The sequence below is a fragment of the Xenopus tropicalis genome, chromosome 9 (assembly GCF_000004195.4).
Source record: "Xenopus tropicalis strain Nigerian chromosome 9, UCB_Xtro_10.0, whole genome shotgun sequence".
In the NCBI taxonomy this organism is placed as follows: domain Eukaryota; kingdom Metazoa; phylum Chordata; class Amphibia; order Anura; family Pipidae; genus Xenopus; species Xenopus tropicalis.
In genome coordinates, this window is record NC_030685.2 from 82602433 (window position 1) to 82746611 (window position 144179).

General features: G+C 45.8%; 2 protein-coding genes across 3 annotated transcripts; both read left to right on the plus strand.

Moving 5' to 3' along the window:
- Nucleotides 1–4701: 4701 nt before the first annotated feature.
- On the plus strand, nt 4702–57875 carry wnt6 (Wnt family member 6). 2 transcript variants are annotated; one of them, XM_031893608.1, is made up of 4 exons: nt 4702–4773; nt 40073–40288; nt 52005–52309; nt 56521–57875. In XM_031893608.1, exons 2-4 carry the CDS (start codon nt 40090–40092, stop codon nt 56980–56982), a joined length of 966 nt encoding a protein of 321 aa, XP_031749468.1. In that variant the 5' UTR covers nt 4702–4773; nt 40073–40089; the 3' UTR covers nt 56983–57875. The 2 variants fall into 2 exon arrangements, with proteins under 2 accessions (XP_031749468.1, XP_031749469.1); XM_031893609.1 differs by having other exon boundaries at nt 4703–4773; nt 40068–40288.
- Nucleotides 57876–81109: 23234 nt separating this feature from the next.
- wnt10a (Wnt family member 10A) lies at nt 81110–118972 on the plus strand. Its single transcript, XM_002933958.5, has 4 exons — nt 81110–82104; nt 96267–96529; nt 103846–104219; nt 118062–118972. Exons 1-4 carry the CDS (start codon nt 82040–82042, stop codon nt 118527–118529), a joined length of 1170 nt encoding a protein of 389 aa, XP_002934004.2. The 5' UTR covers nt 81110–82039; the 3' UTR covers nt 118530–118972.
- Nucleotides 118973–144179: the final 25207 nt, after the last annotated feature.

The following is a 144179-nucleotide window of genomic DNA, read 5'->3' on the forward strand; positions in this document are numbered from 1 at the left end:
TGTTATTTTGCGGATCTTGGGGGGCTGTTTGTGCTCTGGGTACTGGGAATGCCCAGGGGGGGCTGTTAATGGTGCCACAGACAGTCACTATTTATTGGGGCTGGGGCTGGGGGGGCTGTATATGCTGCACTCTGGGTAAATAGGGCATTGAGCTTAATAATAGGCGCGGGCTGTAAGGTGACAAACAGTCCACTATTTTATTGGGCTGGGGGGGCCTGTCTCTGCTGCCCTGGGTATGGGCATGCAGGTGGCTGTAAGTGGCAACGACAGTACTACTAATTTATTATTGCGCCGGCGCGGGGGGCTGTCTCTCGTAGCCTTTGGGTAACTGGAATGCAGGGGGGCTGTCCAAGCGTAGACCAGGACAGATGCAGACTATATATTTATATGGGCCTGGGGGAGCGGCTCGTTTGTGCTCTGGGCTAAACATTCGGGAGGAAAACGCAGACAGAGGGGCTGTCACGGTGCCAAACGGAGAGTTCCACCTTATTTTAGGTTAGGCACCCTGGGGGGACCTGAGTTTGTTGGCCTCTAGTTTCTATGGAAATCGGGGGCCTGGCGTGGGCTGTAAGGTGCCACAGACATGTTCACTTAGTAATTGGCTGCGGGGGGGCGGAGACTTTGTTTGTTGGTTGCGTGTGCTGGGTATTGTGTGAAATAGCATAGGTGGGGCTGTAGGCGCTCGCCGGTCCAGACGTCAGGTACTATTTGATTGGCTGGGGGGGGCATGATTTTGTGACACTCTGAGCGTAACTGGGAATTGCAAAGGGGGGCTGTAGGCCCGACGTGCAACAGCTTCCTTAATTTCCATCCTTTGGAGCACTAGAGTCGAGGTGATGTGTCAGCCTCCGATTCCCCTCGGGGTAACGGGAAATGAAGGGGCGGCTGTAAAGGCTGCAGAGACCTAGTTCATTATGTCTATCGGAGCCTGGGGCGTTTGTGCCGTACTGGGTAATGGGAATCAGGGGCTGTAAGGTGCCAGCAACAGTCAGCACTTTATTGGGCTGGGGGGGGGTGTTTTGTGCCTCTGGGTATGGGAATAGCCAGTGCGGGTGCTATTACGCAGTTGCCAATCACAGTAGTCACGTATTTATTGGGCTGGGGGGGGATGTGTGGTCGTGCTCTCTGGGTACCTGAGCGGAATGGACCAGGCGCGCGGCTGTAAGGTGCACAGACAGTACACTATTTATTACTGGGGGGGCTGTTTTGGTGCCTCGGGTGCTGTGTGATGCTAAGGGTGGGCTTGATAAAGGTGCGCTTACAGCCGAACAGTCATATTTGTTGATTGGGCTGGGGGAGCGCTGTTTTGCCTTCCTCGGTATTGGGCATGCCTGGCAGGGGGGCGTGTAAAGGTGCACAAGTATCCTGGCGATACACCGGGGGGCCCCCCCGGGATTTCGCTTTTGGGGGTTACAACTTGCAAGTTGAAACCGGTACCAGACTTACATTATTCAGAATTGCGGGTTAGAGGCTGTGATGTGTGGGGGGGCCAGCGTACCCTCCCCGTAACATGTAGCCTTGATGGCAAAACGCGCCACCTGACTCTTTGACCATAAGAACATAATAATATACAGTTTTATCACACAAAAACTGGGCCCTCAACGGCGCACGCCCAATCTCTTCACAGCCCTCAGCGTGGGGCCGCAAATCTCTGCTTGAATTATCATTTTTTTCAGCCCAGCTTTACTCGGGGGTCGTTTGTTTCCTATTGCAGTTTTTCCTTCCGGCTCCATTGTTCTTGCTTGACACGGAGCGGCGGGCGGATCCCGGAGCGTGATTGGCCCCGCTGTATAGTCAACACACTGAAGGCGCTTTTGGAGGTCACAGATTTCCGCCTAAATCTTTAAATACTGCTTTCTTGATTCTCTTAGAGATATTGCCTGGCCACATAAAGCGCAGGAGGATGTTACGTGGCGGCCTTTGTATCTGAATCTGCAGCAGTACCGATATAGGGACAAAAACGATTCCTCGGTTCCGAGATTCGGTAAATACATAAATCTAAAGCTGCCTGAACCCATCCCTCGTGCTCTGCGATTGTAGGTCTCTGGGCGTGGGCAGCCGATTTAACACCGCCCATGCATAAACCTCTGTCCCAGAATCCGACACGCTGCATCATAGCATTCATTCGCGAAGAAATTTCTCTCCACACAAACCAGGCGGCTGCTCTTTCCTGTCCTGCTGGTTTAATGTGGTGGGTGGGGGGATCGCCGCCAGAGCACCAAGTATCACTCCATGTTGGCAGCATCGCATAGTATACATCTCTAGGCACACCAGGCGGAGCTGCGCATCACGCCGTTCGCTAACATGCTTTAATAGGCCCACTGCTCTTTTGTAGTGCGTAGAAAATAAAGTAGCTACCAGCTTTTGATCTTTATTTTTCCCTTTTTAAGGGAAACATAGCAACGTGTCTTGGCATAGACTGGGAGGTGCCCTGCATCTGTGAAACTGTGGTAATGTGATAGGGTACCCTTAGATTGGTAATGCTCACTGGGCAGGGAAGGTGGGGAGTGTACTCCTGCGGGAATCCCTGACTATAGGCAGATGAGCATTAGAATTGGTATGGTTTAAAAACTTGGGGCAGGACTGATGGGAACTCGATACGTGGGCCGATGAGATGGCGTTTAACAGCTCCATGGCCGCGCAGGGAACAGATGGGGGAATGTGGATAGGGTGACCCTGCTCAGATTGTAAGCCTCAGGCAGCGGACCTCGCATGGGATATCCGATAGGGACGTTAGAAGTCTCGGTATTGGTGTCTACATGGGGCAGAAGGTGACATCTAGGATGGCGGGAATGTAGATACGGGACGTTACATTGTACCAAGTTCACTTGGGCCGCGCCGAATAGGACGAGGTCCACGATGGGCTCCGGTTGGAATAGGGGCCACACTTAGGTATTTGACACAGGCTTCACATTTCATGGGCAGGCGGATGGGGGACTGAGGAATCGTGATAGGGATTCTAGGTTGTAAGAGCTCCACTGAGAGAGTCAGTGGGTACTTTGATAGGTTGCCCATGTGATACCCGGTGACGGCTGGCATATTTGATATTACTCTTGCTTAAGCCATACACCTGGCGCATTGGGCGACCTTGATGGGGGGCCGATATTCGGACGGTGACTAGGGGGTTCTTGATTTGTCACACGCCTCACTGGGCAAGAGACTGATGGGGAAATCCGGGAATAGCGTGACTAAGATTAGGATGAAATGCGCCATCTCGAGGTAGGGAGACTGATGGGAATGTGAATTGGGACCGCTTATGATTGCTAAGCTCTCTCGGGCGCAGGCCCCTGATGGCAATGGGAATCAGGCTGATAGGGCACCTTAAGAGTTCGTAAGAAGTTCATTCGGGGCCCAGGGACCGATGGGGAATTGGTGATAGTGGGACCTTAGAGTGGTCCAGCCTCACTGAGGAGCACGCGGACTGAGGGAATAGGGATAGGGAACCTTTAGATTGTAAGCTATGGGGCAAGGGGCTGATGGGATGGGAATAAGAGACCGTTCGATTGTAAGCTCACTGGGGCAGGGGTGATAATAACAGGTAGGTTTACATTCTCGTCGGGCACACGCCAATTAATGAGAGTGTACGTCCTATATTCAGAACAGACACAAACGGAAGTTGGTTACGCATAGACTTCATAGTACTCTCCATTATTATTTGATAATAAACTTGGGGTTTGTGCCGGCAATTAGCGCTTTCCAATCCACAATAAGCGCGAGAGGCCAGGCGGGGCTTTCCGCTATAATGTGCAACCGAGTCCTGTGAACATTCTTGTGGCCTGGTGTGTGGTGACTAGGCCAGAGGAATATTGGCCCACGGGGAGAGTGGTGATAGCAGGGGGAGACATGTGAGTTATTTACGACAAAAGTGAGGAACCCCAACCCTCGGCCCATGCCTTGCCCGCTCTTTCTTTAGAGAATCCTTTTGCCCCAGACTAGACAGCATTCTACATTGTATTTCTTAGGGACCCTAATCTAAGTCGGGACCCCATAAGCCATTATCCAATGAATCCTAACGCGACCGTGGGCCTGGGGGAGGGGCGACCAATAAAGCGCGTCCCACGAGTCCAACTAGCCGGCTGCCTCATCCCGATAACCTCCCACCAGTAGCAGAAGTAGAGTATAATGAGATAAGTACATAGTGATGCAGGTTTAAGACAGCGAGCGACAGAGCGGGAAAGCCCGGCATTCTCCGGTAGTCTGACATGGTCTGACAAAACCAGGGTTTGCTTTCGCCTTAGGGGGTTTTAAAAGCACCTAATTGCAATCCAATTTGCCTATTTTATATCATGTTGCTTACTCTCTAGAGCCTCTTATCCCGCCGACTCGCTCTTGTGGAAACACCCTCTTCCCTCAGGCTGTCTCGCTCACCTCCTCCTCTCGATACGCCGGATCTCGGTGTCCCTGCTCGATCCGGTCTCCCTGTCGCTCAGGCTAGCTTGTCACAGACAACAGCAGGAGCATTGATGCGCGACTGAGCGACACTGGAGAGGAGGCTGAGGTCCCCTATTCCCGTGAGTGTGGAGAAGATACGTGACCACACCTTGTTAACCGCAGCTGAAAGGAGTCCGGGATTAACTTGGAGTCTTCTGATAACCTTGCAGATAGCTTGTGATTTTTGGCTTTTTCCTCCTTGATGTGCGCTGAAAGTAACCATTTGGCAAAGCCCTTTACTTTACCTTCCTAAGGCCGCATCTATGTCTTGCCCTGTCCAGATACTAGACTGGGGCTGTTTTTCATCCTGCTGTGCCCTGCCAACATCATAGGGCTGTGGTGGTGAGTATCCCCTCACTTTCATCCCCACTCATAACCTTCCGCTGACTTGTCCCACAAGCTGACACTTGCCCCTCGGCACATGCCCAAGATATTTTGCTGGACCCTTGTTTCACCCCCTCCCGAGCAGTTATCCCCTTAGGGGAAACCTTATTTCCAAGGGTGGGACCCTATCAGTCCGGGCACATCCCTGTCCCCACTACTCCTCACACGGGTTTTATTGCATTTGTTGTTTTTGTGAAAAAGTTCCATGAAATTGCATGGGGGGGGGGGGGGGGGCAATGCTCTGCTGGGATGTGACAGGGGATTGCTAGAATAACAAACTGACACTTAGGGGATTGCTAGAATAACAAACTACTGTACAGCCACATGGGGAAGGGACCCCGCTACCTGCTGCCCCCCCGATACTGGGACCCTGGGAGGGAGGGAGGGGGCAGCAAGCGCAGGGCTCACGGTATGAGTCTGTCTCATATCATATCTATTATATCTATACAGATACACAGGAATAGCTGTCACATACACCTTATACATATAAATGCCATTGGTTTAATCCGCAGCTGCTGGGTCCATTGATATCAAACCGAACCGAGAGAGTGAGAGATACAGAGAAGGGAGAGAGTGAGAGATACAGAGAAGGGAGAGAGTGAGAGATACAGAGAAGGGAGAGAGAGAGTGAGAGATACAGAGAAGGGAGAGAGAGAGAGATACAGAGAAGGGAGAGAGAGAGAGATACAGAGAAGGGAGAGAGAGAGTGAGAGATACAGAGAAGGGAGAGAGAGAGAGATACAGAGAAGGGAGAGAGTGAGAGATACAGAGAAGGGAGAGAGTGAGAGATACAGAGAAGGGAGAGAGAGAGTGAGAGATACAGAGAAGGGAGAGAGAGAGAGATACAGAGAAGGGAGAGAGAGGTGAGAGATACAGAGAAGGGAGAGAGAGAGAGATACAGAGAAGGGAGAGAGTGAGAGATACAGAGAAGGGAGAGAGTGAGAGATACAGAGAAGGGAGAGAGTGAGAGATACAGAGAAGGGAGAGAGAGAGTGAGAGATACAGAGAAGGGAGAGAGAGAGTGAGAGATACAGAGAAGGGAGAGAGAGAGTGAGAGATACAGAGAAGGGAGAGAGAGAGTGAGAGATACAGAGAAGGGAGAGAGAGAGTGAGAGATACAGAGAAGGGAGAGAGAGAGTGAGAGATACAGAGAAAGGGAGAGAGAGAGAGATACAGAGAAGGGAGAGAGAGAGAGAGAGATACAGAGAAGGGAGAGAGTGAGAGATACAGAGAAGGGAGAGAGGAGAGATACAGAGAAGGGAGAGAGAGAGTGAGAGATACAGAGAAGGGAGAGAGAGAGTGAGAGATACAGAGAAGGGAGAGAGAGAGTGAGAGATACAGAGAAGGGAGAGAGAGTGAACGATACAGAGAAGGGAGAGAGTGAGAGATACAGAGAAGGGAGAGAGTGAGAGATACAGAGAAGGGAGAGAGTGAGTAGATACAGAGAAGGGAGAGAGAGAGATACAGAGAAGGGAGAGAGAGGTGAGAGATACAGAGAAGGGAGAGAGAGAGTGAGAGATACAGAGAAGGGAGAGAGAGAGTGAGAGATACAGAGAAGGGAGAGAGAGAGTGAGAGATACAGAGAAGTGGAGAGAGAGAGTGAGAAGATATAGATAGGGAGGTAGAGAGAGAGTGGAAGATATATAGGGCGATGAGGTGGAGAGAGAGTAGTAAAGGAGATATCATGAGTAGGAGGGGAGTAGTATCGAGACGATAATGCAATAGGAGAAGGGAATGTGAGAGACGAGAGAGATAACGGGGATAGCGAGGACGAGAGTAGTTGATGAGCGATAGCAGAGAAGGAGATAGAGGAGAGTGAAGATAGACCTGAGTAGGGTAGGAGAGAGTAGTGAGAGATATATATCAATGAGGGGTGGGGGCGGAGAGAGTAGGAGAGTGTTGGAGATACACGAGAAGGAAGGGAGAGAGTGAGAGCTACAGAGGAGGGAGAGAGAGAGTGTAGGCAGATAAAAGGCGAGGAGAAGGGAGTAGGAGTGAGTGAGCGACTCAGAGAAGGGAGACGACGGAGAGTGAGAGATCAGAGATAGGGAGAGAGCAGACAGATGTAGAGTACAGAGAAGGGAGAGAAGAGGTAGTGAGTAGATCAAGTCTAGGAAGAGGAAGGGAGTAGAGTGGGAGAAGATACAGAGAAGGAGAGGAGAGAGTGAGAGATACAGAGGAAGGGAGAGACGGTGAGAAGATACCGAGAAGGGACGAGAGTGAGAGAACAGAGCAAGGGAGAGCGAGAGTGAAGATTACAGGAGGGAGAGAGTGAGAGATACAGAGAGGAAGGGAGACGCAAAGGTGGAGATCAAGGGAGAAGGCGAGAAGAGTTGAGTAGTATACACGCAAGCAGGAAGGGAGAGAGTGAGAGATAGCTAGAGAAGGTGAGATTCGTAGAGAGATGAAGAGATAGCAGAGAAGGGAGAGAGAGAGAGCTGAGAAGAAGATTAGGACAGAGATAGTTGTACGAGGAGCAGAGTGTAGAGGAAGAAGGGAGAGGAGAGAGAGATTGGACGTGCGGGAAGAAACTCTCTCGGAGTACTGGGTGTGGATGACGGTCGGGCTCCGGCTGTGGGCAGCGCTTTGCGCTGATCAGCATAGGGTAGGGGTGGCTCGACCGAGCCCGTTTCATCATAGCAAACAATACTTGAGGATACAGCCAGAATTTACATGTGCTAGGAATTCATAAGATGTTTGGGAATGTTTGGGTTAGAACTGGACTGGTTTGGCGCAAAGGAGAACAAGAATAAAAATTTTACGGTTGGGACGCGGCGCGCGCTGCTGCGATATGCCGTGCTAAAGACGGAGTCGCGCGTAAAAAGCGCACTTTAAATCCGTTCATTTTCCAGCCCAGTGACAGCTGCCTCCGAGGTACCGGTACAGTGACTGTCTCTTTTTCCCCTCTGAATGCTGCACTCTCTGGCTCTCCTGCTAGAGTTGTTTCTTCTCTCTCCCCCCTGCTGGTTGCTGTACTCTCTTTCTCCAATCTGAAGGCTGTCTCCTCTTTCCTTGCTGTCTTTGGCTCTCTCGGCTGGAGGCCTCAGTCTCTTTCCCTTTTGGTGAAGATTCCTAATGGAACTTGAACTTTCTGTCTCCAGCACTGAGACTTGGCTGGTAGCTTTCTCCCTATTTCGGCTGTTGTAACCGTGGTTCTCACACGTGGAGGCTGTAGCCTTCTCTCCCTATTGGCTGGATGTACCTCTTAGGTCTCCTGCTTGGAGGCTGATAGCTCTCCTCTCCCTAGTTGCTGTTGTACCTCTTGTCTCACAGCTGGGGCTGGGTGGCTTTCTTCTCTCCTGGGTTGGTCATGGTTAGATAATTCCTTCTTCTGTGTCTCAGCGAGTTCACGGCGGGAGGCTGTAGTCAATCTCTCTGGCCCCAGTCCCTATGTGGTGAGATCAGTTTTACGCCCTCTATCCTCCTGCTGGAAGGCTGTAAGCCTCTCTTCCCTATTGGCTGGTTTGTAGTCTCTCTTTGGTTTCGCTTACAGACTGGAAGGTTGGAAGTTCGATCTCGTGCTTAAAATAGTTGGCTTGTGTGTCAGCTTTCGACACGATCGTTGTCTCCGACTTGAGGCTGTAGCCTCTCTCTCCTATTGCTTGTGAATGTTTACCCTTTATTCCTGCTAGAGGTGTATGTTCTCTCTCCTATAATGGCTGATGTACCCTCTATTCTGCTGGAGGCTGTGCTCTTGTCTCTCCCTATTGGCTGATGTACTCGCCTTAGGTCTGCTCCGGAGGCTGTAGCCTTCTTCTCCTTATTGGTGATTGGCTTCTATTTCTCCTGCTGGAAAGGCTGTTAGCTTCTTCTCTCCTAGTTGCTTGGTATCTGTACCTTGTTCTCAGGATCACTCGTGCAAGTGGTAGGGCTCTTTATCTCTTCCCTACTTCGGCTGTTGTAGCCCAGTTCTGTTCTTCTCATACTGTGGGCTTGTCGCTCTCTATCCCGTATTGGCTGTTGTACCTCTGTCTCACATCCACCTTGTTGGCAATTGTCCAGCGGAGGCTGTAGCTTCTCTCTCCCTATTGGCTGTTGTACCCTCTGTCTCCACACTGGAGGCTGTAGCCTCTCTCTCCCTATTGGCTGATGTACCCTCTATCTCCCTGCTGGAGGCTGTAGCTTCTCTCTCCCTATTGGCTGATGTACCCTCTATCTTCCTGCTGGAGGCTGTAGCCTCTCTCTCCCTATTGGCTGATGTACCCTCTATCTCCCTGCTGGAGGCTGTAGCTTCTCTCTCCCTATTGGCTGAGTACCCTCTATCTCCCTGCTGGAGGCTGTAGCTTCTCTCTCCCTATTGGCTGATGTACCCTCTATCTCCCTGCTGGAGGATGTAGCTTCTCTCTCCCTATTGGCTGATGTACCCTCTATCTCCCTGCTGGAGGCTGTAGCCTCTCTCTCCCTATTGGCTGTTGTACCCTCTATCTCCCTGCTGGAGGCTGATCGTTCTCTCTTCTAACTGGAGGCTGTGCTCTCTTTCCTAATGGAGGCTGTACTCTCTGTCCCATTGATGGAGACTTTAGACAGCTGTAGCTGTCTCTTTCCTTGGTGAAGGTTGTACTCCTCCTCCTCGGAGTTGGGCAAAACTACTCATCTGTGCCAATCAATGCAGCCCCACAGGTTGCAGGAATTCTGGGGGCATTTCAAGGAATTCTGGGGACAGCTCCAACCAGAGGCTGATTCTTTAGTCAGTGCCATAATGTGTCACTATTGTGATGGGGGGGGGGTCAGTTATTAGGGCTCAGAAAGGCAAGGAAATGACCATAAAGCGAGTAAAAACTGATGAGAATGATGCCCATTCTCTGCACTGCGGAACGCGTTGGCGCCATATCAGTAATGGATAATAATAGTCGGACAGGACAGAGAATTTTTTTTAATATTGATTTACTGTAACCCCGCCCCCTGTGGGGGCTTCAACATAAATAGCAGCAGGTGCAGTTTAGCTCCCAGAGGGGATTATGGGAGCTGTAGTTCAGCTGAAGAGAGATTGGCTGGATGCTGCTTCCCTAAAAAATTAGTTTATAGTTATTAGATTGCAAGCTCTTTTGTCCAGGGCCTCTTTTTTACCTCTTGTATCAGCTGTTGCTTTTTGTATGTAATCTGTGTACAGCCATTTATTGTACAGCGCTGCAGAATATGTAGGCGCTTTATACATACGTGTTTATCATAATAGTACAAACAACCAGCCGCTTCTATCTGTACCTCGCCAGCTTTGCTATAGCAATCAGATTGTAAGCTCTACAGCCCAGGACTCAGTAGCTCTAAGCACTAAGCAACTCTATCCATATTAGTGATTATCTGTGGCTTATTTGTATTATATATGTATTTATTAAACAAAGTTGGAGCTGCCATAGTGCTTCCATTAGACTGTGGGGATTATATAATAGAAACAAACTGTCAGTAGTTGAGCAATATGGCCGAATGCCACTGACTTTAGTGTGAATGGGATCCAGTACAGTTGGACCTAGCCTCCCCCTCTCAGGGGATTCTGGGAGTTGTAGTTAAACCACAGCTATTTTGCCCCAAGCCTTGATACCATTAAGGACAGACAGTGAGAGTTGGAGCAGCTGGGGGGCAGCATACTGGGTGCCCTTGTGAGACGGGGGGTGTCAGCACCCAGAGACAGACTGGGGGCTAATGATCCGCCGCAGACAGTCCAGCATGGGGGGAGCAGGGTTTTACGCTTGTGCAATTCTCTGACTCCTAAGGATGTGAATCACCCGACTCAGGGGCTAATTATCAATGCAGATGTTATGGGGGGGGGGGCGATATTAAGGGGAAAATAGCAAATATCCAGATTTGCAGAAAACATTTGTACTGATAAATATTCCTTTATCTAAGAGGAACCAGGACTCACTAGTATGGGACAGATCTGTCAGTGTAGCCTTACAGTAGGAGGCCAGGGGCACTGGAAAAAGGAGCAGAACCAAAAGATAAAAAAAACTTACACAAAGTTACACAATATATTTCATATTGGCTCAGTGCTAGAATGATACACACCCCTGTTTTTTGCATAATATACTTTGTATTTCTCTGTATAAATTGGAGGTGCCATATGGCTTGCCTTGGTCTATGGAAACATCAATGCAATGGCGCCACTAGTGGTCATTAACAGATTTCCATATTCTGTTGCCATGTGGAGAGGGCCTTTGACAAGCAATATGGCAGCTCTTGCTGATAAGGCTCACTATTATGGGTTGTACGTAGCGGCCATGCTTGGAAACAGTAGGCATGCTGGGATACCTAGTCTCACTGGCACCTTGAAGCCACTGTTTAGGTGGCAGTTAGAGCAGGGCACATAGTTCCTCTGTGAGTGGCTGATAAATGTGCAGCTCCCTCCCAATGGGACACTGTGTTACTATTAGCTGCCATGTTTGCTTCATGCAGTATCAAAGCTGCTCTTTCATCAATAGGTGGCGCTCTTGCTCCATGTGAGTGCCCATTAGGTGGCCACACAGACTGGAGTTCAGGGTCCCATCAGTCAGATACTGTGCGCTGTTACCCAGAAACTAATGGGCAAATTGCACCAGCAGAGAGACATGTATTGGGGGCAAGAGGGTATCTGCCGAAGGGGCAGGGCAAAGGCTGATTACTGGGGAGGCGATTTACTGGGCACGTAGGGCAGAACTTGAGAGGATAAGGATTGGCAGCAAGGGGGAGGCTGACTGAGTATTGGGGGAGGCTGATACACTATAGGGGGGAGATGCTGAGGCTGATACACTATAGGGGGGAGATGCTGAGGCTGATACACTATAGGGGGGAGGCTGAGGGCTGATGAACACTGATACACTATAGGGGGAGATGCTGAGGCTGATACACTATAGGGGGGAGGCTTGATACACTATAGGGGGGAGATGCTGAGGCTGATACACTATAGGGGGGAGGCTGATACACTATAGGGGGGAGATGCTGAGGCTGATACACTATAGGGGGGAGATGCTGAGGCTGATACACTATAGGGGAGATGCTGAGGCTGATACACTATAGGGGGGAGATGCTGAGGCTGATACACTATAGGGGGGAGATGGCTGATACACTATAGGGGGGAGATGCTGAGGCTGATACACTATAGGGGGGAGGCTGATACACTATACAGGCTGATAGGGGGGAGATGCTGAGGCTGGGGGGAGATGCTGAGGCTGATACACTATAGGGGGGAGATGCTGAGGCTGAACACTATAGGGGGGAGATGCTGAGGCTGATACACTATAGGGGGGAGATGCTGAGGCTGATACACTATAGGGGGAGATGCTGAGGCTGACACTATAGGGGGGAGATGCTGGAGGCTGATACACTATAGGGGGGATGGCTGATACACTATAGGGGGGAGATGCTGAGGCTGATACACTATAGGGGGGGAGATGCTGAGGCTGATACACTATAGGGGGGAGATGCTGAGGCTGAATACACTATAGGGGGGAGATGCTGAGGCTGATACACTATAGGGGGAGATGCTGAGGCTGATACACTATAGGGGGGAGATGCTGAGGCTGATACACTATATGGGGGAGATGCTGAGGCTGATACACTATATAGGGGGGAGATGCTGAGGCTGATACACTATAGGGGGGAGATGCTGAGGCTGATACATTATAGGGGGAGAATGCTGAGGCTGATACACTATAGGGGGGAGATGCTGAGGCTGATACACTATAGGGGGGAAGATGCTGAGGCTGATACATTATAGGGGGGAGATGCTGAGGCTGATACACTATAGGGGGGAGATGCTGAGGCTGATACACTATAGGGGGGAGAGATGCTGAGGCTGATACACTATAGGGGGAGATGCTGAGGCTGATACATTATAGGGGGGAGATGCTGAGGCTGATACACTATAGGGGGGAGATGCTGATACACTATAAGGGGGAGATGCTGAGGCTGATACACTATAGGGGGGAGATGCTGAGGCTGATACACTATAGGGGGAGATGCTGAGGCTGATACACTATAGGGGGACTGAGGCTGATACACTATAGGGGGGAGATGCTGAATACACTATAGGGGGGAGTGCTGAGCTGTACACTATAGGGGGGAGATGCTGAGGCTGATACACTATAGGGGGGAGATGCTGAGGCTGATACACTATAGGGGGGAGGCTGATACACTATAGGGGGGGAGATGCTGAGGCTGATACACTATAGGGGGGAGATGCTGGGCTGATACACTATAGGGGGGAGATGCTGAGGCTGATACATTATAGGGGGGAGATGCTGAACAGCTGATACACTATAGGGGGGGAGATGCTGAGGCTGATACACTATAGGGGGGAGATGCTGAGGCTGATACACTATAGGGGGGAGGCTGATACACTATAGGGGGAGGCTGATACACTATAGGGGGGGCTGATACACTATAGGGGGAGGCCTGATACACTATGGGGGGAGATGCTGAGGCTGATAAACTATAGGGGGGAGACTGATACACTATAGGGGGGAGATGCTGAGGCTGATACACTATAAGGGGGGAGGCTGATACACTATAGGGGGGAGATGCTGAGGCTGATACACTATAGGGGGAGGCTGATACACTATAGGGGGGAGATGCTGAGGCTGATACACTATAGGGGGGAGGCTGATACACTATAGGGGGGAGATGCTGAGGCTGATACACTATAGGGGGGAGGCTGATACACTATAGGGGGGAGATGCTGAGGCTGATACACTATAGGGGGGAGATGCTGAGGCTGATACACTATAGGGGGGAGATGCTGAGGCTGATACACTATAGGGGGAGGCTGATAACACTATAGGGGGGAGATGCTGAGGCTGATACACTATAGGGGGGAGATGCTGAGGCTGATACACTATAGGGGGAGATGCTGAGGCTGATACACTATAGGGGGGAGATGCTGATACACTATAGGGGGAGATGCTGAGGCTGATACACTATAGGGGGGAGATGCTGAGGCTGATACACTATGGGGGGAGGCTGATACACTATAGGGGGGAGGCTGATACACTATAGGGGGGAGATGCTGAGGCTGATGATCTGGGGGCAGCAAATGTCAGGGGTATTGGGGGAAGTGCCCTTACAAGTGGAATTTGGGTTGGGAAATGCCCTGCCGAGGAATGTTCTGATGGCAGGTTCTGTTAATGCCTGGGTGCCTTCTTGCACTGTGATAATATCCAGGGCTTGTGGTACTATAGTCTACAGGCAGTATAGATATTGGTATATACAGTATATAGAGTCTATATGTGAGTATATAGATAGGTGAGTATGGGTGTATATGCACTGGGGTCAGTATGAAGGGGGAGGCTGCTGTATGTGGGTGGGACACAGAGGGGCGCAGGGGCTCGTGTATTTGGGAAGAGGGACAGTCTGATGAATAAAATGATGCACTAAAAATGGGTGAGTCCATAAGATCCTATTTTATATTTTAAGTTAATATATAGCTGTTTGTATTGTATCTGTGGAGGCAACATAAAATGAGTGTGGGCAAGTCACACTGGCTACCTGTAACCTTACTGTATAGCTGAGATCTGGGGGTTATAGGAGAATAACCCATAATCAGATTTACCCTTGTATCACACTGGCTACCTGTAACCTTACTGTATAGCTGAGATCTGGGGGTTATAGGAGAATAACCCATAATCAGATTTACCCTTGTATCTCACTGGCTACCTGTAACCTTACTGTATAGCTGAGATCTGGGGGTTATAGGAGAATAACCCATAATCAGATTTACCCTTGTATCACACTGGCTACCTGTAACCTTACTGTATAGCTGAGATCTGGGGGTTATAGGAGAATAACCCATAATCAGATTTACCCTTGTATCACACTGGCTACCTGTAACCTTACTGTATAGCTGAGATCTGGGGGTTATAGGAGAATAACCCATAATCAGATTTACCCTTGTATCACACTGGCTACCTGTAACCTTACTGTATAGCTTGAGATCTGGGGTTATAGGAGAATAACCCATAATCAGATTTACCCTTGTATCACACTGGCTACCTGTAACCTTACTGTATAGCTGAGATCTGGGGGTTAATAGGAGAATAACCCATAATCAGATTTTACCCTTGTATCTCACTGGCTACCTGTAACCTTACTGTATAGCTGAGATCTGGGGGTTATAGGAAAGAATAACCATAAATCAGATTTACCCTTGTATCTCACTGGCTACCTGTAACCTTACTGTATAGCTGAGATCTGGGGGTTATAGGAGAATAACCCATAATCAGATTTACCCTTGTATCTCACTGGCTACCTGTAACCTTACTGTATAGCTGAGATGTGGGGGTTATAGGAGAATAACCCATAATCAGATTTACCCTTGTATCACACTGGCTACCTGTAACCTTACTGTATAGCTGAGATCTGGGGGTTATAGGAGAATAACCCATAATCAGATTGTACCCTCACCTACTTACTAAGACAGTTCTCCTGCAGTTGTGTGGCTCCTATAGGCTTCTGTACAATGGATATATTCCCCCCCCCCCCTTATCAGTGTGACGTCCCATCCCTGACCCGTGGATCCAGCGCCGGGTTCTTATCAGAGATTCCCAGTATAACAAGCAGCGCAGGGGCCTTTTTCTCACGGGGCAGTTCATTATTGTGTCTGGCGCTATAGATGCCCCACATATAAATACGTCTGTTTGGGTTTCAGATAAAAACTCTATCGGTTTCTCTTTGCACAAAAGCAGCAACTGTGTCGTGGGAGAGTGGTGTGTGGTTCCCACAATACTTACAGGTATAGGGGGGCAATATATGGGCATAATGGGGCTGCTTGCTATACAGTGGGGCAATAAGCAGTATATTGGGGTCATCTAGAGGCAGCAGTGTCTGTGTCTGTCCTCAACTGTCCCACATTCAGGAGATTTATACACATTTCTATGGTAATATAAGGGGGTGAAATATAAGGATATTAGCAGTCACTGAGGGGTTCTGTGCCCATATAAAGGCACAAGGCTGCAGGCTGAGTTATACAGGGAACTCTGAGTATCACTCATGTATTATAAGGGATAATGTACCCCCTACTGTAAATGATAAGGATATTAGCAGTCACTGAGGGGTTCTGTGACCATATAAAGGCACAAGGCTGCAGGCTGAGTTATACAGGGAACTCTGAGTATCACTCATGTATTATAAGGGATAATGTACCCCCTACTGTAAATGATAAGGATATTAGCAGTCACTGAGGGGTTCTGTGCCCATATAAAGGCACAAGGCTGCAGGCTGAGTTATACAGGGAACTCTGAGTATCACTCATGTATTATAAGGGATAATGTACCCCCTACTGTAAATGATAAGGATATTAGCAGTCACTGAGGGGTTCTGTGCCCCCATATAAAGGCACAAGGCTGCAGGCTGAGTTATACAGGGAACTCTGAGTATCACTCATGTATTATAAGGGATAATGTACCCCCTACTGTAAATGATAAGGATATTAGCAGTCACTGAGGGGTTCTGTGCCCATATAAAGGCACAAGGCTGCAGGCTGAGTTATACAGGGAACTCTGAGTATCACTCATGTATTATAAGGGATAATGTACCCCCTACTGTAAATGATAAGGATATTAGCAGTCACTGAGGGGTTCTGTGCCCATATAAAGGCACAAGGCTGCAGGCTGAGTTATACAGGGAACTCTGAGTATCACTCATGTATTATAAGGGATAATGTACCCCCTACTGTAAATGATAAGGATATTAGCAGTCACTGAGGGGTTCTGTGCCCATATAAAGGCACAAGGCTGCAGGCTGAGTTATACGGGGAACTCTGAGTATCACTCATGTATTATAAGGGATAATGTACCCCCTACTGTAAATGATAAGGATATTAGCAGTCACTGAGGGGTTCTGTGCCCATATAAAGGCACAAGGCTGCAGGCTGAGTTATACAGGGAACTCTGAGTATCACTCATGTATTATAAGGGATAATGTACCCCCTACTGTAAATGATAAGGATATTAGCAGTCACTGAGGGGTTCTGTGCCCCCCATATAAAGGCACAAGGCAGTATATGAATCCTTACCTTTCAATGTACAAATAATGGTGCTACTAATTGGAGTAAAAAATGCCTTCCATTCCAAGAAATAATAATTACAAGAATAATAAGTATTCTATTATTTTCCTTCTATTTTTTATTTATATTCATTTCTGTCTGAGCTCTTATCTTAGCTTTTATTCAGTCAGCGCTCTGGCAGCACTTGGCTGGGATAGTGCTAAAGGCATTCCCGGCCAATCCCCGGCATGAAGGCACAGAAGAGTAGGAGCTTATATCTCCCATTCTCTGATGTCAGACAGTGATGAATATAAGGATATATTCCACTGGATGGTGTGTTTTGGGGGTTAAAAATTGCACCCCTGCCCCAAGCAAAGTCTGGGGGGCTGGCAGCTACAGTGGGGGCAAAGCAGTGGGAACATGAGACTTTTGCAAACCTCCCTGCACAGGTGCTGCTTATCTTGCTCATTATTGCACCATTGTATTGTGCACTCAGGTCTGTCTCTCTCGCTCTCTCTCTATCATCTATCTATCTCTCTGTCTGTCTATCTATCTATCTATCTCTCTGTCATCTGTCTAACTCTCTGTCTCTCTATCATCTATCTCTCTGTCATCTAACTCTCTGTCTCTCTATCATCGATCTATCATCTATCTCTCTGTCTAACTCTCTGTCTGTCTATCTATCTCTCTGTCATCTGTCTAACTCTCTATCTCTCTGTCTAACTCTGTCTGTCTAACTCTCTATCTATCTCTCTGTCATCTGTCTAACTCTCTGTCTCTCTATCATCTATCTCTCTGTCATCTAACTCTCTGTCTCTCTATCATCTATCTCTCTGTCATCTAACTCTCTGTCTCTCTATCATCGATCTCTCTGTCTAACTCTCTGTCTGTCTATCTATCTCTGTCATCTGTCTAACTCTCTATCTCTCTGTCATCTGTCTAACTCTGTCTGTCTAACTCTCTATCTATCTCTCTGTCATCTGTCTAACTCTCTGTCTGTCTAACTCTCTCTGTCTGTCTGTCTAACTCTCTCTCTGTCTATCTATCTGTCTATCTATCTATCTATCTATCTATCTATCATCTGTCTGTCTGTCTATCTGTCTAACTCTCTATCTATCTATCTATCTATCTATCTATCTATCTATCTATCTATCGTATCTAGATGGGATGGGAGTGGGAGTGAATAGATACTGTGATGTATTAATTGCTGAATAATATAAAACCTACACCCATAAGTTCTCTGGAAACCATCCTCCTCCCAATGATATTTCCCAGGAAAACAGTTTTGAAATCTGTTATTTGTCAAAAAAAAGTCAGTGTTTCCCATTTCCCATGAATTTCAGTGGTTTATGTATCTCCAGTTGGAAGCAATGAGTATCTGTATGAGATGAGCCCCCGATGATAGGAGTATTGGGCCATATACATGCAGCTATGTGTGTGTATTCCCCTCCTACAGTATCATGTGAATCGACTCTCGCGGGTCTCTGGGAGCCAAACACACCATCCGGCAGCCTGTGGGGAAACCAAACTTACTCACTATGGCCTCCTATATCTTATTAAAGGGGATATAAAGCAAATAACGGTACTGCCTGGTGAAGTAACTTCCCAATATACATTCTGCTGCAGAAACAGCACAGCAGAGAATATAAACAGACAGATGCAGTGTTCAATAGCAATTACATTTACAAATAACCTGATTATGATTAATGAATGTATATCGGAAATATATCTACTCCTAAAGCAGCATCTTTTTTTTGTATGTTACCCTATTGTACCTTTGTGTAAAGGGGATATGAGCCTCCCTTTAATTAGTGTTTCAACAAGGCTGAATAGTGGGAGCCCAGCATCAGATCCTGTAGGTGGGTTAGGGTGCTATGTGATATAAGAAGGCTCCTGTACCCCCCATTGGGGCATATAAGGAAGTGCCACAGAGGGTGGTATCTGGGATAGTAAAGTAAAGAAGGACCCAATGGTTTGATATATATCAGAAAGGCTTGGTAGGAACTCCATGTGATCAGATCACTGGCCCTGGTGCAAAATGATTGGATAAGCTATAATTGGCACATATGGCAAATGAAAAATTCTACACATTCCTTCCATCACAAATTCACCCCATAATCTACTGTGGAGTAATTAAAATGGGACATTTAGGTATATAATATTATCCCTAACTCCTCCCTGAAAATGCTTACTTCTCCTTTAAATGGGCAGGGGAGCCAGTTCCCTGTGGGTTGTTCCTGCTTATAATTAATAATTGGGGCTCATTCCTGATAATAAACCCCCTTCTCTTATTGGCTGAACAAATCCAGATGGTACCCGTGCTTTATACAGCTGGTAGTGGGGGGCTAGGAATATATTTTGCTGGGGGCCAGGGATGCAACTATACGTCCCTGCTGAGGTTTATGACATAAAATGTCGCAATATACTTTTTCACTATTTATGGAATTTAGTCCTAAGTGTTTTATGTTTAATCTAGCAGAGAAGCAGCGGTATAAATTACCTTATTAACATAGGAATGAACACACGTAGCTGAAGGGAATAAGAAATAGTAATTACAAATAGGAAAGGGTACAGCTATTGCTGTATAATAGGAATGGAATGTGGGAATTATTGGTTAAGTGCCTGATGCAGAGGAGCTTAAATCATCCCTTAAAGGGGCGGCGCAGTTTAAAGCCAGTTTTTGCATTTTTCTATAAATATATATTGGTTTGCTTTCTTTAGGCAAAAACAGTTTATGGGTGCTCATTCCCTATAAGTATCCCTGATATAAATATAAAGGCACGTGGCTGAATGATATTACTCAGCTCAGGGAACTCGGAATGCCGCCGCTTTAAAGGAACAGTAACACCAAAAAAGGAAACAATTTCAAAGTAATTAATATATTAAGTGCTATTGCCCTGCACTGGTAAAAGCTGTGTGTTTGCTGGAACGTAGCAAAAGCGCAGTGTATTCATTGGTGCATTCAGGGCAAGTAAAATGGCGGCTTCCAATGGCAGGAGAACACAAGAGGCAAATCTCTGCTAATTTCGAGCATCTACGTATTGTTTTTGCACCGGCAGCCAAAGCAGTTGTTTGCTTATGCTATCCTTAAGTGATTCCGCAGATATACTGTCATAGCGGCAGATTAGATCTAACATGTATGGACAGTTACAGGAAATAATCTGTGTTTAATATTGTCAATCATTAGAAAGGAAGGTGCCTATAAGGAATGGCTTCTACACGCAGGCAGGCACTGTATGGCAGCGATAATGTGGCACTGTGGGTATAGGCTGGCAAACAGTGAGGGGTATTGGCCATGTCCTTAGAACCAGGCGCTGGGGCAGATATCATTAAGTACCCTGTAGGGCAGTGTAGCTAGAAGACCCTATAATAAAATGCTTTTAAAGCAATACTGTCGTGGGAAAACATGTTTGTTACAAAACCCATCAGTTAATAGAGCTTCTCCAGCAGAATCCTGCATTGTAATCTGTTTTTCCCATGGGGCTAGCCATAGTCTTCATTTCCCAGGGTGCCACAGCCATGTGACCTGTGCTCTGATAAACTTCAGTCTCACTTTACTGCTGCGCTGCAAGTTGGAGTGATATCCCCCCCCCCTCACCCCCAGCAGCCGATCAGCAGAACAATGGGAAGGGAGCAAGATAGCAGCTCCCAGTAGGTATCAGAATAGCACTCAATAGTAAGTAATCCAAGTCCGGCTTGGGACTCCTCCAGTTACATGGGAGTAGGAGAAACAATAGGTTAGCTGAAAGCAGTTCTAATGTGTAGCGCTGGCTCCTTCTGAAAGCTCAGACTCAGGCACAATGCACTGAGATGGCGCCTACACACCAATATTACAGCTACAAATACATTTGTTGGTTCAAGAATAAAAGGTTAAATGGCAGAGGGAATTATTTGCTGTGTAACAGTGTCATTTAGAAATAAAAAGTACCCCATAAAAATCAGGCAGTATCCCTTTAAGGAACCCTATACCCTAAACCTGAAGAAGGTTACACAATAATATTGCAACTGTGTATTTGTGTGTATTATTGGATACTGGATACAGATGTGAAGAACAGCCCAGTGGGACAGGTTATCTGTAGGAAGGTTGGTTATACTTATACATTAATGATATATCATTGGCATATGGCAGTTCTTGATGAGGGTTTACTTTTTAATAGGGATGCTCCAAATCCATTATTTTTGGGAATCTTTGTTGAATGCTGAAAGGAATCCTGGATTTAAGTTGGACTGTAATGTCTCCAGTATCTCTGTGTTGGTTCTCTGTTGGGATTGGGTAAAGCTGTGTCATTCCACTCGGTACTCTATACCCATCTACTGTTGCCTCTCCAAGGATACTTATCAGCTTTTTGATTGGTAGCCAGCAGGTTGCTTAAAACGGCTATGGTGGGCTATTATGTAGTAAACTTTAATTGCCTATAATAAAGCTTCCTTGATTTTATCTACTTTTCCCGGCTCGTGGGATCTGTAAGTGCCTGCCATATGTATTGGAGTAAAAACTGACTGGGTTCAACCTTGTAGCAACTGGCACCACACTACAAGGGACCACTGGGCCACAAGGAGGGTTATTGCACTTTCCTTTACAGGTATGGGATCCATTATCCGAAAACCAGTTATCCAGAAAGCCCTGACTTACAGGAAGGCCATCTCCCATACTGTCTATGTTAAGAAAATAATTCACATTTTTAAATGATTCCCTTTTCTTTGTAATAATAAAACAGTACCTGTACTTGATCCCAACTAAGATATAATTACCCCTTATTGGGGGCAGAACAGCCCTATTGGGTTTATTTAATGGTTAAATGATTCCCTTTTCTCTGTAATAATAAAACAGTACCTGTACTTGATCCCAACTAAGATATAATTACCCCTTATTGGGGGCAGAACAGCCCTATTGGGTTTATTTAATGGTTAAATGATTCCCTTTTCTCTGTAATAATAAAACAGTACCTGTACTTGATCCCAACTAAGATATAATTACCCCTTATTGGGGCAGAACAGCCCTATTGGGTTTTTTTCATGTTTTAAAATGATTTAGACTTAAGTTATGTTGTTCCAAATTACATAAAAGCCCCATATCTGGAAAACCCTGAGTATTCTGAATAACAGGTCCCATACCTGTACTTATATACTTATTGTAACTTGGGGCTGTATGGGACAGGGTATTTAGCACTTTGGGGAGATTTCTTCATTAAATCCACATTTATAAGTAAGAGTAAGTAATACAACTCCCCATCGGCAGGCAGGGAATTGTCTACTTTAGTACATTTTTCCAAAGAAGAGATTCTCTGCTTATTTAATAGTTGAACTTTCTTTTATCAGCACTTTCTTTACCGTATGTTTTGGTGATTGTGAAGAGAATTTTATTGAAACCTTTATTTAAATAAAGTGTAGATATGACAGGCCCTAGGGCAAATTGCTCACAAAACGTAAATCATCGGTGCTGTAGCATCTGAACCTACTCAGGCTAGAGCTGCGCATCCAACCAAGCAAGATCAGTAGAAATGCTGCAACTAAGGGAACAAACACTGCTCAATCCCAGGCCTGAGCCATATCAGTCTGTGTATGTTTGTTTATTCCCATTGGAAGTGCAGGTTCCTAGTCACAGCGACACTGCCAACTATGGGCACTAGGAGACATCGCCCAATAGCCTGTGCCCCAAGTCTCTTTGCAATTGTAGGAAAAGTAATGTGCTGGGAGTGACTTAACCCTTCAGTCAGCTGAATACAATGATATGAAGGGAGGCTCTGAGATGTTGTAAATGTAAATAACTTCCTAATTTGTACAAACTCTTTATTTCCTGGCCAGTGCCGCTCTGAGCTTTGTTATCTCCCTTGGTGCTATTTCCAAGCACAGCCGGGGAATTTTTAAAGGCACCACTGTGTCTAATAAAAGCAGCTGTAGTTGGTGCTAGAGCAGGAAAAGGGGGAAAAAGGGAAAAGAGAGAGTGGGGAAGACAAAGAAAAGGGGCGCATACAATAGAAAAGTTAAGGGGGTAAAAGAGTACAAGCAAACAGGACAAGCAGTGTCTGAATGGGCCTTGTATGTGCACCAGAGAACGGGACATCCATGGGTGACAATGAGATGTACATAGAGCTAAATGTTCTAGGTATAGGATTATGGAGGGAATAAGGAGTTGATGGGAATAGTCAATGGCTGGCACCCACTAGGGCCTGGGCTCACTGGGATCCTCCGGTGCTCTGACACACCAATACAACCCCAACCCGAGGTGAGAAGGAAAGAAAGCAAAACCTGAAAAGAGAAAGTAAAGGCAGAAAAGGGATATGAACTGGCAGAGAGGAGAGGAGGAGAGATGAGGAGAGGAGCTGAAGATAAAAGCAGAATAGAAGTAAGTGGAGTAGGTCAAAGTAGATAAAGCAGAGTAACCAGGTTAGAGATGAGTAGTAGGAGGGGAAGGAGAGAACAAAGTGGAGAGGAGCAGCGAGAGTGCAGCGAGAGTGCAGAGAGTATTCAGGTGGGAAGGTGCGGGGTCACTCCGGCCATCTCAGGGCAGCATGGAGGCTAAATACGCTCCTGGGAATAAAGAAAACAAGAGAAAGGAGAAAACCTAAGAGGGTCTGTAGGGGATGGAAAAATAGGAGTGAAGGTGAGAGAATGGGAGAGAAGAGAAGAATTATAGAAGGATAGAGCATAAAAATAGATGTGAACTGAATGTGAAATGGGAAGAAGCACTGGGGAGCAATGGGGAGCAAAGAGCAATATAGAAAATGTAGAGATAAGTGTAAAGAGTAGAAAGGAGTGAGAGAAGGGGAGATGAATGTGGAAATAGGAGAACAAAGGAAGAAAATAAAATAAAAAACATTTGCATTGAGGAGACACAGAATGGGATGGGTGCTTAGTGATGTCATTTCTGCCACCCACATATCTTGGAAACTGCTAGAACAATTGGATCTTAGAGACAGCAAACAGGATCATGGGATGGACTCACAGAAGGGAGTGAAATGGGCACCTGGCATCGGTATAGGGGCTTACTGAGTGCCCAGAAACGTCCTTCTCCATTTATTTGCGCCAATTCACTCTGCTGGAAGCTGACTCGTGCAGAGAAGCTAAAAAGTCTTGGTGACATGAGTGACACCAGCGCCCCTAGTGGCCATTAATAAGCATGAAGCATGCAGAAATGTGACCAGGGGCTCCCACAGACAGATATATTATAAATCCAGGTTATTTTGGTCTTGACCCTGTTGCACCCAGTCCACGCCCCCGTCTGCCTAGGCCACACCCCTTGTTACAGACACTCCCACTAGAATATAATTACATTGACAGGCCTGGGCTCCCCTTAGCTCCGCATCTCTTGGGGCATTTCTCTAGGCACAGATCTGGGCAAGGGGTTTGTTTGGCTGCTTTTACTCTCTGCACTAGTGGTTCTGACTTTTGAAACAATGTAGCAGAAGCCTAAAGCCCAATGTATTTACTATTCTGACAGTGTCCCCTTAAGTGCCATTAAATCCCATGTTACCATCCAGTCCGCCATGTTCGAATCCCCAGATCAGAAGCCAGGGGACGGCTATATTTTTTGCAATAGTGATTTCAAGTCCCGGCAGAGTTGCGGCGAGCGCGCAGGGCCGGCGGAAGGAAAATAGCGGGGTTTCATTGCCTGGGTCATGAAAGGTATCCGAGCATTGTAACAGGTATGTGTCGAAACTTGAACTCTTTAAATCTATTAAGAATTTAAGCCAACCTTCCTAAGTAGAGTTGTTCTAGTAAGAACCTGCAATTGTACACAATTTATTATCCAAGTGATCTATCTGCATATCCTGGCTCCATCTCGTGCCCCCCGCCCCCTCGCTGTGCCCCCACCCTCGGCGAATAAAGGCTCATCGTAACGTTTGAGATGGCTCCGATCCCACAATGATTTATTTAGTGCCACGCTGGTGCCGCTGCCAGGGGCACTATGGTTTAAAGGGAAAGGTGAGAAGGGTAAATGTATGGATCGGGTTAATTCGGGGGGCAGCGAGGAATGAAAGGGGGAGAAGGTGGCTCTACTAGAGGATAAAGAATGGAGGTTCTGTTAGTTTGGCTATGAGATTGGGTCGGCTGGCTAACAGGTTGCATTAACGGGAATAATGTATAATGAAGGAGGTCTTTAGTCATGAATGTATTCACTGGCCAGAAACCCCCACTATATAGCCCCCGCCTAAGAAGGGCTACTATATTTATTCATTTTCTATAATGAACCTCTGCTTTGTTCATCATGAGCAGTACCATTGCTATACTGTATGATCCACTGCCATGTCACATGACCTACTACTATTCCACATAAAGCCTTTCTATACCCCCACTTATTGCTAGACCATATGGGACACCATTAACTACATGGCCCATTGCCCTACCACACAGCCCATTGCCCTACCACACAACCCATTGCCCTACCACACAGCCCATTGCCCTACCACACAACCCATTGCCCTACCACACAACCCATTGCCGTACCACACAACCCATTGCCGTACCACACAGCCCACTGCCGTACCACACAACCCATTTTTATACCACACAACCCATTTTTATAACACACAGCCCACTGCCCTACCACATAACCCATTTTTATACCACACAACCCATTTTTATACCACACAGCCCACTGCCATACCACACAACCCATTTTTATACCACAAAACCCATTTTTATACCACACAACCCATTTTTATAGCACATAACCAACAACCAGTTCTATACTACATCCCCCAATGCCCCATTGTTACAACACAAGGCCAGTTCCAACATTACCAGGCCAATTCTATGATACATCGTGGGGCAGGAATGTGGATAACTAACAAGATGTCCCTGTCTGTACATTGTACCTGTGTGGCATGATCATTGGGAGTCACATTTGTAGCTGTCTTTATCTACAACTCCCAGCATCCTTGAACAGAAAATGTTGATGGGTCTTTACAGTTGGAAACATGACTTTGGGAACAAGCTCTTGTAGTGACAGATACCGCAGGCCCCTCAGTAATGGTTGGCCATTCTAGCCAATGAGAAAAAACATCGAGACCCGTTGAGGATGGAATTTCTCCGCTAGTTGAGCATGAAGCTGAACGCAATGAATGTTGTTGTTCAACCTGAGCTACTATGTAGCTGTCCTTAGGAGAAAATAGCATTTCTTTAATCTGTGGAACTGGATACCTCCACATAGCTGTAACATTTACACAGTAACTAAGCAGCGGAGCCCTCTCTCATGTGTGGAAATCCCCACACGGTAGGCAGGTATCGGCAAAACAACATGTCTGTTCGAATTAGCGCACGCTTTGCCGAAGGCGTGTACCTACCAACATGGCTTCCAGCGAAACGCACTATAGCTGACTCCTAGTGTGCACGCACAGAAGCCTTTACTCACAGCACCTAGCCCAAAGGCCCAATGTAATGGCTAGCGGGGTGATACTGGTACCCCTAGAAACCTGGCGAGGTGCGCGGCAAATGTAAAAACTCTTCCCAAAATGTGCAAATCAACTCTACCTTCCAACTGCCCTCCGACTATATAAGCAGAACAGTCAAAGGCATGGGAATAAAAAGGGGGTGGCGGTTTTGAGAAAGTGGGAGGAGCTCAAGAGGTGTGGCTTATATTTCTGACACTGCCGCCAACAGAGATCTCTGGCAAATTTAGATATGGGAGTGACGTTGACAATAACTGAGGCAGAACAAACCAGTAAAGCATTAGACTCGAGGCCCAGGAGGTGCTTTCTCCCCAGCTTATTTTCACCGTACTTTAACTCTCCTCTTATCTGCCCAAAATCCATTTTGCAATAAGGCCCTTCCATTGTAGGGTCTGTGGAAACCCTTCTAGGTCTGGCAAAAATCAGGATCATTGGGAGTTACGTGCTCCACCTACTGAGAGAATGCAGAATCTATTGATCAGTATCAGCAGTTATCCAGCTATAAATGAGTAAAGTAACTAAATACTATAACAAAAATAATCCTCTCCAGGGGTACCCCGGGCGAAAATAAGCACTCACCCCAAATCCCCCCCTAACTGGCCTTCAGGCTGGGCCCCCTTAGCCCATAACAAGGTTACAGATATATAGAAACATTGGGGTAACAGTCACCCCGCTATAGTTCCAGGGGTACCCAGGGCACAAATAAGCACTCACCCCAAATCCCCCCCTAACTGGCCTTCAGGCTGGGCCCCCTTAGCCCATAACAAGGTTACAGATATATAGAAACATTGGGGTAACAGTCACCCCGCTATAGTTCCAGGGGTACCCAGGGCACAAATAAGCACTCACCCCAAATCCCCCCCTAACTGGCCTTCAGGCTGGACCCCCTTAGCCCATAACAAGGTTACAGATATATAGAAACATTGGGGTAACAGTCACCCCGCTATAGTTCCAGGGGTACCCAGGGCACAAATAAGCACTCACCCCAAATCCCCCCCTAACTGGCCTTCAGGCTGGGCCCCCTTAGCCCATAACAAGGTTACAGATATATAGAAACATTGGGGTAACAGTCACCCCGCTATAGTTCCAGGGGTACCCAGGGCACAAATAAGCTCTCACCCCAAATCCCCCCCTAACTGGCCTTCAGGCTGGGCCCCCTTAGCCCATAACAAGGTTACAGATATATAGAAACATTGGGGTAACAGTCACCCCGCTATAGTTCCAGGGGTACCCAGGGCACAAATAAGCTCTCACCCCAAATCCCCCCTAACTGGCCTTCAGGCTGGGCCCCCTTAGCCCATAACAAGGTTACAGATATATAGAAACATTGGGGTAACAGTCACCCCGCTATAGTTCCAGGGGTACCCAGGGCACAAATAAGCACTCACCCCAAATCCCCCCCTAACTGGCCTTCAGGCTGGGCCCCCTTAGCCCATAACAAGGTTACAGATATATAGAAACATTGGGGTAACAGTCACCCTGCTATAGTTCCAGGGGTACCCAGGGCACAAATAAGCACTCACCCCAAATCCCCCCCTAACTGGCCTTCAGGCTGGGCCCCCTTAGCCCATAACAAGGTTACAGATATATAGAAACATTGGGGTAACAGTCACCCTGCTATAGTTCCAGGGGTATCCAGGGAAAAGTTAATTTACCACACTATAGAACTGATATAGAACTGATGTTTGGTCTTTATATGACTGAAATACTTCTATGTAATTGGTCGGGGGGAAGAACTAGAAGCGAAGGAAAAGATGGCAACTAATTGCCACAGTGGGCAGATTTGCTCAGATATTGGTGGTGCTATTATGTTGCTATTAGTGCAATTATACTGTAATTAGGGGCAGTTGATGGGGGGGCAGTTGGCGCTGATGCTACACAAGCCGATGCCAGTCTCGCGGAGCCAGGTAGGAAGTGCACGACCGGCCCCTCACACACCTGTTCTACACAAGGGGTTAATCCCTGATTACAGGGGTGGAAGGGCTCGGATAGGGAGGCGTTGAGACAGGCTTGTCATGATAATTATAGATTTTGGATGGTTCCTAAAATTGTGGCAGGGAGAACAAGCTTAGACAGACCCAGAGCTATGGTAGGAAGGGAGAAGTTGGCAGCTGTTCCTGCTCTCCCCCCGCTCACTTTGCACACACAAGTGCATAAATACATTTCCAGCTCACACGTGTACAGGATACGCTGCACATACCAACACGGGCTGGCAAACACGCAAGCATTAATGGGGGGGCACATAATGTCGTACAGATCCCACCGCCTTCAGCAGGGCCAGAACTACTGGCAGGCAACACAGACACCCCCCTAAAGTATATGAGAAATGGCAGTGCCATATTTTGGATCTTTCTGGATAACAGGATTATGCCCAGTACATCCCACACCTGTACCTATTTGTGTCTGTAGCAATTTGTGTGCATGTAGGTGTGTTCTACTTCTTGTTGGGTAACTACTGGCCTATAGTAACCCAACCTATAGTATGTATGTATGTATATCTATATATTTATAAAGTGCTACTTATGAACCCAGCGCTGTACAGTAGAATACATTAATACAAACAGGGGGTTATTAAGATAATAATAGATAAATACAAAGTATAACAATAAATACAGATAGATACAAGATAAATACAGTTGCAACAAGTTAAGAGTCAAAGACACAAGAGGATGGAGGTCCCTGCCCTGTAGAGCTTACAATCTATATGTGAATCAGTTGTTTTCAATAGCAAAATGCTCCGTGTGTATTGGGAAGTTCTACAGAACTGAAGTTCCCCTTTAACCTGAGCGCTGCTGTGAGTATAACGTGGCCCTTGGATCTCTGTGGTGCCGCAAGTCCGGGTTTTACAGAACACCAGATGCATTTGTTCTGCGGTGGGCATGGTGCCCAGCAGGGGGCACGGGTAATTTAACGCTTGGGCACATTTGTAAGGGCACGTGTGCAAAGCCAACAAGCTTTAGTTCTACCAATACCAGGGGCACAAAGGAAAATGGCCTTTTAGCTGTACCCCGATATTGACCCTGACTGGCCCGGGACTTGATCAGATACTGATAGAAACATTCAGTTGGGTAAGGGGGTGCATTCAGCCCTGCGTTGGTCGCCCCAAACTGAACAATTAGATTGTTATGATTTGGCCAACCACTAGCCAACCGAGCTCATCTGTCAGTAAATTGCCAGTACCATTATAACCTTAGTATCTCCAGTAACGTACTGCAGCATTCATACTCATGTACACTTTTGTGGGTGCCGCTAGGTGCAAGCTTTAAGGTCCCGTAGGGGCAGAAATGAGGGGCCTGCCCGACCGATATCTGGCCTGAAATTGGGCAGATCTCGATCGGGCAGGTTAGAAAATTCAGTCGGATCGGTGACCCCATCGGCTCGTTGATAGGGTCCCCGAACCGACTGCCCCATTGCCGCCAAGATAATTCGTAATTTTGACCCCAGGGCCAAACTATCGAATTAGTTCCCCGATATCGCCCACCCGTAGGTGGGGATATTGGGTGAAGATCCTGATCCTGGCAAGATCGCCAAGCGAGTGAATCTTAACGTGTATGGAGACCTTTAGAGCACAAGGGACTCATTTACAGACCCCCCCGGATGCCAGCGCAAGAGCACTAAGGGGGGCACCTTCTGGCTCAGCTCTGAACTTGTGCAACACAAGCGGCACAAAGCAAGCCCTCCTTACCAACCTCCATAGGGCCCCTATGTGCCCCCTGCCTGCCCCTCATGAATACAGGCAGCAGTGTTGTATTTGTAGCCAAATGTAAGGTTAGAGTCATGGAGGGCTCCGCTCATTTCATGCACTTTGCTCCCTGCCCTGCGGGGGCCAAACAAGGAAAGGGAGAATACACAGGGGGGCAAGACACACTGGCATCCTGGTCACTGGCACGTGTAACATACAGGACCCACAGCACCCACTGCTAGTAACCGACACCCTGATTGGGAAAGTATTAAAAGTCATTAATGGGAATTCATACATCAGTGAAGGGACACAAGCTTACATGGGTGCATAGGAGTGTGTATTCCCTTGTGTTGGTAACTCCAGGCTGTCTCACTGTTACACTGACGTACCGCCCGGCAATAGGGGCATGAACCTCCATTACAGAACTGTATAAAGGGGGGCACATAGAGGGGGCACTGCCTAGGGCTCCATAGAGCAGTAATATTTACCTTGCAGGTAGGTGCAGTAGGGCAGGAAGGCAACACCTTGACATTAACTCAAGATGGATACAGTGAGTCAAGGAGACAACAGAAGGTCAGTGTGGAGACATTAGGGCAAGAGGGAGACAGCAGGGCAAGATGGGGACAGTAGGGCTAGATGGGGACAGTAGGGCAAGATGGGGACAGTAGGGCAAGATGGGGACAGTAGGGCAAGATGGGGACAGTAGGACAAGATGGGGACAGTAGGGCAAGATGGGGACAGTAGGGCAAGATGGGGACAGTAGGGCAAGATGGGGACAGTAGGGCAAGATGGGGACAGTAGGACAAGATGGAGACAGCAGGGCAAGATGGAGACAGTAGGGCAAGATGGGGACAGTAGGGCAAGATTGGAAATACAGGTGCATCTTCAGCTTTCTACTTTTCCTGATTCTGCCTGCAGCCCCAAATTCCTGAACTCTTGTATGCTGAGCAAATACTGGTACTGGCATCAGTTTATGGTATCTCTCTGTACAGGCTATGAGCAAACTTAGGGGGCTGTTCCTGCTGAATTGTGCTTAGTACAGGGGAATCCTTATGCTGCCATAGTTTTATGGTATCTCTCTGTACAGGCTATGAGCAAACTTAGGGGGCTGTTCCTGCTGAATTGTGCTTAGTAGAGGGGAATCCCTATGTGCCATAGTTGTATGGTATCTCTCTGTACAGGCTATGGGCAAACTTAGGGGGCTGTTCCTGCTGAATTGTGCTTAGTAGAGGGGAATCCCTATGTGCCATAGTTGTATGGTATCTCTCTGTACAGGCTATGGGCAAACTTAGGGGGCTGTTCCTGCTGAATTGTGCTTAGTAGAGGGGAATCCCTATGTGCCATAGTTTTATGGTATCTCTCTGTACAGGCTATGGGCAAACTTAGGGGGCTGTTCCTGCTGAATTGTGCTTAGTACAGGGGAATCCCTATGTGCCATAGTTTTATGGTATCTCTCTGTACAGGCTATGAGCAAACTTAGGGGGCTGTTCCTGCTGAATTGTGCTTAGTACAGGGGAATCCCTATGTGCCATAGTTTTATGGTATCTCTCTGTACAGGCTATGAGCAAACTTAGGGGGCTGTTCCTGCTGAATTGTGCTTAGTACAGGGGAATCCCTATGGGCCATAGTTTTATGGTATCTCTCTGTACAGGCTATGAGCAAACTTAGGGGGCTGTTCCTGCTGAATTGTGCTTAGTACAGGGGAATCCCTATGTGCCATAGTTTTATGGTATCTCTCTGTACAGGCTATGAGCAAACTTAGGGGGCTGTTCCTGCTGAATTGTGCTTAGTACAGGGGAATCCCTATGTGCCATAGTTTTATGGTATCTCTCTGTACAGGCTATGAGCAAACTTAGGGGGCTGTTCCTGCTGAATTGTGCTTAGTACAGGGGAATCCCTATGCTGCCATAGTTTTATGGTATCTCTCTGGCCTGTGGCTGTGCTTCTATTCTTCTCATCCTGCCTGGGACTGTAGGGGTTAAGCTGCCAGGCGGTTATTAGCCTGTATCCAGAACAAAGAGCAAGTTCAGAGGAAGTGGAACCAACTCCAGAAAATAAATTGTTTTTAATATAGCGGGAGCACTTTATCTTTGGCACGGGACTTTCCCGCATTTATTCTCCTTCTGGCTATGGGCTTTGTATAATCACTGTAACCCCTTGCTACCCAGTCCCATAGGGACCCAAACCTCAGACTGCCCAATCTCCAAACGGCATTGTAGCTGGTCTCCATATTGCGCTGCCCCCCACTGGCTGTTGAGGAACCTTTTAGTCAAAATCCACAAGTATGGTATTTTTTTTTAGTAGCCTCACAAACTAGACTGGATGTAAAATGATTTAATAATTATGTATCTGTTTAGTCAGACCCTCATTAACTTTTGCCTGGTTGCTAGGGCAAAGGATCTTGGCAACCAGACCCCAGTTAACTTCTAAGCTGTAGATGAGCAAATACCAAAAAAAACCAACCAATTGCTCTTTATTAGTGATTCAGAATTTGACTAAATCAGGCCAGAAGTCCTGCTATAAGCCAAACTTATCCAAAATAGTTGCTTTTAAACTTTCTTTTTCATTTCAGGTCTTTTTTTTTCCAGTTTATTTCAAACGAATCAAAAATAATGATTTTGTTTTAGGGAACATGGGATTAATGTAAGCAAAAAGTTCCTACATCACCATTGTGTTTCTATGTATTTGTATAGAGCAATTTGGGCTTCTGAGGGCAGTAAATGTTATTATGTGGGTGCTATTGGGTGACACTTAGTAACGTAGGTGGCACTGATCACATTACGCTGAGTCGGTGGGACTACCCCCCCCCCCCCATGGTGGCTAATATCCCTGAAGGTGGGATTACTTTCTTACAGGTGGTCTCCTGGGAAGTGCCTGCAGGACATACGCTGCAATCCTGTCAAACTGTTTCTTTAAAAAAAAATCCCAAAAATTTTTGGCCTAATTAACCGTTTAGAGGTCAGAGGCACCGAAGGGAAGTGTAGAGACGGGGATTCCTTGCCTGGATTCAGTTGCAGAGAGGATAATGGAGACAAATGCAACAATATTTTCATTCGGATTTTGGAAACCAAACTGTGTTCAGTGGATAGGGCAGATTAAAAAGAGGTTAATTTAGTACAAAGGGGATTATTAGTACAACTAGAGCTTTAAAGGGAAACTGACCTGACTTCCTACAGGCACTAAAACTGCACTGGATACTCAAGAGTGACCCCTTTTCACTTTTCTTACATATGTACTTAATGGTTTAGCTGCGTGCTGCTCCCTTGGCATAACAATTTTCTCCTGCTGCAAATAATTCAGTCCTATTTTTTTGGTAACTGCACTAAAATGAGCGCAATCACCAACCCAACACATCCCCCCGGTGCAGCCATTTGCTCAGTATCAGTTTGGGGCTCAGTGTACAGAGAGGTGGGGGTCTGTGTGTGTGCAATGGGGTTTACTTGGAAGGCTTGAACTTGATGGACTTTGGTCTTTTTTCAACTCTTTGTAACAAGGGGCAAGGGGTTTAATACCAGAGGCAAGTAGCTAAAAGTGTTCAGGTGCCCATACGCGGGCTGATTTCAGCTACTGATGTTGGTGCTTTAGACTGATTGGGCAGCTTATCTGCCCGTGTAGGGGCACCACTATCGGGCCTCCTGACCGTCATCTGGCCTGAAATTGGCCAGCTCTCCATCGGGCAGGTTTGATTTTTCTGTCAAATGAAGGACTACATTAGCTCATTGATACAGTCCCCGAACCGATGGTGCCTATGCCTGCTGCTTTAATTCGATTGTTTGGCTCTAGGGCAAAACGACAGTATTAGCCCGATATCTCCCACCTACAGGTGGGCATATCAGGAGAAGATCCACTCACTTGGCGACCTCTCCAAACAAGCGGATCATACCGTGTGTGGCCACCTTTAAAGAGAGCCCTTTGGAAGGCACAGGGGATTACTCTGGGGATACCCTAAACCCACCATGTGTATAGCTGAGTATAGCCGTAGCTACACATGGGGTCACAGGTCAGACTGTATGGCACAATGTCAGCCATGATGGGCCTGATGTTCCCCCTGCCCAAGCACTAAATCCTGCGCCGAGCAAGTGGTTTCCATACTGACTCCTACCTGTTCCATTTCTCTTCCCCGAGCCCCAGTATGTGGGTGTTTTGCTCCCCGCAGGGCAATGTTACCTGAATGTTTTCCTGCAGTCAGTTTGAAACGGAATCCTCGGTCCAGAACATGTAGTATAACTCTGGTGCCCCGAGGGTGGGGGAAAATCCCACGGCACACATATAAATCCACATCTGTGGCAAAACAGGCCTTTTCTGGAAAAGTTGTTCTAAGCAAGACTGGTAACCTGGCCCAACGAGCAGACTCAAATAGCTGGACAATGTGAGCCAATTATATAATTATTTGATGAGAATATATTGAGTACAGGTATAGGACCCGTTATCCAGAATGCTCGGGACCAAGGGTATTCCGGATAAGGGGTCTTTCCATAATTTGGATCTCCATACCTTAAGTCTACTAAAAAATCAATAAAATATTAATTAAACCCAATAGGATTATTTTGCATCCAGTAAGGGGTAATTATATCTTAGTTGGGATCAAGTACAGGTACTGTTTTATTATTACAGAGAAAAGGGAATCATTTAACCATTAAATAAACCCAATAGGGCTGTTCTGCCCCCAATAAGGGGTAATTATATCTTAGTTGGGATCAAGTACAGGTACTGTTTTATTATTACAGAGAAAAGGGAATCATTTAACCATGAAATAAACCCAATAGGGCTGTTCTGCCCCAATAAGGGGTAATTATATCTTAGTTGGGATCAAGTACAGGTACTGTTTTATTATTACAGAGAAAAGGGAATCATTTAACCATTAAATAAACCCAATAGGGCTGTTCTGCCCCAATAAGGGGTAATTATATCTTAGTTGGGATCAAATACAAAGCATGCTTTTATTTTTACAGAGAAAAGTAAAAATCTGAATTATTTGATTAAAATGGAGTCTATGGGAAACAGGCTTTCTGGATATCAGGTTTCCGGGTGGAAAACTGAGTGGTAATGGTTAGTTGCTATGGGTAACTGCACTAGTACAGTTGGCTCCTCCGTTTGTAAATGAAGAAGAGCTCTTCTTTTCATAATTGAATGAAATATCTAAAAAATAAGAGTAAATGAGAGTGAGAAGTTACACAGGATTCTAGCGGCTGATGGATACAAACACGGGCCGGAAGGTGCAGACGCAGAGAAAAATAAGGTGCTTGAGTTAACACCCTGCGGTGCCCCTGGCGTGAATTAGAGAAATTCCTTTCTAGCAATGAACCTGGCCTCAGATTTCAATCTCTCTCCAGTCACTGATTGGGTTAAAGGCGCAGCGGCTGCACCGGAGTGGGTCAAGATGGTATCTGCTTAACACTTCACTCCCCTCTCGGCTTGTCTGTCAGGAGCAGTCATCTTCAGCGGGCGCCTCGGGGATCAGGCAATTTGTTCACATTTTTGTAGAAGAAAAGGTGACAAGCAGCTAAGACAAAGAATAGAGGAGGGTGGAGGGTGAGACATAAAGGAATATTTCAGATGTTGCAGGTAGAGAGAATATGGTTCCATTGTGCAGCGCTGCTGGCTGTTGGAGCCTTGGGTAGGCTCGACTAGTGCGCTAATGTAATGGCTTCAGTACTGTGGGTCTGAAAACCAATATTCATTCCAATGTGTCTTTGGGAGGCCAATGTGTGTTACTATAGATTGTAACTGTGCCTCTTGCACCCACATAGCAGATGAGCTCTCTAGTTGATTGGGTGGGAATAGTCGCTGACCCTCTGTGGTATCTGACCAATCAGCCCACGGGTAGGTAGGACGTGGTATCTGACCAATCAGCCCACGGGTAGGTAGGACGTGGTATCTGACCAATCAGCCCACGGGTAGGTAGGACGTGGTATCTGACCAATCAGCCCACGGGTAGGTAGGACGTGGTATCTGACCAATCAGCCCACGGGTAGGTAGGACGTGGTATCTGACCAATCAGCCCACGGGTAGGTAGGACGTGGTATCTGACCAATCAGCCCACGGGTAGGTAGGACGTGGTATCTGACCAATCAGCCCACGGGTAGATAGGACGTGGTATCTGACCAATCAGCCCACGGGTAGGTAGGACGTGGTATCTGACCAATCAGCCCACGGGTAGGTAGGACGTGGTATCTGACCAATCAGCCCACGGGTAGATAGGACGTGGTATCTGACCAATCAGCCCACGGGTAGGTAGGACTAATACTGGTCATACATTGAAAGATCCTTTCATTTGGTGAGGTCCCCAGTGGGCAGATCTTTCCCCAATATGCCAAACACAAGGTGGCCGACATCAGACTGATCCAATCATTGGGCCCTAGAGCCACCTTCAACGAGCCAATGCAGCCATCGCTTCAATGAGATTTTTAAAGGGGTTGTTCACATTTGAGTTGACTTTTAGTATGCTGTAGAGAGTGATTCTGAGACCATTTGCGTTTTTTTTAATAATTTAACTTTTTCTTCAGTTTGGCATTTCAGCAGTTATCTTCTGGTTGCTAGGGTCCAAATTACCTTAGTGACCATGGAGCGGTTTAAATGAGAGACTAATACATTTATAGGAGACGATCTAAACAGAAAGTAATAAAAAGTAATAATAACATTGAAATTGTAGCCTCACAGAGCAATAGTTTTTTTTTTGGCTGCCGGGGTCAGTGACCCCCATTTGAAAGTTGGAAAGAGACTGAAGAAGAAGGCAAATAATTTAAAAACTATAACAAATAAATAATGAAGACCAATTGAAATGTTGCTTAGAACTGGCCATTCTATAACATACCCAAACAGCCCCCCCAGCCCAATAAATAGTGACTGTCTGTGGCACCTTACAGCCCCCCTGGCATTCCCAGTACCCAGAGGCACAAACAGCCCCCCCAGCCCAATAAATAGTGACTGCCTATGGCATCTTACAGCAGCCCCCCTGGCATTCCCAGTACCCAGAGGCACAAACAGCCCCCTAACTGACCAATAAATAGTGACTGTCTGTGGCACCTTACAGCCCCCCTGGCATTCCCAGTACCCAGAGGCACAAACAGCCCCCCCCCCCAGCCCAATAAATAGTGACTGTCTGTGGCACCTTACAGCCCCCTGGCATTCCCAGTACCCAGAGGCACAAACAGCCCCCCCAGCCCAATAAATAGTGACTGTCTGTGGCATCTTACAGCCCCCCTGGCATTCCCAGTACCCAGAGGCACAAACAGCCCCCCCCCCAGCCCAATAAATAGTGACTGTCTGTGGCATCTTACAGCCCCCCTGGCATTCCCAGTACCCAGAGGCACAAACAGCCCCCCCCCCCCAGCCCAATAAATAGTGACTGTCTGTGGCATCTTACAGCCCCCCTGGCATTCCCAGTACCCAGAGGCACAAACAGCCCCCCCAGCCCAATAAATAGTGACTGTCTGTGGCACCTTACAGCCCCCCTGGCATTCCCAGTACCCAGAGGCACAAACAGCCCCCCCCCAGCCCAATAAATAGTCACTGTCTGTGGCATCTTACAGCCCCCCTGGCATTCCCAGTTCCCAGAGGCACAAACAGCCCCCCCCCAGCCCAATAAATAGTGACTGTCTGTGGCACCTTACAGCCCCCCTGGCATTCCCAGTACCCAGAGGCACAAACAGCCCCCCCCCAGCCCAATAAATAGTCACTGTCTGTGGCATCTTACAGCCCCCCTGGCATTCCCAGTACCCAGAGGCACAAACAGCCCCCCAGCCCAATAAATAGTGACTGTCTGTGGCACCTTATAGCCCCCCCCCGGCATTCCAGTACCCAGAGGCACAAACAGCCCCCCAGCCCAATAAATAGTGAGTGTCTGTGGCACCTTACAGCCCCCCCCTGGCATTCCCAGTACCCAGAGGCACAAACAGCCCCCCAGCCCAATAAATAGTGACTGTCTGTGGCACCTTACAGCCCCTCTGGCATTCCCAGTACCCAGAGGCACAAACAGCCCCCCCCAGCCCAATAAATAGTGACTGTCTGTGGCACCTTACAGCCCCCCCCCTGGCATTCCCAGTACCCAGAGGCACAAACAGCCCCCCCAGCCCAATAAATAGTGAGTGTCTGTGGCACCTTACAGCCCCCCTGGCATTCCCAGTACCCAGAGGCACAAACAGCCCCCCCAGCCCAATAAATAGTGACTGTCTGTGGCACCTTACAGCCCCCCCCTGGCATTCCCAGTACCCAGAGGCACAAACAGCCCCCCAGCCCAATAAATAGTGACTGTCTGTGGCACCTTACAGCCCCCCCCCTGGCATTCCCAGTACCCAGAGGCACAAACAGCCCCCCAGCCCAATAAATAGTGACTGTCTGTGGCACCTTACAGCCCCCCTGGCATTCCCAGTACCCAGAGGCACAAACAGCCCCCCCAGCCCAATAAATAGTGAGTGTCTGTGGCACCTTACAGCCCCCCTGGCATTCCCAGTACCCAGAGGCACAAACAGCCCCCCCAGCCCAATAAATAGTGACTGTCTGTGGCACCTTACAGCCCCCCCCCTGGCATTCCCAGTACCCAGAGGCACAAACAGCCCCCCAGCCCAATAAATAGTGACTGTCTGTGGCACCTTACAGCCCCCCTGGCATTCCCAGTACCCAGAGGCACAAACAGCCCCCCCCAGCCCAATAAATAGTGACTGTCTGTGGCACCTTACAGCCCCCCTGGCATTCCCAGTACCCAGAGGCACAAACAGCCCCCCCAACCCAATAAATAGTGACTGTCTGTGGCACCTTACAGCCCCCCTGGCATTCCCAGTACCCAGAGGCACAAACAGCCCCCCCAGCCCAATAAATAGTGACTGTCTGTGGCACCTTACAGCCCCCTGGCATTCCCAGTACCCAGAGGCACAAACAGCCCCCCCCCAGCCCAATAAATAGTGACTGTCTGTGGCACCTTACAGCCCCCCCGGCATTCCCAGTACCCAGAGGCACAAACAGCCCCCCAGCCCAATAAATAGTGACTGTCTGTGGCACCTTACAGCCCCCCTGGCATTCCCAGTACCCAGAGGCACAAACAGCCCCCCCAGCCCAATAAATAGTGACTGTCTGTGGCACCTTACAGCCCCCCTGGCATTCCCAGTACCCAGAGCACAAACAGCCCCCCCCAGCCCAATAAATAGTGACTGTCTGTGGCACCTTACAGCCCCCCTGGCATTCCCAGTACCCAGAGGCACAAACAGCCCCCCCAGCCCAATAAATAGTGACTGTCTGTGGCACCTTACAGCCCCCCTGGCATTCCCAGTACCCAGAGGCACAAACAGCCCCCCCCAGCCCAATAAATAGTGACTGTCTGTGGCACCTTACAGCCCCCCTGGCATTCCCAGTACCCAGAGGCACAAACAGCCCCCCCAGCCCAATAAATAGTGACTGTCTATGGCACCTTACAGCAGCCCCTCTGGCATTTGCCACAACCCACAGATTGCCAGTCCAGCCTGCCTGCGGCAGGATGATCCCAAATTATATCTATAGTTGGGACAGTACCTGTTCTATTGCATAGGTGTGCAGCAGTACAGATAGATAGATAGATAGATAGATGAGAGAGAGATAGATAGAAACGCTCGGAAGGTAACAGAAAGCTTCCGTTTAGCTGTGAGGGTATGAGGGCAGTAACATGAGTGCATGTTGTAGGGTTCCAGCCCCGGCTCAGCTACATGGATATTTTCCAAAGGCTTTTTACTGGTGCCAAGTTTGAGCTAAAGGTACAATCTTGGCATATATTGCGCAAATAGGGAGCGGGGGGGGGGGAAGGAATGTTGCAAATCTAATATGGGGACAATGTGAGGCAATGGCACTAGTGCTTTACAGAGATTATGGATCAGTCCCTATCACAGTGGAGCTTACGCTCTATTGTACTAACACAACACACTATGGGCAACGCTTGCACAGTTTTGTAGTGTCTCTATGTATAGACTATGGGTAAACATAGGGGCTGTTTCTGCTGGACTGTACCCCATACAAGGAAATAGAGATCAGTCAGCTCTTTGATCCATGCCAGGCAAACACAGCCCTGAGGCACGGTGCTCCACATTATGATTTATTACCCATGTAACCCACGCATTCTGCATAATAAATCCCATTTATATTTTAAATTAAGTATAATATACTATGTTATCTGTACATGTTAAGAGCAAACGTGTGGCTTTGGCTGTTGGTGATCTCCTGTCAAACGCTTCACTGTCTTTTCTCTCTTTGTTTGTGGATCTGGCAGGGCAGTTGGCAGCCCCCTGGTGATGGACCCCAACAGCATCTGTAGGAAAACCAAGCGTCTGGCTGGAAAGCAGGCTGAGCTGTGCCAAACCGAGCCGGAGATCGTAAGCGAGGTGGCCAAGGGCGCCAAACTGGGAGTACGGGAATGCCAGTACCAGTTTAGGTCCAGGCGGTGGAACTGCACCAGTCATAACAAGTACTTCGGGAAGATCCTGCAGCAAGGTAACTACGGGTAGGGCTCTAGTGTGGCGCTGTGTAGGCACAGCTACAGCCAGGCTATGAGCTACAATAGATTACTTTCAAATGGGAGTGATTATGATAGCTTTGGACATTACGTTTGATCATGAGGCTGTGAGTGTCAATAGAATGCTATGGCTTCTGGTCTCACATCCACTATGGGAAGGAAGGGAATCCGGGCAGTGTAAGGCAGTGAGAGCAATAATATAGTGGGTAACAGAAATAGGAGCAAGCTCTATCCCTTTGAAAATAAGCCCCTGGAATCCTATGCAAGTGATTAGAGAGCTGGGGAGCCTCTCATTTTATGTCCCATAATAATGACACCTTTGAAAATGTATTTTAGTTAGGGATGCACCGAACCCCCGAACCCACCTAGCAGGATTCGGCCGAATCTGAACCCTAAGTAGCATATGCTGATTCAAATTCAGTTTGGCCGGGACCGCAGATCCGGCCGAAACTGAATCCTTAAAAAGGTGCTGGGATTCGGCTGAATCCTGAACCGAATCCGGGATTCGGCGCATCCCTAATTTTAGTGCTTCCACTGTTCTTTGACTTCAAACTTTTTGTGCTCAGACCCCCCCCCCAGTTGGTTGGGCTCAGTGTTGGACTGGGTCTCCTAGGGCCAACCAGAGAACCTGACACTCAGGGTCCAACTGTCCAATTAGATATGAGCAATTAGATAAAGATGTTGGCACATATAAGCCCTTGGCAGAAATAAGGAAGGGCTGACAAGAAATCCCAATGGGCCCACCAGGAGAACCTCTGGTAAGTCATTCCAACCCTGGTTGGGCCTCACCTCAACTCATAACATAGTAGTAATGGACTCTTTCCTATAGTTCAAGTGATACACAAGATACATTGGCCTTCAGGCTAGGCACTTGTAGCTTAGTAGTAGTAGTACTTACTAGTATTAGCAGAAGTAGTAGTACTTGTAGTAGCTTGTAGCTTGCCAGTACCTCCACAGTCCTTGCTTTGAGGCCTGGACCTGAGTACTCACTGTCACCCACCTCCGTTGTAAAATATAAGGATATTGGAAGTCACCTTGGAGTTCCATGTCGTTTATGAATTTCTCAGCAACTTCTAGAACATTTCTCCCTGATTGTGAGGCCCAACTTCACTCTCCTGCTGCCTGCGCTGGTACATGCCATGTTCCTAGTGTGGAATTGTCTTTTAACTTTCCCTCGAATGTCACTGTACATTTACTAAGCCGTGACTTTTTCGGGTGAATCTTTTTGTTGCCAAAAACCCATAAAAGTCACAGAAAAAAAAAGTTATGCCTTTTCCGAGATTTATTACGCGACAAAACTGCGACAATTCGAAATCCGTAAAAACTAATAATAATCTAAAACCTGTGGAGATCACATAGAAGTCAATGGCAGACGTCCCTTCCCTTTCCTAAAAGATCTTTCTTTGCTTCGAATTGTTAAAGTTTTTTATATTTTTGCTGCTGGCTTTTGTGCAACAATTTGAAAAAGTTGCCGTTTTTGTGACTATTCCCACACATGCTTTTTCAGCTCAGATTTCTGACATTCATGGAAATGAGTTTATTTGAAGTTTCAAAAGAATCAAAGTGAAAATTCCCGTTTTAGTTTCACTCAGTTGGTACGATCCGCTTTATGTTCCTGGCTTGGAATGGTCCCCCCCCTGTATGACATGGAACATTGGGTGTTCCTAACCTGGAATGGAGGGTTTGGTGTCCATGTTGTTTGTTACTGAACCCAAGAGATCTCTATCTGCACAAGTAATTACATCCTTGGTGACTTACAATACGGAAGCTTCTTGACCCGTAGCAAAGCTTCTCCTTGTGTTTGTTGTTGATTGGCTGCAGGTTATTTTTATCCAGCGGTAGCATTGGCGTTTTCTTTCTCCCCTCGGGCAGGAATACGATTATTGCTACATTTTGCATAAGTCCTCGGCTTTACTGCTTAAACTTGTTCCCCCGGTGCGGTGACAAAGTCATTAGGAATGCTCCAAACCTATGTGTGGGTTTAATAAACAATAAAGATGTGTTCTCCTCTGCTCCATTATTTACTCCTCAGCTTGGAAATGTACTTCCGTAGCAATGTCTGCCTAAAGCCGAACTACAACTCCCGCTAGCCTTTTGGTCTTTAGAGAATGCTGGGAGTTGTGTTTCATCTACAACTGGAAAGAGACAAGTTGGACATTTTTCCCTAGCTACATCCTATGCTTGTGGCCCCTCTGTCTCTAAGGTTGGCCACTTTAATGAGATCTGCTCGTTATACTTGCAATTATCATGTCGGACATTTATGGACTAAACCACTTACGTAAGATTTATGGCCGCCCCAGTTGAAAGTTCAGCTCAGCTTTTAATGACTGACTTTTGAACTCTATGGAAGGAAGGCATTTTTCGGAAGGTGCAATGCACTCTAAATGGGATACGTACCCAAGGACCACCCTGATTCCAAGCTCTTCAGTTCAAAGGTTGATCTAAATAATACTTCGAGTCCAGGACTTGCACGCTAAGTACATTGCACCTTCGAGGGCTATTAAGGCTCACAGACAAGTCAATTCTCTTGGGGGATTCATAAATATATATATATGGAAGCGTTCCTCTATTTTAATGGAACAGAAGTTATTGCACTTTATATCTACGCTTGACATTTAGAGGAGGCCCCGTTGCTGCTGCTATCTGACTTAGGCTTCTTCAGTAGCCCGAGGTGTCTCGTAATTGTGTCAGGGGGCAGCAAATACTTATAAAATAGACGAGATTCAGTGACTCCACGCAACCCAGTTAAATTAGGATTGAATGTACTTTTTTTACCACCCTAGAACACTTGTGTTGAGGTGTTCCTCAAGTCCATGGGGTGGCCTATGGCCCCATCTTTATCTTATTGGTGTAAGTTAATTGGCTGATAAATATTTCAGAAAAACTGCAACACCCCCGAAAGTGACTCTAGCCCATAGGCTCAGGTTTGGTGACCTTTCTGAAAGACTGGGTCTAGTTAGAGTGCAGTGCTGAAGGCACTGTGTTGAACTGGATCCTTATGTGGAACTGGACTGGATCTGGCTTTCTCTTTATGTGGAACTGGATTGGATCTGGCTTTCTCCTTATGTGGAACTGGGTTGGATCTGGCTTTCTCTTTATATGGAACTGGATTGGATCTGGCTTTCTCCTTATGTGGAACTGGATCCTTATGCGGAACTGGATTGGATCTGGCTTTCTCTTTATATGGAACTGGACTGGATCTGGCTTTCTCCTTATGTGGAACTGGATCCTTATGCGGAACTGGACTGGATCTGGCTTTCTCTTTATATGGAACTGGACTGGATCTGGCTTTCTCCTTATGTGGAACTGGATCCTTATGCAGAACTGGACTGGATCTGGCTTTCTCCTTATGTGGAACTGGATCCTTATGCAGAACTGGACTGGATCTGGCTTTCTCCTTATGTGGAACTGGATCCTTATGCAGAACTGGACTGGATCTGGCTTTCTCTTTATATGGAACTGGACTGGATCTGGCTTTCTCCTTATGTGGAACTGGATCCTTATGCGGAACTGGACTGGATCTGGCTTTCTCTTTATATGGAACTGGATCCTTATGTGGAACTGGGTTGGATCTGGCTTTCTCCTTATGTGGAACTGGATTGGATCTGGCTTTCTCCTTATGTGGAACTGGATCCTTATGTGGAACTGGATTGGATCTGGCTTTCTCTTTATGTGGAACTGGACTGGATCTGGCTTTCTCTTTATATGGAACTGGATCCTTATGTGGAACTGGATTGGATCTGGCTTTCTCTTTATGTGGAACTGGATTGGATCTGGCTTTCTCCTTATGTGGAACTGGGTTGGATCTGGCTTTCTTCTTATGTGGAACTGGGTTGGATCTGGCTTTCTCCTTATGTGGAACTGGTCTAGATCTGGCTCCTTCTCCTTCGTGTTGGTGGAAATTAGCTATAGCAGCAAAGTGCCACTGTAGCTGAAATGCTTAGAATATGATAGACTGAGGCCTAAGCAACATACCTCCTAATGGAGGTAAATAAATGGAGAAGTGGAATGGGAGTAACTTGGTGTGACTTGGGTGCTTCATGCCCATTCTAACCTGTCTGGTTTTGTAATACATAAATATATATATATATCATGGCTAATGGAGCCACAATTGGACCTTTTGAAACAATATGGTAATCCCATTTTTAGGTCAGGCCTCAAAATTCTTTGTTGGAGAGCTAATTACTTCAACATTGTTTGATGTAGTCAGAACGAGCAGAGGAAGGGCTGATACTGCAGCAGCAATTATATTTCCTAATAATTTTACAATTACTGAACGTTTGATAATAACGTACATGAAAAAGTTGCTTAGTTCATTATACAACTATTACATTTGGGTTAACAGCCCTTCAACGGGGATTACCCCAAATCCATGTGTTTATTTGAGCTGTATTAATACAGGCCCAGTAATAGCCTCTCTGTTTCGGCACAGGCTTCTGTCTGTTTCGCTGGAAGCCCCTTTGGGACATGGCCCTCAGATGTCTGTAGACAAATCCAGGGAAACGCAGCTGCCGAGAGGGATTTACTGATGTTTATTAAAGATCTGGAAGTTTTGTACAGTAAATTATTAGGGGAATCAATTAAAAGTTCATTAGGAGATACAGCCAGCAGCATAAACATCCATCTAGCAATCCGCAGATTAGTCATGGTCCCGTGACCAGAACATGATTAACCGGAGTCTGTAGGACAAAAGATTCTGACCCAGAAACATTGAAGAATGTTGGGTTCTATGGAGACATAAGTCGGGTTAATGAAAGATCAGCTTCTCCATAAATCCACAGATGTCCTCTTGATACTGGTACCATCCTGTTTGTAAAATATCCATCAAATCTTGCCATTGGGCACCCTCTGAAACATTGTAGGAAGAAGCCTACAGGCTTTTGGTGAGCGTTGCTATGGCACAAGCATGGAATCAAATCCAAGCAGGATGTTTTTTAATTTCTTTATTGTAGCTGCAGACCCTTTTATACATCTAATTATGGTGCGTAATGCCTCTTCTTTCTTCTCTTTAGTCCAGGACGGTATTGACAGGAACCCATGATGGATATGTGTTGGTCTATGTGGCAGCAGATAGCAGCAGCCATGTAGAACCTGATAATCTCAATTTCCTGCAAGTTTCATTTTCCTGGAAATAAATCGGGACACTGTTGGCCCCAACTTGGTCTGCCTACTGACCTCTATCTACCCAACTGCATTATCAGCCAAACCAAGTTATGTTTCTTCCCCATAGTCTGCGTTATGGCTGGCAAGCGCAGGCTTTTAGGGTTCAACAGCAAAACCAAGGCTTCTGATTTTGGAAAAATAATGGGATTGATTTGAAAGGAGGTTTCATTGGAGCAACTGAGAACACGAGCACGTGAAATCAGGTGAAGTTACAAGAGCTTATCGGCCCGTGTATGGGCACTACCGACGGGCCTGCCTGACCGACATCAACTAGGGGGCCTCAGTCTCAAGTCTTTGCTGCCTACTGTGGCATCTATCTATCTGTCTATCATCTATCTATCTATCTATCTATCATCTATCTGTCTGTCTATCTATCATCTATCTATCTGTCTATCTATCTGTCTATCTATCATCTATCTATCTATCTATCTATCATCTATCTATCTATCTGTCTATCATCTATCTATCTATCTATCATCTATCTATGATAGATGTGCTTTGGGTCCTACGGGAGAAAAGCGCTTTACAAATGTTTGTTGTTGTTGTTGTATCTATCTATCATCTATCTATCTGTCTATCATCTATATATCTATCTATCTATCTATCTATCTGTCTATCATCTATCTATCTATCATCTATCTGTCTATCATCTATCTGTCTATCTATCTGTCTATCATCTATCTATCTATCTATCTATCTATCTATCATCTATCTATCTGTCTGTCTATCATCTATCTATCTGTCTATCATCTATCTATCATATATCTATCATCTATCTATCTGTCTATCATCTATCTATCTATCTGTATATCATCTATCTATCTATCATCTATCTATCTATCTATCATCTATCTATCTGTCTATCATCTATCTATCATATATCTATCATCTATCTATCTATCTATCTACAGATATCTGACAATATCTACAGTAGGTCAGCTCCTTGCACTTGTCAAATGGTATGTTCCAGTAGATCCATAACAGGGATTATATATCTCTCTGCATCTGCTGAGGTGCTGGGAATTCCCCAGCCTAGAGGGAGAATAGTAAAGTGCAGATGGAGCGGTGTATTCTAAACATTCTGAGCTATATGGTTTGACAGAGTTGTCCAACCTCTAAATTGCAGCATGTTACATACCTGAGTGAGTGCAGAAATGCCCCTCTGTAGGCCCTTGTTGTAGAATTAAACTAAATAGGATGAGGCAGTGGAATGTGGTGTTGGCTTCTAGGGGGCTCTAAGCAGCGGGGGGGAGTAGTCTGTAGGCCCATCGGGCTACTTCTGTAGCCTCCAACTGTATTTTCTCAATATCTTTTACCCTGTTGAGATAAGGGGGTCAGAACAAACTTGGTTAAGACCAAGTCCAAAGACCTTTGTAAAAGAGATTTTGAAATCAGAGATGGGCAAAGCTGGGAGAAACTTTTCCGGTCTGTGCCATTAGGGCCAATTTCATGCTGTGGTAGCGGAGGTCATCAATTCATATTCTTATAATATATAATCTCATAATTAGAGGGACTCTATCAATTTTTAATTAATACAATATATTCTAGATCATCTAGATAAATAGAAGTCTATTTAAAGGTGGTCACACACCAGAAGATCTGCTCTTTTGGTGAAGTCGCCTTCTTTCCCCCATTAATGCCCACCTAGGTGGGAGGTATCAGGTCAATTCGATCATTTGGCCCGACAACGACAGGAATAGAAGGAATAAATCTGCGGGTGTATGGCCACCTTTAGTCTTGTCTCATCTCTTTGCATTAAGTGTGTGTCGCTCAGATACTACGGAGCGGACTAGGGCACGGGGGAACAATGCAATAGCTTCCTTTCATGGCCAAAGCTCTATATATCTGGAGATGGAGATCAGGGCAATAACATCACTCCATTTAGTTTCTCTCTGGATAAGGAACAGCCCAGGAATAGGCACTAAAGAGAATCAGAGCTCTGATATAAGGCTCTCTTGGAATCTTTTCCTGGTGGAAGCTAATGCAATTGGGTACAGGTATGGGACTCCTTATTTGGAAACCCATTATCCAGAAATCTCTGAATTATGGAAAGCCCGTCTCCCACAGACTCCATTTTAATCAAATAATATAGAATTTTAAAGCTGATTTCCTTTTTCTCTGTAATAATAAAACAGTACCTGTACTTGATCCCAACTAAGATATCATTACCCCTTATTGGGGGCAGAACAGCCCTATTGGGTTTATTTAATGGTTAAATGATTCCCTTTTCTCTGTAATAATAAAACAGTACCTGTACTTGATCCCAACTAAGATATAATTACCCCTTATTGGGGGCAGAACAGCCCTATTGGGTTTATTTAATGGTTAAATGATTCCCTTTTCTCTGTAATAATAAAACAGTACCTGTACTTGATCCCAACTAAGATATAATTACCCCTTATTGGGGCAGAACAGCCCTATTGGGTTTATTTAATGGTTAAATGATTCCCTTTTCTCTGTAATAATAAAACAGTACCTGTACTTGATCCCAACTAAGATATAATTACCCCTTATTGGGGGCAGAACAGACCTATTGGGTTTATTTAATGGTTAAATGATTCCCTTTTCTCTGTAATAATAAAACAGTACCTGTACTTGATCCCAACTAAGATATAATTACCCCTTATTGGGGCAGAACAGCCCTATTGGGTTTATTTAATGGTTAAATGATTCCCTTTTCTCTGTAATAATAAAACAGTACCTGTACTTGATCCCAACTAAGATATAATTACCCCTTATTGGGGGCAGAACAGCCCTATTGGGTTCAATTAATGTTTTACTAATTTTTTAGTTGACTTAAGGTATGGAGATCCACATTACGGAAAGATCCCTTATCCGGAATACCCTTGGTCCCAAGCATTCTGGATAATGATTCCTATACCTGTATTTCCTTCTTCCCAATTAGACACTTATTGTAGCTGGTATATACTTCCTTCTGTTTAGACTCAATCAGACTCTTAAGGTCACTGGGCAGATTGGTGGGAACAGACATTGTGGCGCATAATCTGTAACTTGTTCAATAACTTCATGTGGGTCATTTATCCATAGATGGAAATCCCCCTTGGAGAAGTGTAGAATTTGAAGAATGGCTTTGTGGCCCATAAATTGTTGCGGAACTGCCCTTTGTGCCCATACGCCGCTACAAACCCCTATAACTATAACATGTAATCGTTGTTGTGTGAGTGCAGAAATCGCTCCCAGCCCATCGCGGCCTCCGCCTGTCACAGCAGTAACAATATTTCATATATTTTCAGCACCTCACACAGATGTTTTTTTGGCAAATGCAATGTTTGATTTGGATGACAAAATGAAGGTAAATTATATCAATGGAAAATATTTCTTCTGCCTCAGCAGAACAACTTAGTGAGATGAGTGTTGATGTCCCACCCTGACGGGCGCGCACCGAGGGTGTTACCTGCTCCTTCCCGACGTATGGGCACGCCTATGGGCCAGAATGGGGCAAAATCCTCATGTAAAATGCGGAAAAACATACTTAGGGATTAAAAAAAAGGCAAAATCTGGGAATACTTAAAGGAAAACTAAACCCCAAAACAATGTAGGTCTTTATAAAAATATATTACATCATCTAAATAGACCATTTTCATAAAAATATACTTATATAGGAATATGTGCCATTGGGTAATCCTAAATACAAAACTGCCATTTTAAGATATAAGGGCCGCCCCCTGGGATCATAGGAGTCACAGTGCACACAAACAAACCAAGGCACACATACATGCTAGGCCCCATCAGCCAATGAATGGGCAGAGTTCTGCCTTTTGCTCCCACACTACTTCCTGTTACAGTTAGAGCTGCATCACTTCCTGTCAGCTGATCTCTGAAGGAGCCCAGCACAAAATGGCGGCTCAAGGGAAAGGATGTAAAAGGGCAATATTTACTGATATATATATTCCAGTTTGGCGAGATTTTTTAATAGGCCACTTAACATAATATAAACTGTCTGTTGGTTACGTATTCATTCTGGGGGTGTAGTTTACCTTTAAAAAGGGGTACAAAGTTGGGGTTGGACTTTATTTCTTCTAAAGGCCTTTTAGACTTGTACAGCAATTATTCATAAAGAGTCGAGTGGTCCTAGGGCAAAAAAATCCCATCCATTTAATGACAACTTGACTAAAAACAAATGTAATGTTCTTCCATTTTGCTCCGGAGACTAATGGGACGGCCCAGTTGATGTCCCAACCAATCACTTATCTTATTGTGACAAGATGGCAACCGGCTGACTAATCGCCCTGTACTGGCCGGGTCTCTGAGTCTGTATGATTGGCTTATTCGAGCACATTTTGGGAAACTCCCCGCCATGATATAAATGCTTTGTTTGATCCCCCGGCCCATCCACACTACAGGCGGAAAGGTTTAGTAGTAGTTTTCAGTTTCCACTTGCTTGCCGAAGGGCAATAAACATATGAAAGGGGGCTTTACCAAAACAATCTTATTTAGTTCCCCTTTAACCTCTTCAATGTCAGCACTGAAATATAAATACATGCAGAGGGCAACATGGAGAGAAAGACAGCATTTTTCATTACTGAGAAATCAATCACCATTTCAACGGGGGCTGATTGTTTTTAGTAAATGTGGGTTGCCCTGTCACTGAGGCAGGTTGGGAATGTGAGGGGTACATTGCCCTTCCATAGGCTTGTCATTCCCCCATGCAACACTTTATCTTTCTCAGAGACTGCAGAGTTTGATGGACATCTAAAGTGAGGCCCTAAAGTGCGCACGTTGTGAAAGGAATGTCTCTGACGCCTTTCTGGATGTCTGATTTGTGAGTTATATCTTTGCCTTAGGGCCCCTGCTGAAGGATCTGTGCTGGGCTGCAATCCTGTCAGTGGCTGTTTTGGTGAAGAAAAAATATTTCTGTGTGCCTGAAATTGCCCAGATATCCATCGGGCAGGTTAAAAAATTTAGTCGGATTGGAGACCACATCGGCTCGTTGATGCAGTCCCCAAACCGACTGCAGCCATTACCGTAGTTATAATTCAATCGTTTGGCCCCAGGGCCAAGCGACCGAATTAGCCCGATATCGCCCACCCGTAGGTGGGGATATCGGGAGAAGATCCAATCGCTTGGCGACATCACCAGGAGAGCGGATCTTAACGTGTATGGGGACCTTTATTCCTGCTGGTATGGGGTCAGTTTGAGTCTTTTTCCTTCTATGGTATAGTAGGGAGAGATGGTGCCTATAGTAGCAGTGGGGGGATAATAGCCTCTGGGAAGGGACTGTGGCTGTGGGATAGCAGGTATAGTAGGGAGAGATGGTGCCTATAGTAGCAGTGGGGGGATAATAGCCTCTGGGAAGGGACTGGGGCTGTGGGATAGCAGGTATAGTAGGGAGAGATGGTGCCTATAGTAGCAGTGGGGGGATAATAGCCTCTGGGAAGGGACTGGGGCTATGGGATAGCAGGTATAGTAGGGAGAGATGGTACCTATAGTAGCAGTGGGGGGATAATAGCCTCTGGGAAGGGACTGGGGCTGTGGGATAGCAGGTATAGTAGGGAGAGATGGTGCCTATAGTAGCTGTGGGGGGATAATAGCCTCTGGGAAGGGACTGGGGCTGTGGGATAGCAGGTATAGTAGGGAGAGATGGTGCCTATAGTAGCTGTGGGGGGATAATAGCCTCTGGGAAGGGACTGGGGCTGTGGGATAGCAGGTATAGTAGGGAGAGATGGTGCCTATAGTAGCAGTGGGGGGATAATAGCCTCTGGGAAGGGGCTGGGGCTGTGGGATAGCAGGTATAGTAGGGAGAGATGGTGCCTATAGTAGCAGTGGGGGGATAATAGCCTCTGGGAAGGGATGGGGCTGTGGGATAGCAGGTATAGTAGGGAGAGATGGTGCCTATAGTAGCAGTGGGATAATAGCCTCTGGGAAGGGACTGGGGCTGTGGGATAGCAGGTATAGTAGGGAGAGATGGTGCCTATAGTAGCAGTGGGGGGATAATAGCCTCTGGGAAGGGACTGGGGCTGTGGGATAGCAGGTATAGTAGGGAGAGATGGTGCCTATAGTAGCAGTGGGGGGATAATAGCCTCTGGGAAGGGACTGGGGCTGTGGGATAGCAGGTATAGTAGGGAGAGATGGTGCCTATAGTAGCAGTGGGGGGATAATAGCCTCTGGGAAGGGACTGGGGCTGTGGGATAGCAGGTATAGTAGGGAGAGATGATGCCTATAGTAGCAGCTGGGGGATAATAGCTTTTATTTCCAGAAATAGCATTAGGCCACCCTGTGTATGGTCAGTCATAGAGCATCCTTACATTCACCTTGTTGATATTATGTACTTGTAATTCAAATTCCCATACTTGTTATAAAGGTAGAAAGGTGCCCTTCATCACCAACTTCACCAGAAATGAACTCTGTGACTTTACTTCCATTACAGGACAGAACCCCTTCCAAGTCTGATACTGAAACCTCCTTTCCTCCACTCATAGCAGCATTCCTGTAGACAGTCCCCGGCACACAACAGTAGGTTCCTACAGGTTAGTTCACTCGGAGGCTCATACATGCCCCCTTTTCCCACAGATATCCGAGAGACGGCGTTTGTATACGCAATCACGGCGGCGGGAGTGATCCACGCGGTGACGCAGGCCTGTAGTATGGGGGAGCTGCTGCAGTGCGGCTGTGAGGTGACGCGGAACTGGGGGCCCCCTCCTCCCCTCGCCATTGGTCCGGGAGCAGATGGTTCTGCCTGGGAATGGGGGGGCTGCGGAGATGATGTGGAATACGGATATGAGAAGTCTCGACAGTTCATGGATGCCAAGAGGAAGAAAGGAAAGAGCGATATACGGACGTTAATTGATCTCCATAACAACGAGGCTGGAAGGCTGGTAAGGATGGAATAGTGGGATGGAATATACCCATTTATGTACAGTACATGGATAGAGCTGGGTGGGCAGAACACTCCTCTGTATATTTCTGTTTCTAGACATGGTTGGGAGCCGCCATGTTTCCCTTAGACCAGGGGTGGGCAAACTTTTTGGCTCAGGGGTCACATTTACTTACAGTCAGGCCGGGCCAGCGTTACGCCCAGAGCTGCCATCAGAAATCACGGGGCCTCTCAGCTCCCCCCCCCCCAGCATCCTCCAGCTCCCTCCCCAGCATCCTCCCCAACATCAACCAGCTCCCCCCCCCCCCAGCATCCTCCAGCTCCACTCCCCAGCATCCTCCCCAACATCAACCAGCTCCCCCCCAGCATCCTCCAGCTCCACTCCCCAGCATCCTCCCCAACATCAACCAGCTCCCGCCCAGCATCCACCAGCTCCACTCCCCAACATCAACCAGCTCCTCCCAGCATCCTCCAGCTCCACCCCCAGCATTCTCCAGCTCCATTCCCCAGCTCCCTGCCCAGCATCCTCCAGCTCAATTCCCCAGCACCCTCCCCAGCATCCTCCAGCTCCATTCCCCCTCTCCCCCCAGCATCCTCCATCTCCCCCCCCCCAGCGACCAGTGGCTCCCTCCATCCTCTGGTTGCTTCTATCTCCCGGCTCCCCGCTGCATCCTTTTATATGGTTGGCGCAACCAATCAGGGCCCGTAATTATTTTAAGGGCACCGGAGTCGGCGGGCCGGATTTAAAAGGCCAGTGGGCCAGATGTGGCCCGTGGGCCGTAGTTTGCCCACCCCTGCCTTAGACCATAAATAACAACTATAAATATAACATTATAGTAAAATAAAATGAAGGTTAAGTCCAGAAAAATGAATATATTTTCTCTTCTCACTGTTACCACATTATTGCTTCCTCTCCCATAATACAGGTATGGGATCTGTTATACAGAATGCTTGGGTTAAGGCTTGTCAGATAAGGGGAAGCACTATGTCTTAGGGCTCTGGCACACGGGGGATTAGTCGCCTGCGACAAATCTCCCTTGTCACGGGCTAATCTCCCCGAACTACCATCCCACCGGCGAACATGTAAGTCACCGGTGGGATGGCACACACTGAGCAGGTGATTTTGGCAAATCGCCGAAGTTGCCTTGCGAGGCATTTTCGATGATTTGCCGAAATCGCCTGCTCAGCGTGTGCCATCCCACTGGCAACTTACATTTTTGCCGGTGGGATGGTAGTTCGGGGAGATTAGTCGCCCGTGACAAGGGAGATTTGTCGCAGGCGACTAATCCCCCGTGTGCCAGAGCCCTTAGGGCTATGAAACATTTAACCTTAAAAAACCCAACAGAGTAATTATTAGTGTGGATTGCTGGTGACTCCTATTGCTGCTGGTGGAAAGTCTTGTCGGAGTGGTTTCCAAATCGCTTTGGTTTCCGAAGTCAAAAAGTTTCCTTGAGAGGCAACTTCGGGAAACTGAAGCAACGCGTATGCCATCCCACCGGCGATTTACATTCTTGCCAGTGGGATGGAATTTCAAGAAGATTAGTCGCCGCAATACCGGAGGCGACTAATCTCCACGTGTGACACCTCCCTAAGGCTGAAGACACACGGAGCTACTTAGTAGCAGCTACTAAGTCACGGCTACTAAACACTGGAAAAGCCCCTGCCATAGACAATACTGAGAATTGCCTCTGCTAAACACAAGTAGAGACAACTATCAGTAAATGATCAGCATTGTCTGTTTCTGTAGCCCTGACAAGTAGCTGCTACTAGTAGCTCTGTGTGTCTTCACACAAACAATAGTAGAGCAGCCACATCCCCTGCGGTCACGGACACACGTACAGAAGCGAGGGCTACACGCTCGCCGCCCCGTGTACAGAGATTTTAATGAAAGAGCCGGGGCAGGCAGGGATCATTCATGAATCATGGATTAATTAGCAGCAAGAGATGGATCAGAGAGGTCGTGCAGCATTCCTGGGGGTGGCGGGTTTCTGCCTGCAGGGAGATTGAAGATACATTCCTTGGGAGAAGCATCTAGTCTTATCTCTGATCTGTCTCCTCCTTCTGTGGCTCTCCCTCCTGTCTGTCTATCACTCCCTCTGTCTCTCCAGCTCTCTCTGCCTCGCTCACTTATTCTCATCCCCATTCTGCCTCTCAATGAACAGAACTTATTTCTACTTAGGAGGAACCTACCATATTCATAGGAACAACTGTGCTGCTCAGTTAGTAGGTTGTTGCAGTTGGTCAGTGCCAGAGAGGCTAAATCCCATTGGCTAAATACAGAACTGAGTGCAACCCATCACTTGTATAGCCAATCTGCAATGAGCAGAGATCTCAGCCATATCTCTCTTGCATGGAACAGCCATGGCAGCCATTAGGATTTGGGGGGCCTGGGGCAAACTTCCCAGTGTGGGGCCCCTATATCCGAGGGGGATACAGATTGGGGGAGAGGCCTGAGGAGTTGTGGGGAGAGGCCTATATGGCCAGTGCAGCCCCCTATTTGCATGGTGCCAGCCCCCCAATACAGTTTACTTATAAAACAAAAAGCATAGCCAGGAGGCCTGCATAACTGAATTTTTGGATTTGTATTTAACTAGTGTCAATCATACTTTTCATTGCCCGAGGCAGCATGGTTCTGATTCTCGCTCTTTTGGAATTTGTAGAGTAAGTCAAGATGGTGTCAGAAAAAAATAGAGAGGATAATTGTGGAATATTGGGTATAGTCAGGGCTGGAACTAGGGGTAGGCAGAAGGGGTAGATGCCTAGGGTGCAACAATGGGGGGGGGGGGTACTTCTGCCTACCCCTAGTCTGGGCTCTCCTGCCCCTGCTGCCCCTGTCAGCAGAGGCCAGCTGGGTTGTCTAGGGTGCCCGGCTGGCTTGGCCCACCTCTGGGTATAATAAGGCAAAAGAATGCTGTAGCTGTGGGATACGGTGTATAGTGAGGCAAAATGGCGTCAGGGGAAGTGGCTGTAGCTGTGGGATAGTGTGTATAGTAAGGCAAGATGGCGTCAGGGGAAGTGGCTGTAGCTGTGGGATAGTGTGTATAGTAAGGCAAGATGGCGTCAGGGGAAGTGGCTGTAGCTGTGGGATAGTGTGTATAGTAAGGCAAGATGGCGCCAGGGGGAGTGGCTGTAGCTGTGGGATAGTGTGTATAGTAAGGCAAGATGGCGTCAGGGGAAGTGGCTGTAGCTGTGGGATAGTGTGTATAGTAAGGCAAGATGGCGTATGGGGAAGTGGCTGTAGCTGTGGGATAGTGTGTATAGTAAGGCAAGATGGCGCCAGGGGGAGTGGCTGTAGCTGTGGGATAGTGTGTATAGTAAGGCAAGATGGCGTCAGGGGAAGTGGCTGTAGCTGTGGGATAGTGTGTATAGTAAGGCAAGATGGCGTCAGGGGAAGTGGCTGTAGCTGTGGGATAGTGTGTATAGTAAGGCAAGATGGCGTATGGGGAAGTGGCTGTAGCTGTGGGATAGTGTGTATAGTAAGGCAAGATGGCGCCAGGGGGAGTGGCTGTAGCTGTGGGATAGTGTGTATCGTAAGGCAAGATGGCGCCAGGGGGAGTGGCTGTAGCTGTGGGATAGTGTGTATAGTAAGGCAAGATGGTGCCAGGGGGAGTGGCTGTAGCTGTGGGATAGTGTGTATAGTAAGGCAAGATGGCGTCAGGGGAAGTGGCTGTAGCTGTGGGATAGTGTGTATAGTAAGGCAAGATGGCGTATGGGGAAGTGGCTGTAGCTGTGGGATAGTGTGTATAGTAAGGCAAGATGGCGCCAGGGGGAGTGGCTGTAGCTGTGGGATAGTGTGTATCGTAAGGCAAGATGGCGCCAGGGGGAGTGGCTGTAGCTGTGGGATAGTGTGTATAGTAAGGCAAGATGGTGCCAGGGGGAGTGGCTGTAGCTGTGGGATAGTGTGTATAGTAAGGCAAGATGGTGCCAGGGGGAGTGGCTGTAGCTGTGGGATAGTGTGTATAGTAAGGCAAGATGGCGCCAGGGGGAGTGGCTGTAGCTGTGGGATAGTGTGTATAGTAAGGCAAGATGGCGCCAGGGGGAGTGGCTGTAGCTGTGGGATAGTGTGTATAGTAAGGCAAGATGGCGCCAGGGGAAGTGGCTGTAGCTGTGGGATAGTGTGTATAGTAAGGCAAGATGGCGCCAGGGGGAGTGGCTGTAGCTGTGGATTGTTGGTAACTCACACCCTAAACCCCTTGCCTCTGTTACCCGCAGGCAGTGAAGAACTACATGAGAACAGAGTGTAAGTGCCACGGCCTCTCCGGCTCCTGCACCCTGCGCACCTGCTGGAAGAAGATGCCCCATTTCCGAGAAGTGGGCGACCGACTGTTGGAGAGATTTAACGGGGCGTTTAAAGTCATGGGGGGCAACGACGGCAAGACCATCATCCCCGTGGGGCACAACATTAAACCCCCAGACAAACAAGATCTCATCTACTCGGCGGAATCCCCGGATTTCTGTCAGGCCAATCGGAAGACGGGCTCGCCGGGAACGCGGGGGCGGGTGTGTAACAGCACTGCTCTGGACGTAGGGGGGTGTGACCTCTTGTGCTGTGGGCGGGGACACAGGGAGGAGACTGTTGTGGTGGAGGAGAACTGTCTTTGTCGCTTCCACTGGTGCTGTGTGGTCCAATGCAAAAAGTGCACTGTCAAAAAAGAGCTCAGTGTGTGCCTATGAGACTGTGGGCACCGCGTGTATGAGTGGGCAGAGCGTGGGGGAGACTCACCCCAATACACCTATAGGCGGCCATGAACTTGGGTGAAAGACAAAGTCATCCCATTTCCAGCAGCCGCAGAACCAAGAATCCTAAGGTTCCGGACCAAAGTAGAACCCAAGATTCAGCACTAATTACCGGCCTATTGGGCGGCGCTGCTGAGTTACAAGTGGTGACTGGTTGCAGTGTGGCTTGTCCCATTGAGCTCAAGGTGCACTTTCCTGTAGAGTGGGCTCTCAGACTTGCTGCTGTAGGACAAGGACGTCTGGGAAATAACCGCCGGGCTGTGGAAAACTACAGCTCCCAGCCTCCCTTGATGCTGAGAGCTGTAGTTAAGTAGGTTGGAGTGTGGGAAAAGGCAGTGCACACAAATGAACTACAAGATTCCTCAGATTTTTCAATTCTTGACCCAAAAATTAAGAAGGTGGGTTTTACCATGTGACCTAATGTGGCGTCACAGCCCCCGAAAGCAACGGGGGGAGAGAAGTGAGAGCGAACTTTCAGGCAGCTTACCTATAGTATATGCTTTTTACATATAGCATTTATAATCACTTTATTTTTCTATCAGTGTCCAGTAAAATATAATAACATATTTCCATGTGTGTGTGGGCAGCCATTATTGCTCTGAAAACCTAAAAGGGGATGTTTACCTTTAAATTAACTATTAGTATGACGTAGAGAGAGATCATTTGCAATTGGTCTTCATTTTTTATTATTTGTGGTTTTTGAGTTATTTAGCTTCTTATTAAGCAGCTTTTGCAGTTTTAGCAATCTGGTTTCCAGGGTCCAAATGACCCTAGCAACCATGCATTCATTTGAATGAAAGGCTGGAATACAAATAGGCGAGGGTCTGAATAGAAACATTAATAATAAAAAGTAGCAATAACAATACATTTGTAGCCTTACAGAGCATTTGTTTTGTTTTTTAGAAGGGGTCAGTGACCTCCATTTGAAAGCTGGAAATATTCAGAAGAAATAATTAAAAAAACTATAAAAAAAAAAGAAAAAAATGAGGGCTAATTAAATAGTTGCTTAGAATTAGCTGTTCTGTAACATAATAAAAGTTAACTTAAAGATGAACTACCCCCTTAAGGCATTCAACTGTTCCAGGGAAACAGCGCCCTCTGGTGTGCCGCCTTATGGCTACAAGCGGTATAATGGACACACAATAGTTAGTATTATGCCCCTTACTGAGACACAAGCAGATGATTCCAAGTGCGACATTATAGTGGGGGGGTATGAATCTTTAGCTCTCATTTCAGTAATGATAGTGTAAATTCCTCAGATTGTGTATAACACAGATACACTGCAATAACAACGAGCCTATATATATATATATATATATAAAAGCCGCTGCCACACAAATCTGCCACATCCTGAATTCAGAAAGTTTCTGTTTTTGTATTTCATTATTCCAGGCAAGAACCGTGTGTGGCGCTGAGCGACCCTGACGCCCATTTACCTGCTTTAAGCTGGAAATAGATCTGCAATGATAGATTCATACTCAGTAATACTCATACCAAACTACGTACAACTGAGTGGCACAAAGCCTGCTGGGACCTACTGGGCAACGTGTTTTGTTTCATTATAAACAGATGGAGCTGGGAAACTGCAGAGATGAATAGGAGAGTGAATAGGAGCAGCTCCACCCAATATCTGCCAATCATAATCCCACTGTCTGTGCCATCCCGGGACCCCCGAATGCCTTGGAACTGCTTGTTGTGCAATACATTATTTAATTCCTAAACCCTCATAGGGGCCAAGATAGTCACAAAGTCCCCACAAATTGATTTATAATTATCCCCCAGTTCCCACATTTGGATATAATTACTCCCTGAATTCTCTAAGGGCATTTACTGACTGGGAATTGTCCCAGTTCCACTGTATGATTGGCACCCACCCCATGATTGGCACCCACCCCATGATGGGCACCCACCCGAGAGGCTGGGCAGGGGACAAACATGCCAATGATTTGCAATAGCTGTAACAGGCCTAGTTGTACCATAAGGGCTGCCTGTGTTACTTCTTATATTTCTCATCCTCCCTGGCCACGCCCTGTTATGAACCGCCACACCCCAAACCCGCCCACTTTCTGGTTAGCCCTGCCCCTTTCTCTCCCCTATTGTCAGCACTTACACTGCAGAGCCCAGATAAGCCCAATCCTGCTGAGGCCGCACCATGACGCCTGTATCCCCGCGCAATATAATATCCTGTATAGCTGGTTCCTAGTGACTCCTATATATATATTGTTCATATTTTATAGCTTTTTGTAATTCACTTTCTCTGTATGTGCGCCTGAACTGTGAAAAATAGCACAAAGGTCTATTATTATAAGTGTATAGAGATAAGGCCCGCCCACTCCTGATGGCGCCGCTTGTCTGCTGCTGAAATAACCCTAATTATAATTATAATTACGTCACAGGAGAAACCAGTGGTCAGTCTGCATAAACCAATCAAATGCTGGAGTACAAACTTGCAACCACCACTAAGCTTCATTCCGAATATTCTCAGCCAACCAGCGGCTGGCAAGGGATGCTGGGAATTGTTGTTCGCATAAATGTGGACAAATTAACGCAAAACAACACAGAGTTCTCTTCTGAGCACTTTTGCCATTTGCAGTTTTTTTTGTTGTTGTTGTTTTCAAGATAATAGCAGTTTTTCACTGCTAATACAATGGATTTTTGTGCTGGTCACAGTTGATAGAAAATAAAGTTAGTGAAAAAAGGAAAGTCTCGTAGTGACCAGGGAGATATCAGCTGACTCTTCTTAGTTCACTAATTCCATTTTCTGAGCAGAGCAACATCTTATAAATAATAATATAGATTGCAAAGGTGCTCAGATTGCAAAAATTGTCCGTACATTCTTTAAAGGGCAACTTAAACGCCTGATTGAAAAACTGCCAGTGTTGTGGGGCTTTTTGAGCTGTGGATGTTGGGAGAGAAGTACAGAAGGCAATGGAGAATATTGTCATGGGGCTGATGTAGCTCTGGTGATAAACAGCAGCCGCACCCTGAGCCTCAGCTTCTTAGTAGCCTGTCAGATGGATCTCCTTCATTCATTGGCCCAGGAGCCTGGCCGCGCCGCCGGACTTGCCATCTTTCACCCCCGAGTACCAAAGACGTTTCCCCGCCGGCTGTACAGATTTACCCCGTGTGGGGAAAGGAAATGTGCATGTATGTTGGATATTATTTTATTTTTTACTAATAAAGTTATTTAAGGTGATACACGTCGTTCTGTGTCACATTATTGTACCAACACCTCTACATTAAAGGGGCACTTTATCTTTAAGTTAACTTTCAGTATGATATAGAATGGCCAATTCTAAGCAGCTGTTCAGTTGGTCTTCATTATTTATTTGTTATAGTTTTTAATTACAGGTATCGGACCCCTTATCCGGAAACCCGTTATCTAGAAAGCTCCGAATTACGGAATGCCCGTCTCCCATAGACTCCATTTTAATCAAATAATTCAGAATTTAAAAACTGATTTCCTTTTTCTATGTAGTAATAAAACAGTACCTTGTAATTGATCCCAACTAAGATATAATTACCCCTTATTGGGGCAGAACAGCCCTATTGGGTTTATTTAATGGTTAAATGATTCCTTTTTCTATGTAGTAATAAAACAGTACCTTGTAATTGATCCCAACTAAGATATAATTACCCCTTATTGGGGCAGAACAGCCCTATTGGGTTTATTTAATGGTTAAATGATTCCCTTTTCTCTGTAATAATAAAACAGTACCTTGTAATTGATCCCAACTAAGATATAATTACCCCTTATTGGGGGCAGAACAGCCCTATTGGGTTTATTTAATGGTTAAATGATTCCCCTTTCTCTGTAATAATAAAACAGTACCTGTACTTGATCCCAACTAAGATATAATTACCCCTTATTGGGGGCAGAACAGCCCTATTGGGTTTATTTAATGGTTAAATGATTCCCCTTTCTCTGTAATAATAAAACAGTTCCTGTACTTGATCCCAACTAAGATATAATTACCCCTTATTGGATGCAAAACAATCCTATTGAGTTTAATTAATGTTTTATTGATTTTTTAGTAGACTTAAGGTATTGAGATCCAAATTACGGAAAGACCCCTTATCCGGAATACCCTTGGTCCCGAGCATTCTGGATAATGGGTCCTATACCTGTATTTCCCTTCTGCTAACTCATTGCAGCTTTTAAACAGGGGGTCACTGACCCCAGCAGCCAAAACCTATTGCTCTGTGAGGCTCCAGTTTTATTGTTATTGTTACTTTTTATATTCAGTCCCTCTCCTATTCATATACCAGTCTCTCATTCAGACCACTCCCTGGTTGCTAAGTTTATTTGGACCCTAGCAACCATATCGCTGCTAAAACTCCAGACTGGAGAGCTGCTAAACAAAAACTGAAATAATTAAAAAACTACAAATAATAAAAATGAAGACCAACTGCAAATTGTCTCAGAATATTACTCTCTACATCAAAAATAAATGCAAAGGCAAACTTTCCTGTAATACTGTTAGAAACATGGAGGATGTCAAGTCCCATATTTTACACTGAGATAGTGCTCTATCCAATCCGGCCCCTCAGCAATGCATTATGGGTGCCACAAAGTACCATCAAGCAAGGCCCAAGGCAAATATGTCATAGGCAGCTCTCAGCAGACTTACTCCCCATCAAATATGTGACAATACCATTATAATCCTTCCAATCTAATCTCACACATATTGTTTATATTAGAGTTTCCTGACTGAATAGAACATCCAAAGTTTCTTCGTAATCGGCATTCCTTTAGTGCTATTATCACACTGCTAATAAAATGAATTTGAAACAACGGCACCACCTGCTGGTTATTTTGGCAGTCGGTAGAAAATTAATTTCGTGAGAAGGGACAAGTCTTGTGATGTTGCTCTGCTCAGAAAATGAAGTGAATGGGCAAATAAGACAAGTGGTGATGTTTTTGAAACCCATTATATTAGTGGTGTAAAAACTGCTATTGGATGCATGAGATTAAATACGTAAGTGCCACCTTTACATCAAATTCATATATACATATAGTGATGTTCTGACTTACCTGCAACCCCTCCCATCCTCCATGTTTGTGTGGGAAATGCCTCCAAGCCTCTGGAGTTCCAGCAGAGCAGATCCTTTAGTGAAACCCTACCTCTACATTACCCCATACAGTTGATATTCAGGGGGTGGGCGGCACAGGGGCGACCAACAGGGGTGGCCTATGGGTGCCAGGAAGACAAATCTGGCGCTGTTGATATTGCAAGGCAAAATCATTGGCTCACTGAGCAAAATACCAAGATAATATAAATATAAATTGGCCAAACATGGTCAAAGCCATTAAACAGACGTTGTGTGAAAGTTTGTCTTTTGATGGATTTCCTCCATATTAGACGTCCTCTCCAACTACAAATAAAAGAACAACCTCAAAGCTCCTGATTTGAATCGTAAGGGTGAAGACACACAGAGCTACTTGTTGTGGCTACTGAAACAGACAATGCTGATCATTTACTGATAATTGTCCCTACATGTGTTTAGCAGAGGCAATTCTCAGTATTGTCTATGGCAGGGGATTTTCTAGGGTTTAGTAGCTGTGACAAGTAGCTGCAACTAGTAGCTCAGTGTGTCTTCTTCCTTAAAGTTCTCAAGGTCCCAAACTGTCATAGTTAGTGGCACCAGAGGGGTTAATCTTAATAAAACAGCATTTTATCCCATCTACCCAATAGAATTTTATATAAATAGAAGACAAACATAAATATCTATCCATCAGCTCAATCTACGTTACAATCAGGGACATAAGGCACAAAGGAAGTTCATGCTGAGCCAGATTAAGTAGCAGTAAATTCCCCAGAGCCTGGCACTTTCCCAGTAACATCTCCCTGGTACAAAGGAACGAGCAACACAGGTAAAGAGACCGTTTTGGGTCCTATCAGAATAGGGCTGAATAGTGTATTCCTGTCTCCCCCATCAGTGGTGCTGAATGTTATACAAATAAAAACAGAATGGCATCCAGTTGGTCATGGTCAACAAGAGCTACTTGTGCTGTGGCCCAAATGCCAGTGACTTCTTACAGGAATACTGTCATGGGAAAGTTGCAAGTTGGAGTGATATCCCCCCCCCCCTCACCCCCAGCAGCCGATCAGCAGAACAATGGGAAGGGAGCAAGATAGCAGCTCCCAGTAGGTATCAGAATAGCACTCAATAGTAAGAAATCCAAGTCCGGCTTGGGACTCCTCCAGTTACATGGGAGTAGGAGAAACAATAGGTTAGCTGAAAGCAGTTCTAATGTGTAGCGCTGGCTGAAAGCTCAGACTCAGGCACAAGGCACTGAGATGGCGCCTACACACCAATATTACAGCTACAAATACATTTGTTGGTTGAAGAATAAAAGGTTAAATGGCAGAGGGAATTATTTGCTGTGTAACAGTGTCATTTAGAAATAAAAAGTACCCCATAAAAATCATGACAGTATCCCTTTAGTTTCTGCTTAAATGGATTTCACTTTCAGGGCACCTGTTACACCTAGACATGCAACAGGTTTTCACCTAATAAACCGAACATTGATTGCAGTGAATGCAGACACTGGAGTACTAAAAATGACACAGTTTGCACCCCAAAGATTCAAGGAAGTATGAATGCAATTTGCACTATATTCAGGGTCGGAATGGGGGGTGCAGGGCCCACCGGGGCTACTACCCCAAGGGCCCCACACCTCCCAAGGTGCCTCCTCCGGCTACGTCCCCCACAGGGGCCCCTGCTGCCGCGCACCCCTATCCCCCCCCAAGGGGCCCCTGTCCGACGTCCTCCCCTGAACACGCATATGTGAGATGCATCAGGGGAGGACATTGGAGGCCAGAGGAAGCCGCAACAGGGTCGGGTCTGGGCCACTGGGGCCCACTGGGTATTTTCCCGGCAGCTCAGTCCAACCCCGACATTACTACAGCTAATGTGCATTGACAATAATAAGCTCCCTATGAAGCTGTAGTCTGGGAAAAAAACACTGCATTGTGGGTAAAAAAAAAAACACCTACAAATTTTCTAGTTACCACTTGCTTTGTAAATAAGCCCCTTTACTAAAGGAGCCTAAGAGAACTAGGGAGTTTCCCTTATTTACCACTAGAGGGAGCAGTGAACTTGTTTTTCAAAGCCTCTGTGCCCTGGTTCTAGTTGAGAGATTTTCTCAGGACTGTGGGTTTCTATACAATCAGTAAAAGCCATACATCCTATTTATTTCAGCACAGGTGACATTTAGCAACCAGGGGCGAGTATATTTCCTTGATAATGGAATTTTCATTAAAATTCTTACTCTGGGCAAGCGTATTTCCTTTCGAATGGAATTTCTATTAAAATGCCAGAGCCGTGATAAATTTGTGGGGCAATTGTTCCAGGGCTGTGATTCTCAGACGGAACCTGGGGCATGGGATTTTCCCCCGGCCCCGAGCCAGTCTCCCGAGGGCTGCGCACTGATACAGATACGAGCGCAGTCGGACTCCATGTGGTGCATAATATGAGCATTTTTAATAAAGAGTAATTTTGGATGGGAGGAAGACTCCTGGGGTGGTGGGGGGGTTACACAATAGAAAGGGTGCAGCCAATTTCAGCAAACAGTAACTCCCATTCATGTCGAGGGGAGTTATTCTACAGCGGAGGCCAAATCGATGCAATCAGACTTAGAGACTAGTGGCATTAAGTGTTCTTCAGATAAGCGGCCAATGAATCAGCGGCTGCAGCTATTATATGTCTATAAAGAGACTGTATGGCCCTATTGTGCCTGCGCAGTGTGTGGATCCCCCCTAAACACAACAGCTCCCTAATCCCATTGTCACTGCCCACCTATATCCTGCACATGATATCCCCCATACTGTCCCCCGGGGCCAACCAATGCATATACAACTATAATAATAATAATGTTTTATGACTTACCTGTCAACTGATCCTCCATTCTGTCACTCAAACGGCTGTCTGGTTCCTACATTAAGTGGGGACCCTATAAGCCAAACAAAATGTTAAATAACTGGAAAAAAAGCACAATTAACATTTAAGACCAACTTCAATATTATAAGAATATTATCATTTACATGGCAGTGAAGTCTACCATTTCCTTTGCCCAAGATGAGGCCTACCAAATGTTGTTGGACTACAACTCCCAGAACCCCATTGACAACCGCAGGCTTTTGGGGGGTTGTTGAGACATCTGTAAGGCCGTAAGTACATTGCAACACATTCTTACTTTGTTACATAGCATCCCCTCCTGTACATTGTGTTCTGTATCATGCCTCGAGTACATCCCAGAACAATTACATAGCGATAGTGTAGAACTGTATTGGGATCAACAAGTGACGTGAGAATTGGAGAATGGTTTTATTTTGATTTAACAATGATTGTGTAATTAGACCAACTGTTAGCATGGGGCCTGGGTGTATTTGGGATGTATTCGGGTGCATCAGTGATGTAGCCTTACCGACGCCCATATGAGGGGCTGCAAGGGATGGACAAGCTGGGGATAAACACTAACAAATGTTCCTTTTCTATGGTGGGACAAGACAATACTACAGGTGGTTTTGGGAAGTTGGGCAAAGTCTAAATCCCAAGAGTCTTCTCCACATGAAGGTAAAACCAAAAGCACAACTTCCTTCAGAAGGATCTTACCTTGTCTTAGATGTAAATAATTACCCGCTAATTACTTCTGTTCCCCCTTTTGCAGTTGGGGTGTCCAGCCCCATCTCATTCATTAATTATAGGACCCTACAACACCCCCTGTAAGCCTTCACTGAGGGTCTCTAGTCTAGCTCACTGCTCAAGTTAAAGATTATATGCCCCATGTAAGCTTATGGTAAACTGGGGCTACTGTATTTACCCCAGAACCCTGGCATACGGTGAAACTATCACTCTTGGGTAAAACACAATAAGGGGGGAAAGTGGTTCTTGAACTCAAACATGAACATAAACTAAATCCACGTCGGAGTATGAAATAAACACAAAGCATATGTGCAGGTTTTACACAAAACAGACGTCATACATGTACTCACAGATACACCTCATATAATCCTCATCCCCACAGGATGGTACAAGAACAATGGGTTCTTTTTGGAATCTTCTTCCAAGTGGAACCCAGGCAAATTTTATTTAGCCCTGAGTCTGTCCACTTATTCCCTGCTTCTGGGCAATACTAAGGCCAGGATCCTAATTCCACTAGCACTCCTTGTTGGAGCAAAAGGCTGCTCTCTAGCTATGCCTAACTGTCTAATTAAGAGTTTAGCCTGACACTAACTAGGCTCCTACCTGACCTAGGTTCCACTGTTGTCCCAACCTGCCTTCCACACAAAATGGACCTAGAGCACATGGCTGCTCTGCCTTACATATTATAGCACAATGCCATCTAGTGGCTAAACTACAGAACTATATCGCCCATACTTTGACCCAGGAGAAGGGACTTGAATATCAATCCCCTTAGGTGTCTAAGGTACTAGGGGAATACCAAGGAAAAGGGGTAACCATTTAACCAGTCCCCTTCACTGCCATTACAGTATTCCAGTCCCTCCCTCCTGTAAGCACCTATCAGAGAGCACTAGCCCAGATAATGGACTACTTGCCCTGATTCCTGTAAATTCTGATTTTTAAGCTATTTTGCTCTCTGCACTAGTGATGCCGCCCTCCTTGGCCCCCTCCGACGCAAAATATCTAAGCACTGAGGGGCAAGGGGTGGCAGCATCCCATTGGCTGCCTCAGGGTGGCACTAGGGGCTTGAATGCCCCTGCCTTTCCCTCCTGTGATAACTGCTTTTAGCAAGTTGTAGTCCAGCCCACAGCTCCCCCAATAAACTGCAATGTGTTCTTTTGCAGCCCAACCCCAGACATATCAACAATTCTGCTCATTTTAGTCTCTCCGGTGTTTCTCACAGTGACCAAAACTCCCTGAATATCATAATTCCCCAAGGTTTCCCATTGCAGGGGGTGCTGTGGGGGCTCAGCCCTTGTTCTTATCTTCCAAACTGTCTCCTCCAGATTCTGAAAGATCCTTTTACCCACTGAATCTCAGTCACCGGCACCTCGTTTCCCTAGTACCCCTGTAACTGTGGTTAATGCATCTGCTTTACACAGCTGGGTGCCTAACCTGGGGCATCAGCTTTATAAATAACTTACTATTAGGCCACAGGAGGATCCAGATTATTAGAAGGAACCCTATGGGAAATGCCTGCACAGCTACAATAAATGCCAAATGGTTTGTATACATACTGTATATCTGAAATGTGTTTTTATAAGCTGAATGTCACACTTCTAATCTGGAAATAAAATGGTTATCAGATAATGTTATAGTTACTCTATTTCAAAACTAAAACCTGTTTTAAAGTAATATTACATCAACAACCTGTGTGACAGAATGCTCTGTTATACAGATAGCTAGAATCTCAGCCATAAAGCAGGGCAGGACTGCTGCTTACAATGGGGGGATCAGATAGGATCTGTGCCACTGTGACAGAATGCTCTGTTATACAGATAGCTAGAATCTCAGCCATAAAGCAGGGCAGGACTGCTGCTTACAATGGGGGGATCAGATAGGATCTGTGCCACTGTGACAGAATGCTCTGTTATACAGATAGCTAGAATCTCAGCCATAAAGCAGGGCAGGACTGCTGCTTACAATGGGGGGATCAGATAGGATCTGTGCCACTGTGACAGAATGCTCTGTTATACAGATAGCTAGAATCTCAGCCATAAAGCAGGGCAGGACTGCTGCTTACAATGGGGGGATCAGATAGGATCTGTGCCACTGTGACAGAATGCTCTGTTATACAGATAGCTAGAATCTCAGCCATAAAGCAGGGCAGGACTGCTGCTTACAATGGGGGGATTAGATAGGATCTGTGCCACTGTGACAGAATGCTCTGTTATACAGATAGCTAGAATCTCAGCCATAAAGCAGGGCAGGACTGCTGCTTACAATGGGGGGATCAGATAGGATCTGTGCCACTGTGACAGAATGCTCTGTTATACAGAGAGCTAGAATCTCAGCCATAAAGCAGGGCATGACTGCTGCTTACAATGGGGGGATCAGATAGGATCTGTGCCACTGTGACAGAATGCTCTGTAATACAGATAGCTAGAATCTCAGCCATAAAGCAGGGCAGGAGCAGATGTTTAATTGTCTCCTATACAAGCACCAAAATTCATTATATTTTCCCCAAGTCACTTTACAACACATTACACATAATTTTCAAAAACAAAAAAAGTTTTAATCTTTAATATGTTTATCCCTTTTAACCCTGTGACCCGTAATAAGGAATGCGAAAAGCACCACCCAGAAACATTTACTCCTTACTCTGATCTAGCAGCCGCTGGTGCCCATAAGAATGAGTGCGAAGAAATGGTTTGGGGTTAGTGAAACAGCTTGGCACGCATTCCCTTTTCACCCGAAAAATAATAATCAGCCATGGGTTTCCCCTCTTGCCTGAGGACCAATGAGAAACCTGCTATTATGTCCCTTCAAACACCACCGCTCCCAGACAGGGAAACTGCTGCCAGATTGTAGCATCTGTGGGGTGTCTGATGCCAGAACAGAGATTCAGGGAGGAGAAGCAGAGAGGTCTCCGATGGCTAAGCAAACATTAGCTAATCCCAGTCGCTTCAGTCATTCAGCTGCACGCTTATCCCGTCTGCCCTCACCCACTTTCCTTCATATTAACAGAAACGAGACCCTAAGTGCCTGGGGCAGCTGACCCCCAGCCTGGCCGCTCCCCCGCGCCCCTAGGGTACTACTATACAGCACCCACTGCAGCATTTATCATTTATTCACCGATGGATTGGAAGCATTGGCAGATCTGTCTTTGTCAGCTATAGGAAAAGTCCTTATAAACCAGCGGTGCTCAGCCTGTGGGTCGGGACCCCTTTGGGGGGGTCGCTTAAGACCATTGGAAAACACATATTTCCGATGGTCTTAGGAATAATTTTATGGTTGGGGGTCCCCACAACATGAGGAACTGTATTAAGGTTTAAGGTTGAGAACCTCTGTTGCCAACAATGTTCCCTGTAATTTCTGTTAACCTACCTATCTATATAATGATGAGTAAGCTGGTAGGGCCTGTCTGACCATAGATTTTTGATCTACGACCCTGGGGGTGACAGTGCCAGTAAATGGACACTAAAGGGGCACAATCGTTTCTGAATACAAAAAAATGGGTATTTTTTCTAAGTTTTCGCACCAATTAGTGCAACAAAATCAGATTTGTCACAGCGAGTAGGAAAGTTTTGGATTCATTCAAGCTTCGGTATGGTGAATTTCCTTGGGCCGGGTTGGAGCTGCAGAGTGCCATTGAGCCCTATGGGAGACTTTCCTTGGGCCGGGTTGGAGCTGCAGAGTGCCATTGAGCCCTATGGGAGACTTTCCTTGGGCCGGGTTGGAACTGCAGAGTGCCATTGATTCCTATGGGAGACTTTCCTTGGGCCGGGTTGGAGCTGCAGAGTGCCATTGAGCCCTATGGGAGGCTTTCCTTGGGCCGGGTTGGAGCTGCAGAGTGCCATTGAGCCCTATGGGAGACTTTCCTTGGGTCGGGTTGGAGCTGCAGAGTGCCATTGAGCCCTATGGGAGACTTTCCTTGGGCCGGGTTGGAGCTGCAGAGTGCCATTGAGCCCTATGGGAGGCTTTCCTTGGGCCGGGTTGGAGCTGCAGAGTGCCATTGAGCCCTATGGGAGACTTTCCTTGGGCCGGGTTGGAGCTGCAGAGTGCCATTGAGCCCTATGGGAGACTTTCCTTGGGCCGGGTTGGAGCTGCAGAGTGCCATTGAGCCCTATGGGAGACTTTCCTTGGGCCGGGTTGGAGCTGCAGAGTGCCATTGAGCCCTATGGGAGACTTTCCTTGGGCCGGGTTGGAGCTGCAGAGTGCCATTGAGCCCTATGGGAGACTTTCCTTGGGCCGGGTTGGAGCTGCAGAGTGCCATTGAGCCCTATGGGAGACTTTCCTTGGGCCGGGTTGGAGCTGCAGAGTGCCATTGAGCCCTATGGGAGACTTTCCTTGGGCCGGGTTGGACCGGCTGCAGAGTGCCATTGATTCCTATGGGAGGCTTTCCTTGGGCCGGGTTGGAGCTGCAGAGTGCCATTGAGCCCTATGGGAGACTTTCCTTGGGCCGGGTTGGAGCTGCAGAGTGCCATTGAGCCCTATGGGAGACTTTCCTTGGGCCGGGTTGGACCGGCTGCAGAGTGCCATTGAGCCCTATGGGAGACTTTCCTTGGGCCGGGTTGGAGCTGCAGAGTGCCATTGAGCCCTATGGGAGGCTTTCCTTGGGCCGGGTTGGAGCTGCAGAGTGCCATTGAGCCCTATGGGAGACTTTCCTTGGGCCTGGTTGGAGCTGCAGAGTGCCATTGAGCCCTATGGGAGACTTTCCTTGGGCCGGGTTGGAGCTGCAGAGTGCCATTGAGCCCTATGGGAGACTTTCCTTGGGCCGGGTTGGAGCTGCAGAGTGCCATTGAGCCCTATGGGAGACTTTCCTTGGGCCGGGTTGGAGCTGCAGAGTGCCATTGAGCCCTATGGGAGACTTTCCTTGGGCCGGGTTGGAGCTGCAGAGTGCCATTGAGCCCTATGGGAGACTTTCCTTGGGCCTGGTTGGAGCTGCAGAGTGCCATTGAGCCCTATGGGAGACTTTCCTTGGGCCGGGTTGGAGCTGCAGAGTGCCATTGAGCCCTATGGGAGACTTTCCTTGGGCCTGGTTGGAGCTGCAGAGTGCCATTGAGCCCTATGGGAGACTTTCCTTGGGCCGGGTTGGAGCTGCAGAGTGCCATTGAGCCCTATGGGAGACTTTCCTTGGGCCGGGTTGGAGCTGCAGAGTGCCATTGAGCCCTATGGGAGACTTTCCTTGGGCCGGGTTGGAGCTGCAGAGTGCCATTGAGCCCTATGGGAGACTTTCCTTGGGCCAGGTTGGAGCTGCAGAGTGCCATTGAGCCCTATGGGAGACTTTCCTTGGGCTGGGTTGGAGCTGCAGAGTGCCATTGAGCCCTATGGGAGGCTTACAAAATCATGCACTGAAGGGTCAAACTCAGAAAGGTTTCCCCACCGTTTACGATCGTTCGGATACGAAAATGTTGTGACTTTCGGATCGCCAATATGATATTATCGTGACTATGACGATTTTTTCGTAAGCATTTTCGTGACATTTGCGATCATCAGAAATTATTGTTATGATGTGTTGGGAAGTTGGGTGCTGATCAGTTGGTATATTAGGTTAATTGATTGCTGAGCTAATGGATCACTGGGGCATTGATCAGAAGCACTTGGCAGTTAGTTTCTGAGAGGCTGAACTCTCGGGCAGGTGGATGCTGGCAGTTGGCTACTGAGTGCTCGGAATGTTTGGCAATGGGAGGCTGAGCGGCAGGGAAGTTCCAGGAAAGTTTGGTTTCAGCCCTTTTTGAGAAGCAGGTGTTTTGATTGCAGGGTCACTGACCTGTGTGACAGGTAGAGAGAGATTTGGCAGTTGTATAATTACTGGTTTGATTACTAGGACTGAGAAGCGGTACTGGGGAACTGACTGTCGATTGTTTGGAACATTTGGGAGGTGGCTGCTAGAACACTGAACTCCTGGGAAGAAGCAGCACTAGGTCGTGTCATGCCAAACTGGGTGGTTAGATTGTAGGGTTGTGGGAGAGCCAATAACAGCAGGGCAGAACGAGTGCGGGAGGTCGCTCTGCCTTGTTAAAGTGCTGTGTGAATAAAACTTAAGGACGTGCTTTGCTGGGAGGCTTAAGTGTTGGGCAGTTGGGTGCTGATACTTTGCTGGGAGGCTGAAGTGTTGGCCAGTTGGGTGCTGATACTTTGCTGGGAGGCTGAAGTGTTGGGCAGTTGGGTGCTGATATTTTGCTGGGAAGCTGAAGTGTTGGGCAGTTGGGTGCTGATACTTTGCTGGGAGGCTGAAGTGTTGGGCAGTTGGGTGCTGATACTTTGCTGGGAGGCTGAAGTGTTGGGCAGTTGGGTGCTGATACTTTGCTGGGAGGCTGAAGTGTTGGGCAGTTGGGTGCTGATACTTTGCTGGGAGGCTGAAGTGTTGGCCAGTTGGGTGCTGATACTTTGATGGGAAGCTGAAGTGTAGGACAGTTGGGTGCTGATACTTTGCTGGGAACCTGAAGTGTAGGACAGTTGGGTGCTGATACTTTGCTGGGAAGCTGAAGTGTTGGGCAGTTGGGTGCTGATACTTTGCTGGGAGGCTGAATAGTTGGGCAGTTGGGTGCTGATACTTTGCTGGGAACCTGAAGTGTAGGACAGTTGGGTGCTGATACGTTGCTGGGAAGCTGAAGTGTAGGACAGTTGGGTGCTGATACTTTGCTGGGAGGCTGAAGTGTAGGACAGTTGGGTGCTGATACTTTGCTGGGAGGCTGAAGTGTTGGGCAGTTGGGTGCTGATATTTTGCTGGGAAGCTGAAATGTTGGGCAGTTGGGTGCTGATACTTTGCTGGGAGGCTGAAGTGTTGGGCAGTTGGGTGCTGATACTTTGCTGGGAGGCAGTGTGGATGAGCCTAAAATGGCTGTGGGGGCACCATTAGGGCAAGGCAGGTTGACCATCTCAGGCATAATCTGAACTGCAGTTTGCACACTTCTCAGCAGTGCATTCTGGGTCCACAGATCAAACAATCTCAGGTCTCTATTTTCCCATGAATTTCTTTGGTATTTTGTGTTCATTACACAGTAAGGGCATTGCAAGTTCCCGCAGTGACACATTGGTTAGAGATGACACCATGCATAGTTGCTTTGTTACCCAACACACTCCCAGCTCCCCAGTGACGCAGATAAAAGCATACTTGCCTACCTGACACGCAAACAGCAATCATAATTTATGAGCATCTTCTCCCCAGACACCTGTATTCTCCCCGAGTCCTGTCCCTTCACCGACGCAAATGAAACTTCATTTTGTGCTGAGCCGCAGGCCGTCTCTCCTCTCCAGGCCTCGGGGCAATTGCCTTGTGACCTATGAATCTATACCAAATCCCAAACTTGAGTTGTGCCTACTATGTTCTGGCCATGAGGTGTCCATTGCATTTAAGGAACAATAACACCAATTTTCTTTAATACTTAATTCTTCCCAAAGCAGCTATAATGATAGGTAAGGCTTACTTCCCCTTGGATTTTTTTTTTTTTTTTAAAATCTTCAGCTTAAATTTGACCTGCAAAGTGGCCCATAGCAGAAAGACGAAATGGCGGCCTAAGCCTTTCACCGTTCTCCTATGGGGCTCAAATTCAAGCTAAAGATTTTTAAAAACCAAGGGGAAGTAAGCCTTGCCTATCATTATAGCTGCTTTGTGGGGGGGGGGATAAAATATTAAAAAAAATTGGTGTTACTGTTCCTTTAATCTTAATTAACTATTTAAAACAAACTGATAGAGCTCTGGCCACTAGAGGTAGCTCATACTCTATCAGATGGTTCCACACTGCTTTAACTAGGGGAAACCCCACTATGTGCACTAGGGCACAGCTTTCATTCTCTTTACTTCCTGCTCCTTTGCTGTTCTCTTTCCCATGGCCAGGCAGGGGGCGGGGCTTGCTCCTGGCAAAAAGTTGGATGGATGGTTTTAATGTTAATCCAAGCAGACAGGGTGAAAGTGGCTGTTCATAAGCCACCAAGAGGGGGTAAGGGGAATTAAGAACATATTCCTGCCAGAAGGAGGAATAAACAATCATATGTTGCTCCATGTTAGAAGTAAAATAACCTCATTGTTTAAAAATAAATGAATAAATTGTTTCAGAAACAGATATACAACCTTAAAGGGGAACTAAAGGTGTAATTACTTGGGGGTGGCAAATGTTAGGTACCCTCCAGGGATTATAATGGCACACCTGATACCATAAGAAGCCAAAAAAGATATAGAAGATATAGAAATATACAGCGGGCCGGGGCAGTGTTTAGCAATCAGGAGCACAGGCCCGGAGTACCAAGTATCCAGGAGTATCCAGTGGGGGAGGAGCAATGGGTGTGGCTTGGAAGTAATATGGGTGTGTCTGGGGCGTGACCAAAAACCACCATTATTTGACTTCCAGATGGCTGACATCTTTGCAAATACACTGATATGAGCTGCCAACCTGTGTGTAACATGTTACTTAGACACATACTATTTGTTTTCTATTCTGTATCACCATCATCACTATTGCATTAGTAATGCAGAACAGATGGCGGGGCTCAGCCCACAAACAGGAAGCAGAGCAGAGGCAGCAAATCTGTAATGAGATTTAAGCAATAAGTAATATGGTCTCACGTTCAAGGTTTATTGTCCCTTTCCGGTCCGTGTCACAGCAAAGTCAGTAACAGTATGAGCATCAGGTGCAGGGGGCGGGAATGCCCCCGTTAATCGGCGGGTTAGCCCAGGGCTGAGGTATTTCAAGGATTTTACCCCAGGAATAGGATTTTGGATTTAACAGAATGATACAATGTTGCTAAACGCGCTGGCAAAAAACCCACTGAGAGGGGTGGAAAACGCAAAGGATTTAATAAGTGTTTATGGATGTCTGTGGTCGTTAAATGGCTCTAACTGATGGAGGGGGAAAGAATCCAGTGGTGGAACCCCCCAATCACTGTCCAACCTAGAAACTTCATGATAAATATTTTCCAGTTGCTCTGGTTCAGTTTAACTCTTTCACTAACTGCTTGCCCAGCATAAACAGTAATATTCCCAAGGAGCTCAAGGAATGCCGTTCTACTGGAGGGCCATAGGCTGGGGTGTAACTGCAGGGGGGCACACTCTGAAACTGCAGGGGGGGGGCATAAGACACAGATACATAGACTGGGGAATAACTGCAGAGGGAGCACATAGGGGGTTATGTGACCATATGGAAGGCACAAGGCTGCAGGCTGAGTTATACAGGGAACTCTGAGTATCACTCATGTATTATAAGGGATAATGTACCCCCTACTGTAAATGATAAGGATATTAGCAGTCACTGAGGGGTTCTGTGCCCCCCATATAAAGGCACAAGGCTGCAGGCTGAGTTATACAGGGAACTCTGAGTATCACTCATGTATTATAAGGGATAATGTACCCCCTACTGTAAATGATAAGGATATTAGCAGTCACTGAGGGGTTCTGTGCCCATATAAAGGCACAAGGCTGCAGGCTGAGTTATACAGGGAACTCTGAGTATCACTCATGTATTATAAGGGATAATGTACCCCCTACTGTAAATGATAAGGATATTAGCAGTCACTGAGGGGTTCTGTGCCCCCCATATAAAGGCACAAGGCTGCAGGCTGAGTTATACAGGGAACTCTGAGTATCACTCATGTATTATAAGGGATAATGTACCCCCTACTGTAAATGATAAGGATATTAGCAGTCACTGAGGGGTTCTGTGCCCATATAAAGGCACAAGGCTGCAGGCTGAGTTATACAGGGAACTCTGAGTATCACTCCTGTATTATAAGGGATAATGTACCCCCTACTGTAAATGATAAGGATATTAGCAGTCACTGAGGGGTTCTGTGCCCATATAAAGGCACAAGGCTGCAGGCTGAGTTATACAGGGAACTCTGAGTATCACTCATGTATTATAAGGGATAATGTACCCCCTACTGTAAATGATAAGGATATTAGCAGTCACTGAGGGGTTCTGTGCCCCCCATATAAAGGCACAAGGCTGCAGGCTGAGTTATACAGGGAACTCTGAGTATCACTCATGTATTATAAGGGATAATGTACCCCCTACTGTAAATGATAAGGATATTAGCAGTCACTGAGGGGTTCTGTGCCCATATAAAGGCACAAGGCTGCAGGCTGAGTTATACAGGGAACTCTGAGTATCACTCCTGTATTATAAGGGATAATGTACCCCCTACTGTAAATGATAAGGATATTAGCAGTCACTGAGGGGTTCTGTGCCCATATAAAGGCACAAGGCTGCAGGCTGAGTTATACAGGGAACTCTGAGTATCACTCATGTATTATAAGGGATAATGTACCCCCTACTGTAAATGATAAGGATATTAGAAGTCACTGAGGGGTTCTGTGCCCATATAAAGGAAAAAGGAGTTATACAGGGTAGTCTGAGTACTGTAAGGCATAATGTACCCCCTTCAGTAAAATATAAGGCTATTTAGACATGCCCAAGTTCTGTAAATTGACCATAGTTTTTAATACAAGGTAATTACTAATCTGGAAAAAGTAGAACGATAAATAGAGGCAAAATCTTTACTTTGGCTCTCTGACTATAAAGAAAACTACAGTTCCCAACACCCTGAGTCAGAACCTGGATGGAAGTACGGAATAGAGTTGTTCCCAAATAGAAGATGAGATTATTGTGAAACTATCAAAATGCCAAGCAGTCAGCCAACGTCAGGAGATGGTGAGAAGTACAGTAAAACAACAGCCAAAGGATTAACTGGATTAAGGGCTAGAAAAGTTAAAACAAAATTACGCAGTTACGCATGCTGCATACTAATCCATCTGTAGGATCTGCGTGGTTAGCCAGTGTTGCTAAGGGGTTAACATGCAAGACTACAAGTCCCAGCATGCAATGGAATGTAAGAGATGGAGGGGGGGGTCAAAGGGGGAATGAGCAAGAGACAGGACAGTTGAACAGACAGATCTGTGAAGAACAGAAAAAGAGAAATCAGGTTATTCAAGTGTCATATTAATCTGCTTTATTCATTAAATACACTGGGGGTCAGGCTGTGAGCAGGGGGTCAGGCTGTGAGCAGGGGGCAAACTATTTAGTGTAGTTTAGTATAAAAATGAAACTGGGTACAATTGACAGACACTGCAAAATAAAAAATGTTTTCAATATAGTTAGGCAAAAATGTATTCTATAAAGGCTGGAGTGAGCAGATGTCTAACATAATAGCCAGAACACTACTGCCTCCTTTACAGCTGTTAGCAGTCAGTAACCAATCAGTGACTTGAGGTGCGGCCGTATAAGAAATAACTGCTCAGTTAGTTTGAATTTGAATCAGATCTGAGTGCTCACAAACTAACTGAACAGTTATATCCCTTGTGGCCCCCCTCTAAAATCACTGACTAAGGTTAGAGAGCTGAAAGCAGGAAGTAGTGCTCTGGCAATTATGTTAGACATCTGCCCACTCCAGCCTTTATAGAACTACATTATTGCCTAACTATATTACAAATATTTTTTATTTTGCGCAGTCTATTTTTCTGCACTGAAGGGCCACACACTGATACAATGTGTTAGTATTGCCAGCTTTCCCCATCTAGTTCTGCTGCAACAATGGTCCCAATGGAAGCAGAACTGTCCCCCCTCTCTGGAACCCCTTAACATTTCTCTATATGTGCCTTTCCCATGATTTTCCCATGCATTTCCCTGGCATAAGAAGCTGCCCACAATAGAGGCATATGGATCCAGCATCCCAGTAGGCCTATCCAGGAGTTCTTATCAAATTGGCCGTGACAGATGCACCGATTCTATGCTCAGCCATCCGGCTACTTGTGCGCTTTCACTTCTTCTCTTCTAACCGGCAGTACTTAACCCCCTCTGGATCCCAAAGCATGACAAGCACTTGGCTCAGACTGGCAGTGAAAGGGTGACCATGAAAATTTGGCTGTTCATAGCCCCACCCACTTTGGGGCATCCAACAAACTCCAAAAAATCACATTTTCATTCAGGCTGACCCCATGACTATGTAATTCAAGTTTGGGGAGTGCAGCCTCAAAGCTGTACGACTGGCAGCAGTTTCAATTTCCTAATTAAAATCAATTGGTGAAATTTGATTGGCTGTTGTTGGGTCATCCAACAAATGTGGCTGTTACATTCAGGGTGACCCCATGATTATGTTATTCAAGTTTGGGGGCGGGGGTGTAGCCTCAAAACTGTAAGAGTGGCAGCAGTTTAAAAATCTTCCCTGTCAAAGTGAATGGAAAAATTGAGGGGTTCGCAGCGGCGCCACAAAAAGACGGGGGGGGCAGGATCGCTTCGAAAAACACAAGCAACCTATAGGGCGAAGAAGTGTGGCGAGTTTGGGTGTTGTACCCCTAAAACTGTAGGAGGAGAAGCATTTAGAAAATGGGGGACGCTAAGAATAAGAAGAACAACAGTGGGTTGGGTTTTTCAAGTGATAACGATAGTGTGAAGTAAAGGAAACATACTGCTACTATAGGCACCATCCCTCCCTACTATACCTGCTATCCCACAGCCCCAGTCCCTTCCCAGAGGCTATTATCCCCCCCACTGCTACTATAGGCACCATCTCTCCCTACTATACCTGCTATCCCACAGCCCCAGTCCCTTCCCAGAGGCTATTATCCCCCCACTGCTACTATAGGCACCATCTCTCCCTACTATACCTGCTATCCCACAGCCCCAGTCCCTTCCCAGAGGCTATTATCCCCCCCACTGCTACTATAGGCACCATCTCTCCCTACTATACCTGCTATCCCACAGCCCCAGTCCCTTCCCAGAGGCTATTATCCCCCCACTGCTACTATAGGCACCATCCGTCCCTACTATACCTGCTATCCCACAGCCCCAGTCCCTTCCCAGAGGCTATTATCCCCTCACTGCTACTATAGGCACCATCTCTCCCTACTATACCTGCTATCCCACAGCCCCAGTCCCTTCCCAGAGGCTATTATCCCCCCACTGCTACTATAGGCACCATCTCTCCCTACTATACCTGCTATCCCACAGCCCCAGTCCCTTCCCAGAGGCTATTATCCCCCCACTGCTACTATAGGCACCATCCCTCCCTACTATACCTGCTATCCCACAGCCCCAGTCCCTTCCCAGAGGCTATTATCCCCCCACTGCTACTATAGGCACCATCCCTCCCTACTATACCTGCTATCCCACAGCCCCAGTCCCTTCCCAGAGGCTATTATCCCCCCACTGCTACTATAGGCACCATCTCTCCCTACTATGCCTGCTATCCCACAGCCCCAGTCCCTTCCCAGAGGCTATTATCCCCCCACTGCTACTATAGGCACCATCTCTCCCTACTATACCTGCTATCCCACAGCCCCAGTCCCTTCCCAGAGGCTATTATCCCCCCACTGCTACTATAGGCACCATCTCTCCCTACTATACCTGCTATCCCACAGCCCCAGTCCCTTCCCAGAGGCTATTATCCCCCACTGCTACTATAGGCACCATCTCTCCCTACTATACCTGCTATCCCACAGCCCCAGTCCCTTCCCAGAGGCTATTATCCCCCCCACTGCTACTATAGGCACCATCTCTCCCTACTATACCTGCTATCCCACAGCCCCAGTCCCTTCCCAGAGGCTATTATCCCCCACTGCTACTATAGGCACCATCTCTCCCTACTATACCTGCTATCCCACAGCCCCAGTCCCTTCCCAGAGGCTATTATCCCCCCACTGCTACTATAGGCACCATCTCTCCCTACTATACCTGCTATCCCACAGCCCCAGTCCCTTCCCAGAGGCTATTATCCCCCCACTGCTACTATAGGCACCATCTCTCCCTACTATACCTGCTATCCCACAGCCCCAGTCCCTTCCCAGAGGCTATTATCCCCCCACTGCTACTATAGGCACCATCTCTCCCTACTATACCTGCTATCCCACAGCCCCAGTCCCTTCCCAGAGGCTATTATCCCCCCACTGCTACTATAGGCACCATCTCTCCCTACTATACCTGCTATCCCACAGCCCCAGTCCCTTCCCAGAGGCTATTATCCCACTGCTACTATAGGCACCATCTCTCCCTACTATACCTGCTATCCCACAGCCCCAGTCCCTTCCCAGAGGCTATTATCCCCCCACTGCTACTATAGGCACCATCTCTCCCTACTATACCTGCTATCCCACAGCCCCAGTCCCTTCCCAGAGGCTATTATCCCACTGCTACTATAGGCACCATCTCTCCCTACTATACCTGTTATCCCACAGTTCCAGTCCCTTCCCAGAGGCTATTATCCCCCCACTGCTACTATAGGCACCATCTCTCCCTACTATACCTGTTATCCCACAGCTCCAGTCCCTTCCCAGAGGCTATTATCCCCCCACTGTTACTATAGGCACCATCTCTCCCTACTATACCTGCTATCCCACAGCCCCAGTCCCTTCCCAGAGGCTATTATCCCACTGCTACTATAGGCACCATCTCTCCCTACTATACCTGCTATCCCACAGCCCCATTCCCTTCCCAGAGGCTATTATCCCACTGCTACTATAGGCACCATCTCTCCCTACTATACCTGCTATCCCACAGCCCCAGTCCCTTCCCAGAGGCTATTATCCCCCCACTGCTACTATAGGCACCATCTCTCCCTACTATACCTGCTATCCCACAGCCCCAGTCCCTTCCCAGAGGCTATTATCCCACTGCTACTATAGGCACCATCTCTCCCTACTATACCTGTTATCCCACAGCTCCAGTCCCTTCCCAGAGGCTATTATCCCCCCACTGCTACTATAGGCACCATCTCTCCCTACTATACCTGCTATCCCACAGCCCCAGTCCCTTCCCAGAGGCTATTATCCCCCCACTGCTACTATAGGCACCATCTCTCCCTACTATACCTGCTATCCCACAGCCCCAGTCCCTTCCCAGAGGCTATTATCCCCCCACTGCTACTATAGGCACCATCTCTCCCTACTATACCTGCTATCCCACAGCCCCAGTCCCTTCCCAGAGGCTATTATCCCCCCACTGCTACTATATGCACCATCTCTCCCTACTATACAAAACTCACTTATAGCCTCTGCCTAGCACTTAGCGTACAACACACTCACTAAACTTACTGCGATACTTTGTGGTGCAGTCACAGTGTGCCTCACCACAACTTCAGCAATGACTTTGCTAGGGATCCCCTCCCATTCCTGCCCACACTGCCACACACAGGGCAACCTAACAGCACATGGGGCCCCATTGTTATTGCATTCCAGATGCATAATAAATGCACTGCCCATATCTCTCCCTGCCTATATCTAACATAGAACACTACTACTGAGGACCCCAATAAGCTACTCTCAGAAGCTCGAGCCAAAACTGAGGTTTTCTCATTGAATATGACACATGTCCCCCAGTGGGTTCCTCTCTGATACCTGACAGTGGGGACCCTGGGCTGAAGCTTCTGACTAGAGGAGGCGGCAGGGGGTGTGTGACAGTGAGAGGAGAGGGTAATTTAAAGAGGAGGAGAGAAGCAGTTGAAGTGCAAGGAGGAGGATCACACAGACACACAGCAGGAGAGCACAGAGCTGTGACAGCTCGTCCGACAGACACCACCACTATCCCCACACTCAACACTTACCCATCAACTTACTGACTACTTTTTGTGATGCACGAGGAACACTGAAAGCAGCACAGAACTACTTGGACTTGGACAGCCAGAGGGGAGCACAAAGACAAAGGGCACCCCAGAGAAGAACACACTAAGAAGGGGTGCCCCATAAAGAAGCCAAGGGAGAAGGGATACCCCAGAGAGGAGCATATGACAAGGGGCATTCAGGAGTGGAGCACCCACAAGGGGAATCCTACAGAGGAGCACCAAGAGAAAGGGGGCACACGAGAGAAGGACCCAGACAAGTGGCATCTTATAGAGCAACATAGAGGGCAGGGGCATCACAGGGAGGGCAGATACAAAATAGTGCATTCCACATAAATACAAAGAGAAAGGGCATCTCATAGAGAGGCACACAGTAAGAAGGGGCATCCCAGCAAGTACCACAGAGGGAATGCCAAACAAGCACATAGAGTAAGGGTACCCAGAGATAAGCACACAGAGAGAAGGGGCATACCAATGGGTAAATACAGCAGAGCACCAATAGGGCTACACTAGGGCAATCTAGTTCCCGGGGTAAAACAGGAAGGACAGGACTAAAAGAGAGAAAACAGTCCGGTTCAAGGGTAAAGCGAAGGGTCATTAGAGACTGAGGAGCTTCAAGCAATGAGACACTCTAGTTCCATGCCCCTCTTTGCCCACTGGCAAGTAACAAAGTCCTGATTTCATGGCTTGCTGTTGGCCAATTCTCTCCTGCCGGCTACAGGAAGATGAGCCCCCGTGCCCAAGGGTCATGCATCAATGAGACCAAACACCAGCAGAGAGAGGGCTAAAGGAAAACCCCAGATCGACCACAGAAGGCAGCATGGCAAGGTGGCTACTAACTCAAGTGATTGTCACGTTGGTGTGGCTGCTGCTCGTCATACGAAGGTAATACCTCCATATGTGCATGTACTAAGCAACAACTGTACAGCTAAACTACATCTCCCAGCATCCTTGGCTATCTCTTACACCCAGCACCTAACAACATCCAGAACCTGCTTTTGTTTTTTAGACTTTGTATGAAATCATGGGCAACATGTGGCTCTCCAGATGTTGATAAACTTCAACTCTCAAACCCCCTGACAGCCAAAGGTTGCTGGAACATATAGGTGTGGGACATATATACACTGTAGAGATGTATGCTTTACTTATAGACATTATTTTAAGGTGAACCCCTCCAGCTGTTTATATCAGTCCTCTTTGGCTTTTGGGAGATTTGAGACTTGCAGTTTAACAACAGTTGGCCCCCAATATAATGTTACCCGCCCAAAGACTCCCCTGGCCATCATTTACCAGTACCACAGTTACTATCTATTGTTGACTAAGTTCTGTCATCTTTCTTACTAGTCAGAACACAAAGACAGCTCCCTGGCATTCACGGTGTTTATTTAAGGGGTTTTATTCTCTCCATCACATATATTGTTGCAATCCTTATGTTATACAATGGCCAATGCCTTCTTCTTCTGGCTATTTGCAGCTTTAAAATGGGGGGTCACTGACCCCGGCAGCCAAAAATGATTGCTCTTTGGGGCTACAATTTCATTGTTGCTTTTCATAACTTATTCTTCTATTCAGGCCCCCTACTATTAATTTTCCAGTCTCTCATTCAAACCACTCCCTGGTTGCTAATGTAATTTAGACCCTAGCAACCAGGTAACTGCTGAAACTACAAACAGGGAACAGCTTATGGAATTTTAACTCTCACCCCAAGCCTGCTAAAGGTTTAGGGTCCTTGTCATGCACTTTAAGTATTAGCATTGTACTTAGCACCCTAGGGCATTTGTCTGTCTGCCTCAGCAGCAGGGAACCTGTATGTAACGGAGATACAGAGATACAGGCGTGCTGGTTTTATCTCATTATAATTGTTAGAAAGTGGCATCATATTGGCAGCACGGTACATAAGGCTGATGAATACAAGTGAGTACAGGTAGTACAGGTATGGGATCTGTTATCCAGAATGCTCAGGACCTGGGGGTTTTCCGATAAGAAGTATTTCCATAATTTGGATTATACCTTAAGTCAGTGATCCCCAACCAGTGGCTCGGGGGCAACATGTTGGTTGCTAACCCCTTGGATGTTGCTCCCAGTGGCCTCAAACCCGTTCTTATTTTTCAATTCCTGACTTGGGGGCAAGTTTTGGTGGCGTAAAAACCATGTGAACCGACAAACAGAGCCTCCTGTAGGCTGTCAGTTACATAGGGGCTACCAAATAGCCAATCACAGCCCTTATTGGGCACCCCCAGGTACATTTTTCATACTTGTGTTGCTCCCCAACTCTTTTTACATTTGAATGTGGCTTACAGGTATCCCTGCCTTAAGTTTCCAAAACAAAAAATAATTTAAAAACTAAACAACCCAAATAGTAAGGATTAATTATATCTTAGTTGGGATTAAATGTGAGGTGCTGTTTTATTATTACAGAGAAAAGGGAATCATTTAACCATTAAATAAACCCAATAGGGCTGTTCTGCCCCAATAAGGGGTAATTATATCTTAGTTGGGATCAAGTACAGGTACTGTTTTATTATTACAGAGAAAAGGGAATCATTTAACCATGAAATAAACCCAATAGGGCTGTTCTGCCCCAATAAGGGGTATTTATATCTTAGTTGGGATCAAGTACAGGTACTGTTTTATTATTACAGAGAAAAGGGAATCGTTTAACCATTAAATAAACCCAATAGGGCTGTTCTGTCCCCAATAAGGGGTAATTATATCTTAGTTGGGATCAAGTACAGGTACTGTTTTATTATTACAGAGAAAAGGGAATCATTTAACCATTAAATAAACCCAATAGGGCTGTTCTGCCCCCAATAAGGGGTAATTATATCTTAGTTGGGATCAAGTACAGGTACTGTTTTATTATTACAGAGAAAAGGGAATCATTTAACCATTAAATAAACCCAATAGGGCTGTTCTGCCCCCAATAAGGGGTAATTATATCTTAGTTGGGATCAAGTACAGGTACTGTTTTATTATTACAGAGAAAAGGGAATCATTTAACCATTAAATAAACCCAATAGGGCTGTTCTGCCCCCAATAAGGGGTAATTATATCTTAGTTGGGATCAAGTACAGGTACTGTTTTATTATTACAGAGAAAAGGGAATCATTTAACCATTAAATAAACCCAATAGGGCTGTTCTGCCCCCAATAAGGGGTAATTATATCTTAGTTGGGATCAAGTACAGGTACTGTTTTATTATTACAGAGAAAAGGGAATCATTTAACCATTAAATAAACCCAATAGGGCTGTTCTGCCCCCAATAAGGGGTAATTATATCTTAGTTGGGATTAAATGTGAGGTGCTGTTTTATTATTACAGAGATTAAGGAAATTACTTTTAAAAAGTAAATTATTTTATTAAAATAGAGTCTATGGGAGATGACATTGCTGTAATCCAGAGCTTTCTGGATAACGGGTTTTTGTATAATGGATCCCATACCTGTACAGTATAATAATGCACTGAAGTGGGGAGCTTTGATGCTAAGAGCTTTTTCCCATTAAGGTTTATGGGGTGCAATAATCACTGTGGCTGCAACTCTATCAGAGCATCTCTAGTGTGAGCAGCCCCATAGACTTCAGTGTTATTCTACCTGTCTGCAGTAAGACAATTCTGTTGAACTAGCACACTCAACACAATCAAAAGAGAATCTATGAACAACGCCTGAATTTAAAAGTGTAAACATATTCCATAACCTCGCACAAAAATCCACAATGGCTGCGCGTACACCTGTCTAAAACCTGTATGGTGACCGCTGTATGCTGATTACTGGTTTCAGAAAAAAAGCCCCATCCAATATAACTCCCGAAAAAAGAAACTGCCCTAAATAAAGCAATGGGAGTTTCAAAGCCAAGCTGGGTCAGGCAATGCAGAAAATCCAGTCACACAGGGAACCATATCAATTAGGTAGGGCAATAAATCTGTCAGCCTGGGCTCTTAAGAGATGCAACTGAGCTATTAGGTAGGGCTACTATCACTACTTGCCTTTTTATGGCACACAGGTGCTTCATCTTTAAGATTTTTTCCTAATTGGACATAAAGGGAAAATAAAGGTGAAGGACATGTTGTTGCCACAAACATTCTGAGAGAATTTCTGTGGTCCGGCAGCTGCTGGGAATTACAACCCTGTGGCAAATTCACAAGAATTTATATGTAAGAGGATGCTGGGAGTTGTAGTTTGAGTTTTTAAATCCCCCCGCTTGCTTCACACAATCTGCACCCAAGGCCTGGCTTATCCAATCATATACGACTTGCCGTAGTTCCCAACTAGAGCTGACTACAAATGCAGAGGCATCAATGGGGGGAATAGGAATATCTGGCCATTGGTGGTGCTTACACACAAAACCTGCAGGGATTTTTGGGGAAAAAAATCATATTTTGCTTCAGTGTTTTCTATCATCATGTAATACTCTTTCTACATTGGGAGGTCCAACCTGCAGCCCTGCAAGGGTATACTATTCAGCAACACCTGGGGGTTCTTGTGTATCTAATGTGAAGTACCATAGTTTTGTTGCAATATAAAAGAGAGGTTAATACAGGTATCAGACCCCTTATATGGAAACCCATTATCCAGAAAGTTCCGAATTACGGAAAGGCCATCTCCCATAGACTCCATTTTCATCAAATGATTCACATTTTAAAAAATGGTTTCCTTTTTCTCTGTAATAATAAAACAGTACCTTGTTTTTGATTCCAACTAAGATATAATTACCCCTTATTGGGGGCAGAACAGCCCTATTGGGTTTATTTCATGGTTAAATGATTCCCTTTTCTCTGTAATAATAAAACAGTACCTGTACTTGATCCCAACTAAGATATAATTACCCCTTATTGGGGCAGAACAATCCTATTGGGTTTATTTCATGGTTAAATGATTCCCTTTTCTCTGTAATAATAAAACAGTACCTGTACTTGATCCCAACTAATATATAGTTAATCCTTATTGGAGCCAAAACAATCCTATTGGGTTTAATAAATGTTTAAATAATTTTTTTAGCAGACTTAAGGTAGGAGATCTGAATTATGGAAAGAACCCTTATCCGGCAGATCATTCTGGATACTGGGTCCCATACCTGTACAAAAAAAAAAAGGAAATGCGGTTGGCTCAAATCGTTATTTTATAAATCCGAGCCAAAATTATGAGCCAATAACACAAAGTCCATAGCAGTCCTTATATAAAATGCCAGAAATGGATCCTGAAATAATGGCTCAGTCACTGCAGAACTATATCTCACACTGAGGTCACAATTTCTGGATAAAGGGCTGTATCCCAAGGTTTGTCTGGCATCAAGTAATAGAACTTTGCAGACAGAATGCATCTAGCATAATAAGCCTGTATATGTCTGAATATGGCTGCCCTTCCACAGCTTTAGGTTCAGATTCAGATAAGTGCCCCCTTAGCTTGCTGAGAATATAGAAGGTAGCTAAGAAATGTAAACTGCCTGTAAGATCTTTGAGATTTCAGCAAAGGAGAGAGTATGTCAGTTATACAGGACTCAGCTTTTTTGGAAAACTCGGTTACGTGAAGCCATAACATGAGGTTTTATAGGATACCAGCAGCAAAACCACACAACCTCAGCACAGAAACTCCAGGAACTAAAGCCCATTTCCCTTAGCCACAAAACTACGAGGGGCTTAGATTCTTTACTCCTGCTGTAAGTGAGGAGCTATTAAGGCCCAAACATCAAAGGGGCCCCTTTGGGGGAAAAAAACACAATAGATGTAATAGAAAGTATGCAAGACCTCAGTGCCAGCAGGGTAACATCTACTTGGACAAAAAGGTTGAAGTTACTATGTTACTGTGCATGATACCTCCACCGGGGCATTAATTATATGGCACATATGTTGATGCACGTCCATTTTGGAGCTAACATGCACGATCCAACGTACAGAGCCTGAGAGGATTGCGCTAAATTTTGCACCACAGGCTAAAGGAGACCATAGTTGTGCAGACCCCGCCGGGTATGACTGGTTGGATCCTGTACAAGGGGCCACACACACACACAGTAGGCCCTATCCCCTATCTGATTAATATCCAGAGTGCATTTGTATCAGGCTGAATCAGAATCTATTTTCCAAAGATTAGACAAACATTTTTTTGGTATGATATTATCAGTCCAAGCCTAAAGGTGGTCTCTGGTTTCCCGTTGCTGGGTAGTCAACTTGGGGCGGTTGCAGAGCCCCGTGGGGAAGCCCACCATGCTGTGCGTAGCCTGTAGCAGCAGATGTAGATTTTACTGCACTGACCTGATTAACACATGACCTTTCCTCATTAAAATCCCACTGACCCCTAAGGGTAATTGCCCCTCTGCTCTCCAGTCTGACTGGCCCCTAATTATTGTCTCTGCCCTTCCCTTTGGCATTATTTATTGCCCTCCTATAAAGAAGATTGTAATTATCTGTCCCCTTGCAGTAAGGTGTATGTCACAATTCCCACTCACACTCCGTGCCAAGAGGCCTATGAACTGGAATGACCCACGGAATGCATGTGCCTGGGCTGCACCAATATAGGCCAAGCTCAGGCAGAGCAGGGAACTTCAGCTTGTAGCATAATTACTTCCAGAAGCTTTAACAAGCTGACAGGGGAATGCTAAGTGTTGTAATTAAGCTGCAGTAATACCCATTTACTCATTTTTGGGGTATACATTATCCTTGAGTATAAATTGGTCACTTGCAGCTCTGATATCTCGCTGTTTGCTAACAGCTTCCAGTCCTATGTATAATTACAAACATAATAAAGAGTTATGTGCTCACAATAAGCTATACCCTCATTTGTACTAACTACAGGAAACAATATGGCAGCTCCCTCCCTTATGTATAAATAGAAATATACAGAGAAGGAATGGTATAGGCGCACAATAAGCTGTACCCACACAGAGCCGCCAACAGGGGGCGAGAGGGGGTACCGGTGCCCACTTAATTTATGCTTGTGAATAGGGCCCAGCTGGGTTACAAAAGTTACGCAGTTTGCGTAAGTTACTTAGAAAGTTACGGCAAAACTTCCACAATCTACGTACCTTCTGCAAATACTTATCACAACCCGCCCAGAAACATAAGGAACTTGTGTATCAAGTAAAATGCAATGCAGAGAATCTTGAGTGGGCAGGGGGGAAATTCCACTCAAAAAGTGGGAAAAAAAAGTGTAAATTCCACTGCCCCCAATGACTGACTTATTAGCACATTAATTAACTATTTTATGAACTATTTATATGGACTGGTTTTTATAGAGTAACATCAGCTATTTATATGGGTATCTGTTTACTGAGTTTTATGAGCATTTCCTACATTAACTTTTCAGTGGGGTGATGGCTATTTGGGCCCCACGGCAACATCATTGGCTCTCTATGCTTACGCAATTTACGTAACTTATACAAAAACTTACGTTACTTTCCAAGAAACTTATGCAACTTACTTATAGACTCCACTGCCCCCTCCCCAATTTATAGAATGACCTATTAGCAAATTATTTTATTTTTTTTTACTATTTTTGGGAACTAATACTGAATAGTTATTGGGCCCCTAAATTTAAGTAGTTTATGTAACTTGTGCAAAAACTCACGCTTCCATATGAGGCAATGAGAACGCAGAGCAGGGGCAGGAAGGTGTGTAGGGTTTAAACTTAGGGCAAACTCCACTGATCCTCAACAAACTGTGTTTATATAATAAAATATTAATTAATAGAATTCATTATATGAACTGCTTATTATAAATGAACGTCAGCACAAGGGGCGTGGACAAAATTTTTGTACTGTGCTCTTGTGTTTATGGGGGGTACCCATATAAATAACTTGTACCCAAATTTTCTGATGGGGCTCTGTACCCACAAACTGTACTGTCTAAAAAAGTTTAATTTTTTCCTTTACAAAATATCTGTGCATAGTGTAGCTGTCCGTCACTTAACCCTTTTGGGAGCAGAGGAACCGCAGGCTCCACGGAGAGTTTAAGAGTTAAACAAGTGCTTGCACCTCAGTATTAGTTTACTAAGGGTCATGGATATAAATTAGTTAGCAGAAAGGTCACCCAGAAAGAGCGCTAGGCATCAAGCCTTTGCCCACTTCAAAGCCAAGCACCTGAATTTCCAGTCCACTCCCTCTCCTTTCATCAGCCACACGAAGGCCACACTTTGGCCCCTTCATGAGTGAGTGTGGGGAATGGTAATTAGAAAGGTGAACCCATGGCCCCATGCAGAGAAGCTGCGGAAAAACTCAACGTAAATAAAGCATGTCAGAAATAAATGGAGCAGAGGAAGCGCATCACGGATTGGGCTTTGATCAGGGAACACAGGACGTGAAGGGATCACCGGCTATTTTTGGCTGGACTCTTGTTTCATCTGATGGGCTATGGCCTCCCTTTGATCTCGAGCCCATGAATACAATAAAACAATGTGTCGATGGAAGTTACCACAAGACCCTTCATTCTTTGACTACAGGGAGAGAAAATGTTGCCCACCAGTACATTTAATATGGACATATAGACAAAACTGTTTTATTTCCTTAAAAAGCCCCAGAATTGGTGATGGTGCACTGAATCTCCTCATAGTTACATAGGGTTGAAAAAAGACCATCAAGTTCAACCTTTCCAAGTGAACCCAGCAGACAAACCCCTACTGACCTATCTATCCACTCACATACAGACCCATACTGACCTATCTATCCACTCACATACAGACCCATACTGACCTATCTATCCACTCACATACAGACCCACACTGACCTATCCACTCACATACAGACCCACACTGACCTATCTATCCACTCACATACAGACCCATACTGACCTATCTATCCACTCACATACAGACCCATACTGACCTATCTATCCACTCACATACAGACCCACACTGACCTATCTATCCACTCACATACAGACCCATACTGACCTATCTATCCACTCACATACAGACCCACACTGACCTATCCACTCACATACAGACCCACACTGACCTATCCACTCACATACAGACCCACACTGACCTATCTATCCACTCACATACAGACCCATACTGACCTATCTATCCACTCACATACAGACCCATACTGACCTATCTATCCACTCACATACAGACCCACACTGACCTATCTATCCACTCACATACAGACCCATACTGACCTATCTATCCACTCACATACAGACCCACACTGACCTATCCACTCACATACAGACCCACACTGACCTATCCACTCACATACAGACCCACACTGACCTATCCACTCACATACAGACCCACACTGACCTATCCACTCACATACAGACCCATACTGACCTATCTATCCACTCACATACAGACCCACACTGACCTATCTATCCACTCACATACAGACCCACACTGACCTATCTATCCACTCACATACAGACCCACACTGACCTATCTATCCACTCACATACAGACCCACACTGACCTATCTATCCACTCACATACAGACCCACACTGACCTATCTATCCACTCACATACAGACCCATACTGACCTATCTATCCACTCACATACAGACCCATACTGACCTATCTATCCACTCACATACAGACCCACACTGACCTATCTATCCACTCACATACAGACCCACACTGACCTATCTATCCACTCACATACAGACCCACACTGACCTATCTATCCACTCACATACAGACCCACACTGACCTATCTATCCACTCACATACAGACCCACACTGACCTATCTATCCACTCACATACAGACCCACACTGACCTATCTATCCACTCACATACAGACCCACACTGACCTATCTATCCACTCACATACAGACCCACACTGACCTATCTATCCACTCACATACAGACCCACACTGACCTATCTATCCACTCACATACAGACCCACACTGACCTATCTATCCACTCACATACAGACCCACACTGACCTATCTATCCACTCACATACAGACCCACACTGACCTATCTATCCACTCACATACAGACCCACACTGACCTATCTATCCACTCACATACAGACCCACACTGACCTATCTATCCACTCACATACAGACCCACACTGACCTATCTATCCACTCACATACAGACCCACACTGACCTATCTATCCACTCACATACAGACCCACACTGACCTATCTATCCACTCACATACAGACCCACACTGACCTATCTATCCACTCACATACAGACCCACACTGACCTATCTATCCACTCACATACAGACCCACACTGACCTATCTATCCACTCACATACAGACCCACACTGACCTATCTATCCACTCACATACAGACCCACACTGACCTATCTATCCACTCACATACAGACCCACACTGACCTATCTATCCACTCACATACAGACCCACACTGACCTATCTATCCACTCACATACAGACCCATACTGACCTATCTATCCACTCACATACAGACCCACACTGACCTATCTATCCACTCACATACAGACCCACACTGACCTATCTATCCACTCACATACAGACCCATACTGACCTATCCACTCACATACAGACCCACACTGACCTATCTATCCACTCACATACAGACCCACACTGACCTATCCATCCACTCACATACAGACCCACACTGACCTATCCACTCACATACAGACCCCTACTGACCTATCTATCCACTCACATACAGACCCACACTGACCTATCTATCCACTCACATACAGACCCCTACTGACCTATCTATCCACTCACATACAGACCCACACTGACCTATCTATCCACTCACATACAGACCCACACTGACCTATCTATCCACTCACATACAGACCCATACTGACCTATCTATCCACTCACATACAGACCCCTACTGACCTATCTATCCACTCACATACAGACCCACACTGACCTATCTATCCACTCACATACAGACCCACACTGACCTATCTATCCACTCACATACAGACCCACACTGACCTATCTATCCACTCACATACAGACCCACACTGACCTATCTATCCACTCACATACAGACCCACACTGACCTATCTATCCACTCACATACAGACCCACACTGACCTATCTATCCACTCACATACAGACCCATACTGACCTATCAATAAACTCACATATACCATCCAATTAACCAGTTTAGTTGCACGTCTCTGCACTCGCTCCAGCTCATTAATATCCTTCTTAAGGACTGGAGCCCAAAACTGCCCCCCATACTCAAGGTGAGGCCTTACCAGAGACCTAGAAAGATTATGTTTTCATCCCTTGAGTTAATGTCCTTTTTCATAAAAGACAGCACTTTATTTGCTTTAGTAGCCACAGAAGGACACTGCCTGGAATTAGGCAACTTCTACAAAAATCCCCAGATCCTTCTCCATTAAGGATCCTCCAACACACTACCATTTAGTGTATAACTCGCGTTTATATTATTTCTACCAAAGGGCACTTTTCAACATTAAACCTCACTTTCCAGTTAACTGCCCAGTTTTCCAATTTTGTCAAATTGCATGGAACTTATAGTTTTGCAGTTTAGTATCGTCAGCAAAACGATGGAGGGATGGAGCAGCTTCCCACAGCCCAGTATATAGTGCCCTGTCAGTGATCAAATATGGATATGATACATTTCTTGGCAAACTTTTCTCCAAGTTGCCCTGGCTCGACACCTTACACAGGGAGAAGGCCCTTGCATATTAACCCCTGAGCTAACAGACTGGTGGAGAAACTGTAGCAGAGATTGTGCATAAAGAGATATAAATTAGCAGAGTCGTTTAGGAGAGAATTTTAGGCATATACATTTTATATTTGGCTTACATTCCCTTTGAAAGATATTCTGTGCAGACCTAATGTAGGAAATCTCTGCAGCGCCAATGTTATTCTTCTTTTGGTTTTACACCAAACGCTACTCCCTTGCTTACTAGGGCATATTATTTTAAGGATGTCACCACAATACACGTGCCTGCAGTCCAGGCCAAAGCCTTCTCTCAGCCACAGATCCAGGCACACTCACTCTGATGGAGAAGAGTTTGCTACAAAAAAGAGGGCAAAGTAAGAGTAAATAAGCAAAAAATATATATAGATATAGAAAAACACTGACACAAATGGTGTAACTAGTCTCAGTTACTCTCGAGTCTCAATTACCCACAGAAAAAAATCATTTTAGGGCCCCCTTAGACTTTAAATATTTTTTTTTTATAAAAAATAAATGGAAAGCATTTATCAGTCAATGTCCCACTTGGCCCAGAGCAGTTCTGGGTCTGATTTCTATATGGTTACACCCCTAACCGGCACCATATGTCTGGCTAGAATAAGATTTCTATTGGGTTACAGCATTAATAATATCACGGAACATTTCTAGACTACATGCTTTAATAAAAGGTCTCTAGGGTCCTCTAATATCTCTAAATTATTTCTTTTAATACACAAGTTTCAATAAGCCCTATGACATCACAAAGCACAAAATTTAAAAGATGACATCACTAAGCACCATTTATAATCATTTTACAGGTTGTGGTCTTTGTGTATTCAAATCCCTACAATCCCCACAATGTTTGTGTTAGGGACACATCCCTATCTGTTTAAGGAACATCTTAAGGTGGCCATACACGTAAAGATCTGCTCCCCTGGGGAGGTCGCCAAGTGAGCGGATCTTCTCCTGATATCCCAACCTATGGGTGGGCGATATCTGGCGAATTTAGGCTAATTTGGTCGTTTGGCCCCAGGGCCAAACAAATTATAACAATGGTAATGGGCACGGTTGGTTCGGGGGCCGCATCAACGAGCTGATGCAGTCCCCGATCTGTCTGAATTTTTTAACCTGCCCGATCGATATCAGCCCGATTTAAGACCAGATGTCGGGCAGGCCCGTCATTGTTGCCACTACACGGGCCGATAAGCTGCCGAATCGGTCCAAGAGATCGATACTGGCAGCTACAATCCTCCCCGTGTATGGCCACCGTTAACAATGTTCTTTAAAACCAAACTGCCTCTAGCTTGGTAACAGAACATTGCTCTGGTTCATTTTAAGTAATACTCCTATTGATAATGAGTATGTGTATTGATAATGAGCAGATTCCCATTAACTTGTAAGTAATCATTTAGAAACATTGACTGTAGAGTTTCAGGGCAATGCCCACGTACCAGCAGAAGGGACTGGCATAGAGAGCAAAACTGAATGGCAAGTGGTCGGAGGCTTGTTTAGACATAACTGAAGGCTACAACAACATTACCTGGGCCATTCCCAAAACCTTTAGGCAGATGAAGTGCATTACATTGTATTACATTAGGGAAAGCTCAGACAGTGGCAATCAATGCTCCATGTGAGTCACTGCCCATAGTCATCTGTTAATAATCTACTAATACTGATCTATACAGTCTTAAGTCAGACATCATATAACCCTTAGGCTGAAGACACACTAGTAGCAGCTACTTGTCATGGCTACAGAAACCAGACAATGCTGATATAGCAAAGGCAATTCTCAGTATTGTCTATGGCAGGGGATTTTCTGGGGTTTAGTAGCTGTGACAAGTAGCTGCTACTAAGTAAATAAGAGGTGATAGGTGTAGTTCAGTCGCCAGTAATGCCTGGATGCCCCTAATATGTTACAGAAAGTTAGTGATGGGACAGTGCTATCTCTGTATAATACCAAAGGTATTAGCTCCTACATTGCACAGCACTATAAACACTGGCAGCTGAGCAATAACTACACTGGGAGAGACATATCTTCATTTTAACAGTGCAAAACACGACTACTAGAGCAAAGCACCCGAGGGCTTTTGTAGATAAAAGCCCCAAAACATCTCTGTAAAATGTCAGACGGTGTCAGGCAGCGCTGTATAATTGATGCTTATTTGGAAACATTCCATAAACCTTGTTACCTGAGAGGCCCAGCACTGTCATCGGAAGTAAACTGCCAGCTCAAGTATTGAGGGTATAATGCATCCCAAATTGGGAGCAGACATGAAAATGCACCTACACACCACAGTTTGCCATTTCACCAACATTAGCAGAATCAGACAATCAGACAATTTTTATATCTGCATTTAGGGGGGATTTTATTTTCCAAGAAGCAACTTCTATGTATCCCCCCCAGCAGCCAATCAGCAGAACAATGGGAAGGGAGGGAGCAAGATAGCAGCTCCCAGTAGGTATCAGAATAGCACTCAATAGTAAGAAATCCAAGTCCGGCTTGGGACTCCTCCAGTTACATGGGAGTAGGAGAAACAATAGGTTAGCTGAAAGCAGTTCTAATGTGTAGCGCTGGCTGAAAGCTCAGACTCAGGCACACTGCACTGAGATGGCGCCTACACACCAATATTACAGCTACAAATATATTTGTTGGCTCAAGAATAAAATGTTAAATAGCAGAGGGAATTATTTGCAACCTGTAATATAGTAAGAAAAACAGAATCCCGATTTGGAAACACCTTGTGCGAAGCAATAACCTATCTGCGTACCCATTTTATCATTGAGTCAGATTATGTTCCTCATGATGATGAGCCTCAAACCCAGACGTGGGATAATAGTGTAAAGAAGGTTGTCATGTTTTGATAGAATTTGCTGAGTTAGTTAGCTTATATAAGCAGGGATCGTGAGATAACACAGGTACGACAGAAAGGAGCCCGATGGAATGAATATGCTCTCAGACACGTCTAACATACAGCAACTTCTCCTGCCTTAGGGCCCTTACACACATCTCCTAAAATGTGTTGAAATATATATTTATAGTATTTATATGCTGATTTGTGAGTTTAACATGCATTTTTCCATGCCCCTGAGATAGCTATACATAAGCAAACAGTGGTTGTCAATTCCTCTGGGCCCCTATACTTGCCTAGAACTGTTAACTTCCTGATTGAGGTCCCAAGTCTTTATATATTTGAATTGTACCCTGGCTGGATTTGATCCTACGACCTTATCACTGTAACACATTGCACAACCACACTGACCATATTAAAGAGCTTAAAGAAGATCTGCTTATTTGGTAACCAGGGATATCTGGAGTAAGTTTGGGGTCCTGTGACAAATGCCCCCTTTGCTCAGCAGTTATAAAGATGTTTGGGCGCTTTATGATTGTTGTCCTTTGTTCTTGTGTCCTGCAAATAACGTTCCATGTTTCTCCTCTTCAGGTCCCTGACCAATGAAATTCTAGGGCTGAAAATCCCACCAGAGCCAGTCCTGAATGCCAATACTGTGTGCCTGACTGTGCCAGGCCTCACCCGTCGGCAGATGGAAGTTTGTATGCGCCACCCAGATGTGGCAGCCTCTGCCATCCAGGGGATCCAGATTGCTATCCATGAGTGCCAATACCAGTTCCAAGATCACCGCTGGAATTGCTCCAGCCTAGAGACAAAGAACAAGATACCGTACGACAGCGCAGTTTTCAGCAGAGGTAAGTAGACCTGGGGCAGAAAGAGACCTTAAAAAGGGTTGTTCAATTTTGTTATGATGGCAACGGTTGATGCCAGGAGTGTAGCCGGTGATGTCAGAGACGGTTTGTAGCGTAGAGGGGTGGGCTTGTGATTTCGGGGGGCAGGGCTATCACGCTGATTGGCTGACTGCAGCATCAATCAGTGCAGAGTACCGTTGGGATTATAGACTTCTGACATCCAGGTAGGCAGTTTTGGAACAGACAGCCCCTGTAAACACCGGACAGGTGGTAAATTACCCTCTCAACCAGGCCGCGGCTTCAACGACTGACTAAAAGATAAACACGAGAGGCCCTAAATATAATGACAAGCAATAAAAAGTAATAAGGGAAAGGTCCCCACTACTCCCAGAACCTCCCTAACCTGGTCCGGTAAAGTTACTGATCTCCAGCTAATTCCGAGCAACAATTCCCAGCATCCCCTGTAGCACTAGTAATCATTAAACAGCGGCTGGGGAGCAAAAATCCGCAGATTCCTGATTTACTGCAAAGAGCAGAAATATTTTCAGAGAATTTTCCGAATGTGCCTGGAATGCCTGACGAAATCTGCTGTTAAACAGATGCCAGCACCAAAGGTGTTATTTCCTGGGTGTCCTCCCAAATCATAAATCACATCCCAAAATTAGGCCAACATCTGCACTCTTCCTGCCAAGTCTGTGATTTAAAGACAAGTCAATTTTTTCTTAACAACAGTAAATTACATTTATTTTACAAGGTGCTATCTAGCAATTTCCAGGCCTGCAAAAGTTTGCCCTTGTCATGACTCCCAGAAGCCTCCTGAGAGTCAGTGGCTGTTCACCCCTTTTTCTCATCCTGACGTAGCCATACATGTTTAGACCAAATGAGCGGATCTTCTCCTGATATGTCCACCTTGGGCGACATTGGGTTAATTTGATCGTTTAGCCAATCAAATTTTAACCAGATATCGGTTGAGTAATCCCATTGGGGGTGCCCATATACGGGCAGATAAGCTGCCGAATCAGCAAGGGACTAAATATATTTCAGCCATGTTTGTGACCCACATTGGCCTTACCTTGTAGGCTGAGGGCCTGCAGCTTAGGCAACACTTGGGGGCCCATTCATTAATGTATAAATCCGAATCCCGACATCCGATCATTTCTGATGATCGAAAATGTCACGAAAATTCTTTTTGTTTCAGTACGAAAATTTCTGAACTTTAGGATTGTAAGTATGAAATTTTCGTATTGAAACGATCGTAAACGTATTGGCCATCCGAAAGTCACGAAATTTGTGTATCCCAGCGATCGTAAACGGCGCAATGCCCTTTCTAACTTTGAAACTTCAATGCATGCTTTCTGAAGCCTTCCATAGGGCTCAATGGCACTCTGCAGCTCCAACCCGGCCCAAGGAAAGTCTCCCATAGGGCTCACTGGCACTCTGCAGCTCCAACCTGGCCCAAGGAAAGTCTCCCATAGGGCTCAATGGCACTCTGCAGCTCCAACCCGGCCCAAGGAAAGTCTCCCATAGGGCTCAATGGCACTCTGCAGCTCCAACCCGGCCCAAGGAAAGTCTCCCATAGGGCTCAATGGCACTCTGCAGCTCCAACCCGGCCCAAGGAAAGTCTCCCATAGGGCTCAATGGCACTCTGCAGCTCCAACCCGGCCCAAGGAAAGTCTCCCATAGAGCTCAATGGCACTCTGCAGCTCCAACCCGGCCCAAGGAAAGTCTCCCATAGGGCTCAATGGCACTCTGCAGCTCCAACCTGGCCCAAGGAAAGTCTCCCATAGGGCTCAATGGCACTCTGCAGCTCCAACCCGGCCCAAGGAAAGCCTCCCATAGGGCTCAATGGCACTCTGCAGCTCCAACCCGGCCCAAGGAAAGTCTCCCATAGGGCTCAATGGCACTCTGCAGCTCCAACCCGGCCCAAGGAAAGTCTCCCATAGGGCTCAATGGCACTCTGCAGCTCCAACCCGGCCCAAGGAAAGCCTTCCATAGGGCTCAATGGCACTCTGCAGCTCCAACCCGGCCCAAGGAAAGTCTCCCATAGGGCTCAATGGCACTCTGCAGCTCCAACCTGTTCCAAGGAAAGCCTCCCATAGGGCTCAATGGCACTCTGCAGCTCCAACCTGTTCCAAGGAAAGCCTCCCATAGGGCTCAATGGCACTCTGCAGCTCCAACCTGGCCCAAGGAAAGTCTCCCATAGGGCTCAATGGCACTCTGCAGCTCCAACCCGGCCCAAGGAAAGTCTCCCATAGGGCTCAATGGCACTCTGCAGCTCCAACCCGGCCCAAGGAAAGTCTCCCATAGGGCTCAATGGCACTCTGCAGCTCCAACCCGGCCCAAGGAAAGCCTCCCATAGGGCTCAATGGCACTCTGCAGCTCCAACCCGGCCCAAGGAAAGTCTCCCATAGGGCTCCATGGCGCTCTGCAGCTCCAACCTGGCCCAAGGAAAGTCACGATACCGAAGCTTGAATGAATTCCGAAACTTTCGTACTCGTGACAGATACGATTTTGTTACACAAATTGTTGCAAAGTACGAAAAAGTTGCGGAAATTAACAAAAAAAAATTGCAGAAAATATGCCTGACAGATGGCCCTATTTGGACCCCTTTACAATTCTGCAATTTTCATTGCTCCATTGCCATGGAGGGTAACACGACTGCCTTAGAGAACATCAGGCATCCTATAAAAATAAAGGATGTGTAATTAAACAATTACTTTTATTGGGTGCTGATATTAATCTGCTTTAAATGAACCTTTTATATGCTGTTATAGTCAAGAAGCGTAGATTTCATGTATTTAAGAATTGTAAAAGTTCAATGGTTTTGTCTGCTCTGCCACAGACCAGCTTTCTTATCTCTTCCACTCTTCATATAGCTGTATTTGACAAAAGCATATGATATTAGACTTCAGATAATCAGTAGCTATGTGTCTGATAAGACTAGAACTCAAATACTGAGTTAAATTCTAGTGTCATGGATATAAAGCAGAATCTGGGGCCAACTTTATGCATAGTGTAACTATGAGCTGGTTATGAGCATTGTGGAGCTCTAATTCCAGCTCTCGCCAGCAACACTGCGGTGCTGAAGAAATGGAGGGAGTCAAGAGGTGTTAACTGGGGCACCGTTTGGCTTTAACAGCTTGCTAACACATAAGCAGAGCCAGATAATTGTGTTTCTCAGGCTAATGGCTTTTGTGGTCTCAAGGGGAAATGATGTGTCCTGTGTCTCTGTGCCACAAATCGGCACAAAGTGCGTGTCTGGGGTCATCAGTCCTAATCCGAAGTGACAACACCTTCTCAATATTTTATCCTCTTTTCCCACTTTTTTGCTATCAGCCCAGTCATGCGTGCACCTTGCCGTAAATTATTTGTGGGTCTGATATTTTTATAGAATGTGGGAATGATCTGCTTGTTATCATACAATCATGATGCCCGTCACATGAAGTTTCCTGTAGGTGCATCGTGCACTACTGGGTTAGTTGGAAAAGGAGCCTGGGGTTTCTGGGAAATTTAACCACTGAGGTTGCTGGGAAATATAGTCTAGGGTTGCTAGGAAATTTAGCCACGGAGGTTGCTGGGAAACCTCGGGCCCACAGGGACATTATAACTGAATGGCGAAATGCCCAATGGGCTTCACTGTCACTCCCATGCACCTGTCTAGTTCCAATAAACTGTAAGCAGCTTGATAGGATTGTACAACTGTCACTCAAAACTGTTGCCCTAGGCGCCCACACACAGAGCAATGGTCAGACAATTTGGACAGACGATCAATTTGCTTTGACGAGTCTCACTATGTATAGTCAGCTGAAAGACAGAAAATATATCTGTGTTCAGAGGAGCCCCATGTGTTGTCAATTAGCTCTACCTTGATTTTCTATTAAAAAATATATTAACAAATTATTTATAAAGCACCAATATATTCTGCAGCAGCAACTAAAGGGCGTATACATAAAATATATAGATTACACACAGAAACCAACAACCCATACAAAGGTTAAGAGGGCCCTGCCCAAATTTTTGCAATTATTAAAAAGTTCAGAATAGTGCAGTTTCCCACTTATACCCACCTCCTTGGTTCCCTCTTGCACCAGAATAGGTTATACATAATCTGCCTTAGGGCTCTGGCACACGGGGAGATTAGTCACCCGCGACAAATCTCTCATGTCTCGAGCGACTAATCGAGCGAAAATGTAAATCGCCGGTGGGATGGCATACGCGTGGCGCAATTTCAGTGAAATCGCGCAAGTTGCCTCAAGAGGAAACTTGCACGATTTCAGTGCTCTGGCACACAGGGAGATTAGAGTATTTCCTCTCAAGGCAACTTCCGCGATTTCACTGAAATGGCGCTGCTGCGTATGCCATCCCACCGGCGATTTACATTTTCGCCGGTGGGATGGCATTTCGGGGAGATTAGTCGCCCGCGAACAGTGGGATTTGTAGCGACTAATCTCCCCGTGTGCCAGAGCCCTTAGACATGAGTAAGTCAGTGACTAATATCCTTATCATTTACAGTAGGGGGTACATTTTCCCTTATAATACATGAGTGATACTCAGAGTTCCCTGTATAACTCAGCCTGCAGCCTTGTGCCTTTATATGGGCACAGAACCCCTCAGTGACTGCTAATATCCTTATCATTTACAGTAGGGGGTACATTATCCCTTATAATACATGAGTGATACTCAGAGTTCCCTGTATAAAGGTGGCCATACACGAGCAGATCCGCTCGTTTGGCGATGTCACCAAGCGAGCGGATCTTCCCCCGATATCCCCACCTACGGGTGGGCGATATCGGGGACCATTTAGGTAAAAAAAATAATAATCCGATCGTTTGGCCCTGGGGCCAGACGATCGGATTATGTGGGCGGCAATGGGGCAGTCGGATCGGGGACCGCATCAACGAGCCGATGCGGTCCCCGATCCGACCAGATTTTCTAACCTGGCCGATCGAGATCTGGCCAATTTCAGGCCAGATATCGGTCGGCCAGGCCGCTCTGCTCTCCCCATACACGGGCCGATTAGCTGCCGAATCGGTCCAAGGGACCGATATCGGCAGCTATAGTCGGCCCGTGTATGGCCAGCTTAACTCAGCCTGCAGCCTTGTGCCTTTATATGGGCACAGAACCCCTCAGTGACTGCTAATATCCTTATCATTTACAGTAGGGGGTACATTATCCCTTATAATACATGAGTGATACTCAGAGTTCCCTGTATAACTCAGCCTGCAGCCTTGTGCCTTTATATGGGCACAGAACCCCTCAGTGACTGCTAATATCCTTATCATTTACAGTAGGGGGTACATTATCCCTTATAATACATGAGTGATACTCAGAGTTCCCTGTATAACTCAGCCTGCAGCCTTGTGCCTTTATATGGGCACAGAACCCCTCAGTGACTGCTAATATCCTTATCATTTACAGTAGGGGGTACATTATCCCTTATAATACATGAGTGATACTCAGAGTTCCCTGTATAACTCAGCCTGCAGCCTTGTGCCTTTATATGGGCACAGAACCCCTCAGTGACTTCTAATATCCTTATCATTTATAGTAGGGGGTACATTAATATATGAGTTTCCTTTGTATATTGTCCCAAAGGCTAAGGGAAGGAAAAGCAGACGGGCACATAGGAATGTAGGAGATGCCATTGTTGTAATTTCTTTCATTTTTTCTTACTTTACATGTTTTTTTCACAAAGGAGATTTTTGCCGAATCACTTAGACGAATTACAAACAAGTTGGGATATGTAAGCAACTGTGCCTTGCGCCTGCTTTTAAGCTAAGGGCAGGTTCATTTCTAGTTTAACTGCAAAAAACAGAGGTGGGGTTGTAATGGGGGGGGGGCAGAGTAAGGAAAGGGAGGCGGGGGGGTTATAGGGGAGACATGCCGGGGCCAGTATATTTTGGAGGCATGAGGAAGACAAACAGAGAGCCACACTTTGCACAGGAAGGTTAGTAAACACTGAGTCGATAAAGAGGATTAATGAAAAGAATTTGCTCTAAAGCAACGGCAGCAGTGGAAACACAAAAACAAATTCTGTTATTCCCATAATCAAATTACACTATTAGAATGAGCACTAAAGACCAAGGGTTATATGAATTCATCCAATAGAATAGCACTGCTTACTTATGGCTCCCAGTCTGCCTACACTAATACACTTATACAGTCTATCACACGGTCTATGTCACCCCCTGGGCTCAGCCTGAGTGCAGTACTTTGCCTGGGGGTGCAGGGTTATTATTGAACACACTAACAGGTACTCTGCGCTCACACCAAGGATGTCCCCTGGAAAAATATAGAGGAGTTCCATGCCAGGGGATCCTAAAAAGCAAGCGGAATACAGCTATAAAAGTTTTAAGCCCCCTTTCAAAGCAGAATTAATCAGTAATGACAGGAATGACAGTGCACTAACCTTTAGGAAGGGCAGAGCCTTGATTACACGCAGGGTGCGATACTATACAGAATATCTGTTACAATAGCAATATTCAGAATATGCAGCCTTTGCAGCAAAACACCAGGGAATTCCGGAGGAAAAATTCTCATACAGTATAGCGATGCCAGTGACTGCAATTAGTCCTGATTCTATCTGAAATAAGACAGAAGTTTTGTCTCAATTTTTATTTATACATATGTGGAAGAGTTGCCATATTGCTCTTATGTTTGTATGACTTTAGTTATAAACCGCCACAAGGGTACGCATCGCTGTACAATCTTACAATATACAAAATTACACACAGGGAGGACAAGTGATATAATAAATAAATATATATAAATGCACAGGGAATGAGTGCCATGTGGTATGAGACACAGTAGGAAGGAGGACCCCCGTAGAGCTTATAAACAGTATAGAATGAGGGTCTAACCCTGTGATCCCCAACCAGTGGCTCACAACTCATGTTGCTCCCCAACCCCTTGGATGTTGCCCCCAGTGGCCTCAAAGCTGGTGCTTATTTTTTTAATTCCTGGCTTGGAGGCAAGTTGTACTGGCAAACAGAGCCTTCTGTAGGCTGCCAGTTCACGTAGGGGCTACCAAATAGGAACTTTATTTATGCTTGTGTTGCTCCCCAACTCTTCTTACATTTGAATGTGGCTCATGGGTATAAAAGGACAGGGACTCTTGCCCTAAACCATTGGGGGCACACAACTTTCTTTCATTATTTATTTTAATATATAAGTGGAAGCTGCCTAATGTCACTAATTCTATAGCAAAAGCCTAGATAAACAACAGGTTAGCTCTTATTATCCTAAGACACTTTCACTAATATGTATAAAAATGGAAAGCAACCGAAATCCAATAATTCCTATTTCCGTGTCTTTACCAGGTTTCCGGGAGAGTGCCTTTGCCTATGCTATAGCCGCCGCAGGTGTGGTGCACGCTGTTTCCAATGCCTGTTCCATGGGCAAGTTGAAGTCATGTGGCTGCGATGAGAAGAGGCGAGGGGACGAGGAGGCCTTCAGAGTGAAGCTGCACAGGCTGCAGCTTGAAGCTATGAACCGCGGCAAGGGCATGGTACATGGGGTAATGGAGCACTTGCCTGCCGATCCCCCAGGGCCACAAGATTCCTGGGAATGGGGAGGATGCAGTCCTGACGTGGAATACGGAGAACGTTTTTCCAAAGAATTTTTGGACTCTCGGGAGTTGTTCAGGGACATTCACGCCCGCATGAGGCTTCATAACAACAGAGTGGGAAGGCAGGTGAGTGTCTGTATATTGGCATCCGCTGATCGGCACGGGTGGGAAAAGCCCATCAATTGAGACTGGCTCCATGGCTCGGTCTGCTCTTTCTGATACCATAGTCCAGGGATCCCCGACCTTTTATACCCATGAGCCCCATTCAAATGGAAAAAGTGTTGGGGAGCAACACAAGCATGGAAAAAAATTCTGGAGGTGCCAATAAGAGATATAGGGGTTGATTCACAAAAGTGTGTTAAAATGAGCGCTATTTATAGCATGCGGTAAAAATTTTATCGCTTCTTATTTTTTTGCGACAATTCACTAAAAGGACACGCGTCATAATTTAGACGTGATGCTCTTTGCGTTATTTAACTCGCGATGAATGTTTTTCTTGCATTATTTCCCGCTGCGCTACTTTTCTGAAAAATACCATTTCCCTGCAAACTGGCGGCTGCATCACTCCAGGGCCAACACGGACTTGAATAAATCCCACTGCAAAGTCCTTATTGTGTTGCCAAAAGCTCACCAACCGCAATTTTCTTTAAGTACCGCCTGCCCCCAGTAGGTGTTAATATTCGCACAGACTAATGCGATATTTAGCGCATTTAACGCTTCATATGTGTTTGTAAATCATGCGTGAGTATTAAATCTACGCGAGAATTATCGCAATGCGAGGTAAATAACGCATTGTGTTTTTTTGCACATGCGATATGCGCTTTAATGCATGTGAAATGACTTTGATGAATCGGTACTTATTTATCACATGCTTTTTAACGCAAAAAAGCATGCGATAAATGTTATCTCACTTTAGTGAATCGGCCCCATAATTGGCTATTTAATAGCCCCTATGTGGACTGTTTGGCTTTATACTGGGTTTTATGCAATCAACACCTGCCCCCAAGCCAGAAATTCAAAAATAAGCACCTGCTTTGAGGCCACTGGGAGCAACATGTTCCTCACAAACCACTGGTTGGGGATCACTGCCATAGGCAGTCACTATTTATTGGGCTGGGGGGGGGCTGTTTGTGCCTCTGGGTACTGGGAATGCCAGGGGGGCTTTAAGGTGCCACAGACAGTCACTATTTATTGGGCTGGGGGGGGGCTGTTTGTGCCTCTGGGTACTGGGAATGCCAGGGGGGCTGTAAGGTGCCACAGACAGTCACTATTTATTGGGCTGGGGGGGGCTGTTTGTGCCTCTGGGTACTGGGAATGCCAGGGGGGCTGTAAGGTGCCACAGACAGTCACTATTTATTGGGCTAGGGGGGGGGGGCTGTTTGTGCCTCTGGGTACTGGGAATGCCAGGGGGGCTGTAAGGTGCCACAGACAGTCACTATTTATTGGGCTGGGGGGGCTGTTTGTGCCTCTGGGTACTGGGAATGCCAGGGGGGCTGTAAGGTGCCACAGACAGTCACTATTTATTGGGCTGGGGGGGCTGTTTGTGCCTCTGGGTACTGGGAATGCCAGGGGGGCTGTAAGGTGCCACAGACAGTCACTATTTATTGGGCTAGGGGGGGGGCTGTTTGTGCCTCTGGGTACTGGGAATGCCAGGGGGGCTGTAAGGTGCCACAGACAGTCACTATTTATTGGGCTGGGGGGGGCTGTTTGTGCCTCTGGGTACTGGGAATGCCAGGGGGGCTGTAAGGTGCCACAGACAGTCACTATTTATTGGGCTGGGGGGGGCTGTTTGTGCCTCTGGGTACTGGGAATGCCAGGGGGGCTGTAAGGTGCCACAGACAGTCACTATTTATTGGGCTGGGGGGGGGGGGCTGTTTGTGCCTCTGGGTACTGGGAATGCCGGGGGGGCTGTAAGGTGCCACAGACAGTCACTATTTATTGGGCTGGGGGGGCTGTTTGGGCCTCGGTGTACTTGGAAAGCTAGGGTCTATTCTGACTCCCAGTCCAGACCTGGTTGCTGGAGTGACTCTCCCAGCATGTATTTGGGAAGGAATGTATAGGCAGTTCAGTCTCTTTATCGTTGGGTGATCGGAAGCTCACATACAGTATTGTTCTGGGGATGCAGGCTGCTCCGATTGCCCTGATGGACTGTGGGAAAGTCAAAAGCGAATCGCTTCCTGTTGACAATACTGCATCCTCTTTTCTGCTTTGTGATACTGTGGGACATCCATGAACATGCTAGAAGATAATAGTGTATGTGGCAGCACCAGCTTATTCCCAAACATTTATAAAGCACTAACATATTCAGCAGCACTGTACAATAGACATTAAACATACAAATACGGTTTGGAACAGGCTAAATCGATTACGCAAGATATGGCCTAGAGCTGTGCTGTCCAAAGTTTTACATGCTAAGATCCATTTTCAATCAGCTATTTCACATTTAAGGTTGCCCGATAATTACAAAGATCTTTGGAAATCTTGGGCATGCTTGGGGCCAGAAAGGTCTCTTGTGATCTGGATCTGGACCGTTGGTCTTCAGTGGGACAGAACCGGTCTAGTTGTTGATTAACCAGCAAATGATAGCACTGTCTATAATACATGACCTACCTGTTGACCCACTAGCAGATAATAATGTCCATAGAGTACATGGCCTAGCTGTTGACCCACTAGCAGATAATAATGTCCATAGAGTACATGGCCTAGCTGTTGACCCACTAGCAGATAATAATGGCCATAGAGTACATGGCCTACCTGTTGACCCACTAGCAGATAATAATGTCCATAGAGTACATGGCCTACCTGTTGACCCACTAGCAGATAATAATGGCCATAGAGTACATGGCCTAGCTGTTGACCCACTAGCAGATAATAATGTCCATAGAGTACATAGCCTAGCTGTTGACCCACTAGCAGATAATAATGTCCATAGAGTACATGGCCTAGCTGTTGACCCACTAGCAGATAATAATGTCCATAGAGTACATGGCCTAGCTGTTGACCCACTAGCAGATAATAATGTCCATAGAGTACATGGCCTAGCTGTTGACCCACTAGCAGATAATAATGTCCATAGAGTACATGGCCTAGCTGTTGACCCACTAGCAAATAATAGCACTGTCTATAATACATGACCTAGCTGTTAACTTACCACTAATTTATAATATTTGTCTATAATTACATGGCTTAGCTGCTGACTCTATAGTACATGGTCAAGCTGTTTACTCACCAGCCAATAAAAACATCATTTAAAACCTGAATAACCAGCAGATAATATCACGGTCTATAATATATGGCCTAGCTGTTGATTCGCTAGCAGAAAATAACATTATCTATAACACATGGCCTAGGTGTGGGCTTGCCAGCAGATGATATGTATATAACATGTAGTACCTGTTGACTTACTAGCAGATAGTAACATTGTGTATCATACACGGAATCTCTAACGACAAGCACTTATCACTGACTAAAAGCATAATGTAAGATAAAGAAGGTCAAACTCGATAAAGTGATTGCCTTTGTGTGTGCGTCACAGTCCTGCCTTGTGCTTTCATTATTCTGGGATGGCACAAATTTGATGTCTCTCACGGAATTGTTATGTCTCTTGAGCGGAAGCTGTTGAGTTTATCTGATCTAGACCTTTCTACTCAATGGTGGGACATTTTCCCCCTCTTCCCCTATTCTCCATTCATTAAGCCTGCTCGGCTCTTGATAGGGAGGGCCTGCCTGAAAGCTTCTGATCTTTTCCTGTTTTAGAAGTATTGGATCTTATGGACTGTGTTTGATGTTAATGATCCTCATCTGTAATTATCTAAACCACCTGTAAGAAATACAGTTACAAATCACCGAAAGGCCCAGCTGCAGAAACCCAAGAGCACTGCATCTCTGCCCAAGTAATGAGGGGTTAAATAAAGAGCCCTGACGTGTAACATGATGCCAAGAGCTGTAGACACAAATTATTGTGACAACAGTAATTGTAAAAGTGAAGATTACTGGAACATGCCGGCTGAGTAGGCCTCTGGGTACTCCGTCTCTCACCCACAAAATACACTTAAAAAGGAACTTGCAAATTGTCTTTTTGCTAGTGCTCCGATTCTAGTGTATTCTTGTTTTGGAGGTGGAGTTAAGGGGATTAAGATGGCACAGTGGTTATAAATGCATTGTATTGACAATAAGGACAATGACATAAGCGAGGTGTCACCCCGAGATCAATCTCCTCTACAGGCGGCAGCTTCGGGGGACGTTGGAAATCAGAAGCAAAAAATATCTTTTCTACCAGCAATTTACAATTGCCAGTGGGAATGAATTTAGAGGAGATTAATAGCCACCACTAGAGGAGATTAATCGTGGGGCAACCAATCTCCTCATATGTCATTGCCCTAAAAATCTCTTGATTGATTTTTGATTCTCCCTTGATGGCGGCCATGCAGAGGTAGAGCTTGGCTGCAGATACCGCTAATTCATGATTGTAAGTTTTTTCCCCTTAGGGCTGTGGCACACTGCGCAACAAATCTCCCTTGTCGCGGGAGACTAATCTCCCCGATATGCCATCCCACCGGCTAGAATGTAAATCGCTGGTGGGATGGCATACACTGCACCATGATTGGAGAAGTTGCATTGTGGCAAATCACTGCGCCGTGTATGCCATCCCACCGGCAATTTATATTCTAGCTGGTGGGATGGCATTTCAGGGAGATTACCCATTGTCGCGGGCAACTAATCTCCCCGTCTGTCACGGCCCTTATTTATTGTTTATTTTAGGGGGGGAGTTAATTTTTTTTGTACAGCCCTCCAGTTTGAACCTAAGGTTGGGCATACAATATAAGATCCACTTGTTTGGCAACCGACATGTCTACCTAAGGTGGGCGATACCAAAGTAATCTGATTATTAGGCCCAATGATCAAATTACAACTATGGACTATATCGGAGTGAGGACCACATCAATGAGCCAATGTAGTCCCCGATCGACCTGATGGAAATATCAAACCTGCCCAATTTGTGCCCAGATATTGGCTGGGTAGTCCCACTGGGGTCCCCATACATAGGCAGATCAGCTGCCAAATTGGTCTGAAGAACCCGAATTGGCACCTTAACTCCTTCTGTGTATGACCATCTTAAGCTGTTATCTGGTTGGGATACTCACCACAGGCTTTTAATCCCAAACTGGACAACTGAAAAAATGCCTCAATGGACAAATAAGCAATAAAAAGATTCACAAACAATCTGATATCCAGTAACTGCCCCTAGAAACTAGTTAGAAGGATTGGTTTCAGATAAGGCCAATTTGGCTAAATACTTGGGGGTCCTGGCCAAACAAATACATACTCCCTAGTGTTGCCAGCCTTAGAGCTGTATCCCATCTAGGAGCAGAGAACACTGTATCAGTCATCATGGGAAATATATATTGTTAGCTAAACAAACAATAGTCATATAGAACGGAAAGTGGGATTGCCAAAGAGTCCTGAATACCAGTCTATGAGAAGGTTTTGCCACGTTACACAAACTGTGGTTGAGAAGAAAGTAAACAAAGCTTTTTGAAGTTGTAAACAGCAGAATAAATCACTCTGGATGACAAGAGATGGGAAACAACAATGCATTTCTGAATTCCTTGGGCAGTTACACGTGCTGGGGCTGTTTGAGCCTCAGTGTGAGTATTGGAGGAATTTGTGATTTTAGCCCTTTCAAGGAACTTGCAACATTACCTTGGATTTTATACAAATGTTTATATACCTTAGGTCTACTAAAAAAATCATTTAAACATAATAGGATTGTTCAGCCTCCAATAAGGGGTAATTATATCTTAGTTGGGATCAAGTACAGGTACTGTTTTATTATTACAGAGAAAAGGGAATCATTTAAACATGAAATAAACCCAATAGGGCTGTTCTGCCCCAATAAGGGGTAATTATATCTTAGTTGGGATCAAGTACAGGTACTGTTTTATTATTACAGAGAAAAGGGAATCATTTAACCATTAAATAAACCCAATAGGGCTGTTCTGCCCCAATAAGGGGTAATTATATCTTAGTTGGGATCAAGTACAGGTACTGTTTTATTATTACAGAGAAAAGGGAATCATTTAACCATTAAATAAACCCAATAGGGCTGTTCTGCCCCCAATAAGGGGTAATTATATCTTAGTTGGGATCAAGTACAGGTACTGTTTTATTATTACAGAGAAAAGGGAATCATTTAACCATTAAATAAACCCAATAGGGCTGTTCTGCCCCCAATAAGGGGTAATTATATCTTAGTTGGGATCAAGTACAGGTACTGTTTTATTATTACAGAGAAAGGGGAATCATTTAAACATGAAATAAACCCAATAGGGCTGTTCTGCCCCAATAAGGGGTAATTATATCTTAGTTGGGATCAAGTACAGGTACTGTTTTATTATTACAGAGAAAAGGGAATCATTTAAACATGAAATAAACCCAATAGGGCTGTTCTGCCCCAATAAGGGGTAATTATATCTTAGTTGGGATCAAGTACAGGTACTGTTTTATTATTACAGAGAAAAGGGAATCATTTAACCATTAAATAAACCCAATAGGGCTGTTCTGCCCCCAATAAGGGGTAATTATATCTTAGTTGGGATCAAGTACAGGTACTGTTTTATTATTACAGAGAAAAGGGAATCATTTAACCATTAAATAAACCCAATAGGGCTGTTCTGCCCCCAATAAGGGGTAATTATATCTTAGTTGGGATCAAGTACAGGTACTGTTTTATTATTACAGAGTAAAAGGAAATAATCTTTAAAAATTAGACTTATTTGCTTATAATGGAGTCTATGGGAGATGGCCTTTCCGTAATTCGGAACTTTCTGGATAATGGGTTTCCGGATAAGGGATCCTATAACTTTGCTTGGAATTGTATCACAAAACAGCGTTACAAAATATGGTGGCACTTTATAAATGCTTGTTTATAGTAATACTAAGAAAAGTAATTAATGGAGAGCAATAGAATGCTTAATCTGTTCTGAGTAGCACTTGCAAAAAACTGTAACAAAGCAAAACCTAAAGGAACAAACTATGTCGTACCCCAAAATCTGCTGGCTTTACCCAAACTGGATGACCAACTGTGCAATTCTTCTGGGACGGATGTTCTTAGCCTTTCTTAGATTTATAAGTTGAAAAATCCATGCTCCAGGGTTTAAACGGCTACTGGCTAAAAAGTGGACTAGCCCTTAATAGCATTGTAAGAAACTTTCAAAATGCATGATACGTGGAAACGCTGTTAACAAAAGGGGCTTTATGTCCAGTTAAAGACACCCAATAAGGTCACTGTGTTTTGGGAGCATCTGAAACCACCCTACTGCCTCCCATTTACTTGAATGGCAATTGCTTGACAGCACCATTATTGGCACTTTTTCTCCAAAAATAATTCACAGGGCTGCGCCATCATCCTATTTATTGGTAACATTTTCCTGTTTAAATTCAAAACTGTTGCCACTTTAGTAATGGAAACAGATGTACTAAACACAGTATAATAACTAGCACTCAGAGAAATGTTTCTTGAAACCGATTAAGCAAACACAACATAATGAATAACACTTAACAGCCGTTCATAACAACCAATTGTATAAGGGCTCTGGCACACGGGGAGATTAGTCGCCCGCGACAAATCTCCCTGTTCGCGGGCGACTAATCTCCCCGAGTTGCCATCACACCGGCGAAAATGTAAGTCGCCGGTGGGATGGCACACACGGTGGCGCGATTTCGGGAAATCGCCGAAAAAGCCTCGCGATTGTTCAACAATTAGGTTTAGTAGCTCCTTTAAAATGCCAATGAATCATCCAATGAGAATCCCACCTAATCTGTGTACATTTGACTCCATGTTCTTTGCTCCTGCAACTGAAGCTGGAAGATATTACTATCACAAAACAACTAAAAGCAATGTGTCCTCCCTCCTGATGTTTAATTACAGTGTAAAGAAGCCAAAATAACAAATTTCCTTATGTATAACAGCAAGATGGCTGATACAGAGCTGGGAAAAGCATTCTGATTGGTAGATTCTCTTGCATCTGTAGTTGTATGGGCTTATTTATACATTTTCGAGTTTGTGAGTATTTTCTAATTAGAATAAACTTGCATTTTATTAATATGGAAAACTCATTAGAATTTAAAAAAAAAAATTGAATTTGTGCTTTAACAAACTCGAAAAAGAACTCTAGAAAATCTCGAATTGAAAATATGGCTTTGACTTTGCCTAGAACCCCCATTGACTTGTACATAAACTCACAGGCTTTAAGATGCTGAAGTTTTGCATTTGAGTTTTTGCCACTCAATAGATATCAGACATTTGAGTTTTTGAACCATAATTAGAAATTTTAAATCGAGAAAAAAACTCCAATTTGAACATTAATAAATCCCCCCCTTAACGTAGCTCTACACCTACCAGCAATGACTGATAATTCCAGACTAGTTGCCATATTGGCCCTTCCGTAGAGTCAAAACAACATCTTGCATACCCAGTATCTGATCAGGGATTGGCCAGATAACCACTGGGCAGGTTTAAAAATCCCAATGGCTCTGCACATGCTCTATTGTGAATCAATTTTTTGGCCTGGGTCAAATGTTCTGATTGGCCTGGCCTGGGTGCCCAAATCTGGCAAAGTTTGGAGAACTTGCACTTATAGCAAGGTGCTGTTGTTGGACCATTTACATTCAAGCCTCCATTAGAGGTACAACCCTTGGCCAGGGCTCCTTTATAACATTACAAATATAGCCAGCCATAGTTCCATCATATTTGGCTTTTGGGTGTAGTTGACCAAGCGGACAAAAATGTACCTAAAACGGTGGTATGGGGGTAGCTCGATAGTAAAACATCAGTTTGTGTATGCCCAACATGTCTCTTCTTAGGTCCAAATCATCATTTTACATGTTATTTAGGGTTTCTAATCTGCAAGCCACAAAATTCCTTTGTAGAGATAGGCTATAATAGTGACTTATTATCAGACGGTCAAGGTCCATTGTGGGAAATCCCTCCAGGAGTGTAGGAGTTTACAGTTCAGTATTTCATTCCCCAGACGGAATATTTCTTGTCAATTAAATTTTATGGTTATGGAAAACTTGGCAGCCGCTTGATTAATCCAGCCCCAAAGCTACCTGTTTAATGCATAGCTCCTGGCGACCTCTGACCCCCTCACTGCTCGACCTACCTCTAACCTCCACCCTCACCTTGGGAGCGCATATGTCTTGTTAGGCTGCACCCTGTCAAGGAAGTTTTGGCTTTTCATCCTAATTTGCTTGCAGCTTCTTTCCATAAATTTCAAAACCTTTCTCTCATACATGAATGCATACAGACAGCTGATAGATACCTGGCAACATCTGAACTGACTCCCCCTACAGAGTGTGCAAAATGGCTGCTAATAACTCTCCCAGCTTGGAAACATCAGATTCTCCTGCTGTCGCTCTGGTCCCCGATATCTGACAAGTACATTTGGCTTTTGTTTCTACCTTTGGCTGATGTCACAATGGGAGATTTTGTTGTCCCATCATTTCAATGGGCCGTTAGTCTATCCATCCAGTTGACCTATATATGAATGCCATGGATCTTCTCCCCTTACCATAAGGGCTGTGACACACGGGGAGTTTAGTTGCCCATGACTAATATCCCCAAAATGCCATCCCACCGGTAAAAATTTAAATCGCCGGTGGGATGGCATATGTGGTGCCGCGATTTCCCGAAATTGCGGAAGTTGTCTTGAGAGGAAACTTCTGCGATTTTGGGAAATCGTGGCGCCGCGTATGCCATCCCACCGGCGATTTAAATTTTTACCGGTGGGATGGCATTTTGGGGATATTAGTCATGGGCAACTAAACTCCCCGTGTGTCACAGCCCTTATGGTAAGGGGAGAAGATCCATGGCATTCATATATAGGTCAACTGGATGGATAGACTAACGGCCCATTGAAATGATGGGACAACAAAATCTCCCATTGTGACATCAGCCAAAGGTAGAAACAAAAGCCAAATGTACTTGTCAGATATCGGGGACCAGAGCGACAGCAGGAGAATCTGATGTTTCCAAGCTGGGAGAGTTATTAGCAGCCATTCTGCCCACTCTGTAGGGGGAGTCGGTTCAGATGTTGCCAGGTATCTATCAGCTGTCTGTATGCATTCATGTATGAGAGAAAGGTTTTGAAATTTATGGAAAGAAGCTGCAAGACAACTTCCGCAATTTCGGGAAATCGCGGCACCACATATGCCATCCCACCGGCGATTTACATTCTCGCCGGTGGGATGGCATTTCGGGGAGATTGGTCACCCTGTGTGTCACTGCCCTAAGGGTGAAGACACACAGAGCTACTAGTAGCAACTACAGAAACAGACAATACTGATCATTTACTGATAATTGTCTCTACGTGTGTTTAGCAGAGGCAGTTCTCAGTACTGTCTATGGCATTTAGTAGCCAAGACAAGTAGCTGCTACAAAAGTAGGTCTGTGTGGGGAAGACACATGGAGCTACTAGTAGCAGCTTTGTAGTGGCTACTAAAATAGACAATGCTGATCATTTACTGATAATTGTCTCAACATGTGTTTTAGCAGAGGCAATTCTCAGTATTGTCTATGGTGGGGTATTTTTTGGCGTTTAGTAGCTGTGAAAAAGTAGCTGCTTCTGTGTGTCTTCACCCTTAGGGCAGGGATACACGAGGAGATTAGTCACACTGCAACAAGTCTCCCCGCAATGCCATCCCACCGGCTAGAATGTAAATTGCCGGTGGGATGGTAAATGCATCGGTGTGATGTCCCACAGTCGTTCAAAGTTGTCAAAGGAAACTCTGTCGCGGCGCAACTAATCTCCCAATGTACCCCCTGGCCTTAGCCTATGCGGCAGAAAACTAGACTTCCTGTCCAATCACATTGCAGTTTACTGTCATGGCCACCATTAGAATCCATATTTTACATGCCAGGGTCCTGTATTAGTGGGGCATAAGGGGCCACCCCTAATTTAAGGTAACCATGCATTGTGCAATCTGCTCGTTTGGCAAGGTCACCAAACAACTGCCAACCTACAGTGGGCGATATTGAGCTAATTTGACTGTTTGGCCCTAGGGCTTAAGGACCTGAATCAGCAGCTGAAATCTGCCTGTAAATGGCCACCCTTACTGGCCAGTTCTAAATAATAGCTATTGCCCATTACCCCCTCTGTCCTGCCCCTAAGAAAAAAAAAGCAGGAATGAAAATGAAAAAATCAGGAGCGATTGTAACAAATAGGGGGTTTCTATAATAAAAGGTGCTAAATTTGCCCAAGAGCAGAAACCTTAGACACAGGTATCCTGACAAGTAGCAGTAACCCATAGCAACCAATCAGCAGATAGAATTTACTGGTCACCTGTTTTAAAGCAAACATCTAATTGGTTGGTATGAGCTACCGCTACTGGCAGGGGGGGGTGAGATAGTAGTATTGTTAATTAAGACACCTTTAGTCAGGGTTGCCAGTTTTTCCACCAAATTGGGCTACTAAGTCCAGGCGGGTTTCCAAAGTACAAACCCGCCAAGGTACAGTTTTGGGCTATTTTTTGGAGCCTTGGCAGGTTTGTAGTTTGGAAACTAGCCACAGTTGTTTCCCCTAGTAAACCTGATGTGCCTGTCCCACTGCATGCTGGGTAATGTAGTTTGTAGCTAACAATCAGCCTACAGCTAGAATTAATATTCTATTCCATTTAGGCTCAACCTGTCTGCTCTACCCCCTGCTCTATAGGGTATGTGATTGTACCATTACTTTCTACTGGGATGTGGGGCAGTTCTACCCCCTGCTCTATAGGGTATGTGATTGTACTGTTACTTTCTACTGGGATGTGGGGCAGTTCTACCCCCTGCTCCCTGCTCTATAGGGTATGTGATTGTACTGTTACTTTCTACTGGGATGTGGGGCAGTTCTACCCCCTGCTCCCTGCTCTATAGGGTGTGTGATTGTACTGTTACTTTCTACTGGGATGTGGGGCAGTTCTACCCCCTGCTCTATAGGGTATGTGATTGTACTGTTACTTTCTACTGGGATGTGGGGCAGTTCTACCCCCTGCTCTATAGGGTATGTGATTGTACTGTTACTTTCTACTGGGATGTGGGGCAGTTCTACCCCCTGCTCCCTGCTCTATAGGGTATGTGATTGTACTGTTACTTTCTACTGGGATGTGGGGCAGTTCTACCCCCTGCTCTATAGGGTATGTGATTGTACTGTTACTTTCTACTGGGATGTGGGGCAGTTCTACCCCCTGCTCTATAGGGTATGTGATTGTACTGTTACTTTCTACTGGGATGTGGGGCAGTTCTACCCCCTGCTCCCTGCTCTATAGGGTATGTGATTGTACTGTTACTTTCTACTGGGATGTGGGGCAGTTCTACCCCCTGCTCCCTGCTCTATAGGGTATGTGATTGTACTGTTACTTTCTACTGGGATGTGGGGCAGTTCTACCCCCTGCTCTATAGGGTATGTGATTGTACTGTTACTTTCTACTGAGACGTGGGGGGGGCTGCGATTTGTTACTTTCTGCAGTTGATCTTTAAGGTATAATTCTCAGGAAATCTTGGGGCAGCAGAGAGTTGTAGTACAACACACCCATATGTATATCATGTCTGGGGTTAATGCAACATTCTGAATCCATTTCTGTAGTGACTTCCCAGCGGGACTGGGCACAGAGGGAATTATCAGCCATCCCAGTAACTGGAGAGGGGGCACAGGGCTTGGGTAGTGATTATACGCTTTAAAAAGGCAGGTTTTCCCATATATACTTATTTTTTTTAGAATATTTTTCATTGTGCATATTGGGCTATTTTTGGGCTACTTCCAAAGTGGCTTTTGGCTAGTTTTGGGCTACTTTCAAAGTGGCTTTTGGCTACTTTTGGGCTACTTTCAAAGTGGCTTTTGGCTAGTTTTGGGCTACTTTCAAAGTGGCTTTTGGCTACTTTTGGGCTACTTTCAAAGTGGCATTTGGCTAGTTTTGGGCTACTTTCAAAGTGGCTTTTGGCTAGTTTTGGGCTACTTTCAAAGTGGCTTTTGGCTAGTTTTGGGCTACTTTCAAAGTGGCTTTTGGCTAGTTTTGGGCTACTTTCAAAGTGGCATTTGGCTATTTTTGGGCTACTTCCAAAGTGGCTTTTGGCTATTTTTGGGCTACTTTCAAAGTGGCTTTTGGCTACTTTTGGGCTACTTTCAAAGTGGCATTTGGCTAGTTTTGGGCTACTTTCAAAGTGGCATTTGGCTAGTTTTGGGCTACTTTCAAAGTGGCTTTTGGCTAGTTTTGGGCTACTTTCAAAGTGGCTTTTGGCTAGTTTTGGGCTACTTTCAAAGTGGCTTTTGGCTAGTTTTGGGCTACTTTCAAAGTGGCTTTTGGCTAGTTTTGGGCTACTTCAAAGTGGCTTTTGGCTAGTTTTGGGCTACTTCAAAAGTGGCTTTTGGCTACTTTTGGGCTACTTTCAAAGTGCTTTGGCTAGTTTGGGCTACTTTCAAAGTGGTTTGGCTAGTTTGGCTACTTTCAAAGTGGCTTTTGGCTAGTTTTGGGCTACTTTCAAAGTGGCTTTTTGGGCTTAAGTGTTTTGGGTGGGCTACTTTCAAAGTGGCTTTTGGCTAGTTTTGGGCTACTTTCAAAGTGGCTTTTGGCTAGTTTTGGGCTACTTTCAAAGTGGCTTTTGGCTAGTTTTGGGCTACTTTCAAAGTGGCTTTTGGCTAGTTTTGGGCTACTTCAAAGTGGCTTTTGGCTGGTTATGGGCTACTTTCAAAGTGGCTTTTGGCTAGTTTTGGGCTACTTTCAAAGTGGCTTTTGGCTAGTTTTGGACTACTTTCAAAGTGGCTTTTGGCTAGTTTTGGGCTACTTTCAAAGTGGCTTTTGGCTAGTTTTGGGCTGGTTCTAGAACGGACTTTTGGCTGGTTTTAGCGGATCTCATATGACTATAGGACATTTAATTTCCTTGGTAGATTTGTACAGAGGAACTGACCACTTTCTCCATTCTTTCCTTGGCAGGTAGTCACCGACAACATGAAGAGAAAATGCAAATGCCACGGAACCTCTGGGAGCTGCCAGCTGAAGACTTGTTGGCAGGTAACCCCGGAGTTCCGTGTGATTGGCTCCCTGCTGAAGGACAGGTTCTATGGGGCCACACTGATAAAGCCTCACAACAGGAACACCGGGCAGCTGGAGCAGGCTCCGGCCCCTTTCCGCAGGAGAGCCAGCATCAACGACTTGGTCTACTTCGAAAAGTCACCGGACTTCTGTGAGCAGGAACTGAATACGGACTCGGCAGGGACCCAGGGACGGATATGTAACAAAACCAGCCCCGGCTTGGACAACTGTGAGAGCCTGTGCTGTGGGCGGGGGCACAATATCCTGCGGCAAACGCGCAGCGAGAGGTGCAACTGCAAATTCCACTGGTGCTGCTATGTGGTCTGCGAGGAATGTCGCATCACCGAGTGGGTCAGCGTCTGCAAATAGAAAGGCTTACCTGCGCTGCGTCATTGCAACTTTCCCGCCGCTCGCCTGGGCTCCGCCCACAACTCTGCTCTGGCAGCGCACTGGGCGAACCAATAAACAGCCACGCAGGGGGAGTTTTGGAAAATGGTATGTCCCGATGAGTTCACCTTTAGCTGCTAACCTGAATTAGGGTAAAGACAAAAGGCGTGAAATAAACGCTACAGGCACTACATATAAAAGCATGAGGAAAATATCAAGTGACAGACGGCTAAAAGTGTTACCCTCAGCAACCTATCAGAACTTTGCTTACATTACCGTGCACCGGGTCTGCTCATTTGCCAGGCCCGTAGTGAAATGAAGATATATTTTCCCAATTTGTGCACCACCAGTACAGCTGACCAAGGTGTTTGCCCTGGTCTAGGCCAAAGATCAGATCATGAAGACCAGAGTTGCCACCTTTTGTGGAAAAAAAACACCTTATTCCTGTATATTTATCTTTTTATTTTGTTTGTCAACAAACATAATGTCAGGCTGTAACCCTAATTTCCTCCTGGTGGAAGAGAAGTCCATCAACAGGCTGAAGCAATTCTTGACAGGATTTCCAAACCTGCACTAATGATGTCTGGCCAATTTTTGAGTGATTTCAATGTCAAATTGCCAAACTACATGAGTGAGACGGCCACGTTAATAGAACATTGTTTAACTGAACTGCAACTCACACAATCCTGTCCCAGGCTATAGCTGGGGGTGTTGGTTGTGCCTTTAATGCCCCAGCTAAAGGGCTCAACTGGCGTTTATTTTAAAGAGAATGTTCAGCTTTAATATTACTATGAAAAAGTTCACTATCCTTTAGGTATGTTTTTGTCAAGCAGTTTTGGTGTTTGAATCACCAGCCGCCCTTTCTAGCTTTTATTTGCTGCCTGGTTGGAAAGGTAATTAGCAAACCAGCACAACACAAAATGCGAATTATATGAAAAATGAAGGGCAACCGCAAATTGTTACTTGCAATACGACAACTCCTCAGCAGAGCTTACATAGAATTGTAGTGGTACAACATTGTGCTGAAGGTCAGTAGTTCCTTTCCTAAGCGGTTTTTGAGGAAAAAAGGATGTTTAATGCAGCTAAACTGACTTAAAGGAGAACTATACCCCCCGGGGGCAAAAAGCACCCATAACTATCACTGCCTGGACCCCCCTCACCTCTCCCTTATCGCATTGTTTTTAAGATTAATGTCTGTCCCTATCACTAACTAAAAATGCAGAGAAGCATCCTCTGACAGCAGCTGGTCCTAGTGTCTCCCTACTGTCATTAACTGGACCTACTTTCCCCATCTTGCCCTACTGCTCAAACTGGTCCTACTGTCCCCATTATGCCCTACTGTCTCTATTCGGCACTACTGTCTCCAACAGGTCCTACTGCCCCCATTCTGCCCTGTCTCCAACTGGTCCTACTGTCCCCATTATGCCCTACTGTCTCTATTCGGCACTACTGTCTCCAACTGGTCCTACTGCCCCCATTCAACCTGTCTCCAACAGGTCCTACTGCCCCCATTCTGCCCTACTGTCTCCAACTGGTCCTACTGTCCCCATTCTGCCCTACTGTCTCTATTCTGCCCTACTGGTCCTACTGTCCCTATTCTGCCCTGTCTCCATCTGGTCCTACTGTGCACATTCTGCCCTATTGTCTCCAACTAGTCCTACTGTCTCTATTATGCCCTGTCTCCAACTGGTCCTACTGTGCACATTCTGCCCTGTCTCCATCTGGTCCTACTGTGCACATTCTGCCCTATTGTCTCCAACTAGTCCTACTGTCTCTATTATGCCCTGTCTCCATCTGGTCCTACTGTGCACATTCTGCCCTATTGTCTCCAACTAGTCCTACTGTCTCTATTATGCCCTGTCTCCAACTGGTCCTACTGTGCACATTATGCCCGACTGTCTCCCACTAGTCCTACTGTCTGCAATTAGACCTACTGTCCCTATTCTGCCCTACTATCTCCAACAGGTCCTACTGTCCCTATTCTGCTTTACCGTCCCCATTCTGCCCTACTGGCGTCTTACTGTCCCCATTCTGCCTTCTTGTGCTTTCCAAGGATCATCCCAGGGATGTCATTTTACTGCACTTGTCGACGTACAAAGATACTATACGGCAAGCTTTACCAACCCCCACAAAGGAAGATGGTATAGTGGTGCTTAAAAGGCTGGTGTGTTTTCAAGGACAGCAACTATATTCACTATGAGGTCCCTAACAATTCGGCACCCCAGAGAATGGTACTTTCCTTGTCCTTCTAACCCATACAAGTCTGGCTGTGCTCCTAAAGCGCCTATTAATTATGAGAAGCAGAAGCAAATTCACCCGTGATGTTTAAAGTATTTGTTTCCTGACGTGCCGACCCATACACAGCATTTCCCCCATGAGCTTTCACACACGAGTGTGGGCAAATCAGCCATATTTTTAGCACGAGCCATTCACTGTCAGTTATGCGTACAACACAATGGGCCTGAAATCGCTTTCTTTCCAAACATAGTGCCCTGCAGCCTGCACAAGTCCTTGCAGATAAGCGAATGGGATGTGTCAAGAGTTGAGGCAATTGTTGTCTCCAAAATACATTGTAAGTTTAGTAACGTGTAAAGGGCATGAACAGACCGGCGTTTCTCGCTCTGTTAAATCTCTGCGGAACTCACAGAAGCCGCATACCTGTACACTAATTTGTCAGCACTCTTAACCGCATCTTGAATGCAGGTACGCGTGTCGGACGCAAGTAGGCACACCTTATTTCTACTGTGTGTGACCTACGCAGTTAGCAGTGCCTGCAATGTGGTGTGTAGCCCCCCTGCGGCTAAGCCTGAGGGACTGTCAGCCCAAAAATGAACTACTACATAATGTAGGAAATTGTAATTCCATTATACAATTATTGCAAATGTTCAGTGGTTTTAAAGTTATTTGTTAGTGTAATTCCTATCGAAAGCAGGATCTGTCTGCCCCTTTTGGTTCTTTCGGCACTGGTGGTTCTGACTATTGACAGTGCAGCAGAAGCCAGCATTAAAGTTAGCTTTTAATATGTTATAGAATGGCCAATTCTAAGCAACTTTTCAATTGGTCTTCATTTTTTATGTTTTATAGTTTTTTAATTATTTGCCTTCTTCTTCAGCCTCTTTCCAGTTTTCAAATAGGGGTCACTGACCCCGGCAGCCAAAAACTATTGCTCTGAAAAGCTACAATTGTATTGTTATTGCTACTTTTTATTTATCATTGTATTCAGCCCCTCTACTATTCATATATCAGTCACTTTTTCACTTTCCCTGGTTACTAAGGTAAATTGGACCCTAACAACCAGATTAACTGCTGAATTACAGTTTCTTTCATTCTGTAGTATTTCATTTTTTTGGTTCACAGCCTGTATAACGTCAGATAATCTGTGTAAAAAAATAAAATAATAACTTTGTAAAATGTATATTTAGATTTTGTGTGTAATTCTACTGTAAGTTATTTGCTTTTGTGAATAGTAATTAAAATTATATTTAAAAATTTGCCTTATAGAAATCTTTATTTCACCATTTGGTGGGGATGGGAAACAATGACCAGAAATGGTTAAGACAACAGGGTTTTTATATAAACTATAGTAGGGTTTCTATAGCAAACACCCCAGCTGTACCGGTGCAGGAATGGCTGCCCCCGGGGCTACACAGCGGGGTATTTATATAAACTATAGTAGGGTTTCTGTAGCAAACACCCCAGCTGTACCAGTGCAGGAATGGCTGCCCCCGGGGCTACACAGCGGGGTATTTATATAAACTATAGTAGGGTTTCTGTAGCAAACACCCCAGCTGTACCGGTGCAGGAATGGCTGCCCCCGGGGCTACACAGCGGGGTATTTATATAAACTATAGTAGGGTTTCTGTAGCAAACACCCCAGCTGTACCAGTGCAGGAACGGCTGCCCCCGGGGCTACACAGCGGGGTATTTATATAAACTATAGTAGGGTTTCTGTAGCAAACACCCCAGCTGTACCGGTGCAGGAATGGCTGCCCCCGGGGCTACACAGCGGGGTATTTATATAAACTATAGTAGGGTTTCTGTAGCAAACACCCCAGCTGTACCGGTGCAGGAATGGCTGCCCCCGGGGCTACACAGCGGGGTATTTATATAAACTATAGTAGGGTTTCTGTAGCAAACACCCCAGCTGTACCAGTGCAGGAATGACTGCCCCCGGGGCTACACAGCAGGGTATTTATATAAACTATAGTAGGGTTTCTGTAGCAAACACCCCAGCTGTACCGGTGCAGGAATGGCTGCCCCCGGGGCTACACAGCGGGGTATTTATATAAACTATAGTAGGGTTTCTGTAGCAAACACCCCAGCTGTACCAGTGCAGGAATGGCTGCCCCCGGGGCTACACAGCGGGGTATTTATATAAACTATAGTAGGGTTTCTGTAGCAAACACCCCAGCTGTACCGGTGCAGGAATGGCTGCCCCCGGGGCTACACAGCGGGGTATTTATATAAACTATAGTAGGGTTTCTGTAGCAAACACCCCAGCTGTACCAGTGCAGGAATGGCTGCCCCCGGGGCTACACAGCGGGGTATTTATATAAACTATAGTAGGGTTTCTGTAGCAAACACCCCAGCTGTACCAGTGCAGGAACGGCTGCCCCCGGGGCTACACAGCGGGGTATTTATATAAACTATAGTAGGGTTTCTGTAGCAAACACCCCAGCTGTACCAGTGCAGGAATGGCTGCCCCCGGGGCTACACAGCAGGGTATTTATATAAACTATAGTAGGGTTTCTGTAGCAAACACCCCAGCTGTACCAGTGCAGGAACAGCTGCCCCCGGGGCTACACAGCGGGGTATTTATATAAACTATAGTAGGGTTTCTGTAGCAAACACCCCAGCTGTACCAGTGCAGGAACGGCTGCCCCGGGGCTACACAGCGGGGTATTTATATAAACTATAGTAGGGTTTCTGTAGCAAACACCCCAGCTGTACCGGTGCAGGAATGGCTGCCCCCGGGGCTACACAGCGGGGTATTTATATAAACTATAGTAGGGTTTCTGTAGCAAACACCCCAGCTGTACCAGTGCAGGAATGGCTGCCCCCGGGGCTACACAGCGGGGTATTTATATAAACTATAGTAGGGTTTCTGTAGCAAACACCCCAGCTGTACCAGTGCAGGAATGGCTGCCCCCGGGGCTACACAGCGGGGTATTTATATAAACTATAGTAGGGTTTCTGTAGCAAACACCCCAGCTGTACCGGTGCAGGAATGGCTGCCCCCGGGGCTACACATCGGGGTATTTATATAAACTATAGTAGGGTTTCTGTAGCAAACACCCCAGCTGTACCGGTGCAGGAATGGCTGCCCCCGGGGCTACACAGCGGGGTATTTATATAAACTATAGTAGGGTTTCTGTAGCAAACACCCCAGCTGTACCGGTGCAGGAATGGCTGCCCCCGGGGCTACACATCGGGGTATTTATATAAACTATAGTAGGGTTTCTGTAGCAAACACCCCAGCTGTACCAGTGCAGGAACGGCTGCCCCCGGGGCTACACAGCGGGGTATTTATATAAACTATAGTAGGGTTTCTGTAGCAAACACCCCAGCTGTACCGGTGCAGGAATGGCTGCCCCCGGGGCTACACAGCGGGGTATTTATATAAACTATAGTAGGGTTTCTGTAGCAAACACCCCAGCTGTACCAGTGCAGGAATGGCTGCCCCCGGGGCTACACAGCGGGGTATTTATATAAACTATAGTAGGGTTTCTGTAGCAAACACCCCAGCTGTACCAGTGCAGGAACAGCTGCCCCCGGGGCTACACAGCGGGGTATTTATATAAACTATAGTAGGGTTTCTGTAGCAAACACCCCAGCTGTACCAGTGCAGGAATGGCTGCCCCCGGGGCTACACAGCGGGGTATTTATATAAACTATAGTAGGGTTTCTGTAGCAAACACCCCAGCTGTACCAGTGCAGGAATGGCTGCCCCGGAGCTACACAGCGGGGTATTTATATAAACTATAGTAGGGTTTCTGTAGCAAACACACCAGCTGTACCGGTGCAGGAATGGCTGCCCCCGGGGCTACACAGCGGGGTATTTATATAAACTATAGTAGGGTTTCTGTAGCAAACACCCCAGCTGTACCAGTGCAGGAATGGCTGCCCCCGGGGCTACACAGCGGGGTATTTATATAAACTATAGTAGGGTTTCTGTAGCAAACACCCCAGCTGTACCAGTGCAGGAATGGCTGCCCCCGGGGCTACACAGCGGGGTATTTATATAAACTATAGTAGGGTTTCTGTAGCAAACACCCCAGCTGTACCGGTGCAGGAATGGCTGCCCCCGGGGCTACACAGCGGGGTATTTATATAAACTATAGTAGGGTTTCTGTAGCACACACCCCAGCTGTACCAGTGCAGGAATGGCAGCCCCCGGGGCTACACAGCAGGGTATTTATATAAACTATAGTAGGGTTTCTGTAGCAAACACCCCAGCTGTACCAGTGCAGGAACAGCTGCCCCCGGGGCTACACAGCGGAGTATTTATATAAACTATAGTAGGGTTTCTGTAGCAAACACCCCAGCTGTACCAGTGTAGGAATGGCTGCCCCCGGGGCTACACAGCGGGGTATTTATATAAACTATAGTAGGGTTTCTGTAGCAAACACCCCAGCTGTACCAGTGCAGGAATGGCTGCCCCCGGGGCTACACAGTGGGGTATTTATATAAATTATAGTAGGGTTTCTGTAGCAAACACCCCAGCTGTACCAGTGCAGGAATGGCTGCCCCCGGGGCTACACAGCGGGGTATTTATATAAACTATAGTAGGGTTTCTGTAGCAAACACCCCAGCTGTACCGGTGCAGGAACGGCTGCCCCCGGGGCTACACAGCGGGGTATTTATATAAACTATAGTAGGGTTTCTGTAGCAAACACCCCAGCTGTACCGGTGCAGGAATGGCTGCCCCCGGGGCTACACAGCGGGTATTTATATAAACTATAGTAGGGTTTCTGTAGCAAACACCCCAGCTGTACCAGTGCAGGAATGGCTGCCCCCGGGGCTACACAGCGGGGTATTTATATAAACTATAGTAGGGTTTCTGTAGCAAACACCCCAGCTGTACCAGTGCAGGAACGGCTGCCCCCGGGGCTACACAGCGGGGTATTTATATAAACTATAGTAGGGTTCCTGTAGCAAACACCCCAGCTGTACCGGTGCAGGAATGGCTGCCCCCGGGGCTACACAGCGGGGTATTTATATAAACTATAGTAGGGTTTCTGTAGCAAACACCCCAGCTGTACCAGTGCAGGAATGGCTGCCCCCGGGGCTACACAGCGGGGTATTTATATAAACTATAGTAGGGTTTCTGTAGCAAACACCCCAGCTGTACCAGTGCAGGAATGGCTGCCCCGGAGCTACACAGCGGGGTATTTATATAAACTATAGTAGGGTTTCTGTAGCAAACACACCAGCTGTACCGGTGCAGGAATGGCTGCCCCCGGGGCTACACAGCGGGGTATTTATATAAACTATAGTAGGGTTTCTGTAGCAAACACCCCAGCTGTACCAGTGCAGGAATGGCTGCCCCCGGGGCTACACAGCGGGGTAAGCAAGCACAACATTTATATAAAAACGCGTGTTTTATTCCGGGGAGCAAGTTGTAACATTCGCAGCATTCCTTCAGTGATACTAAAAGCCTTGCCTGGGTGCCGGGAAGAGAAAAGAACGCCAGCACTCCAAGTCAGCCTGTGTAAATATGTACAGGAGATATTATAGGAGAATGAGGAGTCAGTACCACTCTTTGCCCACAACATGCCAGCTTGCGTGCCACGCCAAAGCTCCCTCGCTACATCACCACACTAGCCTATGGGAGCAGCAATACTTATTCCTGTTCACTTACCCTTTCCTTAGAAATATTTAGTGAGGTAGGCAGAATATTTTAAAGGGCAACTTTATTATTATGAATCCAACAATTTTCATACCAAGGTGGTCGGTTGCTTAGTCGATCAAACAGGTTAGAAAAAATTCTATCGTATGATGATATCTGTGCATGTACAGGTGTCGGACACCGTATCCGGAAACCCATTATCCATAAAAGTTCCAAATTATGGAATGGACATCTCCCATAGACTCCATTTTAATCAAATAGTTCGCATTTTTCATAATGGTTTCCTTTTTTAATAAAACAGTACCTGTACTTGATCCCAACTAAGATATAATTACCCCCTATTGGGGGCAGAACAGCCCTATTGGGTTTATTTAATGGTTAAATGATTCCCTTTTCTCTGTAATAATAAAACAGTACCTGTACTTGATCCCAACTAAGATATAATTACCCCTTATTGGGGGCAGAACAGCCCTATTGGGTTTATTTAATGGTTAAATGATTCCCTTTTCTCTGTAATAATAAAACAGTACCTGTACTTGATCCCAACTAAGATATAATTACCCCTTATTGGGGCAGAACAGCCCTATTGGGTTTATTTCATGGTTAAATGATTCCCTTTTCTCTGTAATAATAAAACAGTAATTGTACTTGATCCCAACTAAGATATAATTACCCCTTATTGGGGGCAGAACAGCCCTATTGGGTTTATTTCATGGTTAAATGATTCCCTTTTCTCTGTAATAATAAAACAGTACCTGTACTTGATCCCAACTAAGATATAATTACCCCTTATTGGAGCAGAACAGCCCTATTGGGTTTCTTTAATGGTTAAATGATTCCCTTTTCTCTGTAATAATAAAACAGTACCTGTACTTGATCCCAACTAAGATATAATTACCCCTTATTGGGGGCAGAACAGCCCTATTGGGTTTATTTCATGGTTAAATGATTCCCTTTTCTCTGTAATAATAAAACAGTACCTGTACTTGATCCCAACTAAGATATAATTACCCCTTATTGGGGGCAGAACAGCCCTATTGGGTTTATTTCATGGTTAAATGATTCCCTTTTCTCTGTAATAATAAAACAGTACCTGTACTTGATCTCAACTAAGATATAATTACCCCTTATTGGAGCAGAACAGCCCTATTGGGTTTATTTAATGGTTAAATGATTCCCTTTTCTCTGTAATAATAAAACAGTACCTGTACTTGATCTCAACTAAGATATAATTACCCCTTATTGGGGGCAGAACAGCCCTATTGGGTTTATTTCATGGTTAAATGATTCCCTTTTCTCTGTAATAATAAAACAGTACCTGTACTTGATCCCAACTAACATATAATTACCCCTTATTGTGGCCCAGTCCGACCCTGTGGCCAACTTAAGGGTTATGGCCCAGGGGGAGATTAGTCGCCCGTGGGTTAATCTCGGCTACCCCAGGTGACTAATCTCCCTAAAATGCCTTTCCACTGGCACATAGCACATATCAGACTATCACATAATTAACAGATATTTACCTGTCCCTAAATCTTAACCTTATTTTCTTCTTATTTATTCCTTGGAGGCATGATATGCGGCTTTTACTTTTAATATTAATTAATTTACTTTTAATATAAATAGCCAGACAGATACTGCTTTCACTAGCAATCGCATGTTGAATTAATGTTGTTAAGTTGCCTAAATTACATATTTTTCATTACTGAAAAACAACTTTTAGGTCGAGTTTCTATTTAAATCCTCAGATAACTAATATATCCCACTCATACTGAAGGCTGGCAGCTAGAAAAATATTATGCTGCATTTTGAACACAAAACAGAATTGTGTATAGGTTACTGCCAAAGGAATGGGCACCCTACAATATATCAGTGAAACAAAATGCAGTACATATAAAGGAGGTGTATTTAAGCAGTTAATATTTTATAATGCTGGGCAGGTCAGTGGCGCACTTACATGGCACTGGGCCCCCCTGCCGAAGAATCCTTTGAGGGGTCCGGTGCCCACTCGCCTTGCTGATTGCATCTCCTGCTTCCCACCAGCTGTTAGGAAAGAAGGCGGCTGGGGAGTGGGGGTTCTGCAGTCCGGGCCCCGTGACCTCTATAGTTATGCCACTGGGGCTGGTTTAGTTCTAGAGTGACTATTGGGGAGCTGAATTATTGGGGCAGATGCCCAGTTTGGGAATACATTATAAATAAAAGGGGGTGCTGTTTGTACTATTTTTTTGTACGTCGTAACATTGTAATTGGATTATATTTGTATTTCTTTTCTTCTCATCTAACTTAAAACCCTTGGTTCTCTCCAGGGGTCACAGGATATTCTTTTTCACAGTAGGGGTAAACCATGGGTATGATCTAACTATACAGACGCTGGCGATCGGCAGCTCTTGGGTCTGCTATTCTGGTATGCCCATGGCTAAGTGCACCCAGGCCTAGGGGCTGGTGGGTAGGATAGTGCATAATTTACACTAATGGTTGGATCACAGTTTTGGATTAGCCAGTGAAATGACAGTGCTTGGGTCGTAGATCTTGATTGGGCAGGAGCACACTCAGGCATCCCCACTGGCAATTGGCGGAATCTGGCAAATGCCTATTTTCAATTTTAGTCCAGGTCTGGCTTGCCTATCCCTATATATAAGATATTTATAGCTGTGCTTCCCTTTGCAAAGTCCCTGTGGCATGTTGTGCTTTTTTTTGGCCCTCACTTTAGTCTGCGGCAAATAAGATCTTTACTCATTCTGCCCCCAGATACAAGGTAATACAATAAACCTGTAAGTTGGTAAATACTCTATAGTCATACAGAAAAATAAATAGGTTAATAGAATATATAAATGCACAAAACAGTGCGGACAGGCAGACAAGTAATTAGGAAAATGACAGACAGATGACATAGAGATAGACAGACTGATAGATAAATAGATAGATACAGTGGCGTAACAACAGAAAAAGCAGGGGGGGCAGGGGTCATGGGGGACCCGAACCGGGGGTCCGCTTCCTTGATTTTACATATAAAGGTGGCTCTCCGAGGTAGGACAGCGAGCGGGAAGAGGGGATTTCTACATGTGTGCATGGCAGTAGGGGTGCCCAGGGCAGAAGGTTTTTATTCTGGGGGGCTCGGAGCAGAGTAATTACACCACAGACTAATAGATAGATAGATAGATAGATAGATAGATGATAGATAGATAGATGATAGATAGATAGATGATAGATAGATAGATGATAGATAGATAGATGATAGATAGATGATCAACATAGATAGAACACACATAAAGATAGATAAATATGATATATAATCACACATACAAGCCCACTCCAGCCTTCTGATTTGGCCCTGGCAAACAGAGAGATGGACAGATTGTCTTTATTGCCCAAGAGAGATTTAATAACCTTCTCTCCCCTTTCACTTGTATCTACAACTGTTTCTGTTTTTATTAGATCACTAAAGAAAACAAAACCTGATCTCAGCCCCCTTTGGATTTACTGTGGAATTGGCCATATGTGATATCATAGGATTTTACTGAAGGCTGAATCATGTTCGGACAAGGCCAGCAATGTATCTCAGAGCAGCTAACACACACACAGGCACACACAGACACACACATACACACTCAGGCATCCCCACAGAGAGAGGCAGCTCCCAGGCAGGCTTGCCACCATGCTGACTCACTTACTGGTATTATCGCTATCTTCCACCCCCTCTTCCCAAATTCCAACCCCCATCCCAAGCCAACGCACAAATATGAACTCTTACAACAGAACACACAACATGAGGGGGCAGAGTACCTTAAATGGGTTGTTTAACTATGAGTTAACTTTTAGTATGATATAGAGGGTAATATTCTGAGCCAATTTGCAATTGGTCTACCTTTTTTATTGTTTGTGGTGTTTTAATTATTTCATCTTTTTGTTCAACAACTTTTCAGTTTGGAATTTCAGCAGTTATCTTGTTGCTAGGGTTCAAATGTCCTTAGAAACCAGGGAGTAGTTTGAATGAGACTGATATGATGAATTGAATAATAAGTAATAAACAGTAACAATATAAACAATAACATTGTAGCCTCACAGAAAACGTTTTTTGGCCTCTGAAGTCAGTGACCCCCGTTTGAAAGTTGGAGTCAGAAGAAGGCGGCATATAATTGAAAAACTTTAAAAAAATAAATAACGAAGATTAACTGAAACATTGCTTACAACTGGACATTCTAGAATATACAAAAAACTAACTTTAAACCTTTAAAATGCAACACAAAATAAGTAGTAGGGCTAATTCTGCTTAAAAAAGATAAGGGGGCTGTATTTGTTTTAATTACTATTATACAATAGAGAAACTCATATGCAATGTAAGAGGAGAGTAGAAGATGGGAGAGGGGTTACCTATGTGCTTGGCCCGCCCTACACTCATGAATACAGTGCTGTCGGAGCAGGCATTGCTGTATTCATTGGGAAAGGCCTGTACCCTTAGTGCAAAGTGAAGGGCAGGATGCACCCAATTATTGCACTTTCCAGCAGGAAAACAGGTGGGTGAAAATAATTATTGTGCAACCCCCCACACCCACCCCAATTGGTTTTTTTTGCCGGCTTTTTTAAGAGCTCTGTAGACACCTAGTGGTCAGTGTGGGTCAAGCAGGCATCAATGTAGTGTTGATTATGCCCACTGCATGCTGGAATCACACCTTAGGGGATATCAGCAGAACACTAAATAAAGAACAATATGAATCTCCAGTACCTAAACCGACGATACTACTTCGAATCACATATCGCTCCGAAACGCTATGAGACCCTTTTCCCGAGCGATATTAATAAGAAAGCATTGCCATTCAAAACTATTGGAATCACTGAAAGGAAAACCCATTGGGCGGGAAGTCGCTGTGATTGTAAGCAACTGGGGCATATAATGCGCTGATTTGTGGGAATTAGAATCACTTTGTGCCTAAAGCAGGCACTTAATCATAGGCTTTGATGATTAAGTGCCCGATTTAGGCATGAAACGCGTCAGGTTTTTTTTTTTATTTAACGTTTTTTCTTTAAATAAAGCAAACATTTTTTTTTTTAACTGCGCCACTTTTTGGTTAATTGGTCCAGTTTACTTAAGTGCCAGCTTTGAGCACCTGGACCCCATATACAAATAGGATGAATATACCCTTTAAACTACTCCAGTTGGAACTTTTTTCTTTATTGATCTCTAGTAATCGCTTGTTAGGAAAAGACGAAAGACTTGTCTTTGGAACTTGCTTAAGCCTACATAAGCCTAACTGTAGTTGAACTTTAACTCTCACAATCCCCCCTGGCAGCCTGTTTAGGGTTTCTGTGCTGCTGTAAGAGCCCACACCCCGCGAGACTCACTGCATTTCAATTCCAGCAACAGCAATCAATCCTCAGTTTGCGATGGGTGCGATTTCAAAGATCTCTGTAACATCAAACAGTAATTAACTCCTTCAAAGAACCTTATGATTAGCCCCCTCTCCCTCATTCCTCTGGGTACTAATCAGCTGGTATTTACAACAAGCAGCTGGCGTTCCGCTCACAAGGTGCACTCACTTGTCCTGCAGGTCTTAAAGCGTCTTAGGTGTTAGATCTTGACTTGGGCTCAGTGCACCTGTCTCTTGCTATGTGTGCATTTCATTAACCTGTTATTTCATAGGCTCCCAGTATCAACACATCAATCCTTCCCCGGGCTAGAGACAGACATCACAAGATGGAATGGATAGAGCGCAGGGCATTGATGTTTTGTATAGGAACCGCGTCGGAGCCCAAATAGCAACTACAGGTGGGAACAGTTTGGAAAAGCTCAATAATGAACGGCAAATTTCCCACAGGTTTCTGCATGCAGCATAACTGTATCTATAGCCTCTAGATTGTAAGCTCTATCCTAATTTTATTCTGTACTGTTTAACTGGAAACCCATGGACTGGACGTGGACCTCCAAAGGATTTTTAAGGCCCCCAGTCTTCTTAAAGGCTCTATAGACTATATGACATTATTATTTTAAAATAATCTAGCCCTCCAGCATGGGATAGCAGGTATAGTAGGGAGAGATGGTGCCTATAGTAGCAGTGGGGGATAATAACCTCCGAGAAGGGATTGGGGCTGTGGGATAGCAGGTATAGTAGGGAGAGACGGTGCCTATAGTAGCAGTGGGGGATAATAACCTCAGAGAAGGGATTGGGGCTGTGGGATAGCAGGTATAGTAGGGAGAGATGGTGCCTATAGTAGCAGTGGGGGGGATAATAGCCTCTGGGAAGGGACTGGGGCTGTGGGATAGCAGGTATAGTAGGGAGAGATGGTGCCTATAGTAGCAGTGGGGGATAATAACCTCCGAGAAGGGATTGGGGCTGTGGGATAGCAGGTATAGTAGGGAGAGATGGTGCCTATAGTAGCAGTGGGGGGATAATAGCCTCTGGGAAGGGACTGGGGCTGTGGGATAGCAGGTATAGTAGGGAGAGATGGTGCCTATAGTAGCAGTGGGGGATAATAACCTCCGAGAAGGGATTGGGGCTGTGGGATAGCAGGTATAGTAGGGAGAGACGGTGCCTATAGTAGCAGTGGGGGGATAATAGCCTCTGGGAAGGGACTGGGGCTGTGGGATAGCAGGTATAGTAGGGAGAGATGGTGCCTATAGTAGCAGTGGGGGATAACCTCCGAGAAGGGATTGGGGCTGTGGGATAGCAGGTATAGTAGGGAGAGACGGTGCCTATAGTAGCAGTGGGGGGGATAATAGCCTCTGGGAAGGGGCTGGGGCTGTGGGATAGCAGGTATAGTAGGGAGAGATGGTGCCTATAGTAGCAGTGGGGGGATAATAGCCTCTGGGAAGGGACTGGGGCTGTGGGATAGCAGGTATAGTAGGGAGAGATGGTGCCTATAGTAGCAGTGGGGGATAATAACCTCCGAGAAGGGATTGGGGCTGTGGGATAGCAGGTATAGTAGGGAGAGACGGTGCCTATAGTAGCAGTGGGGGGGATAATAGCCTCTGGGAAGGGGCTGGGGCTGTGGGATAGCAGGTATAGTAGGGAGAGATGGTGCCTATAGTAGCAGTGGGGGATAATAACCTCCGAGAAGGGATTGGGGCTGTGGGATAGCAGGTATAGTAGGGAGAGACGGTGCCTATAGTAGCAGTGGGGGATAATAACCTCCGAGAAGGGACTGGGGCTGTGGGATAGCAGGTATAGTAGGGAGAGACGGTGCCTATAGTAGCAGTGGGGGGGATAATAGCCTCTGGGAAGGAACTGGGGCTGTGGGATAGCAGGTATAGTAGGGAGAGATGGTGCCTATAGTAGCAGTGGGGGGATAATAGCCTCTGGGAAGGGACTGGGGCTGTGGGATAGCAGGTATAGTAGGGAGAGATGGTGCCTATAGTAGCAGTGGGGGGATAATAGCCTCTGGGAAGGGACTGGGGCTGTGGGATAGCAGGTATAGTAGGGAGAGATGGTGCCTATAGTAGCAGTGGGGGGGATAATAGCCTCTGGGAAGGGACTGGGGCTGTGGGATAGCAGGTATAGTAGGGAGAGATGGTGCCTATAGTAGCAGTGGGGGGATAATAGCCTCTGGGAAGGGACTGGGGCTGTGGGATAGCAGGTATAGTAGGGAGAGATGGTGCCTATAGTAGCAGTGGGGGGGATAATAGCCTCTGGGAAGGGACTGGGGCTGTGGGATAGCAGGTATAGTAGGGAGAGATGGTGCCTATAGTAGCAGTGGGGGGATAATAGCCTCTGGGAAGGGACTGGGGCTGTGGGATAGCAGGTATAGTAGGGAGAGATGGTGCCTATAGTAGCAGTGGGGGGATAATAGCCTCTGGGAAGGGACTGGGGCTGTGGGATAGCAGGTAAGGGGAGCGATGGCAAACTTGCTCCTGGTAAAACTGTCCTACTATATTTATAAAAAAATCCCACAAAACATATTGTGGATCCCTCCACCAATGAACATGGCTCTTAACACAGTTTTATTATAAATAATAGCTCAGAGGTCTAACCTGTCCCTCTCCAGTTGTTCTATTACAACTCATAGCACCCCGAATCAAAATACAAAAATCATCCAGAACTTTTGTTCAGGGCATATTGTTGGACCCATTAGAGGTTGGAGGTGCAGGACAAATGCCCTCAGCCCCGAGACTAAAGATCAATGTATATTTTAGCCTTTTGAAGAAGAGACCTTTGTAGTTTGCAACAAACACGCACCAGAATCCCTTGTTAGACAGGTATTGTGGGTAAGAGAATTGCTCCATTGGCAAGAATGTTTGGGGCCCTAAGTGCAGGGCTTGGGCGCAGCGTATGGTGTTTATGCACAAAAATATTAATGTAAAATACAAATACAGGGAGTGGATCTGCTGAGCAGAAATGACATATAGGAAGGGTATACGTTGACCCAGTGCCGTTACCAATTGGGATTAGAAAATCAAAGCAAAGATCTGATCTATAGATTTGTTTCCTTCCAGATCAGTTACCAACACATTGTACATTAAACTGATGCCTTTAGTGGCACTTATGTTCAAACTCAGTTGGTTTTCTCAGATAAAAATTGTTTTTGCTTTGAAGGAAGTACCTTATGGTTAGACATTTATAAAAGTGTGTACTGGGAGTTCCATATTGATTTGAACTGTTTCAGTCCTTGTTTATCCATTAATAATCCACTCATCAAACTGTAATTTGGGGATTAATTGGTTGATGACTGAAAGATTTAGGATTGACGATGGAAATAAAGTTATACAGTATTAGGCCTATGTTGGCTCTTAACCAGGTCTTTAGAGTTGCTTTACTTGTTTCCACAATGTTTTCCCGTGATGATAGTAACCACAATAACCTTGTAAATGTAACGATGATATTGATTCTTTTTATATATTTAATCCATTTTTGAATGGGTAGGAAGATGCCAATGTGATGCTTGACACAGAACGTTTGCTTTATGATATTGAAAGAACTTTGGACTTGCCAATCCGCCTCTGTGGTTTGAACACTGAAGATCTGATTTAGCCCCCAGTGTTAGTAAATGAGCCCCGGAGTATACTATAGCTACAGCACATTATACATAATATGTGCCCAAAATGATTTGGAAATGGAAGTGGAAATTCCCACTATTGGCCGTACACGGGCAGATTTTAGCTGCCGATTTGGGTCCTTTAGACTGATTCTACAGCTTATCTGCCTGCCTATGGGAACCCCCAACGGGCCTACCCGGTTGAGATCTGGCCTAAAATTGACCAGATCTCGATCAGACAGGTTTGATTTCAACTAGCCACTGCGGCCTCCGATCTGACGGGCGCCTAGGCCTGCCATTGGAATTCGATCATTTAGCCTGCAAATAATTTACATTAACTTGGTGTTTGTCCAGTTCTCCTCTCCCTAAGATTAGGATGGGTTATTAGTTTCCCAGGTGCCTCCAGCCATCTAACTTGTGCTCTGATGAATTTCAGTCACACTTTACCCCCCCCCCCCCGATCAGCAGAACAATGGGCAGGTAGCCAGATAACAGTGGTCCGTCACCTGCATTGCTAAAAATGCTCCCATGATATGAAAATAGCACTAAATAGTAAGAAATCCAAGTCCGGCTTGGGATTCCTCCAGTTACATGGGAGTAGGAGAAACAACAGGTTAGCTGAAAGCAGTTCTAATGTGTAGCGCTGGCTGAAAGCTCAGACTCAGGCACACTTTACTCCTGCGCTGCAAGTTGGAGTGATATCCCCCCCCCCTCACCCCCAGCAGCCGATCAGCAGAACAATGAAATGGAGCAAGATAGCAGCTCCCAGTAGGTATCAGAATAGCACTCAATAGTAAGAAATCCAAGTCCGGCTTGGGACTCCTCCAGTTACATGGGAGTAGGAGAAACAATAGGTTAGCTGAAAGCAGTTCTAATGTGTAGCGCTGGCTCCTTATGAAAACTCAGACTCAGGCACACTTTACTGCTGCGCTGCAAGTTGGAGTGATACCCCCCCTCCTAACCCCCAGCAGCCGATCAGCAGAACAATGGGAAGGGAGCAAGATAGCAGCTCCCAGTAGGTATCAGAATAGCACTCAATAGTAAGAAATCCAAGTCCGGCTTGGGACTCCTCCAGTTACATGGGAGTAGGAGAAACAATAGGTTAGCTGAAAGCAGTTCTAATGTGTAGCGCTGGCTGAAAGCTCAGACTCAGGCACAAGGCACTGAGATGGCGCCTACACACCAATATTACAGCTAGAAAATACATCTATTGGTTAAAGAATAAAATCTTAATTGGTAGAGTGAATTATTTGCAATGAATGCAATGTAATTTTGTAATAAAAACTATATCATTAAGATCATGACAGAATCCCTTTAAATAAGCAGAAAGCAAGCACCAGTTAAGCAGCTGCCAGGTTGGCTCCGGTGCCCAGGAATACAAAGGCGTAGGTTGGAAGTTAAAGCAATGTTGGCACTTAATGATAATCTGACAACCTTTATCCTCTCTTGTCAGCACTGGATGTAGCATGTTCCATTGTAGGCAATTAATGGTCTTGTCCATGGAGTGACTTGCACTGTCAGTATTCTCCCATTTGGGAGTCAGTGCAGCATTCATTATATTAGGGTCTCTGGCAGAATAGAAGGGGATCCCTCACAATGCTAGAATGCTACCAAATAACCAATCACAGTTACTCACTGGTAACCCCCTAGGAACATTGCTTGTTTTGTTCCCCAACTTTTATTTATATTTATAAATGTGACCCATGGGTAAAAAAGGTTGGGAGTCTCTGGTCTGTGGCACCTTACAGCAGCCCCTGTGGCATTTGCCAGAACCCACAGATTGCCAGTCCAGGCCTGGTTACAGGCCGCTCTTGCACTAGAAGCATTTAGAGTACTCCAATTGGCTACAGGTTACTGTTAAGCTATTAGGGTCACTCTGATTGGTTAAACCAAAACATATATTGCTGGGGTCACTGTGCAAAATACTAACCTTACTGAAAAGTTATGAATTTGGGCTCACTTTATTTAAAAGTGGGTGTGGCTTGTAGCTTATAACCATGTCTTATTGGACTGCCGGCCTTTGCTCTTAGCAGGTTAAAAGTGCTCAGACAAACACACACACACATTTAGGCATCCATTTTGATTATGGGCAACAGTTACTATTCCCTGGCTGTTGGGAAACACTCAATAGCAGAAAATCATTTACTCAGTTAAACCTTTCAAAGTAACGCATATATTTTCCTATTGTCAATATATATATATTATTGCTGGTGTATATATGTTATGGAATGGCCAGTTCTAAAACTTTTCAATTGGTCTTCATTATTTATTTTTTGTTATAGTTTTTGAATTATTTGCTTTCTTCTTCTGACCAAAAACCACTGCTCTGTGAGGCTACGATTTTGTTACTTTTTATAACTTTTCTTTCTATTCAGCCCCTCTACTATTGATATATCAGTCACTCTTTCAAACCACTCCCTGGTTCCTAAGGTAAATTGGACCCTACCAATAAAAAAATGAAGACCAATTGCAAATTGGCACTCTCTTCATCATACTAAATGTTAACTCAAAGGCATACAACCCCTTTAAGGTGGCCCGTGACCAGTTAATATAATATTATCCCAGCAATAACAGAAGTTACCATGGGAGTGGCACGGAGATGAATCCCAAGCTCTCCTGGATACAAACAGATCCCGTGCTTGTTGTAACACTTCAGCTTGTGTTTGATCACTGGCTATTTATATGCACTGATTAACCCTGCGCTTATCCCAAACATTCTGCTATTGTCTTACATCTACCTACTCTGCTGGCTGCACACCCCGGGAATCCCACACTACTCCTTTATAGTCACGCTCACCATAGATTTCCATGCAACTAAAAATGTAAGCCTGTGCTTTCCCAGTATTTCCAACTGTTATGATCAGTTTTGGATTTTTCAGTAGAATACAAGGATTAGAAGAGGGGCTGTACCATCAATGATGGAGAAGCTAAGGGCCCCATAAGGGCCACACATGACTGAGAATCGACAATGATGTATTATGCACCAGACCAACCCAGACAATGATCCAAAGGTGCCAATTGTAAATTGGAAGTGATGTATTCCTATGGCTATTGTGCACAGGCGTCTCCCAAGGTGTTAGGCACGAACCCAAATAAGCATGAAGAACTCTGGTTTTTAAAGGAGAACTAAAGCTTAACTTAATAAGTAGGGCAGAAATGCTGTACATTATGTTTTGGGCTTCTGTAGCAGCCCAATGCACAGATGTAAAAAGCATTGGGGAGCCGCAAAACCATTAAAAAGCGTTATGGGGATGCAAAATAAGGACTGTGATTGGCTATTGGGTAGCTCCATATGGACTGCCAGCCTGAAGAAGGCTCACTTTAGAGTAAAACTGTCTCTGTGCTTCCAAAACTTGCCTCCAAGCCAGAGATTTAAAAATGGGCCCCTACTTTGAGGCCACTGAGAGCAACATCCAAGGGGCTTGTGAGCAACATGTTGCCCCCGAGCCGTTGATTGGGGATCACTGGCTTAGAGACTCAATCATTATATACTATTATATATATATATATATATATTGTAAATGCCACAACATAAGGCTAATACATAAATAATACAGATTATTAGTACATGGCAGCTCTGAAACCAGTCCAATCACCAATAGATAACCCCTAAGCTCAGCTTCTCAACAGCTGTATAGAGCCCACTGAGTGTCGCAGACACTTTCCAAGATGGGGAAATCCTGTAACAACTGTATAGACCTGGGTCATTGTTGCTATTGAGATGCTGTAAGTTTAGGCTGGCGTATAAAGTTCAGCCAGGGCCGGAGTGGAGGGTACTGGGTCCACTGGGGCTACTGCCTCAAGGGCCCCGGCACCCCCCGTTCAACCCCCTGCCCCGAGGGTGTGTTAATTAAATTTACCTTATGCACGCTGGGAGCGATTTTAGCTGCCAATACTGGTTTTAGACCAATTCAGCAACTTATCTGCCCGTGTATGGGCACAAACGATGGGCCTCCCCGCCCGACATCTGGCCTGAAATCCCATAAGATGGCATCAGTGTTCTGATCCAGCCCAGTCACAGATAGAGTTGCCACCTTTGGAATAAACAAGAGAATATTTAAAATTTACCAGCAAATAAGATGGTGGTAAATTTCTAATACCAGCCATGACCATGGCTGCTAAATTAAAGCTAGTTAATAAAAGTAACCCCTCCCCTCCCATAAGCTACCATAGTGTTCTAGTCCAGCCCACTTCCTTCCCTTCCAGCCCCATGAGCAGCCATCAGAGTGCTCTAGTCTCACCAACCAGACCCCCTACCCCAATTATTCCTTCTGTAAGTCGCTATTAGAGGCTGCTCCCATCGCCTTCTGGGTTGCTGGACAGGTGCAGCGCCATAAATTGTTCCATCCTTTAACTACAAAAACACCGAACCTAGTAATAGAGGTTCCACAAACTCTTCTGGAAACACTGGGACCTGCACAACCACATTGCACACAAGCTTAATCATTAACAATACTCTAATAACAATAATAACAAGGTACTGTTGGATGACCCCCCCAATATAATAAAGGGGTAAGCCACTGTATGCAATGGCGCCATCTAGTGGCAAGCAGATCTCTAGACAGGAATCTGATTTACAGCTAAGAAAGTATGTCAGACTGTCTCAATGTAACCTCCCCAGCGCTGCATATTTCCCTTTCCCCACTCTAATTTCATGGCTCTGAGTGCCACGTGCAATTAAGCAAATGACATCATAACATCTCGCTCACAGGGCCGCTCTGCATGATGGGTAATTATCACTGGGGAGACTCTGTGCGAGTTGGGTTGCACTACAAGCACCCATGGCTGGGCCTTATCTGCACTTTGCTTAGACTGAGTTAAATTGACTAAAAAGATTATGTATAATAAAAAAAAAGTTTTATCAGACCCAGGGGAGACATTCTAAGAAATATATTTAAGAGGAATTCATTATTTTTATTCTCGCAACATTCTTGTCACAAAGGGAAACAATTAGAGTTAGAGAGAGGGGAGAAATTAAGGATTTTTAAAGCTTATTATGATAAAAGTGAAGCGATGAGCAATGGGGGACCATATCCAGGGGTGCAACATCATGGCCCGAGGTCTCCAAGCAAACACATGGCCCCCACCACTTGGTATTTGGGTTTAGGGGCAGAGGCACCAAATCACAAGTTACACGATTACAGGTTATGGTGCTTTATTCTATCCTATTTATTCTTTATTTTATCAGTGGTTTACATGCCCAACATGGCTGCCTGTGCCGGGGGCTCCCTCTCAGTGTGGGTAACCCAGCGCTGGTAGGGGAAGTTTTTTTAACAAAAAACTATTCTTTCCCCCAACCAGAATGCGGGTTAAAAACAGGCATCTGCCCATTGGCTATTGGGGTATCACAAGTAGCCGGCTTGCCAAAACAGGCCTTTATCTGCTGTATGCCCAAACAATCAGATCAGGTGGGCTAGCCATGCACTGTTCAGCTAGCCACATGGGCATCAGCCAAAGGGATTATCCAATGGAACATGCAAGGAATTATGTATGAATGTATCTTATAGAATGACCAATTCTAACCAACTTTTCAATTGGTCTTCATTATTTATTTATATATACTTTTTGAATTACTTGCCATCTTCTTCTAAATCTCTGCAGTTTTCAAATAGGGGTCACTGACCCTGGCTGCCAAAACCAATTGCTCTCTGAGACTACAATTTTATTGTTACTTTTTATAACTTATTTTTCTATTCAGGCCACCCTCCTATTCATATACCAGCCTCTCATCCAAACCACTCCCTGGTTGCTAAGGTAGATTGGACCCTAGCAACCAAATAACAGCTGAAACCCCAAATTGGAGAGCTCCCGAACTGAAAATTAAATAACTTAAAAACTACAAATACTAAAAAATGAAGACCAATGCAAATTGTCTCAGAATGTTACTCTCTACATCATACTAGAAGGTAAACAACCCCATTTAAGCAAATTTCTTATTGAAGGTTGGTTTTTGGGGGCAGATGTCGACTAGTTGGTTTATTTACTCCTGTACGGAGGTGAAAGACCTGCAGTCTGTAAGTGCCCTGGTACAGAAGTCTGAATCAGCAAGTTAAATCCAGACTTTTCCACCGACAGCAACCTGGGTAAAGGCGCCTGGTGCCTGGCGGTCTGGAGAGGTCAGGGGATAGGCACAATCAAGCCATGTTGGCATTTCTGGGCTTCCCAGGCAGGCAGCAGATGTAAGCTGTGGGCAAGCTGCGTGGGCAGAAGGGGATTACTATTTATGCTGGTTCAGAGGTGCCAGTGCTGGATTGTAATTTAGTGTAATTACAGCCATTAGCGGCACAAACAGTAGTCTTCTCCCGGCTAGACGCGGTGCGCAGTTACTGGGGATAATAACAGAACGCCGATTGGCACAGCAGGGAGAGATCAGGACTCCATGATAAAGAGAGCCAGCAGCTTTCTATGCCCGTTCTGCTGCGGGCAGGATTCTATTCCTACAGCAGCACCCGATGGGATCCCAATAAAAACAGCATCAACAATCAAAGCGACATATTAAGATAAACAGAAAAAGACCTTTTAAAAGGATGTTGTCATCACCATGGTATGATCTATAAAAAGGTAATTGTGCCAATGCTTATAGTCAGCTCTTTTTGCACCATATGGGAACTAGGAGAATCTCCTAAAAGCACTAACACTTGCCAACCAATTCTCAAATAAAGGCACAAGGTACAGTAAAGTTAATAATGGTACCATTGTACAGGCCTGGACTGGCAATCTGTGGGTTCTGGCAAATGCAAGAGGGGCTTCTGTAAGATGCCATAGACACTCCCCAGAGGCTATTATCCCCCACTGCTACTATAGGCACCATCTCTCCCTACTATACCTGCTATCCCACAGCCCCAGTCCCTTCCCAGAGGCTATTATCCCCCCCCACTGCTACTATAGGCACCATCTCTCCCTACTATACCTGCTATCCCACAGCCCCAGTCCCTTCCCAGAGGCTATTATCCCCCCACTGCTACTATAGGCACCATCTCTCCCTACTATACCTGCTATCCCACAGCCCCAGTCCCTTCCCAGAGGCTATTATCCCACTGCTACTATAGGCACCATCTCTCCCTACTATACCTGCTATCCCACAGCCCCAGTCCCTTCCCAGAGGCTATTATCCCCCCACTGCTACTATAGGCACCATCTCTCCCTACTATACCTGCTATCCCACAGCCCCAGTCCCTTCCCAGAGGCTATTATCCCCCCACTGCTACTATAGGCACCATCTCTCCCTACTATACCTGCTATCCCACAGCCCCAGTCCCTTCCCAGAGGCTATTATCCCCCCACTGCTACTATAGGCACCATCTCTCCCTACTATACCTGCTATCCCACAGCCCCAGTCCCTTCCCAGAGGCTATTATCCCACTGCTACTATAGGCACCATCTCTCCCTACTATACCTGCTATCCCACAGCCCCAGTCCCTTCCCAGAGGCTATTATCCCCCCACTGCTACTATAGGCACCATCTCTCCCTACTATACCTGCTATCCCACAGCCCCAGTCCCTTCCCAGAGGCTATTATCCCACTGCTACTATAGGCACCATCTCTCCCTACTATACCTGCTATCCCACAGCCCCAGTCCCTTCCCAGAGGCTATTATCCCCCCACTGCTACTATAGGCACCATCTCTCCCTACTATACCTGCTATCCCACAGCCCCAGTCCCTTCCCAGAGGCTATTATCCCCCTGCTACTATAGGCACCATCTCTCCCTACTATACCTGCTATCCCACAGCCCCAGTCCCTTCCCAGAGGCTATTATCCCCCACTGCTACTATAGGCACCATCTCTCCCTACTATACCTGCTATCCCACAGCCCCAGTCCCTTCCCAGAGGCTATTATCCCCCCACTGCTACTATAGGCACCATCTCTCCCTACTATACCTGCTATCCCACAGCCCCAGTCCCTTCCCAGAGGCTGCTACTCTGTGTGACCCAAATCGATGCGGAGCCCATTGCAGATGCCCCTGTTTGGGAACCCCCTTAAACCTTCCTGCCCACTCGCCACCAGTGCAACAAGACAGAAATCCAGGCTGCCCGGGGCAGAACCAGCGGCCCTGCTGTAACATGCCTGGCTCGTGACACGGGAGCAGCTCTGCATTTCTGTGCCCCGGGGCCTGTGTGTGATGGGAGGCTCCAGCCAGCACATCAGGGAGCTTTAAACTCCATTCCCATGAGTCACATCTTATTCGGCAGTGACAGATTCTTGCCACGGGCAACACTGGGGCACTCCATTTAACCCACTAGCAGCTGGGAAGCCTAAAATGGGCCTGGCTCAGGAAGCCCCATGTAGCCCACTTGCCCACAGCAGGGAAAGGGTTAACAGTGGGCCGAGGTCTTCAAGCATTCATCATTAAAAAATGGCTGGGCTCTGAGGCAACATTTTAAGTTACAAAGAGGTCTGAGGGAACATGAAAAGGATACTTCTGCGCTGATGAATCCATAATCAGCTCTTTGATTTATGGAGATGAGCCCTTGATTTAAGGAGCCAAGTCCATCAGTGAGGATATTAATCTTTCATTACACAGCAATGCGCATTACTGACCTGTGGCTCTCTTATCACACACATCTCCAAATAGTGCCCCCTCCAGGGGCTCTGATAAACTGCAGCTCCCAGCATTCCCACACAGACTTTGACAGAATTTATTAAACTGAAAATAAAATTAATTGGGTTTCATTTTTTTGGGGCAACATTTTGGGCATTATGGGACCCACACATTTTGAGCAATGAGCAAGGCATAATCGTCCTGTGTGTCTTTGCCTTAAGGTTAGTGGCCCATGGAGCAAGTTAGTAGCCCACGATAAATCTCTGCTACCACCGACGA

What these genes read in the sequence shown, in the direction of transcription:
- wnt6 (XM_031893608.1), top strand. Translation starts at nt 40,090, where the DNA reads ATGGACCCCAACAGCATCTGTAGGAAAACCAAGCGTCTGGCTGGAAAG. An exon ending in CGGGAAGATCCTGCAGCAAG is followed by an intron (nt 40,289 to 52,004) that starts GTAACTACGGGT and finishes CTTTTCCCACAG; the next exon opens with ATATCCGAGAGACGGCGTTT. An exon ending in ACAACGAGGCTGGAAGGCTG is followed by an intron (nt 52,310 to 56,520) that starts GTAAGGATGGAA and finishes TGTTACCCGCAG; the next exon opens with GCAGTGAAGAACTACATGAG.
- wnt10a (XM_002933958.5), top strand. Translation starts at nt 82,040, where the DNA reads ATGGCAAGGTGGCTACTAACTCAAGTGATTGTCACGTTGGTGTGGCTG. An exon ending in CAGCGCAGTTTTCAGCAGAG is followed by an intron (nt 96,530 to 103,845) that starts GTAAGTAGACCT and finishes TGTCTTTACCAG; the next exon opens with GTTTCCGGGAGAGTGCCTTT. An exon ending in ACAACAGAGTGGGAAGGCAG is followed by an intron (nt 104,220 to 118,061) that starts GTGAGTGTCTGT and finishes TTTCCTTGGCAG; the next exon opens with GTAGTCACCGACAACATGAA.